At 38.2% G+C, this 144,179-nt stretch overlaps 4 protein-coding genes and 1 long non-coding RNA gene across 9 annotated transcripts in view; 2 read left to right on the top strand and 3 right to left on the bottom strand.

Annotated features, from left to right (window-relative positions):
- Window positions 1-2,577, bottom strand: part of NSUN3 (NOP2/Sun RNA methyltransferase 3) — a 21,227-nt gene extending 18,650 nt beyond the window's left edge. The window contains exon 1 of the mRNA XM_042868501.1: window positions 2,482-2,577. Coding sequence (XP_042724435.1) covers window positions 2,482-2,577 — 96 coding nt within the window. The remainder of the gene's footprint in view (window positions 1-2,481) is intronic.
- Window positions 2,578-4,468: 1,891 nt separating this feature from the next.
- ARL13B (ADP ribosylation factor like GTPase 13B) lies at window positions 4,469-49,309 on the bottom strand. Its single transcript, XM_042867610.1, is given in 12 exon segments — window positions 4,469-6,576; window positions 12,282-12,350; window positions 12,789-12,905; window positions 13,639-13,867; window positions 14,686-14,782; window positions 16,450-16,625; window positions 16,627-16,653; window positions 18,598-18,703; window positions 39,044-39,293; window positions 43,294-43,360; window positions 45,013-45,183; window positions 49,255-49,309. Coding segments are annotated over 10 exon segments (1,203 nt in total). The 5' UTR covers window positions 43,349-43,360; window positions 45,013-45,183; window positions 49,255-49,309; the 3' UTR covers window positions 4,469-6,499.
- On the top strand, window positions 21,507-36,507 carry STX19 (syntaxin 19). Its single transcript, XM_042867611.1, has 3 exons — window positions 21,507-21,855; window positions 33,887-33,996; window positions 34,991-36,507. Exon 3 carries the CDS (start codon window positions 35,078-35,080, stop codon window positions 35,951-35,953), a length of 876 nt encoding a protein of 291 aa, XP_042723545.1. The 5' UTR covers window positions 21,507-21,855; window positions 33,887-33,996; window positions 34,991-35,077; the 3' UTR covers window positions 35,954-36,507.
- Window positions 49,310-49,984: 675 nt separating the features above from the next.
- Window positions 49,985-81,676, top strand: PROS1 (protein S). The gene is made up of 15 exons (XM_042867217.1): window positions 49,985-50,064; window positions 54,646-54,803; window positions 55,946-55,970; window positions 56,299-56,385; window positions 59,774-59,896; window positions 60,055-60,177; window positions 62,265-62,390; window positions 67,240-67,361; window positions 70,108-70,226; window positions 72,067-72,256; window positions 73,205-73,372; window positions 74,415-74,583; window positions 76,146-76,294; window positions 77,028-77,241; window positions 79,372-81,676. The coding sequence occupies exons 1-15, from the start codon at window positions 49,986-49,988 to the stop codon at window positions 79,515-79,517; spliced, it is 1,998 nt and encodes a 665-aa protein (XP_042723151.1). The 5' UTR covers window position 49,985; the 3' UTR covers window positions 79,518-81,676.
- On the bottom strand, window positions 57,708-114,631 carry LOC122177630. Of its 5 annotated transcripts, none has more exons than XR_006178118.1 (7): window positions 114,552-114,631; window positions 113,468-113,564; window positions 103,414-103,457; window positions 99,263-99,356; window positions 96,917-96,972; window positions 96,370-96,525; window positions 57,708-58,319 (listed from the first exon to the last, which is right to left on the bottom strand). It is a non-coding gene; the product is annotated as an uncharacterized LOC122177630 (long non-coding RNA). The 5 variants fall into 5 exon arrangements; XR_006178121.1 differs by having other exon boundaries at window positions 96,802-96,972; XR_006178120.1 differs by lacking the exon at window positions 113,468-113,564 and having other exon boundaries at window positions 114,552-114,629.
- Between the last annotated feature and the right edge of the window lie 29,548 nt (window positions 114,632-144,179).

The following is a 144,179-nucleotide window of genomic DNA, read 5'->3' on the forward strand; positions in this document are numbered from 1 at the left end:
AACATATTCCCCCACCATCCACACTAGGATAATGTAGTGGGTCCTGTGGCTGTGTGATATCGGGAGCAAAAAAAGCAGAGCATGACTGAAGAGAATGTCTTCCTATTGCTAAGGATGTGAAAAACTATAGGAAGACGTTGTACAGGTACACTGCCCAGAAGAGACAGGCCAAAATGAGTGTACCTCATTTGGTAAATGTTAAAGGAAAACTGGCTTCAACGGACGAAGAGAGAAGGCTGAGGTACTGAATGAGTTCTTTGCCTCAGTCTTCGCTGGCGGCCAGGATTCCAGTATTTCTCACATCCCTGAGCCCTGTGTCCCTAAACCTCTAGGTGGTGACCAGGGCAGTAAATCCCCCCCCACTGTGAGGACAGAGCAAGTCATGAGACTGAATGCGTACAAGTCTATGGGGCCAGATGGCATGCATCCCTAGGTTCTGAAGGAGCTGGCTGAGGTGGTTGCCGAGCCACTCTCCACCATATTTGAAAAGTCGTGGCTGTCAGGTGAGGTTCTGGATGACTGGAGGAAGGGTCACGTCACTCCCATTTACAAGAAAGGGAGCAAGGAGGACCCCGGGGACAGACCGGTGAGTCTCACCTCCGTGCCTGGGAAGATCATGGAACAGATCATCCTGGATGACATGTTTGATCATATGAGGAATGAGCGTGTGATCAGAGACAGCCAGCATGGCTTCACCAGTGGAGCGTCATGCTTAACCAATCTGGTGGCCTTCTATGATGGAGTGACGGCATCGGTGGACAAAGGAAAAGTGACCGATGTCATTTACCTGGACTTGAGCATGGCCTTTGACATGGTCCCCCACCAGGTCCTTATCTCAAAATTGGAGGAATGTGGATTTGATGGATGGACCACTCGATAGATAAGAAACTGTTTGAAAGGCTGCAGACAGAGGGTTGTCATCAATGGCTTTATGTCTAGGTGGAGGCTGTAATGAGCGGCATCCCCCAGCAGTCTGTCTTGGGACCAGTGCCCTTTAACATCTTTATCAGTGACATCGATGACGAAATCGAGTGCAACCTCAGCAAGTTTGCTGATGACACCAAGATGAGTGGTGCGGATGACACAGTTAGAAAGAAGGGTTGCCATTCAGAGGGACCTCGATAGGCTGGAAAGGTAGGCCCGGGTGAACCTAGCAAGGCTCATCAGCAAAGAGCAAGATTTTGCACTTGAGCCGGAGGAATCCTAGGCATTTATACAGACTGGAAGGAGCGGTCCTTGAGAGAAGGACCTGGGGATTCTGATGGATGAAAAGCTTAACATGAGCCAGCAGTCTGCCCTTGCAGCTTGGAAAGCAAATAGTATCCTGGACTCCATCAGAAGAGGGGTGACCAGCAGGGACAGGGAAGAGACTGTCCCTCTCTACTCTGCTCTTGTGAGGCCCCATCTGAAGTACTGTTTCCAGGTCTGGAGCCCTCAGTACAAGAAAGAGAGAGAGCTATTGGAGAGAGTCCAGAGGAGGGCCACAAAGATGATCAGGGGACTGGAGCACCCTCCCTACAAAGACAGACTGAGGGAGCTGTGCTTGTTCAGCCTGGAGAAAAGAAGGCTGTGGGGTGACCTCATTGCAGCCTAAAGGAAGTACCTAAAGGAAGCCTAGAAACAGGAGGGGAAGCAACTATTTGAAAGGGTAGATAACAGCAGGACAAGGGAAAGTGATTTTAAAGTTGAAGGAGGGAAGATTTAGGTTGAATGTCAGGGGAAGTTCTTTACTGTGAGTGGTGAGGTGCTGGAACAGGCTGCCCAGAGAGGCTGTGGATGCCCCGTCCCTGGAGGTGCTCAAGGCCAGGTTGGATAGAGCCCTGAGCAGTCCAGTCTAGTAATAAATGGGGAAGCTGGCAGCCCTGCCTGTAGCAGGGGGGTTGGAGATTCATGATTTTTGAGATCCCTTCCAACACAGGCCATCCTGTGATTCTCTGAAAAGACTACTTCCTAGAACCTGGAACTTGGCAATCACTTCTGCCAAGGCTTACCTACACACTTAAGTAAAATCCATTGAAATCATTGTACAAGTTCTCTGGAGCCACAAAGTACTGCAACAATGAAGTTATTCCAAGAATAATAATTCGAACCATGGAATTGCTTGAGTTGGAAGTGACTCTTAAAGGCCACTTAGGCCAACCCCCTGCAAAGAACAGAAACCCCTACAGCTCCATCAAGACATAGACATATGTTTCACTTCACAAGAAAGAAGAAAGAGCTTCTGGTTTCTGAACAAAGCTGTACTATTCACAAAGCGGACACAGAACTTTGCCGGGCTTTCCTCCTTGGGGCCGTGCCACACCACCCCCCTCCAAGCTAGGACCATCACTCCTTCACTTCCCTTACAGCCTTTCACGGCTCACCCTTAAGCACGCAACCCCGAACACACCACCACCACCCCCCCGTCGGGCGGTGCAGGAAGGGGCCGGTCGTTCCTCCCCGCCCACTTCCGGCCCCGTGCCGCCGAGCGCGGCGCCTCACCTGCTCCGGCGTCTGGGCGGCCCCGCGTCGCCGGAGCAGACCGACCCCGGTGGGGAGCGGCGGCAGCAGGCGACCTGCCGCCTGGGGCAGCCTCATGGCCGGCTGTGGGGCGGGGCGGCCGAGGGCTACTCCTCCCAGCTGGAGCACTGCACTGCTCTCTACCGGTCAGCTGGCTGCGTGCTGGAAGCGGGTTGTTTTCTTCTTTCTTTCCTTATTTTTTTTTTTTTTTTTTTTTTTTTTTTTTTTTTTTTTTAAAGAGACATTGGAACTACCGTTCCATTGCTCAGCATCTCCCCGTAAAACACTAGAGACAGAATCAGAGGTTGTAAAGACTACTAAGATCATCGACTCCAACCACCAGCCATCACCACCAGTACTGCCCACTAGCCATGTTCCTCAGTGCTGCAACCACACGGTTCTTCAACACCTCCAGGGATGGGGACTCCACCATCTCCCTGGGCAGCCTGTGCCAATACATTGCCACATTTTCTGAGAAGAAATAATTCCTAGCATCCAACCTGAACCTCCTCTGGTGCAACTTAAGGCCATCTCCTCTCACCCTATCACTGTTACCGTGAGGCCTACCCCACCTCACCACAGCCTCCTTTCAGGCTTAGAGTGGTAAGATCTCCCCTGAGCCTCCTCTTCTCCAGTTCCCTCAGCTGCTCCCCATAAGAGCTGTGCTACATACCCTTCACAGCTCTGTTTCCCATCTCTAGACATGCTCCAGAGGCTCAGTTTGCTGAAACAAGACCATGGAGACCTGCAGGCTCCTTGTGTGAGGAAGGACATCAGTTAGTTCTTTTAGCCTGCTTTTGCTGTTGTTGCTGTGGCCCACTTAAACCAGTACACTGACTTCTTCAGTAAGAGCAATTTGGAAACAGCAAGTTCCTCTAGCAGGGCTCTTTGCTAATGACTGCTTGTGCAGCTCCTCTGCACTTACACTGGACTCTAAAAAACAGAATGGAAAGGGGTGCAAAGGTAAAGGCAAGAGCGCCAAATAAATATTTGAGTTTCAGGCACTGACTAATGAAGACTAGGAACATTCATGCTCACCTCATGCAAATGATCGTCAAACTTCAAAGCTAGTTTAAAGTGTTTCAATCAATATCCTGAGGAGCCAGTGGGTGAAATGGAGTGTTCCTGCATACTCAATTGAAAGGAAACCAGAACGGTTTTTAATAGATGAGTTGTACCACCAGATATGAAATAAAGCTGGTCTAAAAGTACAGTTCTCTGCAGCTGTAGTTCTGCCAAGTCCTATTACTAACATACGCAAGAAAATACATACAGTTGAATTGTACTTTGCCAATAACACAAACCACAAGCCTGCCTTAGTGAGGCATTAAGTGTGATCAGTACCATGCTCAATACCTGCCCTACAGTCATGGAGTGTAATTAGTACTGTGCTATTTATGTGCCTGAGAAAGGCTTTATGTGGAGAGTCCAGGATGAAGGAGGAAGTTGTGGGATGAGGGAAGCACACCTTACAGTTCTCACTCTGCACTTCCCTCAACCTCAGTCATTCCAGTAGCCCAAGAGGAAAATAACTTGAAGTTATGTTAAATTCATATTCAGTGAGGCGTACAGACAGAACATCAACCTTTCCATGGCCTATTTCCCTAAGTTTTGTAAGAAGTGCAGGTCTTGTTACCACAGAGCAGTTGCCAAGAGCAATCCTGGGTAAGGAAACAGTTTATCTGAAGGGGGGAAGTTCTTCTATCTTAGGATAAACATCTCCAAACTACATTTGCTTTTAAAATTTAGAGCTTTATATACTAGCAATGCAAATGAGGCTTGTAGACATAAAATATTTTTGACTATTTTTGCCTCAAAAATAAAAATTATGATAATGTGGGAAATGTTGATGCTGTACATTAGTTTTAGTGTGGGTATAAATACAATCTTGAGCAAATAAAAAAGTAACATAAAAAAAGAAAAAGCTGCTGTGGTCAATACATTTTTATAAACAAAACGGTATGAAACATTTTCAGTACTTTGGTCATTTATTGGTACAGATTATTTTAAAAGCAGAAACAAAACTGATACACGTGTCCACACACATAAGACGCTTAGCACACATTTCACACATAAGTAACAACATCTTACCTTTTAGTTTCTCAAATTTTGTTTCCACAGCAGTATTTAGCTTTATTTTTTTAATAAAGACTTCAATTAATTTATTTTTTATTAGTGTTAATATAAAAGGGCAATGCATTTCTAGAAACTGAAACTGTAAAAAAAAAAAAAAAAAAAAAAAGCAAAAATGGAGTCAAAATAATGAAGCCAAAATAATGAAGTGGTAACAGATTAAAATTGGTTAAGATTGGGATTGCACTTATAAAAAAATATTCAATCCTTCCTCCAGTAAATATCATGTTTGTTTGAAGTGAAAATGACTAAGTCTCTCAAATCATCAAACTGAACCATAATACACTATTAGAATATAAGAAAAGTATTCTCATTCTGACAGTCACATACAAATTGTTTTGTCTGTCTGCCAAATTTGCAAGCCTGGAATACTCCTCTCTACCCAATTCAAACTTCATATTTTTAAGACTGATTCTTTTTTCCACTCAAACATACTCTTAAAATCTTAATTACTCATGTCATTTCAATATGGTATACTTATTTGTGTAACTTACTGACACTGCGGGTATGCAGCAAAGATTTCTAATGTCAAAGTGCAGAATGCATCACATTAATGTAATTTCTTCTCCAATCATTAAATAATATCACTTTATGGAAAACTGAGAGCAGAATGGAAAATCAGCAAAGAGCACTTCTTAAAAAGACTCTGAATAAGGGTTCTGTCCTTGTAACTAAGTGGCACGGCTATATACTTTTGTATAATATACCAATGGTTGCCTCGGAAGTAAAAGGAAAGACGGCATATAGAGCATGTCAGTGAAAACGTAACATAACCATTTCTAACCTGTTTTACATATTCCTTGTATTTGATCTTCTTAAATGTAAAATTAAAACACTACACAGGGACATTATATAACTTCTTAAAATTCTGGAGATTCTTTTATTTTCAAGATGGCATTTTACTGTTAATGAGATTAAAAAGTGCTGGAGCTTAAACGCATATTGGATGATTCAGTTTTTCATCAGAACTGATGACTGAATTAGTGCAAAACTTTCACAGTGTGCAATTTTATTGTATGTTGTAACAGACAAAACAATATTCAGCTCTATTTTTCAAACTGAACTTATTACCTACACCCAACTCAGTTAACAAAACTAAAACAATGTATAAGAAAAAAATCAGGCGATTCAAATAGCTTAATTTTGTAAAAAATGTATTTACATTAAAGTTCCCTTTCTACCTACCTCCCTTCAGATTGCCAGAAATAAGTAATAAAGGTAATGTAATCCCTAATAAGAGATATTGCTACTGTAAGAAAAATGTTAAGCCAAACACATTTTACTTGCATGTATTTAGGTATCAGCTTTCTAATGCTTTCTGGGTGTTGTTTTTATTGATAGTAGGTAGGAAAATCCACATATATTTTCAAATAATTTTATAAAAAGTTAGAAAAATATACTTGATATTTGTTGTTTAACCTGCCTATATTCACCCTAACATACATAAAAAAAATGCATTAGAACCATTTATTAGCTGCAAAAGTATCAACCACTGCACAGCACCTGGTGAAAGGTGTCAAAGAGAACATACAATCCAATATTTTATCATCTTGAAGGTATTTTTCTTCGGGTTTATAGCTATGGATTTTCACAAGTAAACCCAACATGTATTCCGTACTGTGTTCATAGGAGCTTCCATGAAAACACAGATCTTCCTTGCTTTCATGCTTTCTTCACCCTGAAGTGCTGGTGATGTGAAAAGTAAATGACAAAGTAGAATAGAATGAACTCTGTGTTTAACTGTTACCAAATTTTTACTTTGCAAGAAGCTCATAGACTGTCATTTTAAAAATTTTCATTCATGGACAAAACCCATTTTACAATACAATTTCTTGACCATGCTTTTTCATTGTTATCTGGGATCCAGTTAAGCAGTGACATCATGGGCATCACTGTTTGGTCTTTGGCGTACAGTTAATGGTGGCAGAGGTTTTCCATAGAAATCTGTATAAAAAATGCCAGAGAAGAAAAACACATTAAATGGATGTTTACCATCTCCTTTGCTTAATAAACTGTTTAAATAAGGCCAAATGTTGTTTCCATAGCTGACATGTTTAGAGCTAATTCCTACAAAGCAACTTTCAGGCATAGTGCTAACAGCTGCTGGTGTAATGTCCAAAAAAACCACATTTAATTACATTTTGTTAAACATGCATCAGCACTTGGAAGATCACGTCCAGAAGTAATCTACAAACATCCTGTAAACGACTGTTTATAAGGGTGGATAGTGATAGGACAAAGAGGAATGGTTTTAAACTGAGACAGGGAAGGTTTAGGTTAGATATTAGGAGGAAGTTTTTCACTGAGAGCATGGTGACACACTGGACCAGGTTGCCCAAGGAGGCTGTGGATGCCCCATCCTTGGAGGCATTCAAGGCCAGGCTGGATGTGGCTCTGGGCAGCCTGGTCTGGTGGTTGGTGACCCTGCACACAGCAGGGGGGTTGAAACTGGATGATCATTGTGGTCCTTTTCAACCCAGGCCATTCTATGATTCTATGATCCTAAATATAGAGCATGAAACATGCAAAGTATAGAACTGGCAACAGAGAAAATGAAGTATAAAATTTGAATTTTGGTGTATTCAGTGCAGCTGTTGCAATCAAGTTTTAAGTGACAGTAACACTAAGTAGCACCCAAAATTTTGTTTCCTTTTATGCATGGCATCTATCTTGAAAAGGATACTAATTTTCTAGAAGAACTATATTATGAATTTTTAGATATAGGTGTAACATTACCTGTTTCCAATAAAGGAATTTAAAGGAGGAAAATCATTCAAAACTATTAAGTACCTTCAAAGCTATTAAGTACACCAGAAGAGAATAAGCATCATCCTTAAATATTTGCTAGTGATACAAAAGAAAAAAGAAACAAGAGACAGGTCATGCAGAGAGGTACATACAAAATGTTTCACAAAAGGAAAAAAAAGAAAAAAAAAGAAAAAAAAAAAAGAAAAAAAAAAAAAAAAGATGGTAAGAGGAGGCAGGTATCAAAAAGAAAAACTAAGTAGCTTTTTGAATTATTCAAATCTCAACTTCAGTTACATGGACAATTTCCTCCCCAGCAAAGATTTAACAACACGCCACCAAACACAAAATTCAACTTTAAGAGAGCATAGTTTTCCAATAAAAGCTGTATTACACTTGTTCTAAACATGAAATAACTTGAATTAAAACTGCATTTCCGAGCTAAAGCTAACAAAAACAAGTTGTATTACGTTGCTCTAAGAATCTAAGAATATGTATACATGTGTGTAGGATCAAGCTTTTAGCTATCACTGCATAAGCAAAATGCATAAGCAAACTTCTGTACTCTTGGAATCCCTTGACTTTAATGGAACTAACTCAGTATTCCATCAACATCTGAAAAGCAACAGAACTGCTAAAAATGATTGCAGGGTAGATGAAAACCTGCACAATGGATGTTTTATTACTGTCAGCTCTTCGAGGTCTGGCAGACAACTTAAGGACTGGCAGACAATTTTAGCTCCTATTATACGTAAGACAGGTTCATCATTCCTGCAAATGCATTCTCTAGTGGCAATAAACAGATACTACCAAGTGTTGCGCTAGAATCATTACCATGACAGGAAAAATTGCAGTCCTTAGTGGAAGTAACTAATTAAAGATTGAAATAGTTTACTATACTGCTTGTTAACTTTGCCTTAAACATCCAGCACAACGTTCTCTGCTAAGAATGACACAAAATGACACAATCTATGTCCTACATAGCCCAATAACGAACACAATTTTAAGTTTGCACATTAAATTATTAAGATGGATTTACATCTCTGATAACACCTTGCATTAAAAACAGACCTTTGCATTGTTGTTTTTACCTCATACTACACTAGTTTTGTGTATTTCTGCAGCAATACCAGTACTAGAACTGTGTTCAGTTTTGGGCACCTCAGTACAGAAAGGACATTGAGGTGCTGGAGCAGGTCAAAAGAAGGCAACAAGGCTTGTGAAGGGCTTGGAGAATGTGCCCTATGAGGAGAGACTGAAGGAACTGGGGCTGTTTAGTCAGGGGAAGAGGAGGCTGAGGGGAGACCTTATTGCTCTCTTCCAATATCTGAAAGGTGCTTACAGTGAGAGTGGGATTGGTCTCTTCTCACTGGTGAGAGGTGACAGGACGAGGGGAAACGGCCTCAAGTTGCACCAGGGTAAGTTTAGGTTGGGTATCAGGAAAAACCCTTTCTTTACAGAAAGTGTTGTTAAGCACTGGAATAGGCTCCCCAGGAGGTGATTGAGTCACCATCCCTGGATATATTTAAAAACTGTTTGGATGTGGTGCTCAGGGACATGATTTAGCAGAGGGTTATTAGTTAGGGTGGTATGGTTAGGTTGTGGTTGGATTTGATGATCTTTAAGGTCTTTTCCAACCTGAGCGATTCTATGATTCTACATCTCTGCCTCACTTAAAAAAATAGTAATAATACAGAAGCAAAGAAATAACTGCTATCCTGAAGTCATAAACCTTACACTAGATTATACACGAATTCTGGGAAACATCTATTCCTGTGTCTTTTCATTGACTAGCATAAACAAACAATATAAAAACTTGTTTTGAAGCATAAGAGGGCTGGTTTCTTGACGTATATTGAAAAGCTATCAAATGATTCAGTTATATATGCTCTTGGACATGGACTTTGAATGTACTCCTGAAAATAATCTCTGTGCAGAAACAAAGGTCACTGAACTTTTAAATGCAGTCTTTAACTTAAATACTTAAAATCTCAAAAGAAATAAAGCCTTATCAAAGTCTCAGCTGAAGGAAATTAAAAAAAAACAAAATCCAAAAACCAAAAACCTATAAGCCTTCATCAAAAATTGCGTCTTCAAGACACTTGCCATCAATTATCATGAAATCAAGCTAGGAGCCTTGGCTCAATCCCAGAACTACAACATAATCAACAGATGTGGAGCGTAGTGGGAAGAGTTGTGTGATCAGTATATCACAATGGACAGTTCTGGGCTCTTCAGCAGGGACAAGGATGGCAGATGAGGCAGGAGATGGCTGTGTGTGAGGGACGGGATGGATTGGGTAAGGATGAAGGGTGAAGCAAATAAAGCAACTATCAGTGTGGAATTCTGCTATAGGCCTCCGAGCCAGGATGATGATGTTGAGGAACTGTTCTTCAAGGAACTAAGAGATACCTCTAGGTCATCCACCCTCGTCCTAAAGGGTGACTTCAACTTGCCAGATGTTCACTGGGAATACCACACAGCTGACAGAAACAGGTACAGGAGATTCCTAAAATATCTTGATAACTTCATGATACTGGTTCTAAGGGAGCCAATTCGGCAAAGTCCTCTCCTAGTTTTGTTGCTTGCAAACAGAGAGGGTCCCATGGGTGAAGTGGCAAATGATGGCCATCTTGGCCATAGCGACCGTGAAGTAGTTGAATCTAAAATCTTTTATGATTGGAGGAAAATTGACATTAAAATTTCAATCCTGGATATGGAGAGAGCAGGGTTCAGGCTGCTCAGTGAACTACTTGGCAAGGTCCCCTAGTAAACTATTTGAAGGCCTTGGTGTCCATCAATGCTGGACATTTTTTAAGTACCACTTCTTAAGAGCACAGGAATAAGCAATTACAATATGTTGGAAGTCATGTAGGCAGGAAAGAAGGCTGGCTTGTCTAAGCAAGGAGATTCTTATAGAGCATAGGTGGAAAAAGAAGGTATATTGCCACTGGAAGTGAGGCTGGAAAAACTGTTGTTATCCATTCTAGAGAGAAAATTGTGTGGCTAATGTACTGTGAGGGACAACAAAGAGGGCTTTAAAAAATATTTTAACAGCAAAAGAAGGACCAGAGATAACATTGGTTCACTCTGTGATGGGGATGGTCACTTCATAAACAGTGACAAAGATAAAGCAGATATGTTTTATGCCTTCTACACCTCTGTCATCAACAGTAGTGATGAGCACTAGGAACTCCGCTCCCCTGAGCCAAAGAAAGCAGTTGCTGAAAAAGTAACAGTATTTATAGGTGTGAAGTCCACTATTAAAATGGCCATTAGCATGAAATTCTTATTCAGAGTAAAATGGCAATGTTCAAAAAAGATGAAGAAAGAGAGAGTCTAATGACATAAGCTTTTTTTTGTTTTTCTTTAGCATCCAATTAAAGAGAAAGTGAAGATTTTTTCAGTGTTCATTGAAAGAGTATCCATTCAGAGTCCATACTGACTCATACATAGCAGGTTACTGAAAATAACTTTTAGCTTTCACCATGTTGGAAATAACAAAAAAAAAAAAAAAAAAAGAAAAAAAAAGAAAAAAAAAAAAGGCTGAAATAGCTCAAGAAATACATGTTACTGCTCTATGCTGTTTCTGTTATTAACAAAACTTCTGACAAAACAAATCTCTGGCAGAAGCCCAGGCGACATTTTTAATCTGCAAACTGCTGAGCGCTCTAAGTTTCCTCTGACCTCAGTGGTTACCTCTGGTCATTAGACTGTTCCCTTACCGATGTGTTTTCTATCTTTAGATCCCAAAATATTTTCATTACTGTTTCTATTTTACAAATAAACTAAAGAAGCACAGGTCTCAGGTCACTGATCTTACACACCTGTGAGTAGAGAAACTAGCTTAATTTTTTTTTTATTCTTCCTTGTCCACCCATGCTTTTCCTACAAAATGTGACACCTCCCTTAGGCATAGACTGAGTTAAAAAAAAAAAAATTAAAAAAACCCACAATTATCACCCCTTCCCTTTCTTTCCCTCCCTACCTCTCCATCTGGATTTTCTGTCTTGCCTTCTTTTCTCTACATTCCTTAAAAAAAAAAAAAAAAAAAAAAAAAAAAAGCAGAAAGATGGCTTTGTGATTAAAATTTTCTGAAACGCAGACTAAAGACTACATTTTATGTACGTTCCTTTGGAAAATAAATGTGTAGTCTCAGAGATTTTAATTCTCCTTTAGCCAACTTTTGATTATTTGTGTGTTGGTTATCCTTTGGCAGAGAAGCTGCACATTCTGTTGCTTCAGAAATTCGGCAGGTATGTCCACATGGTGCTGTATCACATGACCTTAACCATGACTTGAAACGATTAATTCAAGGATTAAACCTGATCTCTTTTCTCTATAAACTCCTGAATTAATGTTTTCTTTGATCAAGTGTGTCCATTGCTTTAGTATGCTTATCCTCCTCTCATACTACTCCAAATGTCTTCATGTTTTTTGAAAAACTGAAAAATAAAAACCATAAGAAAAATGAAGACTTTTTCATCTAAAACTAAGAATGTATGGTTTACCCACTTATATCCTGAATGAAGTATGTGTTTGCACACTTAAAGTAACTATCCTAGTACTGTCTATAATATGCATTTTTATAATATTTAGGTTCATTCTGTTTGAACAAATAACAACTAGCTTTTAACATCCCATACAATGTTAAATTTTGCAAGGGGATCTGAAAGAACTTACATCTTTGGTCCAAAAAAAAAAAAAGAGGGAAAAAAGATATGAGATTTGAAAAATCAAAAAGATGCTTTCAACTAAATTATAGGGTTAGCTTTTGGTCAAAGAAAACTGACATTGAAAATTTAAAAAAAAAAAAAAAAAAAGAAGAATGAAATGACTGTAGAAGCAAACAAACAGTGGAGAATGCTTTAAGAAAGTTCAAAACCCAAAATGTTTTAAATTACCAGTATGATGTGTTTCACCAAGAGGCTCGAGTTTTCGAAGTCTATTAAGTTTAGGAGTTCCCCATCCAACTAAAGAAAAACAAAAACTGTCAAAATACATCTCTACTTGATTCTGAGAAAATTTATGGACACCAGTCTCTTTTTGGAGAATTCAAAGCATTTAGGAATGGAAAAAAAAAACGCATTATACATTTGATGAATTCCACTTAGATAATTTTAAAATAAAATGATCTACCCTTAAAAACACTGATATTTTGATTACCCACTGATATTAGTCTGACTCCTTTCCTGTGCATGTAAAAATAACAACTTCTCCCCGTGGTATGAATGAAATCAATACTGCTAAAACTTCAGATTGTGAAGTGGGAAACTACATCAGAGATTTCTTAAAGAAGTTTTGGCAGTATATCTCTGTGTGCATACCAGTTTCATCATTGACAGATAAATATTTTAAAAGTTTAAAAACCACAGATTGAGACATCAGTTATTGCTTATTAGTACGTTTACCTGGTGGAAGAGCTGGTGGTGGTGTAGGATTTGGGGGAACTGCATCATCTCCATTAATGGGTTCTACTCTGTGGCCTCTTTTTAATTTGTTTTTTTTATTTTTCTTCTTACTGTTATCTATACGGAACAGAAATAATTAAATGAATATATAATTACATACCACATGGTTATATTCAGAGAACATGTTAAATCATCTTTTAATATGATCACTGGGGTGAGATGCATGAGCGTTTTTGGTCTAGATTTGCACAATACAACAAAAGTTTGTGAAATGTGCAATGTACACAGCACACTTTGTTACTGTAAGCATAAAATATATGCAAACTCTACATTTTAATAAACAAATTCATCTTAGCTTGGTAGCGATGGCAACTGGATCACATATTAGATTATGATAACAAAGGACTCAGTTTCAGCTGTAATCACAGAATCATAGAATCACCAAGTTTGGAAAAGACCTCCAAGATTATCCAGTTCAACCATCCACATGCCACCAATATTTCCCTCAAAAACATGTCCCTCAGTACAACATTTAAACATTTCTTGAACACCTTCAGGGACTGTGACTCCACCACCTCCCTGGGCAGCCTGTTCCAGTGCCTGACCACTCTCTCAGAGAAGAAGGATTTCCTAACGTCCAACCTGAATTTCCCCTGGCACAACTTGAGGCCATTCCGTCTAGTATTATCAGTCAAACTAGCAAATACACACTTTTTAAAAGTAGATCTTTCAGTTCAATAACTGAATGGTGTGCTTTGAATAGATTCAATTAACATGTAGCATCTTGAAAAGCAATGCAGACATAGGGAAGAAATGTGTGAAAAATAACATTAGAAGGAAGCGGAGTTACCTGAGTCAAGGCTTTCTGAGGTTTGCTGCTCATTTTCTTCATGCTGCAAATGTTGTGCAGTAGTAGAATTGCATGTTTCTAGTCTGGTATCATTTGTTTTTTGACTACCGTTAATTGATAATTGCTGAGCATCCACTTGTTCCTGTTCTGTTCGAGATGCTGAAACAACAGTCGCCTTTTCAGTCTCCAACCTTTGCCGCTTCTTTTCCTTCTCAATTTGTTTTTCATTCTAATAATAATAATAATGATAATATCTTAATTTGTTTTTATAACTTTTAATGCTGTAAACTAATGATACAAGGAAATTTTCCTGAAGTACTTTTTTTTTTTTTTTTTTTTTTTTAAGTCTCAGATATAGCATACAAACTTTTCAGATAATAACTGAAGAAGGCAACATCTCCATTACGCCACCTGGAGTGGCACAAGAAGAAAAAAAAGACAAGGGACTTACAGCAAAAGAAATTATCTTCATATTTATATCTTGACATCCACTTACATATGAGTGACAGAACTTTACAGCCTGTTTTCTTGCATTGTTTTTATTTTTTGGTTAGATGAGGAAGAAAAGACACTACATATATATACAAGAACAATAGTCCTAAGCAAATTTTTTTCCAGTCTTAATTTTCAATAGAAAACAACAGGTTATGCTGAGAAATCTAAGAAGTTGAAGCAGGCAGGAAGATTCTATCTAAGTAACTACAACACTAAAACTCTTTACAAGAAATTGGCAGACTTGGAATATTTTCCAGTCCTGAATGTCCAATAGTTTAATCAGGAAATATTTTCAATCAAGTTTTTACACAGTGTGATTATTTTACTGTGTCTTCAATTTTTTCCCCCTTAAACCAATACTAGGGAATTTTCTTAACAAGAAAGCATTGATTTGTTGCACAGAAAACAAGACTGCCAAGATTAAAAAAAAAAAAAAAAAGTGGTGTGTGTACTGACTTAGAGCAATTCTTTCAAAGAAACCACTTTTCTTATTACCTCTCAGACATTTGTTAGAAGGTCTAAAATGATCCAGATTTCCACATATTCCCATACCTCAGAGATTACTGCAGCTATAGGCTGGAAAGGGTTTTCAGAATTCCCAGGCTCAGGGTCCTCCTCATCATGTACACTTCTTCCTTCTTCTCTTTCCCTTTTTAGTTGATATTATTTTGTTGTTGTTATAGTGTGTTTTGTGGATAGAGGAGAAAGATGAACAAAGAATTATCAAGTAGCCAGGTCATAAATTTTACAAAATAGAGACCAGTTATTAGGTCATCTGACTCATCCTCCAGGATATGCCAGTTGATTTTTACAGCATCTTTCTCTATTTTGGAAAACACATTCTACAAAAATCATAGTAACAGGCTAACATCAGTAGAACATAAAGACACGTTATAGCACAGGTAAAAACACATGTTGTTACGTGCCAGAATGCTCAAGTTGCACTTCAGAAAGCCTGCAGTTTCTAAGGATCAGACATGTGACAGAATACTTCTGTAACAAAGATTTTGATGGTTCAGCAGTATGACGACATATCAGCATTGTTAATCTTCCACAACTATTATTTCACTTCAATATTCAAGAAAATTGACATGCTGAGAAACCAGACTATCTAAAACATCTTCTGTATTTCACAGAATCGTAGAATCACAGAATGGCCTGGGTTGAAAAAGACCACAGTGATCATCTACTTTCAACCCCCCTCCTATATGCAGGATTGCCAACCACCAGACCAGCCTGCCCAGAGCCACATCAGGCTACACACCGAGCCATTGCTCGCCCAAATTAATCCAAAAAAAGTGGTTTGGATTTCTTTAAGAGGAAAATCACAAGTGAGAAGTGACATTCTGAACAGGAAGTAAACGGTTAATATTGCCCAAAAATGAGCACCAAGTCAGTCGTGCATTTAGCACATTTTGTTTCTCATCGTTCTAGATTCTCTTAACATACGGAAAGGAGAACAGCTGACAAACTACTCAGTACATGTAGTAACAGTTAGGGAAAATGATTTGTTTCAGCGAGAGTCAGAAAAGTTGAGAAAATCAAACCAAGTAAGTAAGGGCACAAATCAAGAGACTTCACAGAAGCTTCACAGTTTCTTCTCACAATAACTCAGACTTGCATGTCTCTACATTTTTTGGGCAGACAGAGAGAAAACGGGCACTTAGAGCATTTTATGGTAATTCCCCAGTAAAATGGTTCACAACAGTCTCTAATCGGAACCCTGGTAGGCTGCTGACAACTGCAAAAGACCTTGGAAGAAAACTAATAAATGCTCAGATCGTTTGAGTTGGAAGGGACCTTTGCAAGGACACCTACAGATAGATCAGGTTTGCCAGATCATGAGTCCCTACTTCCCTAAATCATGTTAAGTCCACTCCGTGCCTTGTGGGCTGGATATCCTAAAGTTTATTAGGCATAGCATCAAGTAAAGTTTAATCTTGTATATTCACATATGGCTTACAAAGTGTCATTTAAGTTAGTAAAAGGTTATTTTAGGACACACCTGAAGATATATTAAGATTAAATGATTATATATACATATATTTATTGTTAGCATCCTGTGAAGTTCTATCAGCAAGACCAAATTTATTCCACAAATGGCTTTGTAATTCTCATTCCAGCATGAAAAAAGGGACTGAAACAGGCAAAAATTTGTAGGTCTTAAAGAAAAGGTTTGGCATTCAGGTCCTTACTTCTAATAGGTAAGCCTTGACTTGAAGCCTTAAATCCATCACATAAGCTCTATGAACAAGAATTAATCAAATATCCTAGAGAGGGAGGGAAGGGAGGTAGGAGAAATAGCAGAAAATGAACCTTTCTTCTCGTATCCTTCTCACTCGCTCAGCTCGTTCTCGTTTCTTTTGTTCCTCATATGCCTTTTGTTCTGTAGTATCTCTTTGGATGCGCTCATTTAAGGCATCGAAATCTTTTGCTATGATATGCAGAAGCCAATATAAACCCTTTTTAATTGATTTATCAATTTTTTTTCCCATAGCCCATGACAGCTGAGCAAGGTTCCTGTAAATATAAGAAGGAAATTAATTAATTAATTTAATTATTTGCAGTTCAGATTACTTCACCAAATACATGGCCCAGCCAAACCAATACTGTTGATCTTAAGCTTGCAAAACATTAAATGCAGATTTATTTCTCATACTTCTTAGTTATTGTGTAAATGTAGATGTGTTTTTTTTGCTAAGATACAAATCACATCAGGTCTACCAAATTCCTGTATTTCCTGTCCCACTTTGGCAATACTACCTGCTGCACAGAAAAATGTTTACATGTCAATATCCAAATAAACATACATATACACCAGTTATATAATATCCATTATTCATTTACACATCTATTTATATTCCTATTTCAACAGACAATCTATGCATCTTCATAGGAATATAAGCATTTTATCAAACTCAAATATGTATTTTCTATCTTGCTGGTGCATTATAATAGCCTAAATTATATTTATCTAGTAAAATAGGGAAAAAAAAGATCCAAGGAAATCAGTTTAGCTTCAGTTCATGAAATAAATGTTCAAGTTATTCACAAGCATTTAGGAGATTAATAAAATTGTATCTGAATTTGTCAGAAAAACTCAAACCTCTTCAATTTCTCAGATTCAGGAGAGGAGTGAAGTAAAACATCCATTTTGACTGAAATAAAACTTTTGTTATGATATTCTCATAAACAAAGAGACACAAGTAGGCAAATCTATTGGAAAAACAGGTGCTAAATTTTGCTAAACTATTTTAGAATACTTGATACAACGCTTGAGGTAAGAGTGGTTGACTATAAGGAAATAAGAGGAACAGAAAAATAATTTTAAAAATATTGATTTTAAGTACATCTAGTAGGAACATGTTGAAAGGACAGGAGTGAGCTTCTCCTTGAAGTGAAAAAGCATCCAGGAGTTATGATAATAGTCCTCAAAGGAAAAGAAAATTCCAAATAGGAAAAAAATAATTTTTTGTTTTTGTATTGTTCAATAGTTTCTATATAATCTGTAATATTCTTAAAACATTTATGTGGCAATTACAAAAAGATTATACACTTAAAACTCACAAATACTTGAATTAAAAGATTTGTTGATTAAAAAATGACCATGACTACTACATCTAAAATGTAATTATTTTAGGACAGATATTAACTAGATCTTACTGTGTCTACGGGGCTGGGAATTAGAATACTTAATTTACTTTACTCTTACTGTTTCACAGATGATAACTCAGACTACTATGGACAGAAAGGAGACAAACACAGAAAGGAGACAAACATTACAACTGAACAGTGGTCCTTCCTGAATGTCAACATAAGCAAATTTCACTTTCTACTTCTTCAAGAAGGTGGAATACTAAACTTGCCATATACCCACATTACTAATTCATTATTTTTATATGGTTTCAAGCTGGAGTGGTAAGTGACAACCTTTGTAGCAATGTCTTCAACAAATTCAGAAGCCAAGTGTCAAGATGAACAGTAGATTGCTTGAAAAAAATAAAAAAATTAAAAAAAAAAATACAGATGTACATACCATATCTTTGCTGGGATTGCAGGCATCTTGTTTCATTTTTATGCTATATGGCATAATCCCCTATCTCCTTGCAAGCATTACGTAGGCTGCAGAGCTCAGTACAAGCATGACACTAATGCCCTATAACTTGCAGTACCCACTGATTTTTAACCTCTTATATCTTGAATGAATTACACTCTAGCAGAATTTAAACAAGGAGAAGACGTATGGCAGAAATACTTTGTTTCTGTGAGGATTAAGCTTGCTTCTCTGAGAAAAACTAAGATAATAGACAGAACTGGTGTAAATTTCTTCAGGGTTTGCATAAACGTTATTCTTGTTGCTGGGATTGCAGGCTTCTCATTTCAATGTTATGCTAAATGTCATAATTCCCTACTCCTTACAAGCACGTATGCATAAGAAAATGAAGCATCTTAAAATATACTTACAATCTGACACAGACATTTGTGTTCATTGACAAGCTTTTCCAGAGATAAGGTCTCAATTACATCTGCTTCTGACAGAGCTCCTTCTCTGTCCTGCTTATTTGCCAGCCTGAAGAAAAGATCAAAAGAAAACACTCAGCATCCAGAAATATGGAAAAAAATTAATCTTAAAAACTACATTCCAGACAAAAGTAGGAAAACGTAGGAGAAAGTAAAGAGGAAATGCATTACTCCAGCTTTAATTCTTAGTTCTTTCTACCATACACCATTTTCATCAGAGATACTGATACTAATGACTACACATCCACAGACAAAGCAATCATATTTTACAGCTGAGAAGACATCAACTGTACTGCTCACCTACGGCAACCCAGTATAACCTGCTGGGGTCTGTGGATCAAAGTTCAGAACTTTGCAACTTCCCAATCCACATGCACTTTCCACGTGCACATAATACTGCTTCACAATCACCTCAGGTCTGCCTGAGGTGGACAGAAAAAAAATTGTGGCAAGCACAATTTTTCTCAGCTGCCAAACAGTTTGTTATGTAGTATCTTGAACCTGTTCTTCATAAGTAAAACTCAGAATTTGCATGAATAGCTCTAAAAAACATATTTTATTATTAAAGCAAGAGAAGAAAAAGGAAGGTATACAAAATGCATAACTTACAAAATAAGTATTCTGTAAAATGAAGTGCCTTTATTGTCTTATCTTTTATTCATTTCTATGAATGTCAGTGGGTACTATTTTTTCTGCATGGAAAAAGACACATCTTTGCTTCATCTGCATTTCCATGTCAGACTCCATTCTGTCACTCTGCCCCTCTGCTGCTATCCGTCACATGGCAACAAAATATAACAGAATTCTGGTGGAAAGGTTCAACCTCTACTGCTATACCAACATCCACTCTGACATTATGAGTGAACATAATAAAACAGGAGGCATTACCTTTGGAGCAGCCCTCAGATCATTTTGGAATATAACATGCAATCAGATTTTGATTTCTAGAAATACTGGTAATAGTACTTTCTACAGTTGTCATAATCCAGACAATTTAAGTGCAAAAGCTGTAAAAGGAATTTTTCATAGTACAAGGAAAACAGAAAACTGCACTTGCTTCTCTCTAGTAAAGCAATTCCCCTAAAATAACTTTGTAATTTAGCAACTCTTCCACTGCCAAAGAACTCTGAATCAACTTTCTAGACAAAATCACAAACAATTTGGCCTCCATGAATGAAATGGCAGATTGGTTTAAAACCAGACTTCACGGTCTTTCTTCTAAATCTGAAGTTGTCATCATCACTTTTATGGAATGTTTGGCCAAAGCTTATAAGAATTTATCATACTCCTTACTGGGAGGAAACAATGGTAAAGAATTCACTCCATACTTAGAGAAACTTGTCAGCATATGAGGTCCACCCAGAAACTTACTTATTCTGATTTTTCCAGAATTGTAGTATCAGAGTCTCAGTTCTTAATTATCATAATCCTAAGAGATCCTTTAACCTCAAAGAGCCATAAAAAAGCTGTATTATATTTACAGTTCCAAAAAACGTTCCTTGTCGTTCCATTAATCTCATTGTGCTGACCTTCCCTTTCAAGGAGTGTGTATGAAGGAGACCACGGAAAGACAGCTTCTTAAACATCCTGACAGCTCAATTCTCTTTTGATCTTCGTTAGTCTTAAAAACCACGTGCAATCAAAAAAGTTTATACATTTACTATCAGCTTGGGGATAAAAACTCCTATATCCTACCTACGATCAAAACTTTGCTAACTTGCCTGCAGCGCTAGAAAGAGCACAGAGTTCCCCAGTATGTTAACACTTGATTTGATAATCCATTCCCACTTCTTGACAAAAATATTAATTCTACAGTGCCTTGTACTCTTTGTGGTTTAGTGCAGACAATACTTCACACTTCCTTACGTCATATACAGAACCAATGACGTTTTCAACGTGTTTATGTAACTCTGGCACTGTTTCTTAACAAATGGCTACAACAAGTAACATTGTCCCAGTATTTGGTTATTAAATGTGCCTGAAACTAAACTAGAGAAAAATTGAAATAGAATTCAAGAAAGTTATAGGGAGAAATTAAAAGACTGGAAACAGGTATCTCTGCCTTCTTTTTCTTTTCCCCTCCATTTACCTTACCTTTGCCACAGTTTAAAAATCCTATTGCACTTTTCCTAGTCTCAAAAAGCATTCCTCAGCAGTGCTGTCAATCCCTATCTTGATCTGATTTAAGAAAATATTTCTGAGTACATACTTTGTTGCCACAGCCTTTTCAACCTCAAGATTAAATAACTATAGTATTTACTGTTTCTCTGGACATTCTACAAATCACAGATGACGCAGAATGTAATCTTTGTAAACTGCATACCTCAGTTTGACAGTAATGCCCTATAACATGCAGTATCTGCTGATTTTTGACCTTTACTACTTTGAATGGCATACAGTTTGCTTTTTTGGACAGTTATCTTCTGTTTCCAATACAGAAATCCTGTTATAATACCAGTGTATTCAAAAATTGGAATTGAAGTTCTGTACCTGGCTAAGTGAAATATCCAAATAGCAGTCTCCACCTCGTGCTCCCCAAGAATTCATTTTATACAGGTCATACATTTCCTGTTGTTCTAATCCCTGTCCCACTTCAGTCTGTAGATCAAACTTAAGGAATAAACATATTGTTCAAATATGTTTAAGACACTGACCGTCACATTGTGCATTAACAATGCCTCATGTTTTTTCCTTTCAAGTAAGCATATGAATAGATCCGCAACATACTCTCGCTTTCTTTTTCCTTCTCACTTCAGCGTAGAAGAAAGCAATTACTGCGCTTACACTTGTGCTTCAGAGGCAGGCAGTGCTATGTTTGCAGCTGACAAGGTCTCTACCTAGGGAGCTGGTCTCAGACACTTCCTACTATTGGCCAACTCCATGAGAGTGATCCGCCTCGCAGCAAGGCTGGGTTGCAAACAGGCAGAACCAGATTCCCCACGTAGAAAGTAATCAATTTGCCTGTCTACTGCAGTTGCAGAAGTCAGCTTCTCTCTCGCACTGCTGCACTTGAAGATGAACCCTTGGACAATTATTTAAGGACTAGGAGCAGAAAGCGTGCTGAAAAGACTTACTGGAATGCCACTCAAGACACAGTACTTGGGAAAATACTCAAAACAGTATTTGTCTCATTATACTCAAGCTTAGCCTCCAGAGCTCCTTTCCAAAGGATAACGTGTGCCATCAGCACTGGATTGAAAGGTAAAGACTTCTATTTTACTTAACGTTTAAAAAGTTGCAAATATCAGAAAAAGGCTGCGTGGTCTGTGTCGAAAGTGTCAAGACACGCAAACAGTAAATGTCGACCCTGAAAATAATTGGATAGAACTCTGGGTTAACAATGTCTCAGAGCTCCACTGCTCATGCACGGGAATGCTAAGCTTTGAAGCCAAGTTTTATGCATAAAACCTCATTCTTTACTGAATACACTGGGGTTATCTTAAAGGACAGAGCTTGGTTTTAATTTTCCAAAGCAGCAGAACTTCATATGTAACAATCTTCGGTGTTTAAGAACTATAAGAAGTATTGATAAACACACTTGAAAGCACTGATGGCATATAACATTAAGTTTGCCAACTCCAAAGCTTTTATAAATAAAATCATGCTTTTCTTACTTCAATTTCACAAAGTATACTTGGAACCCTCTTAGTGTAACAAAAAGTGTTATTTATAAAAGAAACAGAGAAGAGGAAAGAACCAAATGCTTTTATGTCATGTAAGACTTTTTTTAAAAAACAACTAGAGAGCTTTGAACTTTATTTTTAGAGTCATGGGAAACAGTGTGGAAAGGGAGTGTATGTGTGCATTGGCACAACTGACATCTACACTTCAGTATTTCCCTCAGAAGCCAGAAGAAATACCAGCAAAAAAGTCTCTGAACATGAACTATGTGCACTCGTAGCTTGCTTCTAAAATGTAAATTACCCAGCAAGTAGTGAACAAATAAGCATTAAAACTTACTTCACAGTCCAAGAGATTTGGTGAAAAAATCTGGTATAAAAAGGATGTATTTGTATCTCAGTTTTCTTAAAACAAACAAACAAACAAAGAAGAAACGTTAGAGAAAAAACAGATGTTTCTTTCACAGAAGGTATTCTGTATGAGTGCCTAGATGTGTTTATTTTCTTGGTTTGCAGGCTTGGACTTTTTGTTTTAAATACATTTGCTTTACAACTTGTGCATTTGGTTCTGGATTACCATACAGTAAGAACACTGAAAACTAAACACTGTACAGGCAGGCTGTTAGAAGTAATATGTGAAAGTAGCTTATACATACTGCTTTTGGGTTTAGCCAGTTATCACAGACTCGAGAAGTTTGGTCAAATCTGCATGTTGGCCATTAAAAATATAACAGAGCACAATATACCTCCAGGGTACTTTGGTCAAAATACTGCAGTATCAAAATTGTCAATCTTGAGTAGAAGTAACTTCAGGAAAATGTATCTTTAAAAGAATGATTGATCTGAGATCAGGAATACTAGGCTTGAAGGTTACTTCAAGAAGCCATAGCTTTGAGAATGACTGAGCCACCATTCCTCAGAATTCAAAGGCAAGAGGGAGAAGCTTTCAACTGCACAGCAGTCTAAACAAGAATGAACAAAGCCATATTTTTCCACCCACAGTTGAGCTTTTAGAAATGATATTCCACATATTTTCTTCAGGATTTCATCTCATCCATTTTTTTTCCCCCTCGGACAGTCCTGTGGACAGCAATTACTAGCATGACAATAGAAAACTGAGGCCTGTGCAGTTATATGAAGAAAAGATTTATTAGTTTCTTTGTTTTCCTCATGTTACTGACCATGCAGCTCAAACTCTTGATCGACAGACAGAAAGATGTGAGTGTTTCAGATAGTTTTTGCCCTTCAATTATTTGCAGTTCATTAGCTTTTCAAGAAAAACAAACTTACTGCTAATTCAATAAGCACACATATAGGAGAACCAGCAAATAGTTTCAGCCTCCCACCGGGACTGAGAGGAACTCCCTGCTCTCCCTTCTTTGTGTAGACTTTTTGCAGATTGCATTTAACAGCTTTTAACTACACAAATAGTCCAAATGTGGCTCTTAGCAAATCTTAAGCTACATTCTTTGGCACTCCAAGGAGCTGCCTTAGCATTAGGAACTTTCTGGATTGTTGATAAGAGTTGGAAAATCATTGGTAACTTTTTACTGATTGACACTAGGGTCTTCCTCAAAAACACAGAATATTTAATTTCCCTAGTTTGCTTTTTATGCCTTCTAATGTTACATAAAACAACACTTTGAATATTAGGGTAAGATATAATGAAAAACTAGCGATGAGACGCTCCAAGACCATCTGCTTACAAACATCAATTAAGAAAGAGTTTGTGTACACGTAACTGCAGGGAGATCAATTTCTCTAATTCACCTTTTTCCTTAACTAGCTCCTCCAGGACACTTCTAACTATTATTTTATTTAAATGTAAGATTCTAAACTCATCCTGTTTGTAGTATCTTTAGGCAACTCTAGAGCAATCTCATTCTCATACTACCTTTTGAAGTGGTTAAAAGAATGTCAGTTATCATTTGTTTCACTTTAGGTAAGCAGCCACATTCCTACCTCATATCTGAATCCTATTCTCATTTACCAAAAGTGTATTTCTCCAACACACTTCTTCACTACCTGTTTATTCCAACCTACTACTCAAATGGGCTTTACACAGAGATCTGAGATTATAATCAGAACACCGTATTTAACTTCCAGGTGTTAAACTGCAAAAGCAATAAGTTATGCTGCTATGTTTTTGTGTAAGAATTAAAAAAAAATCCCTGAAAATATGTATTATTTTCATATACTTTTCATGTATTTCACCTTAATAATAGATACCAAGACAAATAATGAAGTTTCTTTATGGAAACTGCCTGTAAGATACATTGTGGTTTTTGCCTTCCCTAGAAATCCTTACATTTATTACAGATGAGTTGCAAGGCTGCAGTACTTAGCCATATGACATGATAGATGAAATGAGAATGAAAACTAAGTGGGACTATGAATTTTGCTCCTGCAACTCTACTATCAGGATAAAAGAGAATCTGGAAATAGATTTATACTAACAGAGTTCTAGAGAAAACTAGAGTTAAAAATATATGCTCTATTAAATGGAAATGATTTCAGTTGTCCTTCATCCTGCTTCAGCCTTGTCTTCTGTTAATTTACTTTCAAATTCTACCTTACGATATATAGATATCTAAAGCCTCATTATGTAACTTTTGGTAGAGGAATTTATAGTCTTCTTTCTGGATTTCTATGACTTGTAGGTGACCACCATGTTCATACCAGCTAAACAAGTGAAAGTGCTGATTACTAGCATTATTCTTGTCTGAAAGAAAAACAAAACCAGGAATCTAAGTGATTTTGTTGTTGTTGTTTTTCAAGTTTCCTAAAGAGCACTACTTTCAGTAATTCTTTAGTACAGGAAACATCATAAACACATTAAATAAGTTCTTCAGTTTTAAATACGAGATATTCCAGTCCTTTACCAACTAGAGGGTATCACACTCAGTGATGTATGCTGCACCTGCAAGTGTGACTTATGCCAGTGCAAAGGCATGACCGTAACACCTTCCAATACCCACAGTTTCAGTGGACAGCCTGAGAATCACTGTCTGTACACGTGGAAATAATGACAGATCGCTATCCTCAAATCTTCTACTGGCAATTCAGAATAGGTTACAGAACTCCAAAGTACAAACCCAGCTTTGCCACTGATTCATTATGCATCACTGAATCACATATTTCATAAAAATAGTAACATCATCACATCTCTGTAACTGATACGGAAGAACACTGGCAGCTGTAGAGACTTTGAAAGTACAAAATCTTCTAAAACAGATGATTCAAAACTTACCATATTCTCCCATACCTACTGATGCCAAAGTTCATACTTCTATTATTTGCCTATCATCTTCTCTGTTAGTATGCTTTTCCCATATGCAACACCACAGAACTGCCCTAAAAGCAGTGTATCTCCAGCATCTTGAGTGTGTTACAGATTTCTGGCCAAGAACATCTAAATTAATTAAAATAACTAAAAATCTATTTTCTGCCCTTACCTCTCCCTTGAAGTGCTCACTCCAGCAGCACAGCTTAATGACACTCTTCCAGCAATCTCTGAATCATTTTCACCCATGAAATTTTGTTGTGCAAATCCCCTTAATACTCAGGCCTGTTTTGTTATATTTGAATCAAACATTTTTATTTAGTATCTGTGTTTCTCCCTTTCACATCAACTAGAGAACTCCCAAGCTACATAGCTTCAAATGTACCATTTCTATTCTCCTTCATATGGGTCGTTTTGGGTTTGCCCAGTTGTCTTCTGGCAGTGCTAGTATGGGATATTTTCTCAAGAAACAAGATTCTATTTCCTCAACATCACATCACATAGTGGGCTGTGATGATACAACATGTTACTAATTATACAAACAGCCTTCACATGTTAGCAGTTCTTAAAAATATTGATAGGGATCTCATTCAAGTCCCCTGCATTGAAAATGCAATTGATTTTGCACTGTCATATGATATACTTTGATAGTACTTACCTACCTTGCAAATACAAATGGCATGCATTTTTAGGCTTATACCCAAGGCAAACTCTCCGCCTTTACTGTTTTCTTGTTGAATAACAACCATGCTGCCCACAAACAGAAGCTTGAACTTACAACTAGTCTTAAGTATGCTTTTCCAAGGAATTATCATCTTAAAACATGATGATTTAAGAGGACACTTTCATCCTTGCTTTAAGCATGTGTTTTTACAAGACAATTAAGCTAAAAGAAACTTTTTTATTTTGAAAAAAGGAGAAAATAAATTTAATCTGCAACAAATTTCCTTACTTCAGTTGCTTAAAACGTATCTTGGAGTAATAACACAAGATTCTAGAGCACAAAACATATTATTTCTTTTCCTGAGAGAATAAATGAAAGCACAACTTTTTCAGAAAGCTTAAATTTCGATTCAAAACCTCAGTCTTTCCCAGAAACTATTAAGAGTTAATATTAAGTTTAAATGACAGAAATACTTCAGTAATTTTTTTATTGAATTGCTAAGACACTCAAAACAGCAATCAGGTTCCAGACCAGAGTATGACTCTGAACATGACTCAAAGCCAATGCTGTCAAAAAGAACAGTTACACAGGTTTGGTTTTTTTGCACAATATAACAGAGATGCAACTTCACTGCAGCCTAGGAATGTATCAAATAAAAAATTACTTTTAGCTGAAATTCCTCTGGGATATACGTTGCTTGCAAGTGTCTTCTACCTAGTGCCCTTCATTGTATCATAACTAAAGGACAGAAAAATAAATCAACCCTTATTTTTATTGCAGGTTTGTTTCGGTTTTGCTTTTTAAAGCTGTTTCAGCAGAGGTAATGATGTGATCTTTGATAAGAATTTAAGGCATACTTTATCATCAAAACAAATTAATAATGGATACTAGTAGTCCGCTTCTCAGGATCTACTGTTCTCCTAGGCAGGGTGTAGATGTACCTGTCATTGTAAAGGCTTCCCATCCACATAGGCCATCACTTTGGAGAGACTCATCTCTGGTGAACAACACATTAAAATGATCAAAACGCCAATATTCCTGCAGTACCCTTAAAATATTTGACAAAGATGTGAAAATTGTACTCCTAAACCTGTCAGCAATACATAAGAAGATGACTACCAGAACAAATACAAACTGAATCACCAGTGAATCTGAATAACAACTATGTGTGTGCACTGGGAGAGGGGGGATGGAGAGCAAAGCCTTCCTAGGAGATGAGGCTTGTCAGCATGACCAAATTGAAATGCAGCATGCGCATTCCTACTCCCCTCTCCCGGCCAAATATAGTATGCTAATGAAAGCTGGTCAATAATCCTTAAGCTCTAAGTACAGCTTATGTACTGTAAAATGTACTGCAAAACTGACCCTGACTTTTTCTCTTCTGTAGACTATCCTGTTCCCTTCCTTACCCCTATCCACCTTCTGCCCAAAATCATTCTGCAGCCTTATCTGTTCTTTGGCTATGCTTTCACTATTACATAACTTTTTTACTGTACATAGAAAAGGCACAGTGCCTTTCGACTGAATTACCGCAGCTGTATCATCTCCCTGACTACACAGTATCTTTTAAAGGCCTACAGCTTGTGATTATGGTTCTGAATAACGCTTCAGTAACTCAAATGGAGCAACATTTACGTCTGAGGAATGGCAGGAAACGCCGACAGATCTCACTGACGCTCTTCACATTTGTTTATGTCAGAGCACTCAGAGCTGTTTCTAAACTTAGTCAACAATTTGCTGCTGCAGTTTAGCAAGCTAATGCTTGTTTCCTATTACCATTACTGAAGTCAACCTCCTGCTCTTAGCTGTTGTAACCCAACTTCTCCAACCAGTGAAGAAGTCTGACATGGATGCTAACAATGTTCTAGGCTATGCTGAGTGGAAGGTTGCCTTGAGCATAAATTAGCAGAGGGAGTACAAATGTGAGTAATTGGGTATGAAGAACAGGAAAGCTGGAATTTCTATTCCTACAGTGACTGCCAGCTGTAGTTGAAGTATTTCATCACTTCTGTAAGGCAAGTCCTCTGTTTCTGACAGTGCTTCCAGATTCTTTCAGATGAAAAAAAAAAAAAAAAAAATTGCCCCATCCAAGTTAAGCGTTAAGCAAGTGGGACATGAAGCAATATATTACATACCAGAATAAGTTATTTAAAAGTAACCTCAAAATTCTAACAGCATTTTTTGAAATTTGTGGCTTTTAGACACAAACCTGGTTTTCCCTTAAACACTCAAGTGGGAGTTTAATGGAGAAATTTAGGAATTTAACAGAGAGATCTTGTGTTTTACACTGAATTTGTATATACTAAATTATCCTTCAATAAAAGTTTCCTACTGCATAACAAGACAACACCAAAGGAGCAAACTTTAGCACAGTTAAGTGTCAATATCTTTCATCAAGAAAAGTACAGGACTATCTGTTTATGTGAGAGTTAATACCAAGGCAAAACCTCAAGTTGGAGTCAGTCAAAGGAATACTGGGAAAGAGAAATCCAATCCAAACTAAGTAATTGTGTGTTGATTTCCCAGTAGGAAACCGAGTTTGAGATTGCTGAACAACGTCAGATAGCAGGATCAGGCTTTCTTACATGACCTGGAAAAAACTCAACACTTCACACACCTCTTTTCAGGACACTTGCGGAATTAGGCCACGAATTACTACATATATAGTCTAACGCATAAAGGCAAGGAAAAACAGATTCTCAATCACAGTCTGGTCCCAGGCTCACTTAATTCATGGAAAAGATCCCAGTGACTTCTGTAGACTGAAGATGGTGCCTCCAGGTCTGATTTTGACCAGAAGCCAAAGTGCTGGTGTGTTGGAGAAAACAACCTCCTCAATTTCAGTAAGAGGTATTTACTTCTCTTTACCACTATAAGGTCTGGACGATCCAAGACACAATGCCTACCTAAAAGGAAACAAAGCTTATATTCACAGCATGCTTAGCAGCTGAAATAGTTAATCAGTATGTGAAATACACACCTATCTTAAGAGAAGCTTAATGTTTTAAAATACAAACCTCCAACAGTCTGAAATAGTGGGAATTCTTTCCTTTCTAACTTAGAAACATGGTGCTTGGCTGACATTAGCAAGTGAATTCTTATTTACAAAGTGCCCTTATGGTGCCCTGTGAAATTCAACACTTTTCTCCATGAAAATTGGCGCTATGTATCATGAGAACATAATCCCCCAGGACAGGAGAAACAAACCTCTCCTCCGCAAACAGATGTGCACACATTCCCCACCTCTGTAACTTAGGATGCCTTTTGGCAAGGAACTTCAGCAGCTGCACATCTGCAGAGGTGAAAAACTTTCAGCAGAAAATACAGAGGATCTTATTGCTCCCACACCTGCAAAGCAAGCTCAGCATTTGTTCCTCTCCAGATGACACCCTGATGAGTTGATTAAATCATTCAGAAGCATGCCTATTCACATTGCTTGCAAAACACCATGGTTATGACAGCATCTCACCTGAACTGCTTACAGCAGTAACATGGTTTGTCAGCAAGAACTTAGCAAGCACTCTCACAGAGTATTGAGGGAAAAGTGCCTTTCAAGGACACTGTTAATATAAAATAATTCTACACAATACAACTGTGAGACCACTTGTTATTAGGGAAACACGTAAAGACCTGTTTAATTTTAAGCACATGCTCAAAGCCCACTATCTTCAATTAGATTTGAGCTTAGTCCAGTCTCAGCTTCTCAGAGCGAAAATGACATACAGTACTGGGAAACAGAGAGCTCTTCTGGGGAGGTTTAACCACATGCTCAGATCTGTGCATCTGCTTAAATGATTTGTCAAACTGGGAGCACTATATAGAATATTTAAACATATAAGGATCACATAAAAAACTCCACTATTCCTAAAGTGAAATTTAATCAAAACGTGGAGCACCTAAGAATGTTAAACGAATCTGGCTACAAACATCACAAGTCTTCTTCCCCTGAAACACTCACTCTCAAGTCAAATTAACCTTTGTGCAAATGACTAAAAAGGCAAACCTGGTAGCATATCTGTGGCAGGACAACGGCCTCATGATAAATGGGAAAGAAGTCTAGTTGATGTAGAAGATCACAGGATGTTTAATTAGTAAAAACCTTTACTCATCACTGTTGCTATTGCTCTCTGTCCAGCTCCCAGGAATTAATATTATTCCAGCTTCAGACTGGTTTCCATGATCCAAGAAGATGAGGCAATACTCACATGAAAGATGAAGACAGTATCAAGGTTCACAATGCTCATTCACTGAAGGACATAATTCCTTCAAACTACTGTCTGTCCAGCTGTGCTTGATTTCCCCTCAGCATTACTGTGGGGCGGCATTATTTCCAGAAAAGGTAGAAATAAGGTTATTGATATACATCAATACTCTAAAGAAAGAAATCCTAGTGTTAAATATCAGATTAAAAATGGGTTTGAATGGGTTTGAAAACATCAGATCCTTTTGAAATAGTTTGAAACATGAAGAATTGGTTTAAACTCGGCAGAGAAAGCTGGAACCTGACTGTATTCTGAATGTAGGGGACTTAGTCACTCAAGAGATTTCCATCTATGAATTCCCTTAACTCTAAAAGGGCTGGCACATTCTCCCTGTGTTGGCAAAAACTTCAGTAAGTCTTTCATCTCAACCGAAAGAACAGCAGGATGCACACCTATACATACAATCCAACACAAAGGACAACAACACAAAGGACTCCCTATATGAACCAAGTTAGTTAGGAAACACTCAAATAGTCAAGCCAACAATTTCCAAGGTTATCTATGTCATGAAGACATCCTTGTTTATTTTAAACCAGCATGAGTTTCAGTTGCAATACAATCAGCCACATTTACTGGCAAGCAAGTTCAGAGGCGGGTTTTGAAGGCAATCCAAATAGGAGGTAGGATACGAAAGTAGGGTTCCATTGCTTACATTCCACTCCCTAGTGAGTTCAATAAACAAGACAAAAAAAAAAAAAAAAATTAGCTACTTGAAGTGTTTTCTGCTTACTTCTTCTTATGTCTGAGATTTGAGAAGAAACTGTTCCTTTTGTGGATAACTATATGATTCATACTTTGCAAAGAGTCCCCTAACAGTCATGCAATTCTGCTGCTTTTTAGTTTCTTCTCTCCCTCCAGGAATTCAAATATTTCGAGATCAGTGAACCCAAACCATCAAAAAGTAGATTAATAATTGTTAATAGATACATAAATTGAACAGCAAACCTAGTTCTCATGGTCCTCTGATCAATTCACTTCAAAGCCACAGCAAATTGAACATAAGAAAAATCAGTAACTGTCCTTTTGAGAAATTGTGCTGTGTTCTGATGGAACAACTGGATGACCATATGCATGTATTACAGCTTGCCAGTAATTACTTGAATTTCCTTAGATACAATAAAGTCTTGCCACCTCACATAAGCATTAATGGTGCCATTAAAACTTGCTTTTGATCATAGGATTGCCAAGCCATGTTAAATTAACATGGGTCAACAAATGCGTTAGGCTGTACTAAAACAAGATTTTCAGGTCAATTCTCCAAAGCCTTGTTCTTTCACATGCCCCACGCTGAACTTTCCCCACAGCAGTCATGGTGGTGCCAAGCAGTTCTGAAACATTTCAAAAGAATGTTAACCTTAAAGAAACTGCTTCTTTTTGCTGTGGGAAATACCACTAGTTAAGCAACAATAAGGAATTACTGTAATAAAATAAATACATGTTGTATTTTTCTCCACCCTGAAGTAGCATTTTCCACAAAATTACTTGGAAGTTTGCCTGTTAACTCTCAGTACAATATGGTAACTTTCACTATCTACCAGTTTTTTTTGTTGTTTTTCTTTTTTTTTTTTTAATTATTCTCTTGCAGCAAATGAATAAACATTATGTTTGGATCTGAAATCACAGAAGTGGGGGGTGAAGTTGGAGGTTTTAGGGGAAACCAATTAAAAAAGCAGTAAGGGAAATCTGTACTATGGTACAACATCAGCATTGTTTCTTACAATTGATGTCTGTACGTTTAAAGTTTTGTTTTTAAGCTAATCTTCCTGTAGATAGCAATGTATAAATCTGTGGAAAATATGTTAAAATATGACTTAGATAATGAAAAAAAAATATTTAGGGACCTTAAATATGGGTAAGGGATCAGAGAAACCACAGAACTATTATATGAAGTTATTCTAATGTAACAAAATTGTTTGCATATTGACAGGTTACTAGATTGATTCCTTGTAGCTATCACAAAATGCACTCTTTTGGATATTAGAAAGAAATAATGCATTTGCTCACCAAAAAAGATTCTCTAGAATTGGGATTTCAGACAATATGCATCTATAAAACACAGTCACTTAGGAAGACTATTCTGAAGCCTCTCAAAACCAGCTAAAAGATACTACTGCACAGTTTAACATTCACGCCTGAATAAACCCATGAAAGAAACACATTTGATTTGACCAGAAGACCCTAAGTAAAAATTTAATAGTCTTCCAGTCCTGAACACTTCACTTTTAACAAAGATTTTCAGTTCTTGATTTTATTTCAAGGAAAAAAATCATGGGAAGTTTAAGAAAATACTTTGATTCACTGAACAGTTTGCAAGCTAATCACAAACTATTTATTAGATTTATACAAAAACTCGAAAACAAGAAGTAAAACCCAGTGCCAATCTATTGCAAAACAGCAATGACCAATATTTTTGACTTCTGCAGAATGGAGCATCCCATTTGTTTACGGAGCAGAGAACAAAAGACAAAAAATGAAAAACAGCAGCCCTAAAACAGCCATAACAACAATAACAAAAATAATCCTACCAAAAAGACAAACTGCAGTAGATATGCAAGAAGGTGCAGAGTGTGTGCACTAATTCCATAAACTCAGGTTCATTAATATGATTCAAAGACTTCTAGAAGTTGCCTGCTAGTGTGTAGGGGTTACGCTCCACGTAATGAAAATGTGCAACATAAGCATCTTACTACCAAATGCCCTTCCTTCAGTATATGAATTTTGAAAAGCCAAGTTAAATCTTCAGAAATGTTTCAGTGAAAAAGTACTTTGATGAAAGAGCTGTTTTAGTCATTTTAAATATTCCCTTAAAGGTCCATATCATCCACAGTGTTCCAAACGACTTATTTACCTGCACAGAGAGCTCATAAAGAAAGGAAATATTTGAAAATAGACAAAAGGTCTTGCAAACTTAAATGAGCTGTAATACTCTTCAAAAACAATTTAATGGCACTCATAGGAAGAAACGCCCACAACATTCACATTGTGTGTGTCTAAGTTACAGATTTTTTGGTCCAACCCCCAGTATGTGGTACAGAGAACTATATCCCAGAAGCATGCCATCCCACATAAACACCCACAAACAGCCCTTTCCAAGCTCTTATTCCTTGTGGCATTAAAAGGTTCTTTCTTTATCTGAACTTAAAGAAGAAATATTTGCATTCAGAAATACTAATGCTTATCACTCTTGTTTTTTGGGGCTTCTTAGTTAATGTTTCATCTGTGTGCATTACAGGTTATAGATACCTCTCCACGGATATTGCTGCATTCAAGAAGATAAGCACACATTCAACAGAGGTCATTTAAAAATATATACGTATTTTATTGTGGCCATAAACCAACTGCAAAAAGCTGCCAATTTTTAAGATTTTGTTTTTAATTTCTTTTTTTTTTTTTTTAATGGAAGATGCCTTCAAGCAAATCCTTGAAATACTTTCCTACGTTCAAAATCAAACAGGGAAATTTAGACTGACCGCAGAGGCCAGGCTGAAAGCTATGCCCAAAGCCATATGAAAGGTACGTTTCTCAGATTTGCTAGAAAATCAAGTGCAGCATCACATTAACAGATCTCTGTTAATATAATTCTCAGAGTGAGTTTAAATATCTCCAGCGAAGCATGCACAACAGTTAAGGTAGAAAACATAACTAAATCTACTTTCTATTAAATAAGAAACACTACTGAATTGTGTGCTAATATGTTGTATAAATATGTCAGTAAAAATTGTATTAAGTTCACAAATGGCAATGTAAAGTGACAGAAATCCAAAGAAGCTTATAAAATCTTCAATACCTGATGTTAATTATACTGAATCCACTTCTATTTAGTATTTTCATACTGAACTACACGTTCTTGCTTGCTGTAGTTCAGTAATCATCACTTTAACTCGACAGATAAGGGAAGTCAAGGAAAAAAAGGAGAAAAAAAATTTGTGTGGCTGAACTAAGAGCTTAAAACGTATATTCAAGCCAAAATTCTGACCCCTAGGCAGATTGTCTCAAAGGCCAAAGTGCTTGCTTTCCACTGAAGATGAAAATTTTCTAGTATTTCCAAAAAGATTTAAAGTTATTAATATTCCTTCACCAAATAAAGAATTATGATAAAACAAGAATTTGAGTTTCTCATCTCTTCCTTCACAAAGTCCCCCCGTCCACCACTCCCCCCCCCATGCCATGTTCTTAGTTATTTTAAGTTCTAGATAATAAGCCATAATCTACCATAAAAATTGGTTTGGACTACAAATTACTGTCTATGGAAACGCAAAAGATAACAAAAAAGCCAAGGGAAGACTTAACTGTGCACATCTGAAGATAAATTAAAAACTTTAGGTTTTGATTAAGCCCTATAGAAACTGGGTTAAAGGGGAGATTGTTCTTACATCACCTTCCTTGAACTCAAAACACTCACCTGCTAATTTTACTAGCGTACAAAGTGAAGCTGCTGAGTTCCAAAACTACTTTTAATGCCTATAGACCACTGCTAACATGGATTGTCTTTACACTTTGATTACAGAAAAACAAGCTAAAAGAAACTAAAAGAGCTAACTCCCTGAGTTGCAAGAGAGGTAAAGAACAAAGAAAAAAGCTGAGCTCAAGAATCATGAGAGATCGCCTTCAGGAGCTTAAACTCCGAGCCAAAGAACTACAGATGGCTGGAGAAAATAACTGTCCACCTGTACGAGACGAGCAGGAAGAGTTTGAACAGCAGGCCATTATTTATGAAAGGGAGCCTATAACTGAAAGGCACTTCCATGAAATCCAGAAGCTTCAGAACGAGATCAATAATTTGGTGGAGGAAGTTCAAAAATTCAGTCAACAACAAAAAAGTCTAGTATCTTCAATGAGAAGGTTCAGTGTTCTTAAAAAGGAATCTAACACAGCAAGAGAAATAAAAATTCAAGCAGAGCATATACGAAAAGGTTTGGATGAACTGTCAAAAACAGTGAAAAAAGTTGAAAGTGAATATGGGTTATCACGTGCTATAGTAAGAATTCTAGCTTCCCAGCACACTTTCCTGTCCCGGTGTTACCTAAATGCTATGCTTTCATACAATGAAGCTATAACAGCCAAACAAGAGAAATGCAGAAGATTTATTGTTCGTCAGCTTGAAGTAGCTGGTAAAGAGGTATCTGAGGACGAAGTCACTGATATGCTCCAACAAGGAAAATGGGAGATTTTCAACGAAAATCTACTCACCGAAGCCAAAATTACTAAAGCTCAGCTTTCAGAGATTGAACAGAGACACAAAGAACTGATCAGCCTAGAGACTCAGATCAAAGACTTGAAGGACCTTTTCATCCAGATATCAGTTCTGGTAGAAGAGCAGGGGGAGATGATCAACAACATTGAAATCAGTATGAACAACACTCAAGAATACACCCAAATATCTAGAGAAAAATTTGGACTTGCAGTCAGGTATCGAAAAAGAAACCCTTGCAAAGTAATATGCTGCTGGTGTTGCCCATGCTGCAAGTGACAAAGCAGCAGCTCTTATGCAGGAAACTGAACCTATCAACCAACCCCAGGATTCTTTCATTGCTTCATTTTTCTTCTCTTTTCCCCTTCCACACTTCCACTGAGGAAAAATTGCACCTGTTTTTCCAAACTGAGTTCAAAGACTGAAATGAGATCTTCATCTGTGCCTAAATTTTATGATTTCCATTGAAACACATACACTAGAGGAAAAGATCAAAGGAGACAAATAACACTTCCTTGTTTTTCCACTCATAAGAAGCATCAACAAAACAATGTACCAATCATGCCATATGTGCTTTTGGGAAACATCAAAATTATTGTAAATCTCAGGATTCACAAGACCAGTTGAATTACCTGTTATAAAATAATCAGTATTCTTTCAATTGCTGGTTTTTTTTGTTGTTGTTGTTTGGATTGGTTTGTTTTTGTTTTTTTTTGTTTGTTTGTTTGTTTTGTTTTGTTATTGTTGTTCTTGTTTGTACAAGTGCTCATATTTAGTTGGTTCAAGTTTCATTTTTTCCTCCCAAAATACAAATAAAGTACAAATAAAAGTAACACAAAGCAGGCAATCCCAGTAACAATCAAAAAACTGATGCATAAACTTTTCTGACTTCTTGTTTGGTTATCAAGACTACATATCACCACCTGTCTGAGAAGAACTGTGCTCCATTTTCTCTGCACCTCCCTATTATGTAGTGGTGGGATTTCCCACCTTGGTTTCTTCCTACTTCTGAGCAAATGCAGATCTCTTGCATCTCCTCACATCACACACTCCAGCAACAGTTCAGATTCACTGCATATAATCCACATTTGCCTTCGCTGTCCTTCTTGTCTCATCATTTTATCTCTATTTACTTTTTATTTCCCTTGCATCTTCCTTTTCACTTTAGTGTCTCAGGTTCCCACTCCTAATAGCGCTATTTCCATGTACAAATGCAGGTGTTTACGCGTCCCCAGTAGTTACATATATTTCTGTGCACAAATAAGTATATTTTCATGGATGAATACAGCGTCCATGCATCAAATATTGTATACTTAAATCAATTTAAAATTATACTTCGCAATGAGATTTGGATAACTAAGATGGTAAACTCCCGTAACTTCATTAAAATAAGCAAGCAGTTTTTCCTCTATTTTTGCTGAATGTAAATCTTCCTTAGAAAAACAGTATAAGGTGCCTAAAAATGTATTTGCTCGATTTCCATATACATAAAAGACTGATTAACCACTTAAGCACTTGAGCGCACCACAGTTAAAGCTGAAGAAATAGTTGAAGAACTAATGAATCCCTTCACAAAACTAAGATACTGCACAAGCAAGTTCTGCTCAAAGACTGCAGAGAGTCAATTAGAAGGAAATAACATCAATAAACTTAGTTTAGTAACAATTAGGCCCAATTAACAGACACTGTCTCCTGATTAGCCAATGACAAGGATCGGAACCAGGACTAAATACCAAGGAAGTGCGTGAGCTCTGTGGATGTTAAGATAAACACCCACATAAACTCTATCACAGGATTAGGGCAGAGATTCATATGAAAAAAAAAAAATAAAATAAAAAGTTATATGTGTTTTGAAACACTGCACAGTTGTCAGTTGCTCATTTTTAGAAGAACAGATTTAAGTTAAGCTAGTTGCATTAAGATGGCTTTATTGCCTTCTCCATCTATTAAGTTAAAATCTAAACTGTTTTTCAACATACAATTAGCTTTCTTAACTGTAATCCATTTCATCAAAACAGATAAAAAAGCTTCACTCTCAAACCACCAGAATATCACTACTCCTTGGAAGGCCTCTCTTTTCAGCTTTAAGCATAGATTATTTATAATACAACAGAAACGTACAATTACACCCAACAAAGATACTGTTCTGAGAAACCATTTTCAACTTTAAACTTAAAAAATAAGCTATGAAAATTGTGTTTGTTACCATTTTTTTCATTGCTGAATTTAACAAAATATTACTTCCAGTGTATCACAAAAGATAGTTTTTAAGGAGATCAATTAATGACTTTTTATCTATTTTGTGAAAGAATATCTAGACCTTTTGAAACTTCAAACAAAATTTCCCACCAATTAAACTTAAAACACACACACCAAAGCAAAAGCAAATACCAAATACTAACGAAATAAGTTTTCTTTAATGAGATATTACTGATCACGCATCATCAGCAGCACCACGTGTTAGGTGAACAAGATATTAATTACTAAATCTTTACAGGCATTGCAGAATATAAACAATCGTTTACAATTTATGGAATGGATGTAGGTCAAAATAGAATTATAGAATGGCTTGGGTTGGAAAGGACCTCAAGGATCATCAAGTTCCCTGCCACATGCACGGTTACCAGACGCTAGATCAAGTGCTACAACAGATTGCCCAGGGCCCCATTTAATCTTGCTTTAAACACCTCCAGGGACAGAGCATCCACAGTCTCTCTGGGCAGCCTGTTTCAGCACCTCACCACTCTCTCAGTAAAAAACTTCCCACTGACACCTCATCTAAATCTCTCTTCCTTTAGTTTAAAACCATTTCCCCTTGTCCTTTCACTATCAACCCTTGTAAAATGTTGATTTCCCTCGTGTTTGTGAACTTCCTTTAAACACTGGAAAGCTGCAATGAGGTCTCCCCACAGCCTTTAGTAACAACATTCTTACAAGAAGTTGTAATTTCAGATTTGCGCAGCCTTTAACCTACCGTATCATTTGAAATATTACTTAAATTTTCAAGAGTTAAGAAAATAATTTAAAAATTCAATGTATTTTTATGAATACTGAAAGAGAAGATAAAGAAATATCCCTGAAAAAGACTAGGAAGTCAGATGCAGTGAATGTGAAACCACATACACTTCAAGAGGGAAACCAGGAAACAAGAAAGGAAAAAAAGAAAAGGCTCTGTTAATTATTATAAGCAAATACTTCAGAAAAACCATACAACTAATTGCAATATTGTTTAATGCTAAAATATACTGTTATTGTACATTATATTTACACTATACACATATACTTCATCAGAAGGTATACTGAAGGTCAAAATGGTCAAAATCTACAACATTTCAGATTATGAACAAAACATTTATAAACATTACTTACACTAACACGGGTTTCCCTGATATCTTAGGGCTGTTTAAAACTTCAGTCATGGCTTCCTTTGTTTCTTCCATTCTTTCAATGTCACTAGAATCCACAACAAATATTACACCATATGACTCAGCATAGTAATTTCTCCATATGTTCCGAATTCGTTTTCCACCTCCTAAATCAAAAATGGTGACTTCAAAGCGTCCCTGTTTAAGGTCAATCTTGGAAAACCCCACCGTTGGAGCTACGTCTTCAGGAGACTCTGTCAGAGAGATCACAGAAGAACTTTTTACTGAAATTTCTTCAGTCATTTAAAGGAAATTTTACATTGTAATTTCTGCAGAAAAAAAAAAACAAACAACCTATTTTTTAAACACATGGAGCAAGCTTTCAATGTTACTTGACAGCATGTTGCTAACTACATATTTAACATTAATATTTTACTTCTTCTCAGGAAATTTTATATTAACACATACTCTCAATCAATTATTTTACATCGATTGAGATAGAAGCACCAAGGAAGAAAAAAACAAAAAGCAAAAAATGCATTCTTTAATATTTAACACTACTTTTGAAGGGAACTGTGTTTTTTTGTTTTAATAACAGACCCATTCCATCCCAGGTGCACCCATCCAAACAGTACAGAATAGCATACAGCAGATGTATGGTATTAAACCCAGTCTGAGAAGCAAAACAAAACAGTCAATGTATTATGACCTGGGAAGCCTTCCGAGTGAGAATGTGCTCATCACACTCCACATGAGGATTCAGAATAGACAGACCCTTTGCCAGAGCAGCTTAGGCCAACACTCCAACAACAGAATGGAACACCTGTTTGTGAAAGATTCCAACTTCAAAATTCAGTCTTTGTACTTACTGTACTTGCCTGTACAAGAGAACATTGAGAGCATGAAGGCTTGCTAAGGATGAAAGTCACTAATCATGCAGAATTTAAGATGATATTTAAGGTTGAAACATTCAGTCCTGTTGTACTGCAAGATTCAACAGTAAACAGTCTGTGTGAAAAAACAGCATCTGCTGTATAAGCTGCAAATCCATTTTGGCAAATATAACTGCTGACTAGCTGATTTGCCCACATTTAAGAACCAAAATACGTTTGGAAATGGTTTCTGCTAAAACCCACCAATCGTAACTGTTGGTAATGATCTGTTTTTACCAAGCTTGAAACAAACAAACAAACAACACACACACTTGAAGGTTCTAACCTCTGCAAGTTCTGTTAGAGAACAATTTTATTCTTTTCCTTAAAACAAACACTATTCAAGTCCTGTGAAATAGTCACAGAAGTCAGAACTACCTTTTCTATGGAGCCTCTCTTTAGAAATATTTGTATCTTCTTTTTTCCTCCCTCCCAAAAAAAAAAAAAGAACTTTCAGAAATAACAATAATTTTTAGCTGATAAAGACATTAAAGTTGATCTTGAAACAGAATTGAAGGCTAAATAATGTACTCGTATTTTCACAGTAAAGATTCAGGAACACAAATGAGAGAACCCTAATACATTATTCCTAACTTTAATCAGAATTGAGCAAGTCACTGAACTTGCATAACAAGTGTAAACAAAGTCAATGCAAAGTCTGTCAAAACAATTTTCAGCAGTATTTTGTGTAAATGAGATGGAAGTTAGTAAAAAAAACAACTTCAATCTCATAAGTAAAAAACACCTTAGAGACTATTTATTTTCATAAGCACAATTTTTATCTCAGATCTTTTCCTGCTTGAAAGTGATATCGGGCAATGCAATTTACCCTCCAAAATCAAGTGGTCTCTTAAGGAAGAAAGTGCCTACAAAACTGCTAGTATTTTTCTGGAAACAAAAAAGAAAGTGTATAAAACATATATCACTAAAACCATTCCTTATGTTATACACATACACTTTCATTTTTTCAAATTTTTTCCTATTTTCTTATCAGAGATCACACAGCATGTGCAGGACAACCAAGGGATCAGGCCCAGCCAGCATGAGTTCATGAAAGGGAGGTTCTGTCTAAACAAACTTATCTCTTTCTATGATGACCAGCCTGGTGGATGAGGGAAAAGCTGTTGACACAGTCCACCTAGACTTTAGCAAAGCCTCGAACTCCATCTCCCACAATATTCTCATGGAGAAGCTGGCAGATCATGGTGTGTACTCTTCACTGGGTAAAAAACTGACTGAACAGCAGGGCTCAGACGGGGCTGAAAGGAGTTAAATCCAGCTGGTGAGCAGTCAGTAGCAGTGTTCCCCAGGGGCAGCACTGGGGCCTGTCCTGTTCAATATCTTAACTAGTGATCAGGATGTGGGGATTGAGTGAACCCTCAATAAGTTTGCAGATAACACCAAGTTGGGAGGAAATGTTAATCTGCTTGAGAGTAGGAAAACACTACAGCAGGAATTGGATGAGTAGGCTAGGCCAATTGTATGAGGTTCAACAAGACCACATGCTGGGTCCTGCATGTTGGTCATAATAATCCCAGGCAACACTAAAGATCTGGGGCAAAGCGGCTGGAAAGCTGCAGGGAGGAAAAGGATTGAAGAGTGTTAGTTAATTAACAGCCAGCTGAACACAACCCAGCAGTGTGCCCAGGTGGTGAGGAAGGCCAATGGCATGCTGGCTTGTAAGGGAATAGTGTAGCAACAGGAGCAGGGAGTTGATTGTCCTTCTGTACTCTTAACTGATGAGGCCTTACCCCAAGTACTGTGTTCAGTTCACAGCCCTCACTACAAGAAAGACAACGATGCCCTGGAATGTGTCCAAAGAGGAGAAACAAAACTGTGAAGGGTCTGTAGCATACATCTTATGGGCAGCAGCTGAGGGAACTGAGATTGCTCAGCCTGGAGAAGAGGATGCTCAGGGAGATCTCATTGTTCTCTACAACTGCCTAAATGGAAGTTGTGGCGAGGTGGGAGTCAGCCTCTTCTCTCAAGTAACAGTGACAGGCCAGGCGGTAATGGTCTCAAGTTGTACCAGGGGAGGTTCAGGTTGCATACTAGAAAAAACTTCTTAGAAGTAGTGGCAATGCATTGGAATAGGCTGTCTAGGGAAGTGCAGAGTCACTGAACCTGAAGATTTCCAAGAAACATGTAGATGTGGCAATGAGGGACATGGTTAGTGGTCATGGTGGTGATGGGTTGGCAGTTGGAATACAAGATCCTAGAGGTCTTTTCCAACCTTATATAGTGATACCAACCTATAGTGATTCTACATGACTTGGAACACTGGTGTTATACAAAGTTTACTGATACTTGCATGTTACTGGATGATCACCAGAAAGCTACTTCTGCACATATAGCATGAAAAAAACCAATTTTTCCAGTCTAGGCTGAGATGTGAAACACTCCATTAACCATAATATTCTCCTTCTTAATGTTAATTCAAACTTACTGTGAATTTGAACATTACCTACAAACTTGAGTCTTTCTCCTATACTTTCTTCTATTTAAATCAAGCAACAATGTTCTTTCAGCTCTTTGTTGAAATACCCCCCAAAAATTCTTCCCACTCAAAAACATTCTATGATGCTCATTAAATCAAAACTAAAACCCTTACCCAGAAGAGATTTTGGTGCAAATTCGCATTACAATAACAATACAGGGGTGTACTCAAGCAAGTAAGTACTAAGGTACTTACTAAAAGTAAGTACTTTCTTTCTAAAGTTACTTTCTAAAGTAAGTTACTTATTTCTAAAATAATTAAAAATGTCTCTGAGGATTAGTTTTCCGTGTGAGTGGATCAAAGGCTCTAGTGCTGCATGGATCAATGTATTATGAGGCAGCTCTCTTCATTATATTCACCTCACCTCTATAATATACTCTTACTCTTGAACAGTAGCAATTCTGCTTGTCAGCTGCTGCTGGTGTGTTAAGCTACACTATTTTCAACTCAACATTTTCTTAACTACAGCGGACAAAAAGCAGAGCTTGCTCTACTACTTCCCCTGAGCATAGTGTACATGACTAGAAGCACCTACTTTTTTAACGTCACCCCAGCATGATGTGCCAGGTATCAAAAATCAAGATCTTTGTGTCTCCATACAAGACCATTTAATTTTTCCCTTCCATGTACTGGAGCCTGCAACTTGTTCACTTTTGCTACCAGACTCCTAGAGAAGTGCATAATCAGCAAAAATTTAATTTCAACAATGTGCAAGGAGAGGAAAAGATAAATCAAGAGATGATGAAATACATTAGATAAAAATGATACAAAGCAAGTAATTACACTATTTCAACAATACATTTAGATGATAAATTAATTGCTTACCTCCTTGAATTCCTCGGACTGTAGCAGTTTTACCAGCATTATCAAGACCCACCATTATTAATGTCACTTTCCTCCAAAAAGAATGAAAAAAAGAGAAAGATATTTCAAGCCCTTTTCTTCTCTTGCCAAACATCACTTTTTTTAATGTGCTTATTTTTTTTTAAGAAACTTATCAAACTTCCCACAAAGTAGTAGAAAGAATAAATCTCAAAATATCTAATTTGCAAACATGGTTACATTTGTGTATCTGCTGTTGGATTTTTCAAACTATAACAAGGTACAGTTATAAAGGACAAATTATATTTGCCCACTAAATTTTAATTTCACGGTACTGTAGATTCTTTTTCTTCATAGTGTTTATCTCTTTAGTAGTTTCTTCAAGTTAGTTTCCACTCCTTGAATTTTTATCATCTCTGTCTCAGACAAAACTGCTGCTATAAGCAAGACTACAATTTCTGTATCAACCAGTGAAACTGCACAATACCATAAAAGAATTTAAAAAGTGGGTCGATAACATAGGACACTATAAGCTAAGTGGCTCTGGTACTTATTGTGTCTTCTTTTTTCCCCAAGCAGGAACAATTGAAGCTGCAAATGTGCAAATCAGTGGTGCTACTAATATACTCTGTATAGTCAAATTAGTGCACAGACTAGAATTTGTAGTAGGACAAGATTTTAAATAAAGCTATAGGAAAAAGATACTTATGAGTAGACCTTGATTATTCCTCCAATTCACAAATACTCAAACAAGTAAAAGAAATTTGCTGAACTTTATGCTCCTAAGTGAAATAACACTAAATGCATCCCTATTTCTAGTCTTGAAACTATAATAACATCATACATGAAGTATAATTTGTCTACAGTTTTTCAGAAGAGGCAAAAAGCTCTGAGAAACCCAAAAAATGAACAACAGGATCCTATGAAATTATACTTTAAACATAAGCCATAACTGGAACAGCCATGAACTTACAACTGTCTACAAATAGCTTGTATCAAAAAGCTGTTTAATTCAGTATACTCCTTTAAGCAGCAGCACAGTCAGAAAAACCTCAACTTCTCAAGCACACAAGATCAAATCCTCATACATGAATGAAGTTAAAAAAGGAAGGAAGGGAGGAAGGGAGGAAGGGAGGAAGGGAGGAAGGGAGGAAAGTGCTGTACCCCTTATTTCCCTTCTTCCCAATTTGTAAGCAGTTGAAATAAAGTCTATGCACCTTTGCTAACTGGAGCAAAAAGAATGTACTGTGTCAAAATAAAACTAACATAAAAGGAAAAACAGTTTCATTCTAGAAGCAGGAATGGATCATGAAGTTGATCACAAAATGCAGCATTAAGGTACTTCAAAGAAGGGACAAGAATTACATTGGGGTTACATTATATTCTTGACAGTATTTTAACAAACTACACTTTATAATCTCTAAATGCAGAAACCAAATTGATTAAATTTTACATAAACATTCTAGCATCTCCCCATAAGAAACTTTATGCAACAAATTTTGAACTTCATATTTTCAGTCAGAAACAGAGTACCTTCATTATGAGTGTACATGTAATTTGTAAGTTCAGAATACACACTGATTATCACTTGGAGTTAAAAATATATTGGAATTGGAAAAAAAAATACTAGGAATTAAAGTAAAACACTGGTGAGATTATGTGAAATAAAGTTTGGGAAGAAGGTCAGCACAGAAGTGTAAATAAATACTTTCATATGTTTACCTGACAGGCTCCTGCCACCGTTTTAACCAGGTGCAACAATTGGCCATTAGGTTGAACATCTCTCTTCACTAGCCATTCAGAGCCTTGAAAGCTACAGAAATGACATGAACAGGTCAGACCAACGCAGGAAGACTGGGAGACAGCAGAGGCCCAGGTATTGACCTGTAACCCCTAGTAAGAAAAACAAATGCAGTTAGTCCCAACGTGTAACCAAGACAAACCATCTGTACACAGCAGCAATCTGTTTATTCAATGTTATTCAACCCCAACAAAGTCCCACTGCGTCTTTCACCCTTTTCGCACTGTTTGCCCCTGTTTGGGGCATCTGGGTAGCAATACCACAGCACTTACACAAAATAATAATGCAAGACCTGTGCACATCAGGAAAACAGCAAGCTAGAGCAGCACAACATATCAAGCTATGAAATTCCAGTGCTTGTTTAGCCATTGCATTGCACAGTGCCCCTGGCTATGCAATAACAGCCAAATTCAAGCACAGGTACGGCCTAAGAACGTAACATAATAAGACATCAAATGCAAACAAAATGTCATACCCACTACATATATTCATTTACCATCAGTTTCTTTTATGCATCAAGGAAACATCTAGAGGGTACTTTGAGAAATAGGCAACTTAGTATACTACTTTTCATGAAATTAAAGAGTAGAATCAAGTATCTGTCATTATACAATTCCATTTTCTATCCTGCAAGTGTGAGAAAAATAAACAGAACATTCCTTTTGATGCTACTCTGTGGAAATAAAATATGGGGAATGACTGCCTGATTGCATGTATGTCTAATAAAAACAGCGTGGCTTACACAAATCATGCAAACACCCAAAGATGCAAAAGCTACTAAAGGCCCTCAGTCACCTCAGCTACAACAGTACTACCACAAATAATAGCAGTATAAAAATGTTCATGGAAAGTCCTTCATTGGCAAGCCTAGACAAATGTTAGTACACAGCTTCAAAGTCACTATGCTCCTCTTGGTGTGCTCCACTGGCTCTAGCTGGGACTACGTGTATTTTCTTCACAGCATGGTGCTGAGCTTTGTATTTTTTGCTAAAATGATGCTGATACCGCAGTTGCTGAACAGTGCTCATGTGGCATCAAGATTTTTCTCTTTCCCACTCTGCCTTGCCATCGGAAGAAGAATAGTTTTAAGCTCAACATATTATATGTAGGTCACTCCAAAAGTAATGTTTCTTTATTTGCATGGAAATTACAACAGATACAAAGAGCACTGTAACACTGCTTGGAAGAGCTAAATGTCATCTAGAAAGCACTCCTTTTCAACATAGTCACCACTATTAGCTATGCCTCATTGTGCTGACATCCACTGGTTGGTGTTTGTAAACTTACAGCAAGCATCAGTGAACATCAGTGGGTACAATGTTCTCTGCGTGGAGGAATTCAGTGGCACCCCTTTGCTTCATGTGCACTTTTATGTCTGGCGCTATTTTATTAGACTGTCTCTCTGCTGCCAGCCATCACAAGGCAACAATATGTAACAGAACACTGGCGGGAAGGTTCAACCTCTACTGCCATTCCACCAACATCTACCCCTGATGTTATGGACCAACACAAAAAAAATAGAAGGCACTATTTTCAGAGCAGCCTTCATCACTGTTATCAGCAGGCTCTTGTGCTGGTCACAGAGCTTGCTTACTTTACTGTAGATCAGAGACTAGAGCTTGCTAGTGGCTGGGAAAGGAAGCATGGGGGTTACTTCTCCCTTGGGAAAAGGCAAATCTATTTGTGGGATAATCTTTGCATAAATACCCAGGTGTGCTTGATTGGTAATATAGGGAAAATTTCCTCAAGGAGATGTAAACCTGGGGGAAAATAACACAGTATTCTAGTTGTGTATTACAAGAACTATTTAAACCAAGCCTTTTGCAAGGGAACCAGGACCGTGCAGCAGCAAATCACTCCAAGCCCATCTTGGCATCCCATAGTCCAACATGCTACTTGTCCTGTACTGGACAGCAACCTCCACAGACAGGGCCCAACTCATCAACTCTTCTCACAGACAGGGCCCAACTCATCAACTCTTCTCACAGACATTTGCCAAGGGGGAGGGAGGGAAACAGACTGAATAGAGGACTAATGTCTGTGCTACGTCAAAGGGCAGAAGACAGCGATTAGTAAAATACCAATCTCTCCTCTAGAGGTTGTCACAGATGTTCTCTACTGGTAACTTGTCTCCATGTCATCAGAAAGCAGTAACACTTTGAATTGCCACAGCAAATTTCCTGAAGCTCATTTCTCAAAGTTCCTTTTTTAACCAAATTAATTCCTTTGTTATTTCAAGTGATAACTAAACTCAAACTAAGCCATGTTCAAGAGAAGCAGAAAACTGAGTAATTAAGGATAACTTTCTAAACTTCTTCCTAATTTAAACTAATCAAAGTGGGGAAAAATTGAGGAGCTATCCCTGACAAACACACATTATCCCTAACAAAGAATGATAGTTTAAATAATTTACACAGGTAGTAACTGAGAACTCCTGACCTTACAAAGCTGTTGCATTCAAGGATGCCTTTGTACGAGTCCGACATCATTTAATATCACAAACAGATCAGATTTCTTCCAGAGCAGACAACAGATATTCTTTAAATATTTACATTGTTAAGTATAAGAGCTCCTTAGAATAGCTTCTCCACAAGACTTAGTGTGTAAGGAACAGAGAGGCTCCTTAAGAAGAGAACAAGATGATTACAAGTATTCCAGATACAAAAACCAGGCTCTGAACAACCATAAAAGCCTCCAAGAAAACACACACCACGGAATACAGTGCCTAGACCAACAAGCAAGTACCAACAAAGTTAGTCTTGAGAACATGGCTACACAAATTCATTTTCAGGACATAGGTGTCACCACTGAACAAATCCTTTCCCACATTGTACATGCTGTCCAGCTTTACAGATTCTAACAAAATTGCAGTAAAGACATTGCCCACAGTATTCAACAGACATTGTGTTCTGCTATTTTGCAGATATGGAGAGCTCATTAACAGCACACACATGTTGCTACAGCTGTAACATTTGTTAGTTTGAAGATGATTGCTTCCTCTTTGAGATGGAGCAAAACCAACAAGGCGAGAAGCTCAGAAATCAATAAAACTGTATAGTTAAGCTATAACAATTAGGTAGCAAGCAGGCATAAGTATCAGGGACAAAAGCTGTGAACGATTCAACTTTTAGGTAAGAGAACATAAAGAGTTAGCACAGAAACTAAGAAAACCATAATAAAAAACTGCATTAATCCTTGTAAATCTATATTAAGATCAAGAGCTACTTAGCAGCCCATATGTAATGTGATCCAAAATACCAAGTACCAGCAAGTACAAAACTCAGAGGAATCTGTTAATCAGATGATTTTATTTCCACATCAAAGTATCTTTTAGATACTTCACTGTCAAGAGTTTTCATGAAGCATTCTGCCCTTGGTAGAGAATTTTTCACTGTAATATCAATCCTTCATCTTCCTTAAAGAATAATTAAGCAAAGCATTTAGAGCTTACCCTTCTCAGCAAGTTTAACTGTTTCCTGCTATGCTGCTTCTTAGAATTGTTTGAGTTAGAAGGGATCCTAAAAGGCCATCTAGTCCAACCCCGCTGCAATGAACAGGGACACCCACAGCTCCTTCAGGTTGCTCAGAGCCTGGTCCAGGCTCCCCTGAATGTCTCCAAGGATGGGGCACCCACCACCCCTCTGGGCAACCTGCTTCATAACAACCCTTACCATAAAAAAAAAATTTCTTTCTTAAATTCAAAATACATTTCTCTTCTTTTAGTCTGAAACTATTCCCCCTCGTCCTATCACTGCAGACCCTGCTAAAGCGTGCTCTCTCGTTTCTCATAATCCCTCTTCAGATACTGAAAGACTGCTGTCAGGTCTCCTTGTCCGACTTGTTTGAATTTTATCAATAAAAACAAAGAGCTCTACTTGAGTTGCATTATGTTTTGAACAGCCAGCCAAGCAACTGAACAGTGACGGAGACATGCTTCACACAAGCCTGAATACCATCATTTCAGCCAAAGCTTCAGCGTAGCCAGCAGGCACACAAAGTACAAGCAGGAACATCGCTGGGCTTGCTGGTGCCTTTGGATCACGAAACAGGACTTTGGGTCACATAACACCTGGCTTGCTCTTAAACAAGAGTTAATGCAGTAATGCATTAAGCTCATACACATCCCAACCGAGTCTCAGAGACCCTCCCGGCCCCACACTTACCAACAGTCGTGGCGCGGCGGTGCGGCCTAGGCGGGCCGGGCGGGACGGTGCGCTGTTGCGGGGGCGGCTGCAGTGCGCCCCGCCGCGCCGGGGTCACGTGCCCAGCGGCCGCTAACGCCAGGCCGCCTATTGGTGGAAGCCCCCATCGGTAGGGACGCGTAACCAGGCTGGTAACCCCAGGTTACCGCCAACGGGCGGGGATATAGGACAAAATTCTCGCAGACCGAGAAACGCGGAGGAGGGCAGAGCCGCGCCGGGGAGGAGAGACAGGCCGGCGGTCGGCCAATAGGAGCGCGACGCTCCGCACCGCCCGCGGCGGGCCGACCGATCAGCAGCGAAGAGGTGCCGCCGGCTCTCTGCGCCTCGTCGCCCACGCGGGAGGACCCGAAAGCGGCAGGCCGGGTGGCGATGTGCCCTTCTGCGCGGGCGTCTCTCGGCCCGCTCCTGCCTAGAAGAAGCCTCGCCGCCCGGCAGTTCCCGGCGATGCGTCCCGCCGAGCCCGCCCGCTCGCCGCGCTCCCTGAGCCGGGCGCAGACGGCGATCGTCGCCGCGGCGCTGCCCCCGACGCCCTGCTGACGCTCGGGCCGGGCACGGTCGTCGGCCTCGGCCCATCCTCCCCCCCCCCGCCCCGCCGCCCCTCCCTCCTGCTCCCAGAGGCTCGCCCGGCCCCGCCGCCCCGCAGAGGAGCCGTCGCGCAGTCCCGGCGCCGCGCCCGCTCCCCGCCGGCAGCGATGAGGCCGCAGGGCGGGCGGTGCGTGCCGCTACTCGCCGGCCTGGCGGTGGCCATCGCTCTGGCGGAGGCCGCGACCTGTGAGTGGGGCGGGGGGCGCGGGCGGCGGGGAGAGGGCTGACCCGAGCTACGGGGCCCTCCGGATGGGAGCTGTGCTCTCGGAGTCGCGGTCCACAGATACGGCGAGGGCTGCGGGGCCGCAGGATGGTGACCAGAATCCAGCGCTGGGCCTCAGAGCCTCCCCTCACCTAGCGCTTGGACCTCTTAGATACGGTTGTGTATCTGGGGCAACTAAAATTAGGGCTCAAAGCAAGCGTGCTTCTGACGTGTCTTACTAATGATTAAACGGGCAGAAGAGAAAACTAATGTTTACTAATCAAACTTCTGTTTGAATGGCAGGGATTCAGACTAGGAGGAGAATAGTATAGAGAGATGAAAATTCATTTTAGAAATTAAGTTTGAACTGGCCCTAAAAATAGGCATTTTTTGATATCTCCCTTTCTCCTGCTTTTGTAACACGTCCATAGAATGATTTGAGTTGGAAGGGATCCTTAAAGGCCATCTAGCCCAACTTCCCTGCAATGAATCCACAGCTAAATCAGGCTGCTCAGAGCTCCACCCAACCTCACCTTGAGTGTCTCCAGGGATGGGACATCCACCACCTCTTTAGGCAACCTGTTCCAGTGCCTCACCACCCTTATTGTGAAACACTTTTTCCTTATATCCACTCTAAATCTCCCCTCTTAGTTTTAAACCATTTAGCATTGTGCCATCACAGCAGACCCTGATAGTTTGTTCCGTTCTTTCTTATAGCCTCTCTTCGGATACTGAATTTATATACTTTATTTCAAAATATTATTCCAAAAATAATGCTTCCTACTTATTTGTATTGAAATGACAACAAAGAACACAGTAATGCTATTTGATAGAACAAATTCTCAGCTACAAAACACTTTTTCAACACAGGCACCACCGTAGCTATACGTTTTCACCAGTGATGAACAAGAGCATGCATGCCCCACTTTTAAACATCCACACCAGTGGAGGTGACCCACTGTCACTTTGCCCACTGCTGCAATGCACCACCTACTACCTGACATCCACTGTTTGGTCTCCCTAAACACTTACCAAGTGTTGATGAATGCTAGTGGGTGCCATTTTTCCCACAGGGAGAAATTCATTGACACACACTTCTGCTTCATACACACTTCCATGTCAGATGTCGTTTTGTCAGACTGGACATCTGCTGCTGTCTGTTGCACAGCAACAATATAGGATGGAATACTGATGAGAAGGTTCAGCCTCTACTGCTATAGCACCAACATCTGCCTCTGACATCGTGGGCCAGAATAAGATATATCAGAATAAGATAGGAGCAGGCCTCATATGTACACTATTCTTTTTTTACACAAATGGCTAATCTGTAATAACATACAGCAGTGAGCAATGCTGGACTAATTGCAAGCTTTATAAATGTTGTGCAGCATAAGCATGTATAAGTTTTGGGCAAGACAGAACAGACAAACATTAGCAGTTAGTTGACTTTAATTTGTTGGTTGCGTAAAGCTTATGTCACTGATGTGCTTTTCTAAAGACTCTAGGAATTATGGAGCTGACTGCAATACAGCAACTGCACAAATAAGGCAATTCCACTATCTAGAGTGTCATCAGTTTTAGTTTTTATTCATTGTATTGGGTCTGTGAAGTTCCTCTGATAGCAGTAGCAGGCTACAACAGCTTTCCACAACCAGGGTATTCGATAAGCAGCTCTAAGCTGTGCTTAACTAGCCCACTTAAGGCAGGTTTGTGGCTGTCTGTGCACTACAAATTAGCTTTAAGTAACCACTCAATCTTATCCTCTCCTCATTTTTTTCATTTTTTTATCAAGAGTATTGCTTTTAAACATGCATTTGATAACTAGACACTACACTGTGTGTGTGCAGAGCCTGTTGGTTGAAACTGTAGCCTGGATTTCCAAGAGGCTTCAAAGATATTTAAATAAAATACACTGAGTTCCTTAAGGGTTAACTACTGGTTTGGCAGGGTCAGGAGTTCACTGGAGTTTCCTGTAATCAAACTGGAAGCAACAACAGGGAGGATTTTTTTTTTTTCTAATAAAAGTCCTGTCATGATCCTTGTAAGGAAAAAACAGTTAAGTAAATACACTACTAAGTCTGTACATGTGAATTGAAATATTTTCAATAAGAAATTTGCACTAAGGCATCTTAATTAAACTTAAAAGCTTAGAGAAGTACAAATGAAGGCCGAACTACTTACTGTAAAATAATATGCCCATTTCCACTACCCCACTGTATTCAAAGCAGGTAGTTTTATATCTGGGGTCACGTTCTCCAAAGCACTGTACTTGTAATTTTATTGCACATTATTTATTGAAAACGTGTGTTGAAATGAGAATGATGGTCGAAACAAGAACATTTAAAGTCAGCAATGAATTAGGCCTCATCTTCACCACAGAGCCTCTGCCCCAGAGCTGTGTCAGCAAGCTTACACTAGTGCTAACAATAAACAAAATTGGCAAGAGTTTTTCTGCTTACACACTTACTTAGTTTTTCATGGTAGCATATACCAATGAAAGCTCTTTTCTATCAGCATAATCACACATAGCAGAGCTTTGTACTGAAGTCCTGGCCTCATTCCTGTTATGGATCAGTCTCCACCTTACAGAGATCTTTCCAGTCTCCAATAAGACTAACTCATAGATAATGTATGTAAGAAGAAATGACTCCTCCAAAACCAGGCTGATGCCTACTCAAATACTCAGGGCATAAGCCGTCCTCTCCTCCTTGCATTTCTGAGCAACTTGCTGGTTACTTTCTGAGACAAGGATGTGCTTCTGAGCTTTAGAGGTATGTTGTAGTAGATCTATTTGCCTTCTCAGAAAGTTTTACCTATTGCCATACAGTATAAACAACAAATACACAGAGTGGTGTGACTAGGCTAGCATCTACAGATCATATAACTAGAAAGTTTATCACAGTGGAAAGGGATAATTGAAAATAAATGAAACGTTCACCCATGTCCTAGGCTTGCAAGAAAACTTCAAAGGGAGCAATCTCTAGGAAAAGAACCCTCCCTCTCACAGTCAGCCCTTAAATGAGGTCTGAGAGGTGCAGCCAGGCTCCACCCCTTCCAGTCACCCAGCTGAATTGCCTTCACCTGTGCTCCCTGGGCTGACTCAATGCTTGCCTCAGACGATCAATCAGAGGTTCAGGCCGTGATTTAGCAGTTCCCACATACCATACTGTGAGGATTAGTCTTATCAAATACACCAAAGAAATCAATTTGAGGCTACAGTCTTATTCCATATCAAATACATTTAGGATGCTATAACATAAAGGTTTTATCAGGTTACTGTCCATGTTGAAGTTCTCCAGAGTGCTTCAGCTGTGTTTGCCATCACTTGATTGAGAGCTTTGTGTTCAGGATGCTATGGCTTTAAGTTAGATCTATCACTTGAAAATCATTCTGTCTTCAAGTTCTGTGTATCATTAGCTATTCTTCCTAAAAAGCCTTTTAAGTTTTTCCTCTCTTAGTGCTTTGGGAGGCCATTCTCTGACAGTTGACTACAAAAGTGCTCTGTGTTTGAGGTATTATAAACTCATAAACAACAGTGAATTGACTATGTCTGTTTAAATTGATCTTCACAGACTAGTGATGAATATTTAAGTACACTGTATCTGGTTTGCACAGTAGGTGCCCTCTGACAGTTATGCTAGTCAGACTTGTGTAAAAGCTTGTGTAAAAGCTGGTAAAAGAAGGGAAGGTGCAGAAGTGCCATGCTGTCTAGTTAGCATCTGTCAGCCATGCTCTTTAACCCTGTAAGCTGGAGTTCTTGCTATTATGCTCATCCATTTTTATCTTAATCACAAGGTATGTCCAAAGATAAAATCAATGAGGCAGTCTAATTTAGTCTTTTTCCCCATAATATTGTGTGCTCTGCAAGGAACACTGGACCAAATGGATATCTTTTTATTGTAATACAATTTCACAACTCATTTCTTTGCCAATTGTCTAAGTGTCAATAAAATAGCAACAATAAGATATGTGAAAATTAGGAATGACTCACAACATGATCAATTTGAAATAAAAAAGTTAAGTAGGATTCTGTTTTACCTGTGTCAAATGTGAATGTAGTTTCAGGTTGTTAGCCTTGATATTTTTTTGAATGTCATTATCTTTTACTTTGTCATATTCTTTGTGATTCTGAAAAACTAAAATGACTTTGTGTTAATTACATATAACAGGTAGCCTGATTTCTTTAAGACACATTTTTGATCACACATATAGGATCAGAATATTTACTTCTAGGTCAAAGAAACAGGTAATAGAAAAGTCTTGAGAGCATTTTTCCATTTATCAGTCACATATCTCATTTATAACATCATAGCTTAAAAAAAAGACTGAATATAACATTTAAGTTGTGCTTCATACACACGGCATTGCATAAGTTTTTTGTGGTGACTTGGGATTTTTTTAGGACATGTACCAAGAACAGAATCCTGGAATGTTTGTGCCTAAATCGTAGGAAACAGCCACTTCATGAGTAATCTCTTAATTCAGACTTTTGTAAGGGAACCTCATGTTTATCTCATATTTCAGCAGTTAAAAATAAATAACAGAGCTCCTTTGTTTCTACCAAGTTCTATCCCACCAGTATGCCTCTGAGTTCCTGGTGAGGAAACGTCGAGCAAATTCTTTTATGGAAGAAAGTAAGAAGGGAAATTTAGAAAGAGAGTGTGTTGAAGAATTATGCAACAAGGAAGAAGCCAGAGAAATCTTTGAAAATAATCCTGAAACTGTAAGTATGTGAGGAATATCTGTGAGATAAATAGTAGTTCTTTGCAGTGGGATTCTAGAAGTACATAGAATTCACATTGCAAAGCTTAAAAAAAACCTCTCAAACATTGCAGACCAAGAACTGGGCTGAAAGTCTCCTGCGTATAGAATCAATTAATACTAAACAACATATAAGCAAAGAGAATAGTTGAGTAGATATTATTTTGATTTTAGGTATGGATCACCAGTTTTAGACCACAGTTGTCTGCGAGCATTCCATGTGGGGAAAGCCTGTTAGCTTCAATTAAAATTTTACACAGAGAACACATGGCAGTGCAACTCTTTTAATGAAGGGATTGATCTATGAGCTTTTTTCCTAGTGGAGATAACTGTTCCTCAGCTCATTCCCACTGCACAGTATTTAGCATTAGGAATATTGTAGTCAGCTTCATCCTGTAAAGGGGTTATTATGTACAGAAAATGTGATTAAGATGAATTCCTGTTTTGCAAGCCATGTATTAGTTCTACGTTCTGTCTTTGATAATACTGCATATATTTGGAGATACTGTTTGTTGATATTTAAGTAAAAAAAATTAAATTGTTTCAGTAATCAGTTGTTTGTTTAAAAAAAAAAATCTAGTTTAATAAGACTTCACTTTATTTGGAATGAAGTTCCTGTAAAATATTCAACCTATTCCATGTTGTGGTGTTTTGGGGGTTTTTGGTTTGTTGTTGTTGTATTTACTTTTTTTATTTCCCTTCTTTATCTGAAGATAAAAAAAGGAAGCTTCTCTGTCTCTAGTAAAAATATTGGGCAAGATCCTCCTATTCTAAGAAAAAAAATTTCAGATTTTCAATTTGACCTCCAATTTATTATCACATCCAATTCACTGTCATTGCCTTCACTTCAAAATTGTCAAATTCAGTGCAGAATGTTAACCTTCTCTCCACTGAGTTCTTTGTTACAAAATAATCTGCTATCTTACCCTAAAGAATAGAATACATGCCAAGTTTTATATGTATCATTAAGAATCCAAGTGATTTTCTTTTTTGCTTCTTTTATAGTCATAAGACAAATATATTTTGAACATTTTCAGTGTGTTTTGCTGTAATTCTGTCTACCTTCAGTTTTTCTTACCCTTGGTTTTTCTTTTCTTTGTGCAGGAGTATTTTTACCCCAAGTATTTAAGTAAGTACAAGAAACCTGAGCAACTCTAGTGTGTCATTCACTACCCTTGCTATTTGGATAATGTTAGTTTTGTTATTCTGCTCACAGCACTAAAAGATTTGCATGCTTATTATAATGCATAGTAGCTCTTTGGTAGTTTGATGTGCTTAGATCCCAGCAAAGGCACTAAGAAGGTTGGTCTGTGATCAGCTGTCTTTAATATGCCCAGACAAGTTTTCTAACTTGTTTCAAACTGTGAGAAGAGAGTCTTTGAAGATGCCATGTATAAGCTGTTGTAATTTCAGTCTAAATGAGTGTTTGTATCCTATGTGTGGATTTGCATTTGCAGGCTGCCTTGCCTCCTATCGAGCAGGAGTTTTCAGGGTTACTGCAGTGACTCCAGATTCTCCAGCTGATCTGAGGGCATGTGTCAATGGTAAGTGCTGCTGCTGGATGCTTTACCTACTGCACTCACACTGGAACGCACAAACGTGCATGTCTAGGAAACAGTTGTTCTTGGCAGAAAAATACACAAATCTCTATTTAACTCCAGCAAACAATTATCTGGGAAAAGAAATTGACAAGAAATTTAGGTGAGAGCATTTGCAGAGTAAGTGACTGTTTTTAATTTTTACAAAGCATAGCAGAAAAGAATCAAACTGCAAAGTGGAAGGCAGACTTTCCAGAAGCATAGAAGCGTGTGCTGTGTCAGCTCACCAACATTCCCTAGTATGGCCTCAGTACTCTGCCTTATCTTTAGTAACTGTACTTGACTCAGCCCTTCCAGCAGATCCTGTTTAGGGAATTGAGCAAAGAGGCCACCTGGCAAATTTGCCTTTATGCTACTCTTTGGCCCATGGTTACACTGTAGCCCTTGTTGAAGGGTATAATGCCACCAACTGAAAAATTCAAACATAAGATGGATCTAGATATTTACTTCAGATACAGGAAGGCCACAAAGTAAAGAGTTTGTGATGCTGCTCCAATGTGTAGTTTTCTATGCCCATACATTCATAATGCCATTGTGAACTGTATTTTTTCTAGTAAATTCACAGGAAACATCTGTAGCTCATTCCCAACTCGTCAATGTAGAAATATCTCTCTGAATTTATTAAACTTTTACAGCCTAGATGCATCAGAGAAATTTTCTTATTCTTGATCATCTGTCCCTGTTTTTGTCATGGAAAGCAAAAGAAGGTGAGAAAAATCCTTAATAATGACACTATACATGGTCATGGATGAACATATTTTCCAGATCACGTAGCCAACGTGCCTGCTGTCATAAACTAAAATGTACTCCCATTGATGTCACACTTTCTCACTCATTAGAGGTTCTGGGAGGAAAGAATTCAGCAGAGTTGTGTGAGTGCACAGTGTTTCTGTATTATCCCGTGAAAGCAGCTAGTTAACTTGTTATTGTATTTCTCCATTTGGATTCATAATATTGAAGAAAAACGTGTTACTGCTGTTGGTCAATCAATGGGAGAAAGGACAAGTTAAGAGAGTTAGCATAACTTTTGCAAGTGGTTCAAAGGCTTGACTGTTCAAAGGACTTTATGCAGAGCATTTCTGAAAAGGAAATACTGCTGAGAAAACAGAATAATTAATTCCCATTAAGACTATGACTTTTTTTTTTAAATGTACTTTCATTGACTCATGCATCTTATGATACTGAATATCAAGCATTTTTTTCATTTTTTCATTTTAAAAGTTTTATGTTTATTTATTTAATTATCCAAATTGCTTTATAGTGTCAAAATGAAAAATCCAATTTTCCTAATCAGAAAAAAATTAATTGTAACAATTATTTTAGAACAATACAGTAACTAGTGTGAATCTCAAGATAGGAAATAAAAGAATAAAAATAACAATGCAAACAATTTTAAAGTAATTTGAAGTTCCTAAACTGTATCACATAGTTGCATACTTAACTGCTTTTGAAAATAAAGGCTTACAAAATCCCAATGTTTATACTTATTCTGCTCACTGTGGCACATCTTCTGGATACCAAAGACTTAAAGTGGGAGAGGATAGAGGTACCAGCATGTTTCTTGCCACCTATCTTTTCAATGAAGGCTGAGTACATCCAGATCAACTTTTTTTTTTTTTTTTTTAATATATTAACATCTCCAGTTCTCTTCCCATTTATTTACTTAATTCATCTTATTCCATCTGTGTATATTTTGCACTGACAACATAACCCATATTCTGTAAGATCAGACTCACTCACATGCCATCATCACTTTCTGCTCAGAAGCATTCATACTCAGTTTTTTTCTGCAGTTGCACACTTCCAGGGTACCTTCCACATCCGTCATTTATAAAACTCTTTGCTTGTTCCAAGCCTGGTTCACACACTTGTTCCTTGACCTACAAAAGCAGAAATTAGCAAGCAAGAGAAAAAAAATGTAGGTAGTTAGACAACTTTTTTTTTTTTACCACAGGAAACTGCTGTGACAGAGTCATATATCAGCCCCGTTCCTTCTATTTCTTCTTTGCAATTTCTTCTGCCAATCTTACCTGAAACTGGAGTCCTTTGGTCCACGACATGAGTATTAAGTGCTATAGAGTAGCTATTCTAGAGATGTTGTGTGGTTTTGGACCTTGTCTGGCCTCTGAGGTTTGGGATTTGCTTGCAGCAGAATTTGAATATTAAGTAAATTTAATTGACAAATATACTAACAGTTTTTTTTAAACTCTCTTACAGAACTTTAAACTTACTCTTCTGTGGGCCTCAACATAAAGAAATTCAGTGAGGTCTCTGGCACAGAATCACAGCGAGTTTCATTCTGCAAGATTACTTGCCTTTCCAGCCACTTTTTTTTTTTTTTTTAATCTGAGCATCCCAAAATCCTGTCTTCATTCTACCTGTTCTTTTATAATACCCTTTTTCATATTTATTTTCTTTTTAGAAAACATGAAATAACATCCTAAAATATATACAAAAATATATTTTTTAAGAAGAAACAGCGTATTTGTGACTTCTATGGGTTTGGTGATAAATAATCCATGAGAGTACTGACAGACTTAAGAGAAATAAATATAAGGACACTTTACATATTATGCTGATAAAGATTAGGAAAATCATGGAAAAAAAATTGAAGAATTTATGAATTTTGGGCATAGCAAAAAGATAGTGAGCCTTGTGTTCTCTGTCCCAACTATGTATTTCAAGCCTTGCCTCTTGAAGTCTTGCCAGCATGCATAAAGAATCTTCCGTTGATTTTTCCAATTTTTATTTTTTTTTTCCATTGAAGTTAATATTTGTGACAGGTGACAGCATTAAACACTTATGTATCCAGTCTACATACAAGGCTTGGTCAGCCAAAACAAACTCTATGAACACATAGGTATAAGTCTCTCTATGAACACAATGCAGTTTCTTGAACAGAGAAACTGAGCCCTTGAATTTTATTCTGGGGTACTTGTTGAAAATTAGGAATTTCTACAGAAATTTGTGTCAATGTAATGAGACAGAGCATTGTTCTTTAAAGGGTTAAATATGTCTCTAATACTAAAAAAAAATAGTGTCAAGACTTTGGTCACAATCTGCAAGGATTATTGTGGTTTAGTGAATCACTTGTTTTCTAGTTGTTTTCTGTCTGATGAAGAATACTGGTAGCTTTAGATTTTTTTCACTTGCAGATTCTGGCTGACAGAATTAATAACAAGAGTTTTGTGTCAATATCTGATCTTATTCATCAAGCCTCTCCCTATTTATTGAAAGGTAAAAGGTAGCTGTGGAAGACAAAAGGAAAGATTAAGCTGTTCCTTGAGGGAAATATCCTCAAATAACATGTAATTCTAATGTTTTCATCCTGCAGAAATTTCAAACCAGTGTAGCCCTCTGCCATGCCATAGAGATGGATATAAGGATTGCATAGATGGACAAGCCAGATATACATGCATCTGTAAACCAGGATGGCAAGGAGAGAATTGTGAAGAAGGTATAATCTTTAATGTCATTACAATATTAGTTCTCAGGAATACGGTTATAGTTCTACTAGTGCTGAATAGTATCAGATCTTGAAGTATACCTACATGCACGCTGTTGTCTGTGGTTGCTTTTCCCTGAGCAATGATTTTTATTTTGTTTTCGTTCTAGATATAAATGAATGTGAAGACTTCAATGGAGGTTGTAGCCAACGCTGTTCTAATTTGCCTGGAAGCTACCGTTGTTTATGTGAGGATGGCTACTTCATGCATTCAAATAAACGAGATTGCAGAGGTAGGAAATAAGGCTTAAGGAGAGTGTCACTACATAACAATCCATTGCTTATTGCCTATTGACTACAGGGGAAAGAATTTAGCCAAGTAGTTCCATAAATGCTTTAAATCAGCAGAAGCTTGCGTTGCCACTGGAAGATGCAGGCCTACTTCAACCAGGCTGCTCATCCTACTTCCTACCTTACACTGCTATAAAAGAACATTCGGACAACTGTTTAGTGAACAAGATCAAGGAAAGAAGATATTGAACCAACTAAGGTTCAAAGAAAGTTTTAATCACTAACCAGTTTCATATCTCCTTTAAGCTTGTTGAAACAGAAACATAAAGTGTTGCGACCAGCTAACACTGTTATCATGCAATTCCTATCTGGCAAACATTGGCTTAGGCTGAGTCACTCCAAATTTGCTGTCTTCTTTTGGGAGTTTGTATGTTCATTAGAGAATAAACTGTTAATGAAACTGAAAATGCTGTACATGAAGAGAAACATTTGTCTTTCGCTCACCCAGCATATTTTTTTCCCCATACATGGATAGTAGTTGTCAATTTATTATTGACCATGACCTATACATTTCATTCCACTCCAGATGAAGTCTATATATTAAAATAATTATCAAATCTTACTTAAAAAAAAAAAAAAAAAAAAGCAACCTCATTTCATTTTCATATCACATATTTCTGAACCATGCCAACCATTTCAGACAATGTTAAATAATTCAAGAGGCCAGACCTAAGGGTTGTCTGCCACTGTTTCTACTTTTAGTCTAAATATATTTGAGAGTTAGTAATGCCTCTGCAAATACCAGAAAAAAAAAAAATTCTGTTATATCAAGTAGGGAAGACAGGTAAGCTACTTAGAATCTCTGCAGTTCTTGGAATGATGTTGAAAAAATCTTTTAAAACACATATTGGAGCTAAAAATATATGAACATACTTTAACAATTTGGATCAATGACGTAACTGACTCTTTGCAAAGGTTTTATTGTAACACAATGCTTGGCTTAAAAAGAACAAGTTATTTTTAGTTATCTAACACCAGAATCAATGAGTAGCAGACAAAGTAAAATAACCAAGCAACTAAAAGAAAAAAAATCTCAAAAAAGATTTCTTAGTGAAGATTATTATTAGACTGAGATATTTCTTCTGGAGTTCTACTCTATCTTCAGTAGTGATGTAAGTACAGATCTGGGTGTTGATCATTTAAAGACTGTCAGATTGAAAAATAACTTGAAAACTAATCACAGTACTAGTTAGGTCATTTAAAAACTGGATTTAAGTGTTTAATTACATCCATCTTCAAAATTATACACCAAGGAATTTAAAATGCACAAGATAACTCTCAAAAAGTAGCCTGTATTTTGGACAGCTATGATTTCAAAATGTTCTGAATCCTCCCAGGCAGGTAACAGAATCAGTTCTCCCCAGTGCAGCTACTACAAAACCATGGGGAAAACTAGAATGATCCTTGCACATACAGGTGGGAATTAAAATGCTACCAGGGATTGGATATTTTTCTATCTACAAGACATCTAGTTAGATTTATACTATATGTTGTGTCCAGTTGTCACATTGACATTGAAAAATAGGAAATAACACAGAAGATAAACACTGAAATGATTTGAGGGATGAAGAGACAGGGAGCAACTTGAAAATCTGTCAGCATAGACAATTAAAAGAAGATTGTGACGTGTCAGAAATGGATAGGATTATTTCTTGTCTTTCTGGATGTTTTATAAAAGACGGAATATTATTATGCAGTGTAACTTAGTTTATAGGAAATCCACAGACTATTTCTCTTACTGCATTCTTAGATATGTTTCTCTTTTCCTGTTTTCCACTAGACATGTGAGAAGAGTTTAAAGGTAGACAGGCAGAGAATTCATTTTTCACTGAGACTATGCAGAAATTGCCTTTCGGGGCCTCTGGAAGTCTTTACTGCTATAGTTATAGACTGCTATAAAAGCACAGAAAACCTAACTAGCAAGAGACAGTTTGCCAGCCTCACCGAGTTCTTACAGTTTTGGACTAAGTTAAGAAAAAATGATATGCAGAAGAGTGACTTATTTTTAATAACTTGTTTGTATTTCTAGATATAAATGAATGTGCATTACATCCAAACATCTGTGGGACAGCTGTCTGTAAGAATACCCTGGGTAAATATGAATGTGAATGTGCAGAAGGCTACACATATAATTCAACTTCCAAGAACTGTGAAGGTAGGACTTCCCTTCCTCCCTCTCCTTCCCTCTCATATTCCCCCATTTCTTTCCATATTTGAATCTACTGCTATACAAATTCCAGCATCTCTTATATGATATATTGATTACTATGGAGTTACTCACTTGTTTGTTCTTTCAGGGGTCCAAGCTATACTGCAGGCATTGTGCACAATTTCAATGACTTGCTCTGGAATCTTAGGGTATCCAGCATATTCTTGTGTGTTCTCTTGTAATGCCAGATGATTTTGTCAGTTCATGGGACATTACATGTCCCACTGTAAAAAGGACTTTCTGTTCAAGCTCTCAAACCAAGTAACAGGTTTCTTCTGGATAACATGGAGCAATGCATTTAGGATCTGGACATTACTAGGGTGTCTTGTATCCTGTTTCTAAGCACCATTATAGTTGTGAAGATGGAATATTTCACATTTGTCAGTTTAATATATGCGTCTAACTTGAGAGAGGTTATAGGAAAAGCAATTAAAAGTACTCATTCGTCAGTTCCTTACCGGTTGAGACAGAAATATTTGAAAGAATAAATAAAAAGAAGTGAAAACAAAGCTTAATCTGTTGGTGCCAAAATGCTAAAAAGTTTTTCTTTATCTGTCTAATAGGTTGTTTAGTTTTATTTAGCCCTCCTGGCCAGGGACTGAGTCTCTTTTTATATGTCTTTAAATTTAAATTACATTAAAGAGCTTTTCGCTGGGGTCAGTGAAATTTAACATTAAATTCAACTGTCTAATCCCTCCTTGAGGTCTGTAGTTATGTTGAAAACTAACAGCATAAGAGTGAATTGATCTCCATTGTAGGCTGGATGTGACAACACGACAGTTATTTAAAATACCCAATATTTAAAATGAAAAATACTTTTCTACGTCCAGAAAAAGAATTGTGGGGGAAAAAAAGGACCTGCATCAAGAGACTATTCCCTCTTTTCTGAAGTGTAAAGACAGAAGAAAGAAACACAAGACAAATTTCTGTAACAATTACAACAAAGTTGAAAAGCATTGATTACTTGTGGTAAAATGGCAAGAAGCCACTCTTCCAAAACCATCATGAAATAATAACTATTTCAAGCATTGAAAGTATTTGCAAACTTGTTCTACAATGTATTTCACTCTGTTAAAATTTCGGTTCATTACACATATCAGAAATTCAATTTCAGATATAAAAGAAGGATATGAGCTTTTAGAGTTTTACTATGAAGGAAAAATTTCTGCCACATACAAAAAATAACGTCAGTGATCGATTTTTATTTCGAATGCTAGCTCTATTTTATTGCTCAAAAGGAAAGAAAAGCAGTTTATTGCTGGTTACGAATCTTTTGCTCCATGCAGCATTCTTGTGACAAAGTTTTTCATTGTGGTAATGATTACATATTCAGACATCTGCTCTTTATCTAGTTACTGTGGGATTAAAACTTAACTGACAGTTTTATGCCCCTTTTTGAGCTACATGCACTGGAATGAGAACTCATGGTAGTTTATCTAATTGTCACCCCTTTCGCTACTCTCTTCAGATATGTGGATTGCATCAAATTGAATTGAAGTGTTATTTGTCTTTTGGATACAGTGATCCCTGAGGGCTGCAAGATGAGAACATAAAAACAGCAAAGATTTACCTCCTGTATGGAACTGCTAACAGTGCTGATAATAAGCTTTTAGACATAGTTATAATGACATAAAATGAGTCACCAAATGTACAGAGATGTAGCCTTCCAAAAGGACTAAATGGCATTAGTTTTTTTGCTGTCATTTTGCATGTAAGTGATCAAATCCAATTACATTTGCTAAAAAATAAGGTTTGCATTCATTTATACACACTTATATTGATGATGACTGTTACCATAATGAGGAAGAGATTTTTTTCCACCAGTTCCTAGGAGAATTTTGCTACAGTTCCTCATTCCCACCTTTTGCAAGACATCATCGAAGGAAGAAATCTGTACAATCCAGTCTTTTTTCAATAGAAATCATACCATTTTAGATTCCAATTTATATTCTTCTCATGCTGAAACCACATTTTAAAGAACTACCTAATTATTTTGTGTGCCTATCTTCATATTATTTACCTTCTCTGAATAGGGAACTTCTCCTAAGGAAGTGAATAAGCCAGTTAATCAAACAGGACAGAGTATTTCTGCATTTCAGATATTAGTTCTCCCTAGCACCTGTTCTGAAAATCTGAGACAAGGAATAAGGCTTTCCCCTTCCCTCATGAATTGTTTAACACATACAAAACCCTGCTTATCCACATCCATGCTCTGGGGAAATTATTATGTTTCTCTAGCAGTATATAGAACAGTTCTCTTCTAGGGCATGGTTTGCAAATCCTTCATGGCTGATTTTAAGTCTCAGCAACTCAGCAAAAGCAACTTATTCAATCTTCCACTGAAAGCAGCTGTATGAACCCAGGATGCTGCAACAGATCCATGAGTTTGTCTGAGGAGCTTCCGATGACTATTTTGTGATCTGGAACTATCATTTGGACAGATCTGTGGGAAGCTCTTGAAATAGCTCAAACAAGCATGCAAAAACGTTGAATACAACTCAGAAGAAGAAAAGGATAATTTTAAAGCAATAAAAAAACCTCCAAAAAACCTAATCCTCTCCTGATTCAGCATTTCTATAACAGGAAACATTAACTCTGCATGGAGAGATTCTGCTATTTGGACTGATAGGGATTCCAGAGCAGTTGATGTGGAAGGTGACTTTCATAACTATGCATGAAGCTTGCTGTCCTCCTGTTCAGATCATACTCTCTGGAAACCTTACTCATGAGCATTAGGTTCATTTTGGCAATGGAAATTTACATCTCCCCAAGACTATGGCAAGTCTCTGAGTAATTGATTTAAGATAGAAATTCATCTCTCAAGCAGTGTGCAATAAGCTTTCATAATATGTTCATAAACTTGTGTTTGTCTGCAGGCTCTGGGCCTGAGGAATACATTCAAAATGAACTACTGCTTTCAGAGAATTCAATACTCTGATTTACTCTATTGCTACTGGCTAGCCAGTGCTCATAGTTTTATGTTTTTGTATTGGCTGTTGTTCACATGCTGGAAGGGGTAAAGAATCTTCCACAGGGAACAATGCCTCCTAAAGCATCTCTACAGAGTCATGTTTCTCTGGAAGGCCTTGAGAAAAGTTGCTTCTCGGAATCTCTCTACTTGCATTCCTCTCAGGACATGTTGAATTTTGTGTTTCCTTTCATATCTTCACTGCAAAGCAGGATATAGGGTTTTTTTTTTTTTTACCTTCTCTTTTCCATATGCTCAGGCCTATGCAGATTTCTCACCCTCTTCTGATCCACAAGTGATCATAATAAGAATGAAATTTGTTTTTCCAAAGCAAGCTGATAGGAAAATATAGATAAAGCATTATTCTTACCTAGTGCATAGTATGTGTAGATTCTGTTTGGAATTTTTCATTGCCTCATTGGTATGTTTGATAAAATTAGAAAAAACAACCAGCAACAGAACCAGTTTGACACTGTAATCAATGGGTTTGTTGTCAGTTTTAAATAGACTTGAGATTGCCAGTCACTGGAAATTATTAGGAAATGACTTTCACAGTAGAACCCCTTTTACCAAGCTGAGCTTGCAATCTATTGGGATAGACAACAGCCATCAAGACCATAAATAGTTTAATGATTTCCAACTGGGAAGGAGTACATATGCCAAACAAAGGAGAAGCGATCTAACTGTAGATGAAGGAGATGGAAGGGTCAAATTTCAGTTCTGCATCAGCAAAATACTTCTTAACAACTGACTAAATTCTGCTGCATGAATAATTTGTGACTATTTTCTCTGAGGCATATGTGGAAATAAGTATGAATAAGGCTCCAAAATAAACTTTTAAGCATTTCAACCCACCCTCATATCTTACTCACACAGAACGTTTATAGTTTACAGTTTCAGGAGTTTGCTTGTTTGTGTATTTGTACATTCAGAGTAACACATTTTAATAGGACAGCTTTCTCAAATCCAAGCAGTTAAAATTCTTAACACTGGCAAATGTTCTCTGAAGACCGCGATTTCAGGCACAATTGCATGGTCACAAGTGAATTTATACAGTCATTATATAAGAATAATTCAAGTTATGATGCTGCAACACAAAAGCATTTGCAAGAAGCTACGTCAGATCAATTCATGGCAACATCCAGTACTATATTTCTGTATTAACAACTTCTTCTATTTACTTATGTGAGATTTTGGATTTGTAAGGCATTTGAAGAGATTTGAAGAGAGAAGCAGAAGTCTGCTATGCAACATTTTCTGCAGCTGTGTACCTGAGATCAATTAGAACTTGAACAATCCAAAAAGCTGTAGTCATCAACTGTCATCAGCTGAGATTGCTGTATGTCATTTTAACAGATATTTTGCTTTGAAATGATTTTGGTCTTATGTGAATAAAACATGTTCCTTTACCACATAGTTGCCATATATACTTCTAACACTCTAAATTTTGATTATATCCGTAGGAAAAGGAAGAAGTCTGACCCAGAATAGCATTTCTACTGCAACAGTAGTGATTTATTGAGGTCTCCTGTGCTAATGCAACCACCTTGCATTTGAAATTCTTACTGCCTCACAAATCAGACAAAATTTTCCCCAGCTCTGAGTACGAGGCCCTTATCACATTGCTAGGTTTTAAACATGCAGCAGGTAATTCTGGATTCAAAATTTTACACAGGGAATATCCGTTAGCATTAATTTAGCTTAACGGTAGTCACCTGTTGGATTCATTTTATGCTGGAGAACTCGTCTATCATTCCAATAATTTAATATTTGCTTTCAGTCTGTTCAATCAAAAATCTTAAAAACTCTTGCTTCCATCTCTTGTAGATATTGATGAATGCGCTGAAAATACTTGTGCTCAACTTTGTGTAAACTCTCCAGGAAGTTATAGCTGCTATTGCGATGGCAAGAAAGGGTTCAAGCTCTCTAAGGACATGAAGAATTGTGAGGTAAAACTGCACTGCATAAAATTCCACGTGGAAAATCACAAAGTTGGATATCTGTTGGCGACAGGATGAGTTAGCTTCAAGAAAATAATAATAAGCTATTTGAGAACCAATTCAAAATTGCTGAAAAATTGCTCATGACTTTGAGCTATGGTTTGACTCACAAAGCAGACCCAGTAAAGTGTTTGGATGCCATTCCGTTCATGCATACTCATTTACACAAACCTTGTCAAGAGAAGCTAGCCTTCGCCAGTCTTCTTTATTTTTTGCTGCCTCCAAAATAGATCCCAGCTTTCTCCTATCATACAAATAATTTCTGTTCAGCTTACTCAGAGCCAGAATATTCCACTTGCCCACATGTTTCCAGGTTTTTCTTAGACTGCACAAAAGTTTTCACTCACTCTTGCGGAATTACTGCAAGATCCTGTTTGGATCAAAAAAACAAAAGCTGGACTGTTTTCCACAGTTTTCATCTGCAACAGCTTAAGATGAAGGATGTAGTAATACTTGCCAATTGAAGAAGCCTCTCACAGCAAGATTGGTCTGTTGTTGCTCAGTTAGAAAATTTACACTTATTAGTAGAAGAAAATTTGGAACTCTGGAGAATCTCAGTTAGTGGCTTTTCTCGTGAATCGTTCTTTGTATGTTTTGAAAAATTCATGCAGGCTGAGACTTGTTTTATGAGGTGAGCGCAGATAACTGCTAAGAAAAAAGAAAAAAGCAACAACACCTCTAACAAAATACAACAAAACTGGACCTAAGCCATAGGAATGAGGTCTGGCACAAGCACTAGCTTGTATACGTTAGAACTTGTCTGTACTTGCTAAAATTTAATATCTGAACAACATTGGGAGTCACTACATTTATTTTTCCTTTTTCATCAAAGGAGAAGAGTATCTTCTAGCTTCATTACATGTTCAGTACAGCTGTTTGGAAGTGATTATTTGTCTATTTGGAAACTAGTTTCAGGCCTTGAAATTGAAAAAAATAGTTTAATCAGTTGAGAATATATGCAGTCCAAGGACTAGTTATATTGGCAAATGTGAAATGGAATAGCCATAAAATTAATCACACTTGTACATTTAATGAAACTGCTGTGTCATGAATGCACTAGAGTTTAGTAACTGTATTCAGCTGTTTACCAAATGAATATCTTGAAGAAGAGCCCTTCACACACATTCTTGTCACTTCTATTCTATATACTGCCATCATATAAAAGATACACAGTGTGTTTTGAGGGATACCTTCATAGCAAATTGATTTTTAGGCTCCTACTAGTCAATGTATCTGTGCTCTAAAGTACATTCTGCATATCTTCCCACCTTTCTTCAATGCAGAACTTACTCCCTCTACCAGAAGACATTCTAAGTGCTTTACTTTCAAGAAAAAACTGAACATATTATTTTACTTGTACAATCACAGTTCCAGAACACAAAGAAGCCAACAGTGCCTGGAAAGGGTAGTTTACATTTGTTTGTTCATTATTTTACTACTTTAAATCTGCACCACATGTAATTCCTATGTGCAGAAGCCTGCTTAAAAGTTTAGGTAGCTGAACATCTGAAAAATTAGGTGCTGCTGATTTTGATGTTGATTTTGATTTTTCCCTCCTCATTGTGGCTGCAGCTTTCTGACTGTGATTACTCATATTTGACTTTGGCTAGAGAACTAGGATTAATCCCAGCTTTGCATACTGTTAACGGACTTTTAGTTCCCACAAACACATAGAACTCTTCTTTTACACATTTCCTGAGAATATTCTGTCTCAGGACCTTCCTGATCCCATTAACAGTTCTCAGAAATATTAATTCAATGCTGTTCTAGCAGGAAGTGACGTGTGTTTCTGATTGCATCAACATCCCCTTCCAGAACTGAAATAAAATAACTACATTCAGTGAACAGACAGAAATATTTTGTACCAATCTGTTACTGTATTTACCTGTAATTTGCTTCTTTTTATTCCAGGTAAATTATTCTAGTTGTACTGGAAGTTGTTCAGTTATGAATAGTTGTATACTGGTATTGATAAAGAGAAGGTGATCTTTACTTATTTATTTTTAAATCTACTCAAGTCACAGCTCTGACCTCCTTCCCTTCTAACACCTGATTATGTTTAGATTCCACACAGCTTTAATAATGGAATTTGTCTGGGCTCTAGCAGATGGATGTCATAGGTCCCTGGTGACAGAAAATGACATGATGGAAGATGAGAAATCTTGATTAAAATAATGAATATTTAAATAGTTGCAGTCCACCAGAACTTTTTCAAGCTATCTTTCAACAGCTTAAATAAATGGACATTTATAGAATCATAGAATTATTAAGGTTGGAAAAGACCTGAGATAATCTACTCAAACCTTCCACCTACCACCAGTGTTGCTCACTAAACTATGTTCTTTAATACATTTCTTGGACACCGTGACTCAACCACCACCCTGGGCAGCCCATTCCAATGGATTACCACTCTTTCAGAAAAGTTTTTCCTAAAATCCAGCCTGAACATCTCCTGGTGCAACTTGAGGCCAGAGGCCATTCTAAACAAACAAACAAAACTAAACGAAACAAAACAAACAAAAAAAGGAGAGTTATCAATTTATGTATAGATATTCAAGTTTTAAAAAAATTAGTGAAGTCGTCCATTGCTTAAACAAACAACAACAAAAAGAAGCCTAACAGGAAACAATAGAATTTGCTTAATGGAATTTCACAATACAATGTTAACAGTTTTTTTCTTTTCTATTACTTTCAGTCTGTTCCTGTGTGTATCCCACTGAACCTAGAAAGGAATTACGAGCTGCTTTACCTGGCAGAGCAGTTTACAGGGATTCCTGTTCTGTACTTGAAGTTTAAATTGCCAAATGTCACCAGGTAAGCATTTGCCATTGATAAAAGTATGCCTGGAAAGCACAGACGTTTCCCTTAATTTTCTGAGGATGTAGAGTGGACTGTGTGCATAAGTTATATCACCTTCTCCCTTGGGTTTGGATACCCTTCTATGGAGAATAGATTAACTCAAGCTCCTGCATGTACAGTCACTTAAGGGAGCATGGAGTCATTTGAAAATGGACAGGCAAGAGTAATGTGCCTGGAGTTGTTTCACAGCATCTCTTAATGATTGTACTGTGTCCTTGAGACACCTCATCCAATATATAAACAGAAACTGTCTGATGTGGCAAAACTAAAAGGCCAGCAATTTTCTTCCAGACGCCTCAGAAGCAGGTAGAGCCAGTAGCAGCTGAGTACCAAACAGGAAACAGTGCAGAGCTAGGGCAGATGTGAACCACTGGTGTTGAGGGTATAATAGGCACTAAGTCCTATTGGTTTGTGCACAAGAGAGGAAAAAAAAAAGTGGTGTATCTTTGTGACAGAAGCTTACTTTTCCCTTGAAAGAAAGAGCAGGGGTTAGGAAAGGTTGGAGACAGTGACAGAGATACAAGAAGTCAATTAGAATCCTCAAATAAAATTCAGATATTATAGGAAAAAGAGTTAGTTTATAGCTTCTGTTCTCATATATGGCAATGGCTTTAAGTTTGTTGCTGCTGCTATTTCAATAAAATCAGGCTAGGGCTGGTCCAACCCCGTGCTTCCTTTCACAGCTTTCTAAGGACACTGATAAAGCACAATACCTTGTCTGAATCACCACCTACATGATTTCCTTTATTGCTGTTAGAGTAATTGACAAAGATAGTGACCTCTGTATTACCCTTGGAATTCTTCATAGTGGCAGCCAAAATTGCAATGTTTCTTGACTTACTGAACAATTTCAGAGTAACAGAAAAGTAACAGTTAAGCTGATGATCCCCAGAGCCTCAGAACCATACAGAAAGACATAAATATTGAGAAAAGTTTCCTCTTTTTTTCCTCTGCCATTTTTCCAAGTTGACCTGGCAGTAATGCTTTCCTGGAAGACCTTCCTAAGAAGATAAATGTTTGAAACTATCTTAGTAGCCTCTGTAAATACAGAAAGCTTTTCTGTGGGTCTGTGCAAGAGACTGACATCTAGTGGACAAAGAACAAGACTGGGAATTAAAATGACCTAAGTTCTAAATCACTCAAATTTGTTGTCTTCAGCAAATCCTTATTTCTCTATGCTTTGTTTTCTCCTCTCATTCTTAATCTGTTCTATCTGGCCCAGAAGTTCTGGGAGGTGTGAACTATTTTTGTACTCTCTTTCCCACTCTAGCCTGTCCTATATATGTAAATTGTAATTTTGCTATGTGTATGTTTAGCTGCCAAGACACAGACAACAAGTCCTCAAATTAGAGAGAGATGCATAAAAGACAAATTGCTAAGTTATAATTGTAGGACAGCACTTGGCAAACCCATTTTACTAAATTACACTGTAGATCACTTATTTTTCCCTACATCATATTTCCGTGCAGTGCAGTAGAGATATTGCCTCTATCGTCTTAATAAACAGGATGTGATGTCCTTCACATGCAATGCTCTTATGAGTTTTAGTGACTGAACAAAAGCTTTTTCAAATCCTAGCTCCAGGAATCAGTTGCTAAAGTTTTCCCTGGATTTAGATAAACGACATTAGATTCTGCCTTTGTCTAATAGGATGCAAATATCACAAATGCTCAGAAACAGAATTACCAAAAGGTGACTATCTATTAACTTACTTACTAACACGTTTTCCTAGGCTCTTCAGTACTTCAGTATTCCTGTCTTAATAATAAAAAAAAAAAATTTGTTCATAATTCAGATTTTCAGCAGAATTTGATTTCCGGACATACGATTCAGAGGGAGTTATACTATATGCAGAATCCCTTGACAATACAGCATGGATTTTGCTTGCTCTTCGTGATGGAAAGATTGAAATTCAATTTAAGAATGAATTTGGAACAAAAGTTACCAGTGGAGGAAAAGCCATTAATGATGGCCTGTGGCATATTGTAAGTTGGATTTACCTGTCTTTCCCTTCCTTTAATCCCCTAATGGAACTATACCATATGCAGAATCTAAGCAACAATTCTGGAGGCTTAGAATGATGCTTCCAAATCACAGATTTAAAAAAATTAACCATGAAATGTGCAGGGATCCCCTTCCTCAGGGAATTTCTGGCACCTGTTTATCATCACTGATAAAGAGAGAATTAACACTAGCTAGCAACACAGGAATTCTTTGCAGTCATGAAAAAGGAAGCAGTAGATTATTAGAAAGTGTGATTGCAGAGTGAACTGCACAGTAATAAGACACTTTGCCTAGAAAGCAAAATTTACTTTCAGTAAACCAGAAGTCCTGCTTGTTCTTCAAGCTCACACAGCCAAGATGAAAGAGCTTGCTCACCATCTGTAATTGACACCGTATTATCAATACAAATTTGTTTTTAGGGAGTGAGAGAAGAGAACCTAGAATTCTGCATAGACCTGTTTCAGTTCAGTTCAACCTGCTTGAGATTAAAATTCTACTTTGATGCCTAACAATAGCAAGAGCAGGTGCTGAACCTCTTCTGTTTGTGTTCTATCTCACTCACTCCATCCTCTGTATCAGCTTACAGTGAAATGGAGAGCTGTATGCCAAATGTAGAAATTGTACAATTGTAGAAGTCAGCATCTTGCAAACTCTACAGAGCATGAAGTAAACTAATCAGCTGTGTAGGCATTCTTGGGGCTAAGATGGGAGTAAAAAAAGATCATCTTTCTATGGGATGTCATGGATATGGACAGCTGTGATGATCCAAGTTTAAATATGCTATGAAGTACTGAATGCGTTAACACTATTTTACAAGCCAGATATTTAGAGATATACAAATAATACTTCATACAGGTATATATAATTAGCATTTAGAAATATACTACTTGTTGGTGTGTGCCTATTTAAATATTTTCGTTTCATTCTAGATATCAGTTGAAGAACTAGAAAACAGCATCAGCGTAAAAATAGCTAAAGAAGCAGTGATGAATATTAACAGCCCAGGAACTCTCTTTAAGCAATCACACGGTTTCTTAGAAACTAAGGTGTACATTGCAGGATTACCTCGCAAAGTTGGTGACACTCTCATTAAACAGGTAACTAAAAAAGTAATGTTAATTAAGACTTTTTGTATTTTTTCTTTTGCAGTCATTTTGCAGGAAAGAGTAGTAGCTTGAAAACTGTTCAGAAGATGAAAATTGGGTTATTAACCACTGTTTTGAAAGTAAATGTGCAGAGAACTTTGCAGTCTATCCTCTCGTTTCAGTTACAAAGACACAATGTTTAAGGCCTAATCCCTTAGGATTCTGTACCTTATTTTTTTAAAAATATATTTAAGATTCCCTAAATCACCTAAATTTTCTGCTGCATGAGTATTTTGGAGTGACTCACGTTTGTGGTGTTAGCTTCTGCTATGCCCTGAATGGGTACAGATATCGTTGTGCAGGTAGCACAGTGAGCTTTCATTTCTACTATATATATGCTATATATACTCCTTAACAGCCCAGATTAGACACCACCAATGATTCATTCAGTCTTCCATTCCAAGCTGCTCTGCTTGTTGATGAGGGGGGCACAACCAAGTTGCTTCATCTATCTGCTTCTGAGTCCAGGAGCCCTCAAACTAACTGAGGGCTAACAGAGAAACAAAAAATAACTGTACACCAGTTTTTTAATTCTTAATTTTTTTTTTCTCAAAAGCAAAGCAGAGAGAAAAAATATGAAGCAATATAACAGCATCTCCTTGCCTAATGGAAAGTAATTACAGAAATTTCTTTATGCTTTCATACAAGTAGAAGACTAGAGAAACAAGAAACAGTGCTATTGTCATTGTCCTTGAGATATAGAAAAACTATGGTAATCTAAGCAAAAGAACAGCATAAGCTTTAAAAATAGAAGCAGTGTCTTTTTTTATACAGATAAGTAACATCAAAACTGGAAATATTAAATCAGGATAACTTATTGAAGGCTGAGGTACTAAATGCATGCCATTTGTTTTCTCTCAAGTATCAGTTCTGTAACATGTAGCATTGATAAAGTTATTATTGGCTCCATGTTGATATGTAAAGTAAGACTTTCTTATTAACTTTTTCAAAATAGATTTGAATTCACACCCCTAGTGCTGTAATTCCTCTACAGATTAACCCTCGGCTGGATGGCTGCATTCGTGCCTGGAACCTGATGAATCAAGGCCATTCAGGTGTAAAAGAAGTTATTCAAGAAAAACAAAGCAAGCACTGTTTAGTAACAGTTGAGAGAGGTTCTTTCTATCCTGGCACTGGCATGGCAAAGTTTCATATAAACTATAGTAAGTATTTTTCTGTCTGTTCTTATACTTTTTACTGGACTGTTGATAAGAGGTGATGAATTGTAAAGGAAAGTAAAAAAAAAAACAACAAAACCCAAACCAATGCTAAGCTATGTTCCGCTACATCCAGTGGTGATTCCAGTAATTTTTTTGAGAAATATGTTTGAATGAGGGTTTTTGGTCCCATTGATGTCGTCAGTTTAATTTTTGCTTTAGATTAGGAAGCATACTCTCCATTTGCAAAAGATGAACACTAATTCTAATTAGATCTAATTCTGCTCTGTTTGTCTGCGGAGAGACCTACAATGGTATTGACAGAGAAAGTATACTGGGGATGTGGACAAGGATCATTATAGTTTTGTTAATGCAATTCATCTTTTAAATAAATATCCTATTTGAATGCCTATCTTGCTCCTCCTTAACCCAAAACTTCATTGCCTGACTTCCTGGCCTAATTTCAAATTTTGCAAGTCAGGATCACCCTCTGTACTCTCAAGTTCCTGAAGTGAAATATCTCTAGTATCATTGCAAATCTTGTTGTCATTGCACTTTTATATCTCAGATGCTATCCTGCCCTTCAGCCCCTCCTTTGATCCCCAGTCTTTTTCATCTTAGGACTTGCTATTCCTCCTGAGGCCTTTTATTTATATCCCCTAGCCCACTTCAAAAGATTTCTTCAGCTTCTTATATCATGTTTCCAATCAACTCAATATGAGCGATTCCTATGCCACTGAAGGTTCCTCTGCTTCCCTCCCATTCGTTCACATCATGTTGACATGTCTCCTCCTGACCTTTTTATGTAGGGCTGCTGCTATGCCTTCACTCTCTCCACCCTCCATGCAGTTTCCAGCCCTGTACCACACTCCTCAGATTCAAGTGGCTGCCCACAGCTACCTTTCCTTCCCACAGGCTGTTATAGCCCACTGCTTCCACTCACACCTTCCTCTGTGTAGGGATCTAACCTCATTTCATGTTGTAGAATTTCTGCTTCCTGAAGAAACTACTAGAAAACAACTTAGATGTTAATGGGGAAAGGGAGGGCAGGTGCTGGAAGTTACAAAAGATCACAAATAGCTCTTTAAACAATTTTTGTATTAGCTTCACTGTGAATACATCATATTAAATGATATTCACACCATCTGCACATTTGTTTTACCCATCTGCATATTCCCATTTTAGTAGTGGAACGATTTGGGAATGTAAAAATGTGTCAGAACTGCCAATCTTCTACTCAGTGGCAGTAATTTATGAGTTAAGCAGCTTTTTAGGTTTGATCTTAAATTGACCTATAATAAATACGGCACCTGTTCCATGTTAAAACAGAGAAAACAGCATTAAAAAAGAGTCTGAAGTCCTAAAAGAGCACAACAGCAAAGTGGGTTGTTCTGGTGGTTCAGATTAGACTTGCAGTTCTTTCTAGCAATTCCAAAATTCACTTTATCTGGAGATTAGTACCAATTTTTCCACAACATGAAAACAGATTAAGTACTAATTTTTTAAGACTATGTTAATTTTTCATTTGCAGGTAAACTAATTAATTTCAATCTTTTCTTTTAAAACAGATAATCTTGACAGTGCTGAAGACTGGCTAATAAATGTGACGATGACTATTCGCCCATCCACAGACACTGGTGTTATGTTTGCTCTGGTTTCTAATGAAACAGTGCCTCTTGCTTTGTCCATAGTGGACTCTAACTCTTCTGATTCACAGGTGATGTTACAGTTCTAGCACCTAGAACACGAACTCACACGAATCACAGCTCTCATCTTTGTCTCACTTAACTTACTAGTCATTTGTGAAAAAAGTCAAACTAAAAAGAAGTTACTTACACACAGTGGAGGTGGAAGGCTGAATTAATATTTTGCAAAGCGCTTACATCATCTTTTGATGTGCAGAAAATGAATTCCTATTTGTGATGGTTACAGCAGAGACAAAGCACTAAGTGCTCCTATGTTAGGTGCTATCCATTATATCACATCTCTAACCTTTTCTTCCAAATGCACAGAGCAGAAGAGGAGGTATGGCAGAGACTGAGTTGTGATATTATAGCAATGATAGTATGTTAGTTTCAATTTATAAACAGATGTTTTTGTTTGTCCATACATCTGCCTGAAATGAGAGCACGTAAGGAAAACTAGGTTACCTTTGAAGCTGTAGCAGTACTCCCTTTGACTTTAAGAGAAGCAGAATTTCACCTCCGAACCACAACCAAAGAGTTTTTACAGGAAATGCTCTCACTTATGAATTTCAGAATCATTTATATTTACAAAGGGGATGCAGCTATCAACTTCAGTATCTTTTCCAGCTTAAGATACAACTTTTTAAAACATCTCTCAGATTCCTTTTCTTTCTACTTCCAAATGTAAAATGTATCAAAATTAAATATAATTGCATGTTAAAGTTACACATAGCATGTTTTGTGACTTTGTATTCTCTTGTTTAGGAAATCATTGTGACTACTGGAAACATCACTGTGGCAAGTCTGGAATCAAAGAAGCTATGTACACCCAGAAAAGTGCAAGTTGGACTTCTGGTAACCAAACAGCAACTTCAGCTGTCTGTTGATTCCCACACGGACCAAAGCAATTCAGAGCAACTGTCTGTCCTGCATCAAGCAATGATGACAAATGTTGTCACCTACTTGGGTGGCCTGCCAGGTGAATTATATTTATTTTCATTCATTTGTTCTTTTGTACAAGCCTCATTACGTTCAGCCTTGCCCAAGCTGTACAAAGCATACAACTGTACAAGAACCCGTTTACCCTTTTCACCTCCCAGATTCTTCTTGTTTCATCCAGTCTATGCAGCTTTTGAAGGAGCTCAGTTTTCAATAGGATCATTATTAGGTCCATTAAGAGGCATAAGTCTCTCTCTAGAGGTTTGAATTTGTGATTTCTTTTTTCTTTTTAAGCTGGGAAGGAGTAAGTATTGTATTTTCTGAAATGCCACCAGTAGGAACTGTGTCAAGTATATAAGAAAACAAACATTTATGAGTAAATTGTCAGAGATGCAGAAGCTTAAGTCAGAAATATTGTTTCAACAAGTAGGCTCTGAGCAACCGTTGACTGACAGTCTTTGTGAGATGGAAAATACACTGAAATAGCAAATAACATTTTGTTTAAACAAACCACAAGTGAATCCTCAGTGTTAAAACATGAGCAAACATAATTTTGTACACGAAGTGTACACATGCATATTTGTACAGCAGTTTGATTTCGGAGTGAATCATGCAGAAAAAAGGCATTGCCACAGACAATGATTTTTCAGAGCCTGAGTTCCTCAAACTTAAAAATTGGTAGAGGAAAAAGACCGTGGTTATGAAGTTAAATTACTAACAGCAGAGACTTTCTATTATCCTCTGTTAAAGGTATTTTAGGAAGAGTAAGTCACAATTTCTACAGAAAGCCTTGGAGTTTTTATGAACATAGTCTTGAATTGACATCCACGTTACACATGGGCTGCATTGTCAAAGCACTGCCACAGATAAAGCCAGTCTTTATCTGCAGTGTGTTTCTTCCATGGGAGAAAATGTACACATGAGCATAAAGAAGTGAGAAACTGTGTATCCCATGGAGATGATCTGTTTAGGCATTTTTCAAGGCAGAATACACTGGGGAAACTGGAATTATGATTTCACCCTCTAGGCTTACTCGTCAGAATTGAAGCAATACTGGGGCAGTACTGCAGCCCCAATCCACAGCTGTTTGAAGTGATAGTTGCTTCTGCATCCATGCAGAGGCAAATCTTTATACAGTGGTAGTAGAGGATATAAAAAATTGTAACTAGATGTGACTTTCTCCTGTAATTTTGTTTTTGAATGGGTATACAATGTCATGTAATCCAGCTAACCAGACAAGTTTCATTCACATAGAATATGTAGAATAAGAATACTGTAAGAGTACAGTACTGTCAGGCACCACTTCAGGTAAGTGTTTTTGTAATGCCTGCTGACTTTTCAGAGATGAAGTCTGTATTTGCTTAGTAGATGCAAATTAGTAGATTAACAGAGCCGTAATAACTTGAATACGATTCTAGTCATTTCAGAGCCTTCTTCATGTTTGTGGTATCTGACTCTTCCTAGCGCATTGCCAACACCGAGGCCTTAAGAGTTAAGACCTTAGCTAAAGTCAAGCATCCTAAAAGATAAGATGAGTACATATTGTATTCTGAGGCCTCACAGCAGTTCTTGCTTGATCCTGTGCCTAACATATTGAACGCTGGAAGCACATCAGTGATCTGATTCTAAGAAAGCTAAATGAGCAACAGATAAAGTGGGTCTCTCACAGAGATTTCACATGGAAGAAGTAGTAAGGAAGCAATAAAATGTGTGCAGTTCCCAGGGGTGCCCTATTTGAAAACGTGCAGATCTTAATCCAGAATAGCTTTCTGGCAAAAGTCAGATTGTTCTTTCCATGACCTCTAAACCTATAAGCATCTGTTTGTAGGTCAAGAGAAAAACAGTGGACTCCATGGCACACAGTACTAGTTCATTGTAGTTAAGTGTTTCTCATAGCAGCATTTCCTGCATTATGTATAATTTTCTGGTTTCTGGTTGGAAGAACACTTAAAATACATATTTCAAATTGTGTTGATCCTACTCAGCTTTGCAGACTTTATCTCAAGGAATCTTAAACAGAAGGGAGAAGAACTTAAAAGCCAAATTGCTGTTTTCTCCCATGGATGACTAACGGAGGCAGACTGGAGTGTTCCCCATGATTTTGCTAGTCTGAAAAATACATAAGACATTGCATGCCTTGGCCTAATAAATTGAATGTGTTTCTGTGCAGATGTTCCTGTGGGTGCTACGTTAGTAACTGCTTTCTTTAATGGCTGCATGGAGGTGAAGGTCAACAGCAGACAGCTGGATCTGGATGAAGCCATTTTGAAACACAATTCCATCAGATCTCACTCGTGCCCACTGATTATGGAGTAACCATTCAATTCTTAATTTAACTTTTTTCCTTTCAGATATAATTTGCATAATTAGTCTCATGTCATAATGAAGCCTGTACTGTTTTATTCAAGATGTGCCAGGAAAATAATCAACAGTGTGTTTTTCCACCCTTTTATATAGAATATGGGTGAAAAAAACCCTTCTCTTTTCAGCTCTAGAGAGACAATCAAGATCAAAATTCTGCACTGTTTTCTTTTTTTAATTCATATCAGTGATAAATCTTAAAGCCAGATTTATCTTCCATGCTCAGACTATGACCTTCATATATTTAGTTTGGAAAGAGAAATTTTACGTCTTATTTTTCATATATCAGCACGAAGTTACAAGTTGTAAAAATTAGCAGTGTATTAGAATGTAGACAAAATCATTCTCATTAAGCTTTTCCAAATATAACATACAAAGAGAAATCTGTACAGGTTTTGTAGTACATGCCTTCAGTAAAAGAGAAAATGCCCTGGAATCCAGAGCCCAAACTGTCTGTGGGTATGTTTACATATTTGTACCAATGTTGGTAAAGCAACTTCCAAACTATTATTTTTTCTTTTATTCTTTTCTTTTTTTTTTCTTTTTTTTTTAAACATAGTTCATCTTTGCAAAGTAGCTTATATTGTACCAACTTTAATTCTTCTATTTTAGGAACACAGCTTTAGACTGTTCTGGATTAGATCAGGTAATTTACTTCTAAAGTGGATTAAAATACAGGCGAGGCAATTTTAGAAAACAGAAAATTGCATGAAGGAAGGAGCTCTGGTCTTCATCATGGGAGAGCAGACTGGAATTTCCTAAGTAAAACTGAGAACTTGCAGCAAACTGTTATTCAATTTATGACAAATTTGGCACTCCTCAATACGAGCACCCTCTATGGTCCGTCATAAATTCCCTTCACTTTTGTCAACCGTGCATTCACAGAGCCCCCAGAAGAGATTTATTTGCAAGCCCTAATACAGTTTCTGACCTACTTGAAAGTCTCGATTTTACTAGCAATATCAGAATGTAAAGCCATGTTCTGCTCAGCCAAGTTTAACGAAACAAGTGATTAGAAGAGTACTGTTTTCCTCATGTTTTAATTTCAAGTGTTTCTGGTATTTCTTTCACATTCTTAGTGTTCTTTCTGCTTCCAAGCTCATTTTCACGCAACCAGAAGCCTCTCTGTGCAGCTCACATATGGTTTTGTTAACCCCAATACAAATAAATTGCAAGAGAATTGCTGTAAGCAATGAATATATATACCCCCATCCATCATCTGGAGAGACATTTATCTGTCAAATTTTTAGACCCAGGGTTTGCTTTCTTTTCTCAAGACAATGAAGTGGAAATGTATGTAAAGAAGAGTGGATTGTGACAATATTCATTTTGAGGATAGTCTTTCTCCAGAGATGCTCCCAGTGACATTAGTGAAGTTTCTTTCACAGCTGAGTACGAACACTAGTGCATCACACCACAGAATCTGAGCCCATCTTTCAACATTATTCCTTTGTCTGTTATTGTTAACACGGCTTCCCACTTGTGCCCTCAGATATAACACAATATTTGCTCTTCTACACCAACCAACTTCAAAATGGCCTCTGAGTCTGTCCAGCACTGATTTGTATGCAGCTGCTTATCTGCATGAATTCCCTACATCTGTCAGCTTGCCAGTGAACTGCAGGTTCCATTTGCTAGGAACATGTGAAAAAAGCCCTTTCATTTCTCCAGATTTCATGAGAGGGAAATCAGTGCAGGAAAGCATCCCCCCACCTCCTTGCTGTCTTCCCATCTCAAGAAACACGTGCTTCATTTGGGCCTAGTAACTACTGAAATAACCATTGAATTCTGGAAAGCTCTTGGCCAGTATCTGTCTTGTACAAATAGAGAGGAAACACAATCAAGTGTCAACAGTACTAAAAACTCTTATATCAGCCTGTGTGAGCAGCAGGAGAAAAGGCTGGTGCTTTTTTTTCTGTTTAAGTGTAAAAATTGGTATAGAATTGAAATTAAAGAAAATCCTGTTTTCCACACAGACACCACTTCTTTTTGTTGTCATGCAAGAATATTTTAGGATACTGTAGTTACAATGAAATGTCTGCATTTTTTAAATGTAAAAGTGCCTCCCTATTGTAAAAATTAAATGAAGCAGCATTTGCAAGTTTTTTCTCCCATTAAGTTGTATTTGTCTGTGTTTGTTCATTTTCACTGTGCAAGACTGGTTCTAGTGGTCAAATGGTTGACTTCAGAGCTTGTGGTAATCTTCAGCATCAGAGACAAGAGCTAGCTTAAATTAGTAGTCTGTCCAAGTAGTATTCAGTTGTGGCTGTCAGGTGAGGTCCTGGACGACTGGAGGAAGGGTCACATCACTCCCATTTATAAGAAAGGGAGCAAGGAGGACCCAGGGGAGCTACAGGATGGTCAGTCTCACCTCTGTACCTGGGAAGATCACAGAACAGATCCTCTTGGACAAGGATCACGTGAGGAATGAGCGTATGATCCGAAACAGCCAGCACGGCTTCACCAGTGGAAGGTCATGCTTAACCAATCTGGTGACTTTCTATGATAGAGGGACGGCATTGGTGGACAAAGTGAAGGCGACTGCTGTCATTTACTGGGGGTCTTGATGGATCAAAAACTTAACATAAGCCACCAGCGTGCTCTTGCAGCTCAAAAAGAAAATGGTATCCTGGGCTCCATCAGAAGAGGGGTGGCCAGCAGGGACAGGGAGGTGATTGTCCCCCTCTATAATGCCCTTCTGAGGCCCCATCTGGAGTACTGTGTCCAAGTCTGGAGTCCCCAGTACAAGAAAGAGAAAGAGCTGTTGGAGAGGGTCCATAAGAGGGCCACTAAGATGATCAGGGGACTGGAGCACCTCCCCTACAAAGACAGGCTGAGGGAGCTGGGCTTGTTCAGCCTGGAGAAAAGAAGGCTGCAGGGTGACCTCATTGCAGCCTTTCAGTACCTAAAGGGAGCCTACAAACAGGAGGGGAATCAACTCTTTGAAAGGGTAGATAACAACAGGACAAGGCAAAACGGTTTTAAGTTGAAGGAGGGAACATTTAGGTTGAATATCAAGGGGAAGTTCTTTACTATGAGAGTGGTGAGGTGCTGGAACAGGCTGCCCAGAGAGGCTGTGGATGCCCCATCCCTGGAGGTGCTCCAGGTCAGACTGGATGGGGCCCTGGGCAGCCTGGTCTAGCATTAAATGGGGAGATTGGTGGCCCTGCATGTGGCAGGGGGGTTGGAGATTCATCATCCTTGATGTCCCTTCCAACCCTGGCCATTCTGTGATAACTTGTTCTCTAGATAAATGTTTAACTTCATTAATTGTGTAATACTGCTTGAAGAAATTAAGCTTGGCTTAAAGGACATGTGGAGGAAATTAGATCAATGACACTTATTGATCCCTATCTTTTCTCCTTCATCAAATGTATGTAATTGTATTTTAGGCATAATCATTTCAGCAAAGACTGTTCAGTGTTTATATGGAACAGCTGTAACCTGCTGTATGCACCAAGTGTTACAAATCAGCATGTCCCAGTTTCCTTGAAAATGAAATCTAGCCACGGAGTTGGTTCTCATTTATACCAGAGCAGCTTCCTGCTTATGTGCCTGATCCAAGCAGAGTGTGTGTGCTTTAATGCTTCACATCTCTTGGAAGAGAAAACTGGCCGGAATGGGTGTGAACACCTTCATTGTTGATATTCAAAGTTAGCTCTGTCATTGCCATCTTCAAAGGAAGACCAGCCAAACATTTTAGACATTCCAGTCCTATTTATCACTGAACAATGTATTGAAGGATCAACAACAAAGGATGCCAGTCCTTCAACGTTATTAGTTATATGTATACACTAAATATTTTGCTACCTCAGCAATCTTAGGATATCAAAACACCTGGATTTGGGAGTATTTTATCTGCCAAAAACAACAGCAATGTAATAAAAAATTAGATACAAGGAAAACCTTAGCAGCTAATAACAAAGGCATAAATAAGGCATCACTTAGTAAATAAATGAATCACCAAGACATTTTGATTAATTTTCTCCTGCATTCTTTTCCTGACCACAGTCCTGCCCCTGCACTTCAGAGCTAGATGACCATAGATCTGTCTGTAGAAACGTCCGTCCAAACTAAAAAAAAAAACTTAACAGGAATAGGCTTTACAGTTTATGCTTTTAAAACGATGCTTCCTATCCACCAAATGAATATAGCCCCATTGTTGCATTGGTTGTACGCCTTTATTAGATATGATAGGTTGTAAAATTATTAGTAGATGGATTTCAATTGGAAAATGTGAATAACTGTAGAAATCAGGTTGTTCTGAGCAAGAGGTACTAGCAGGGAGCCAATATCTTTGGCTTTTTAAACAGATACTTGCATTGAATTAATCAAAGTCTGCACAGTTGTAGGTGCTTCAGGAGTTAATTACATTGCTTTTTTAAAATTTATTTTCCTTTACTAAGTAATTTGTAGTATCTTAAAATATTAGGAAAGTGAAAGAAAATCACAAGTAACAAGAAACTGGAATCTGGCAATGTAGGCTTATGGAGCTACAGGTATTACACCCTTGCCATACAGCTTGTGAGGACCACAGAAAAATGCAACAATGCATAAAGACAGAACTTCCCTCTCTCCATAAGCAGTTACGTGCTGAAGACACAAAGTCCAAAACTCCTCTGTGATACCAGACCTTCTGTAGACCAAGCCTCTCATCCATGTTTCCTCAAAAGCAAATTATGTCCTTCAAGTAGCTCTAAAAACCTTGCTTTACCTGTTAAGTCTCAACGGCTCCACACAAAGCAATGCTTTTTATCATTAGGAAACCGTGTTTCTCTTCCTTCCTATCACCTGGTTACAAGAGAAATAAAGGCCAACTCAACAACATACCACCCTGCAGTCACAAAAAGCCATACAGTTTGCTTTTATTTATTTATTTATTTATTTATTTTGAGATAGAGGGCCTGAATCAGCAGCACTCATCTCTAACTTGGCCAAGATTCCTCTACTGAAGGGCCACCACAGCAGTGGGGGAAGCTCATCCAGCAGCAATACCACTGGGGTGTGGTGAAAGCCACTCCACAGAATGAGAGCTACACTTTGTGAACTTTTCCAAGGTCTTACACATGATATAAGAAACAAGAGTTTACTAAAGGCAAGGTTAACAGGATCTAAGAAGATCACTGAAACACACAAAGTTATATGTGATTTTTGCAAACTTGGAGTACTATGGAAGGTAGAGAATAAAAATGACTTTGTTCATATATAAAACAGAAAATATCCTGCTTACAATTCAGCATTGTCTTACCTTTCCAGGAAAAGTTTTCCTTTCATCAGATTCTGATACAAGTCCCACTGATCAAACCAAGAACTTTCCCCTGAGCCAGCCTTCCTCTTTTCCAGCCTATCAGGGCCATATGCTCATTCCCACCAGCTGGCCACAGTCTCCTGCTAAGGCACTCAATTGAAAAGCAATCTTCCCTTTTAAACCTGGGCAGAAGCCAGCCTTTTGTTTAAGGGTTTCTTCTGTAACAGAAGGTCATGTAGATTTAACAAACCTGCTTGCCTGGAACAGGAAAACCCTATCACCTTGTAATTCATGTCTTCATATTAACGCACTGGGCAGCAGAGGCACTAAGCAAGCTGCACAGAAAATCTGAAACCTGTATCTCAGTGAAGTTTTATACAAGGTTTCAGGGTCTTTCCAGGGGATGCGTAAGTAGTTTGCTGGCAGCCTCACAAAACCCTCATAGTGAAGTCATTAGTCTGCATTTGCCATTTTCCACAGATGTGAATTGGAATGACATCAGGATCTGCCCCAAGCCATCCCTCAGCCTCTGGGACTGGCTAAGAACACGGACTTCTTGGGGTGCTCTGTCCTGAGTGGGAAATGGGACCAGCCCAGGTCAGGCCATCAGGAGAGATGCTTTGCCTGCAAAGGCTGCTTCTGTAGGCACTTAGCTTTGCAGATGAAGATAAATGAACAACAGTTCCAGGAATGCTCCACATAAAAAAGGCTGTCCTGTTAAATAAATGAGGCTGAGAACAAACATTTTAAGTAAGAAGTGCGTTGTTACTGCCTGTCTTTTTAAAGCAAGATAAACCTCATGTTGTTACTTTCCAAACGTTATTTGCAAGAGATAGACCTCAAAGAAATAACCCGACAAAAAAAACCCAACATTAGAAATGCAGATTGAATGTTTCTCAGAACACTGCCATAATCATAATAATTTGGGGCAAGCCGCTTTGCTGAGTTCTCTATAAGTTACTGCAAAGCCTAACCATGGATTTTGACTATGTGGCCGTTATCATCATATTTTGTTCCTGCAGGAAACAGAATGTTTTTTACTTCTGTCTAAAGTAGGTAACTGAAATCGTTACTCTCTCACCTGTGTACACTTCTAGCAACATTTCTTCTGCACTGACTTTGTGCTGTTATCAGGATACCAGGAGCTCCAGGTTCCCCACCATTAATGACATTTGCAGTTGAAGCATTCAGCAGTCCCTTGCTCTGCTTTGGGTGTCAGTGATGTCAGCAGCTGATGCTAGCAAAGCAGAGCTGTGACCTATGATCTCAAGGGCTGAAAATGTAGTTTAGCTCATCCATAAGAAATTAAGAACCAGCTTTGCCAATATTTCTACAGTCCTTTTACTGAAGCCTAAATAAACTGCCACTAACCAAGGATGAAATTGATTTAACCAGGCTTACCTTGCAGCCTGCTGTAGGTCTTGACATAAAAACCACCCTCCATCCTCAAAAACTCCAGCCAGTGAAACTTTAAAAGCGGACACTGCTTCTTGGGGGATATTCACAATGAATACTAAACAGATCCCTGAAGCACTTCATACCTTTTGTCCAGAGTCAATGCTTTTTTTTCCTGTTATGTGCACTGTTTTTCTGCTGCTAATGTCTTTAATTCCAAACATAGAGAGGAGGAGCATGCAGGCAGCTGGCAAAACCATAGCTGGAGGAATGTTCTCTGAGAGTGCAAAGGGACACCAGGCACTCACCTGCCCCTCCATTCCCTTAGTGCCTCTGAAAATCTGCCCTGAGCCCATTAATATACAGCCAGTGAACCTGAGCTAGATGTGATATCCCAGAGCAGAAATTTAAATTTCACGCTATTCTTTACCAGAACAAAATCAACTTCATGCTTGCAGTCAGAGGAGAAATACAATAGATCTGAAGATTCTTCGACAAACAAAAATAACACATGCTTACGACAGTAATATGCTGGGACACCCATTTTAATCTGTTCCTGTTAAATACAGCATACAGAGAATGTGAAAAGCATTCTCCAGCAATCCAGAGATTGAATGATTTCCCATGTCTCTTGTACGTTGCATTACATAAATGCATAGCCTAATGTCTTTTTAAGTCATAAGTTCTTAACGTAAGTCCTGCTGGGCTTATGCAGCAATGCAAATTTAACCTCCTGGTAGAAACTTTCTATCCAGACTTTAATTTCCTAGTGATGAAGAAAGCTGCAATGACACTGATACCTTCTGCACATTCCAGCTTCATTTACAGACCACTGTCACGGTGAGAGCATTTGGGGATCCCAGCACACTGCTGAAAGTCACTCCCACACCTTCTCCATAGAATCATATTGTAAAGGACTCAAAGATCATACAATTCCAACCCCCCTGCCTGCTAGATCAAGCTGCCCACGGCCCCATACAATCTGGCCTTGAATGCCTCCAAAGATGGGCATCCACAGCTTCTCCAGGTAACCTCTTTCAGTGCCTCACCACCCACTCAGTGAAAAACTTCCCCCTAACATCTGATTGGTTTAAAACCCCTTATCCTATCACTATCTATGCATGTAAAATGTTGACTCCCTCTTGTTTATTATCTCCCTTTAAATATTGGAAGGCAGTGAGGTCTCCCCTGAATCTTCTCTTCTTCAGACTGAACAAACCCAGCTCCCTCAACCTTTATTCATAGGAGAGGTGCTCCAGTCCTCTGATCATCCCCGTGTCCCTCCTCTGGATCCTCTCCACAAGCTCCACTGGAGCTTGAAAATACAGTCTCTTGGTGTGGCCATGCCTGAGCCTTAGAGGAGAGCTAGTGGGCTGTCCTGCACTAGCAGGAAGAGATGCTGGCAGCTATGCAAAGCAAGCAGAGAAGGAGCAGATGGTATGTGCCTTGTTTGGGGCTACTGTTCAGCTGCTACTTCAAAGGCCTGCTGTCTGGAGGTACAGTTGGATGCTTAGCTGTTGTGTTGTGCAGAGGGCAGAGGACATGTATTTCCTCAACTTACAGATGATATATTTACACTCCAGGAAACCACACTATGTTACAGTAACCCAGCTTACTTTATACAAACTCTGGTACCCACACAGAGCATGGTACAAGCTCTGCTTCACAAGGGGAAAGGAAGGCTTAGGCCTCCCTGTCTGGCTTCTGTTTCCACAGACATGTCAGTGTTTATGGGCTGATTTACAAACATCCTTACAGCAGCTCTCTGTGTTTGTGCTGTCAATAAGGATCACTGCTCAATAAATTCATGGTTTTGCTGCTGTTCACAGGTTGACTTCAGTAGAATTCAATGCCAAACTTGTTCCCCTGTATAGAACAGAAGTCAATCCTACTTCCTGACAACTTTTACCTTGCCTTTACAATAGGAAATACTTTCTCCAAACAATACACTGAGGATATGTTCTCTATTTGATGTCACTCTTTTCCTAAGCATCTGGTTTCCCATCCATCACAATCTGTGGACATGCTGCTAGTCATTGAGCGTTGATGCTGAAGTTTGTCTTAGCACAAATGAAGCATTTTCAGGTCCCAGTGAACTTACACGTCAGATCTGCTTAGCTTAGCAATAAAATAATGGCTGTGGTGGCTGCCAGCTCAGCAGCTTCACTTGGAGTACTGTAGGCATGCCACAATCTCAGGCTCAGGCACCATCTGCACTGCAGCGCCTGCCACTGGTACTTAGCTATCAATTCCCTGGCCGCTTCATAAAACAGAAGAGAATCTGGCTTGCTTTCTTACAAATAAGTTTCAGTAGAAGCCTGTGAAACCCAAATATTTTGAGATTTATCTGGATTTATATTTTCAGGTTTTGAATTGGTAATTTACAGACAAATTCGGATTTTGTAGTGCTACCAGAGATTCAGTTGCTGTGTCAGCTGAGCAAAACAACACACTATTCTAAGGTCTAGGAAAAGTTGAAGTTTGGGTTAAGAACTTGAGATTCCTCATGCTCAAAATCCTTTCACTAGCGCACAGGCATCCAGACTTCCTGTACTTCATGGTCTTCAGCACTGGTCTTCAGGTGAACAGGAATCGACATATTAGTTACTACGTGGACCTTCCACTGTTTTGCTTCTATGCATTTCCTTAGCACACTGTCCTAGTGTAGATAGAGAGATATGCTCTTCCCAGGAGAAGCAAAAAAGAGTGTTTAGGTCAAAGGTTTCCTAAGCCCTCGCACCTGTGGGATGCAAACATGTGAACAGACTGGTTTCATCTGGTCTCTAACTACTCCTCCACTGCGGCCAGGCCCTTGCACCACTCTCACAGGAGACTTTGCTTCTTTCACTGTATTTCTGAAACCTCCTCGTTTCCGGACCTCTCATACCATTTTTCTCAATTCCAGACTCTTCCAGTCTTTCATCCTTCTGGATGATGGAATGCGTATTCGCACCTCAATTTCTGCTTCTTGCTACACATTTCTCTGCCTCCACTGTTTATCACAAAGTGGCATTCAAAATGTTTCAGTATTAACAAACCAGATGATACAGCTTGGCCAGCTAAACTTGCACTTGCAGAGATCATGATCCCCTGCTATTCTCCTGCACCACCCAATGATCTAACACAGGGGCATCCAACGTTTTAGCTTGCCTGGGCCGCACTGAGTGAAGAGGAATTGTCTGGGGCCATAAATAAAACGTATACTATGGTTATAGAGAACAAACCTTCTTTTTTTAATATACATTTTTACTAAACCGTAAAAAAAAAAAAAAAAAGAAAGCAGCAAAAGCATAAAACTAGTGGGATATGTAACCTTGTTTTTGTGAAATTAATGCATCAGTTTGGTTTGATGGCAGTGACTCTAGGTGATCATCAGAGATTTTTGATGAAATTCTACTCCGCCTGTACTTCATCCTTGGCAATAATTGTTCACTAATGTACGTACAGCCAAAAAGAGATGAATTCCTGTATCAAAATGGAAAGCATAACTGCATATTTTTTGCTATTCACAGGGCACTCTGTGATGACTTCATGGACATCAGGATGTGCTTTCAGGTTCTCTGTCACACACTTTTGGAACCTCTTTTGCTTTTTGCTCAGTGGTTAAGCCTTTGTTTCAGAAAACACAAGTCTTGTCTCAACCCCTCCAATACTCTACTGGCCAAAGAAACCCTAATGTCAATCCTGGTGTTAGAGGGGCTCCTGCAAAGCTCTGCAGGAGTGAAGCATGCTCCTGCTGTTACCCCTCAGAGCCTGTCTCCACATGCACTGCTGGTTCCAGCGCTGCCTTCAACAAACAGAGGGAAAAAGCCAGCAGCACCGACCCCTTACTGGGAGCAATGTGGAGGCGGTTTGGCTGGCCATCAAGTCGTGTTGTTGCTATAGTTATTGATTATCTTACTATGTGCTTTGATAGACTGTCACTGAACCTGCCCTCTGCTTCTCCTACCTGCTGAGGGCAGAGGAGGAGAATTAAACTAAATATTCTGGTCCTTCCAGGAAATACACATTTGAAGATGATGGTCTTAAGGAGGTCCCGACCAGCTGCTTGTTTATTATTTCTCTGGAAATCTTTGTCATGTTTCCAATACAACAATTTCTGTTATGGGTTCACTACATTTCCCTATGAGCAGGGCACTGTTTTTCATTTGTATTCTCTGTTTCCTGGCCAAACCTTGCATTACAACCAGAGGAAGCTTGCAAGAATGTAGCAGCGTGTTGGGCTGGAAAATAAACATTCTAGGGACATTGCAAGTATTTCCAAAACAAGCAATACACTCTCAGCAGGGTCAGAAATAAAGTTCAACTGAAGAGGAGCACAAACACATAATGGCCTGAGACAGCACAAACAAGATTCCTTGCACGAAGCACTCTGCACTGTGGGGCAGGAGACTCCCTGCTTACAGCGTGGCAAAAGGTGATGGCCCATGTTAAGATGCACAACCTGTCATGTTAATACTTCTGCCCACGTACACCAGCTGCAGCAACTGCTATTTAACCACTCTACCTTTGCCTCATTGTTCAAATGCATTTAATTAGAAACAGATGATAACTGTGGCTTTGATGCCAGCAGAGCACAGTCAGATACAGAATCATAGAATCATAGAATTGCTCAGGTTGGAAAAGACCTTCAAAATCATCAAGTTCAACCACAATCTAACCACACTACCCTAACTGTAACAACCTTCTGCTAAATCATGTCCCTGAGCATACTTTAAAGACAAAACTCGCACCACTGCCCCCTGGAGAATTTCTACCTTTGTTGCTCAAGGACAAAATCCCTTTGTGTGCGACCTATTGCCAGTTTCTCATCCAACACTTTGATACTGTGTGGTACACCAGATTTTAAAGAAGTGCTCATACACATCATGTTTATGTAAGCTGTTAAAACCAGCACAGTTATCAGAGAGCGCAAGGGCTAGTTAGGTTTACATGAGCTATTTCTGGGAGCTGTGGATGCCCCCTGGACGCACTCAAGGCCAGGTTGGTTGGGCAGCCTGAGCTGGTGGGTGGCAGCCCTGCCCACAGCAGGGGGCTGGAATGATCTTTAAGGTTCCCTCCAGTCCAAATCATTCTGTAATTCTACAGTTCTATGATCAACCTGGCAACATCAGTATGGAATCTGGCGATCTCTCAAAGTGCTTCTTCGGTCCTAACTTACATTCTTCCCTGAGGATCAGCCACCCACCCATTCTGGAGGAAAGACGACGCTGCGTTTAAAAGGGATTCTGCTTCCAGCAGAAGAGGTAAGAAACTTTACAGGGCGTTGCAGCAACAGCTCTCTGCGAGCCTCCAGGAGCCGAGCCGAGCTTAGAGCGCTGCAGGCAACGGCCGGGAGCCGCGCAGCGGCGCTGCCTGACCGCTCGAGCGGAGCCGGGGCCGCGCCTGCGTTCCTCCTGCTCTGCGGCGGCGGGGAGGGGAGGGAGCTTTTTGTTTCTCTTTCCTTTTTCTTTATTTTTTTTTTCTTTTTTTTTCCCCTCTCTCTTCATTTTTAAAAATTTATCTATTTATTTATTTATTTATTTCCCTATTGGCATACAAGATTTCTCCCCAGAACAGTAAAAGGCAGAACATCTAATTATCTAATTTGCCTTGCCCATTTGAAACAGCATTTGAAGATTTTGTGGGGTGGCATCTGAAGCAATGGGGGTAAATTCACTGTTATCTTTGAGCTAAAAGGTATTATAAGAAGGTCTATCTCAGAGTGTTAACAATTACAAATTAGACATAAAATCAGAAGTAGCAAATACGGATAAGAGCAAGGAACATCATTAGTCTGGATAGGTATGGTTTTCATAAATGAAAAATGAGTATCTGAAGTGTACTGGACAGAACCTACTTTTTAATATACATTTTATTTTTTTAAATATGACAAAATATTTCATAAAAAAAAGTCAGTAATATATGCTGATGGTAATCTCAGGTAGGCGAGTTAATCCCTCTAGTTGTATTTTCAAGTATCTGTCTGGCCATTGGCAATTCTGGCTCCCATAGCACCTGGATTAAAGTTTTGTATCCAAGCAAAGGAAACTGAAGGCAGCTGTTCACATTATTAGAAAGGACATGACAGCTTATCTGAACTCTATGGATACTCTATATAGAGTTAAATGACTCTATATGATACTCATCATAATGAGCACAGAAATACAAAATGTGAAAAATGTCAACAAAAACAAACAAAAAACCCCAAATTCACAACCAATCAACCAACCAGAAGACATATTATATAATGTGTGTTAGGGGATTGTAAGTAAAAGCCTGAGATCCTGTTACATACCACTGGATTCCCATTCACCATTTCTTACAGAGATTTCCTATACATTCAGATAGCCCTGTCAAAGCTTGAGCACTGAAGACACTACCCCATAGCTGGGGACTACAGGGAGACTCAAGCATTGCAAATAAAACCAAGTCCAAACTCAGAAAGAAAGTCATAAGTCAATATATAAATATCAACACCATCTCATGTAGACAACATGTGATGGAATGAAAAGCGCGCATCTGCTTTATATCAACAGGCATCTTTGGCAACATCTTGACATTCAAAATACTTCTGAGCCACAGCATAGTATGGCACGGATAAAAAGAATTTTATTGCACAGTAGTCAGAGCTTTGACTGGGCTATTATTGAATGCAGCTCTACCAACATAGATCTTCCCAAGTTATAGGTCAGAGGATAGTTTGTGTATAGTCTGTTTATATCACTGATTATGAAAAAGAAGGCAGAAATGGCCACATTAAACTATATTCTATGCAAAAGCCCCTTAGGAGGCACAAGATAGGCAGAAAAGCATCTCTTTCCTCAGTTATGCTTCATGCCCCAACACTGATGGCAGATTTTGAACTGAGGAATAGAAGAGGAATTGAAGAAAAGATGATGTGCACAGCTCTACCCTTTTTTTTGTTACTTTCCAGAGCTCCAGAAGGAGCAGGGGAAATGGGATATGAACTGGCTGCTCTGGTTTGTGCTGGCGATCAGGCAGGGACCAGGTGGCCGTTGTACGTATTAACCAAAAATATCACTTACAATAAACTTTATCCTTATTTTTCCCTTGAGTACCGGGGATGGGGAACAGAGCTGAGGCCTGTCTCTCAAATCAGCCAGACCAGTTCTACAGGGAAGTGGGAACACCAGCTTTTCTTCCAGACATATGAACAACCAAATGTCTCACAGTCCCCATTTGATTTTCAGGTACTATTACTTCCTCCCTTTCACTCTTTATCCCAACTGTGCAGTGCATGAGACTGATTTAGACTCAGGGTCTGGTAAGGCTTTAAACTAGAATAGAAGGCAGTTTCCTGTCAAAAGCCAAGCAATGATAAGAAAAAAACAGTATTAGTTTTAAATTGAATTTGAAACAATTACATAGGAATAATTGTTTTGCCGTAAAAAAAAAAAACTAGACATAGTACTGTCTTACTAATGTGTATTTTTGGTTCATCCTTTGCTATTTGGAAGTAGATCCCTACATGTATCTTTTAACTTAACCAAATTATTGAAAGCTATTAATTAGTTTATCTTCTGTAATAATCTTTCCTCCCTCATGACCTTACATTTCAGGTTGAGAGCTTACCACAGTTTGAAAGTAAACTGCCTTGAAGCATACAGGAAACAGAACTTTTCCATACATAGCACAGAGCTACGTTAAAAAGAATGAAAAACATTCAAATGCAATGGCATCTAAGTAACTATGCAGAATATTTTCAAAGAACTTCGTTCTTATATGCAAAATGAGTATACATCTAATATCACAGTAAGCGTCATCAACAAATGACCTCCCAGAACTCGCTCTTTGCCTTATTTAAATTACCTGTAAAAAATAGAAGGGCCTCAAACTTGATCTCTTTTGCTCTCTGATAAGCTTAGGTTTGTTTCTTTTTGTTGCCTTGCTTTTACTACATTAAGGGAGGATTATAGGAGTATGGAAGTCGTCTTCAAATCTGTTCTTTCCTGATTGTCCAAAAGACTTTCATAAAAGCAGTATCACACACAGGTTGTCATACACCCCTAAAACAGGCTATCTTAAGTGCAGAGATACAAGAATAGTTGACTACTCTTTGAGATTCCTTAGAGTTTTTGTGCAAGTTGCTCATTTCCACTGTAGCCCTTATCCCTTTGATTAATTCTCATCTCCGTTACTATCAAACCACTAAACAGAACAGAATCATTAAAAGGTTTGGGTTGGCAGTGACCTTAAGGAATATCTAGCTTCTCATGGCAGACCTCAACAAAGTATGACTCCAACAGGGAAACTTAACTCCATAATGAACATCTGTGCTTGTGATACTTGTGCTCCTTTTTGCTAAAGACCTATACTTCTAAAGTGGTCTTTTTTCATTCCAGTAATATATTGGCTCCATCAATTTGCTGGCAAACTTCCTGTTTCTGATGTACTTGAAAAAAGTTTTTATTATCACGTCTTACACCCTTGCTCCTCAGAATCTTTTTTGTCTAGTTTTAATTTGGCTTCAAATTTAGATTGCCAGAAGCTTTATATTTTTTCTATGTTCTTCATTTGGATTTCCACTTACTGAACAATGTCTTTTTACTCCTAATGACCCCTTTAGCTTGCTTTTAGCCATACAGGCTTCCCTTCTTACCCACAGTTCTTTTAGATTTAGGGAGTATTGGATCAGATTCCAAATATTCTCTCTGAAATTGAGAAGGCAAAAAACCTAAGTTCTTCAAAGTTTGAAATGGAAAAGCTTGTCCACCTTCTGGTAGAAAAATTAAGGCTCAGAGTAAATTTCCCCATCTTATTTAGATGCCCCCTAAAGTCATCATAGTTTTCCAGAATGTATTTAAAAAGCATCTGAAAAGATTATGGAGAATAACTTTCATTTGAGGAACCCTGGAGGTAGAAACAGTTAGATATGAGATTAAATTCTTCAATATGCAAAGAATCTACTTGCAGGTCTAAAAAGTTTAATCAGGTCTGATGAATTGATACAAGTTTGAAGAATTAAACATGAGCATGTACCAAGGCACTTAGGAAAAAAATACTGCAAAATTGATCATGCAAGAAGCTCCGAAGTGAATAATTCTCAAAGTATGTGCGTGGAGCTGGCAAAGACCATGCCCTTAAAACAGTGGCTGAAAGGGAATGTGTGATTCAGTAAATCATTCAAGCATTAAGCTTTCATCTTTGGAGCCCTGGTTTATACCCGACTGAAGCGTTAATTATAAATGTCTGGGGTATGCCTTCTTCACTTAATTAATCTCCACACTTACATGAATTGTGAATCCAGATCATAATCAAAAGCTCCTCTGGCACAGAAGACCTCAACTAACTGGAAGAGAAGGAAAGCCATTCTGGTTCCAAACACAGCGTAAAGAAAACACATACATAAAAGTGTATAATTAATTTTGTATCAGATATGTTAAAAGATTAAGTTTTTCAGTCAGCAGTGACCTAAACCTGAGTATCCTGATCTAAGGCAGGATCCTCATTTAGGATCCTCAATCCAGGATCCTGATCTAGGATCCTCAAAACTACTGGACAGTGTAACTTCCCACTGAAGAAGGTCTTGCAAGACTTTGTGTGCATCTAATCTGCAGAACTTTCTTACTAGGTTACAGGAACACATGCTGATTCATATGGTGGTCTAGACCTGCACTGCTACTGAACCTAGCCAGTTTAAAGCTCGTGTGGATATCTACATGATTGTCCTATGAGTGCAGTTAGACCTGATGATGCCCTTCATGGTGTGGTGGTGTTAAATTTCTGATTCAAACAGTATTGTCCATTGAAGCTTTACTGACGAGGTGAAGGCTGGAAGTACTAAGATAATCTGAAGGTGAAAGAGATCAGATACACAGGGAGAGTGAGGCAGCAAAAATGAGAAATACACCTTGGAGAGAAAAATATGAAAAGCAGCAGACGTCAAAGGCAATTACATTGACTTAAATGCTTCAAAACCTGAACTTTGCTCGTAAAGCATTTTAAATGGAGAAACTCTAGCAAGCATGTTTGTTTCACTGGACTACACAGAGCACTTACTAATTAAAAATAAGTAAATGAAGGCTTAGATTTCTATGCACATCCCTATCATGTTACTTCCGTAACTCAATTTGTAAAGATTTTTGATGTCTCCTAGTGATGAGTTCAGATAGAATAAAGCATCAGTGGATTAAAAAAAAAAAAAAAAGCTTTTTGACTTACTATTGCATTGTTCTTCTCAACCAACTGCAGCACGAACATTCTTCATATTAGTTTTGCACATGAGTTAAAGATGTAAAGATATAATTCCATAATGGACTCTTCAAGTGATGAGAGTTTCTACGCGTTACATGTATCATTCCTGCAATCAGGATATTTCTGAAAAGACAGAGATGCACATACATTATTGCAAAACATTATTAACCACTATAACAATGTATAAATATTAGGTGATAGTAGTTATTTTGTTTTTTAAATATTTTTCCGGGTTAGTTATTTTGCATATAGTCAAGTTTAAGATTACATTTAACAGGCACTACAGACTCTGTTCCTCTTTCATTTCAGAATACCATTTGTGTCTACCTTCTAGAGCATTATAACACAACACTATTCAGAAGTTAAAATACTGTAAATCAAAATTATTATATGGACTACCTGGCACTTTTTCCTTTATAGGACAAAGAGTATTTCTCAGATAGTACAGTTTCTGTCTGCAGATTCATTGAATGTGACTCTGTAACTTCTTGATAGTCTCATTTAACATACTCACTCAGCTTCACTTCTTCTCAACATTGGCACCAGGAAAAGTGTAGTTAAATAACTGTGCTAAAAAAAAAAAAAAAAAAAGCAATTTATGGAATGCAACTGCATGAACAGTGTTATCATGACAATTTTTTTTTTTAATTGTAATGAAATATAAGCTACTATTTATTTTATTTTCAAATTGCAGTTTTCTTGACTTGAACCAAATAATGACTTCAAAAAGGCAAAGGGGTTGCAGTAAAGCTAAAGCAACCTACCATTCTATGCGGGGCAAAATAAATGGGAGCCACTCTTAAAATCTAAAACTTCATGTAAATGAACAGATGCTTGGCCTCAAGTTGCGCCGGGGGAGATTCAGGTTGCATGTTAGGAAATCCTTCAAGAGAGTGGTCAGGTGCTGAAACGGGCTGCCCAGGGAGGTGGTGGAGTCACTGACCCTGGAGGTGTTCAAAAGAAATTTAGATTTTGTACTGAGGGACTTGGGTTAGTGGAAAATATTGGTGATATCTGGATGGTTGGATTGGATGATCTTGGAGGTCTTTCCCAACCTTACTGATCCATGATTCTACTCTGCAAAAAATGAAGTGATCAATTATATTTTTTTCCAGTTAAATGAATTACGTTGAATTATTTACCAAAATACATTTCAGATATTTCATGCAATCCACCCAAAACATGAGCTTACATCCTACAGTCTTCATAAAAATTTATTTTATTTATATTTTCTTTGAGTCTGCATTTCCACCTGTTTTTTTCATGTACCGTGTGGCAGCCTGAGGGATGTAATGCATGGAGTTCTCTACCAGAGGCAGCTTAAGTAAGAGCTATCACTGAGTAAATAGTTTGACAGTCATTTCAACCACATTGCATCCTGGTGGGGATAGACATACGATCACCTAATTTCCATATACGAAAGCCTACATTTTAATAATCACCTCATTCTTTACTATCAGACTATGAACATTCAATAAAAAAAATACTTCCTGCATTATTTCTTATCCTGGTCTTTTTTTCCCTCCAAATGAAATAATAAAAGAATGTGGGGGAAAAGTTGCAGCTGCTTTCTCTACATTCCTGTTTTCTTTCTTTTTATTGCTGTTTTTCATAATACTACAACTGCCCAATGATCATGTGAAATCCTCTCTGTTCCTTTAAAAAAAACACCAAACAAACCAACATTGCTTTTCTCCCTGGGACACTTTGTCCTCATTATTTTTCAGAAAGTCCTGAAATCTAAAAATAACACACCCAAGCCCAAACTACACAAAGATCAGCCCCTTCCATATTTACATAGAAAGGAAGAAACCACTTTACGACCCCTCATTGTGTCTGGCCAGCCTCAGGGTCCCTGGACCGCAAGTAACAAATATCACATATTTTGCTTGCTCTAAGTGTTTACTCTTAAAGACTTCAGTAAGACCCAGAAAGCAAAAAGCACTGCTGCTGGATCTGTCACATTAACCTCTTCTTACCTCATGATTGCTTGAGAGTGGGTAGGAGATGATGTTAATTACCTTAGCCTAACACTATAAATGGATAAAATACAGAATTAATCAGAAGAAAAAATAAAAATAAAAACAATACTTTGGTTCCATTAACAGCATTTGATCAGAGAAACCAGTGATTGCAGCAGCACAGCAACCGATGTCCATTTGATGTCCAGCTGTTGTCCCTCAAGATTTGTACTTAAGCAATGAAGACAGCCCTGTTTTATCTCTAATATTCCATGTGAATATGTAAATAGATGACCACTGCCAATATAGCACCTGCCAGGAACTACAAGTATTTAAGGTCTGGAATTATTCCTACAGAAGTCAGTGGGAGTCATACTGACAATTTCAATCACAGCTGGACCAGGTTCAAGGACAATGGAAGAAAAGGTTTGTTCCTATAACTACCTTAGGCTGCAACTGTTCTGAACGCCACCATGTTTTATTTTTTCCAACAGCTTAATAGGAACAAATATTTGCATAGGTGTTACACAATTGTGCTATGGGGAAATGCTGAATTACAAAATAAACTGCATTCCTGACAAATTGTAATTGCTGCCCAGGAGAGTGAACACCAAGAAACAGCTTCCTCTCAGCTGTGGGAACCAGGCTTGTGCTGTGCACCTGATCAGAAAAGACAAAAAATCCCACAAATAAAAAGATTTTCATGCAACCAGAGGACTTGCACAGTGTTCTCACACCAGCCTGTTTGGAATTTCAGAGTTCTATATGGATGACAAACAGAAGGTTGGGATAAGAGGGATGAGATTCTAGTAATTCTGGTTACATGAGCTGACACAAAGGAAATTTGAGATTAGAAACTCTCCCAAAATCCAGATGCCAGAAGTGCACACTTTATTTACCAGAAATAATCCCTTTCACTTCCACGATACAGCTCCAGATACACATACAGATGCAGAGGGCCTCTTCTCTCTTTTTCTATAGTGTTACTATTGCCTAAAAAAAAAAAAAAAAAAAAAAAAGAAAAGAAAAGAAGAAGTCAAGGTTCAAAATTTCTAAGTTACACTAAAAAGTATGCCTTGGACTCAAAAATAATAAATCTTGGCTCTTTTTATTTGTCCACCCTCTTTCACATTATGGAAAGTTCACATATTTAAGATTTTTTTCTGAAGCCACAGAGGCCAAAAATGCATTTCTTTTCCAAAAAAAATTGAGATTCTCGAATGAAGAACACATTGCAGTCCATACAGTGGAATTCATGGGGCTGGAGAACCCAGCAGCGGTGAGGTGGCAGACGAGTCAGATGAGAGCAAGAAGTGTGTGGCCAGCCAGAGTTAGAAGGACTGTTTCCTCCAAAGAGCCAGACAAAACTGAATTAGATCCAGGGGTTGCTGTGCAGTAAAAGCATGACACAAGGTGCCCTGGCATCCCACCACACAGGGAGAACTGCTGCTGCCATCACCCGATATGTGCCTCAGCCTGTTCCAGCATACAATATTGCTCTCTCGTGGATTAATGTGCCCTGTTTTTGGTGTCCACAGTCCTCCCAGAGCCTGCCACCTACCCCTCATGGGTAATGCTGCCTTCATGGAAATTGGATCAGAGTTACTATGTGGGGCCCCAATGATCCAGCTACAACTGATTCCACGCCTGAGGCTTACACACCCCAAAGCCAGGCCTTGCACTTCTGTGTACCCCAGGCTTAGAAACAATTCTTCAGGGCAAAATGAGAGTCAAGGGATCCAAACTATCTCTGTGAAGGTGTCTTCAAGAAAAGACTCTTATATGTATGTGAGATATTAGGCTGCGGATCAATAAAATCAGCACATCTGTTTCTGTTTCCTCAACAAAGTGGAGCATCCTTGGGTTTATGGCACAGTCTTCAGAGATGTCCTCAGTATTTCTCTTACAGTTTATAATTTTTCTCTAAATCGTGGAGTCAGTCAGACATTCTGTCTGTTTGTCTCCCTCCTGTCCCAGCTAATTTCCTTTGATCTTGTCTGGTCACGCAGTTAAATTGAAAGCAAGTTCCTCAGCAAATCCTTCCTGAGGCACTTTTTTCCTTCAAAAAAAGAAAAAAACAACAGGAGGCTTTACTTCTACAGACATTCATGATTTTTCATTTCTATTACTTGAAAGGGAAGAGGTTTACACTCTCCACCTGCCCGCTTCTTGGAGAATCTATGAGAATCAGTTCTCATAGCTTCAGCCATTTTCTTATCTTCCACTCATTCTTTCAGCTACATATGAGACCAGTAACACTCATTGGTCATCATCATTCCTATCTTTTCATTTGGGAATCAGACTAAGAATAAAGTGTTTTAGCAACAGCAGGAGTCATGCTCAAAAACCAGTCATATTTTATGAGAGTCAAAAAAAAAAAACCTCCCCAAGTGGGCGAAAAATGAAGTAAGGGTTTTTCTTTTGTACCATAACAGTCTCTTCCAACTACCAGCTCTCAACTCTTTTTTTTTAATAGCACCATTCAGAAAAGCTCACACACCTGTCTAAACTTATTCATCCTTACAGTATTCCCAGAAGCAGTGAAGAATAATCTTAAATGAATGGGAAACTGAGGTACAGAGAGAAGGAGTAGCATAGCAAAGGTCACATTCAACATCTGTAGAGTGGCAGAACAGGCTCTTGAAGGCCACACATAAATGCCTTAACCACAGACAACTCTTTCACTCAGCTTTGGAGCTTGGAGATAATGTCTGAACATCCATTTAATAAAAGGCAAAACAAGCTAAAACTTTTGGATACAGACCCAAGACTCAAGTCTTAATTTTCTGCAGAACAAGTCTGTAGTTTGCTCCAATTCCAAAGCAGTAATGCTTAAGAAAATGTTTTGGGCCACGTCTCATACTGATTTAGCCCTGCCAAAATCACTGAAATGAAGGCAGCTTCATGAAAATGTTGCTTGCACATCTTACTTATGTTTTATTTGCTTCTCACTCCTTAGATATAGCCCTTACCCAGATCAGACTTAAACATGTTAAGCTCTAAAAGGCTATGCTGGTTGTGGAAAAGGGAGAAAGAGGATAAAAGATCAGTTGCATTTTTCTTCCCTTTTTCCAGAAAATCTTGCCTTTGCTAGCATATTACTAACAAATGAAGATCCAATGGGCAATTTTGGATGAAGTTTTTATTCAACCTCCACCTGTAGTCAGTAGCTCAGTTGATTCTCCAATGCAGACAGTATGTTAACACTCATAGCTCGTCACTATAAGGAAAAGTGCATCAAAGACAATGGGGAATTCAGAGTTGAGGCTGAATGACATGTATTTAATAGCTTTCCAATTCAATGAGGCATTTAAGATTTTCATTAGCACTAATTACGCAAGAAGTAGAGGTCAACACTAGAAATTTTACAGAGATTAAAGAGGCAAAACGGATTTAAAGTTAGAAAATTAGATTTTACATTAACACAAGAGACAGAGACATGGAAACTATTGCTACTGTGCATCTACTGCCTTTAAAAACAATCGCCTCTTTGTTTAAAATATTCTGTTGATTTCTGCAAGTTTTGACTATTAAAGCACAAAAATTTTAAGTGTCAGGTGCTATTGTCAGGGCTCAGTGAAATAAATTAAAAGAAACATCTTAGTATGTGGCAACTAACTTCATTTATTAATTTTCAGAAATGGAAAAACAGTAATCCTGTCTTTTGCAAACAAGATCAATTCCTCACTATTCCAGCCTACAACTTCAGGCCACACCAATCCAGAGAGGGCTAGAGATTTGGTTTGAAAAGTTTTCAATTCCAGAGGTTCTTTCATATAGTCAGTCTGAGCTGTGACAATACAGGATCACAGTCCTTGTGTAAGATGCTGCCTTTCTCTCCAGTAATATACCAGGAGAGGCAACAGAATATCTCAACACAGCTGGAGGCCCTTGGAAACCACAGTGATTTACTGAAGTGGTGGCATGCAGCACTGTGAAACTGACCCTCGTGCTCCTTGAAGAATCAACCTGTACTTATAAAACTCATCTTTCATTTTCACACTGCATGAATCAGAACCCCTGAGGGACCACAGACATTCAAACTGCAATTCAGGTGCTCTTCGAAGGATTGTGGTGTACAAAGCCAGGCTCAGTGCTCAGTTGGAGTGCTCATGCCGGTGGCTTTCCACCCAGCATGTCTTCCCACTCCAAGGCAGGTATAGGCTCATTAAGAACAAATGCTGACAGTGCTCATGAGCAAATTTTGAGCAGAAAGATGAAAGTAAGCAACGACTTCTTCAGCCTCTGCCCCCTGGCCCACATGCCTGTAGAGGTTTTTGCTGCCCAAGTCAAATTCTCAAGAGGTATTTGAACCTTTACCTCACCAAAGTTTCACAGAGAGACATAAACTGATGCTCTATTAAACTGTAGGTAGGTCACAGATGGGAAACAGACTTCCTGAAACACAGAATCATAATTCTCCAGAAATACACTCACAGGCTGTTTGCCTTTACGAGCATACAACTTCTCTAGAGAGCAGACAAGTTACTCACAATGGGCTTGTTCATCTAAATGTCCCTACTGCCCATCCAGAACTTCAAATATTGGCAATATGATTATTCTAGATTGGCAGTGCTGAGGTACAACCTGACATGTTAGTTTGTTTCGCTCAATTTTTTATTCAGGAGTTGAGAGTTTTAAACGGCCAAGCAACTCAGAAACAAATATTTGAAACTGTCAAGTGAAGAGTTACAAAATCACATAGCTGAATGCTCAGTGTCTTCCTTTGCAGGAATGAGAAGAGGCCAAGTCTTCAGCAAACTCTACTAACAAATGAAACTCATTTGGCTTTGAGAGCAATGTATTAGTAGCTGCCAAACTATCCCAAATGGCTTTAAAATACACTGTAAGATAATAGAAGGAAATTCATAGGATAATCTTAAAGAGCTGCAGAAGCAGTAATTTCATGTTCAAGCTGCAAGAGCCTGGAATCCTTTAGAAGTGGATGCAAGTTCACTTCATGGTCATGGTAGTAAAAGATGTCTGTGATTATACTGCACAGAAGAAGAACCAACGCTCTGTAACCATACAAGAAATAAACTTTCCTTACCTGAATAAAAGAAGGCTTGAATCTTTCCACTTCGACTACAAGCTCTGGTGGCACAAGTTAAAGCAAATTGTGAGTTAGTTCATTCAGGGGTGCTGCTGGATAAATAATAGATAATAGTGGCAAATGACATTTCACAAAGTCCATGCATTGAGTTAAATAACATGGATTCCTCAACTACAGAAAAATTCCTGTTCATATGAAATCCTTAGTTTTGATTAATCATTTGGAGTCTGCTCAAATGGAAGGAAGGAAGAAATCTGCCTGCTGCCAATGACTATTTTCCTATTTTTAACTCCTGACCAGTGAATTAACACCCTTCTGATTGAGGAACAAATTGATATTACTGAAATAACAAGAAAGCATTTAAAGATTGAAACTGACTGCACATGTAGCTAAAAAGTGGGTTAAGTAGCAAGCAATTAGCTGTATATAAATGATGAATCAGTCTGTTTTGATGATATGACTGTAATTTCAGCTTTTGCCTTTTCAAGCATGTTTCACAAATACAATAGACAGGCTTATACTGAAATGTGAGCAAATCATTACTCTTCTTTTAAATTAATAGACATTTTTTCCCCTCTTTATTTCTCTCTAGAAATTAGAAGCAATGTTCAGGTAGTACTATAAAACCTTTATGTAGTTATGTTTGTATCATAAATGCTTTCAGAAAAACAAACAAACAAACAAACAAAAAAAAACAAAAACAAAAAAAAACCAAACCAAAAAGCCATATAAAAATCCTCAAAATATAAGGAAAAGATTGACATTAAAGATTGAGAGTCCCATTGGGAAATGAAAAACATCACTATAAGATCAGCAGATCAGACTTTCTGTGTGGTACAGTGCTTTAAAGCTCAACATGATCATCCAGGAAACATTGCTGAGTGCTAGCCAGATGATTTCTTCTAGACTTCTTTGGCTATTGTACCAAAATAAATACTTAAATCTTTCTGAATTCGCAGAGTAGAATGATTATTGATGTTTTAGAAGGATACTAGAGGTAAAACAAAAGTTCAAGAAGCGCAAAAAGAGGAATGCATTGTAGAATGTGGGGAATGCAAGAAAAAAAAACAACAATCACACACTGTTCAGACTCATCTCAGAGTTTCTAACATGCACTATTTTAATTGGAACCATTTTATGGTTCAACTCACTTGCACTCTTTGAATTGAAAGACAGTGTCAGACACTTTGCTATGTGTCTATGCTTTGAATAGTAATATAAAATCTGATCAAACACACTGGGTCACACAGGGATCAGCATTAAAAGAAAGTTAAATGAGAAGAGGGCATGGCCATGGCTGTTTTAACTACTAACCACAACATTAGGTTAATTTGAACAATCATTTCACAAGGATTAATTCATTTTTTGTACATTATGACTTGTATTCTTTGGACTTTCTCCCACATTTCCTTCTCACAGTTTTAGGGTAGAAAGTGTCTGCCATTTTGCTGGAGGGATAGATGGAAGAATAGAAGGAGAGGTAAGAAACAATTTTTGGAAGTAACAAAGTTTATGTTCAAATCTGTAACCTTTACCTCTGCTTCAGCCTCTCAAACATCCTTAGCTAATTTTTGAACTCTACCTTCCTTTTGCTCCAACTCCACTAAATAATGATGCACTTTCAAAACGCTAATGACAATTATTTATACTCCAGTACAGTTTTGAGTCTGCTACTGGCAAGATCTAACAAACAGACCATGGCATTTCAGCACATTATCCACAGTTAAGCTGAGACCAAACTGAAAATGGGAACTCAAATTCTCATGCAGCATAGCTGTGGCCCTAACTCATGTTACAGACCTGAGTTGTGTTTTCAGAATACAGTGCAAAAACTGCCTTCTTTTTATACACAAAATCAGTGTAACTAGAATACGAATAAACCATGAAAGAGATTAAGCTTCTCAGCAAACATATAAATTGGGACTGGAGGACAGGAATGCCCTTTTTTTTATTCATGCATTTCCTTCTGTTCACTGAACTTTGGGACAGCAATACCAACCATAAAGAACTATAGTATTAACACGTTAGTGGGTAAGAGGCAAACAGCTGGTTAAGAGAGCAAGAATGCCTGAAGCAAAAACTAAAATGAATACTTCCTGGCTGCAGTTGATATCAAACTGCTATATATTAGTAACATGTTTTGGCCAATTTTATCTTCTGTCTTAAGCACAGTTTTCTGTGCCTCAGTCAACTAAAAGGTCAGATCACTTAGCGAGAGGATAGATACACTGATTCCTGATCTCTTCTTAAGAGTTTTTGCCTGCGTGTTTGGATCACGAGATGTGGAGCAAAATAAATGATTCATCTTGAGTCTATCTTCTCTGTAGTGATTCTACAACACCTGAACCTATATTGTCCAGAATTTGTTTTTAAAATTGATTTTATCCTATGTGAAACTGAGTTAAGCTTGAATGAGTGCTGGAACACACTCTGATAGTCAGAAGGAGCCAGAAACATTTGGGAGCTGGCCTTTTTCCTTATCACATATAAGCACAGACAAATTAGCTACCAGGAAAATAAAACAGAAATTTAATACATACATTCTGTTTTGTCACTGGAGAACTGATCTTACCTTAATAGCATTTTAAAGAATAATTTACAAAAGAAACAGAAAATATACAACTAGCTTCAGAGTATTTTTCTTGTAGAAGAGACTTATGAAGGATAACAGGATTTAAACATAATACTACAGGCATTTACTACAGTTGGCTAGAAGCAAAGGCTCAAAAAGGAGGTGTCTCGGCTGAAAACAGCCATCAGAGCACTCTTGCCTCCAATGGAGATAGACCAGCTGAGAGGCTGTCCGCATAATGAAGTCATTTCTCTTTTTAACCACCCTATAGACTCCTATGCATGTGATGTAATTCTCTATTCAATTCCATAGAGAAGTTATCATTTCCTATTAGAATCCATCGGGTGTTTCTATGTGGGTTTCCTTTCACAGTCTCCTTAGCATGGCCAGAAAATTCATTTTCTCTGTGTAAACTAAGTGGTGTAGCAATTTTTCCTCTGAAGTCATATGATGTCTGTCACCACAAAAGCAGCCTACATGCAGCTGTATCTCATTTTGGAGCACATACGTTTGCATATGGCTTCTAGACGGAGGCAAATATCACTGCAACAGAGTTATTTAAATAATATATTGTCACACAATGATTAATTTCTGTTTTATTTTCAGCATGAAAGTCTGTGGCATAGACCCCCATATGGTAAAATAATAGGCTGAAAGATTAGCCACCATCACCATCTGTTACCCATCCCTGATTTCACTCCCTCTTTCAAGAGATGATTGCAGTTTCAAAATCTTTCATTCAGAGTCTATTTTCTTTCAAGTTATTACCTAGATGACTTCAGTAACTCTACGTATCTGGGGCCTGAGAAAGAAATGCTGAGAGCAGTAAATGCACAACAAACATTTGCATAGAGGGTGCTGTGATAGGAAATTCACTGGGCTGGTGTCTCACTTCACCCATCAGTGTTACAACAATGTACAACCACTGCCTGCTTTGGAATCACTCCAGAGGGCTATGCTACTGCAAGAGAGAGAAATTCAGTGTTCAGTGGCCCATTTCTTACTGATGTCATTCACTCTATACAGCAAGTGAAAAATAATAAAGCACTTCTTTTTATATGACTATTAAAAGTTATTTTCTTTAGATGAACAGTCATATCTATATCTATCTATCATATCTATATAGGTAAACTACATTTTTTATGGTGTCCCAAGTAAGTATAAGAAAGTAAAACGGGGATGGGAGTAAGGAATGATAAGGAAAGCCAAACAAATATGAACAAATATGTCTGAGGTAAGCATGCAGGAGAAATAAACAATAAGAGTATTTTGCAATCAAGATCACTGCTAATTTATGTGACAGATTCCAAGACTAATCTAATATGCAATACACTTTCACCATGTATTCCTTCAAATGCAAATCAATCAGAAGCACCTTTGAATGCCTGGCATCCACCAGAGGGGATATGGTTTACACTGAGCTGCCCAGTGCCTTATGGTAGGGAACATTATTGAGCGTCTGACTTGCATTTGCTTCACAGGCTGACTCAAAACATAACTGACCCGAGATACTGAATTGTGGGTATATCACAACTATGAAATCGCACTCTTTGCCTTAGCCCAATCTCAGGTCCCTTTGCCTGTTCCATCAGCTTCACTTTCTAAATTAAATTTCAGGCACGTGAAATGAGTATGCTACTAGTTCAGTGCCTGGTGTATCATCAAGAAACAATAATAACAATAAAAAATAATCAGAGGTTCTTCATGCACATGGTGTCAGCTTTGTTTTCCAGATCCATCATTTCCATTGCTCACTGTGGGACGTGAGGCCAGATTCTTAGTGGAAGTAAATCCGCACTGCTTTGCTGTGCATGACAGAACTGTCCCAAAATGGAGCTACCGATGTTTATGTGCAGGAACAGTCTAAATGTCACTCTTACGTCTGGCTCATGATTCAGAAGACCATAACTGTTTGACATAGCCCCTATATTTGTTATTTTAGGAGGCTGGTTGGAAGGAGATGGCAAAGGTTTAGGAGTCAATGATCTCCATCAGCTCTACAAACAAGGCAAGACTGCTGGGCTTTGTTTTCTTTTGGGAACTTTCCAAGCATCAGTACTTTACAAGTTACCCCCATAGGCAACTTAGTGTCTGTTTCAAGTTAATGTGCTTTGTTTTTCAGGCCACAAATAAAATCAGAACAAAGTAAAAGTTCAGATTTGTTTGAAAACAACCCAAATTTTGTACCGTGTGAAAAGAAAGGTAAAAAGAGGGTCAGAGAAACTGAGAGTAGAGAGGGCATGGGATAGGGAAAATCTCTCCAGAGGAGAGAAAGTGATTTTTATGGTACAGATAAAGAATGAACTGCAGAGAGAAGAACAAGATGATAGTCAAAAAATCTGTGAAAGTCACTTCAAAATACTGAAGCTCTCTTTCTTCTCATGAAATCTTTATCTCACTCTTATGAGGGTCAAAAGGACTGAAACTGCTAGCTCTCATATTGCCTTTGTATTAGAGCTATATGAAGCAGATGATAGCAACATACTCAAGATGCCGGGCCAAATTCTGCCCTTCGTTATGATCATTCAACTAATCTGGGAACCTTGCTTGACACGATATTTTAATTCTTTGATTCTTTGAAAAAAAACTATAGCGAAAACAGAGGATTTGCATTCATCAGGTATCACACACATGTCATTAGTTAAACAAACATAACCATAGAAGGATTTAGAGGGATAAATATATATATATATTTCATATTAATTTTTGTATACTCAACTTGTGACTATTCCACATTGCTTTCTGGAAAGCCTTAATGTGATTTTTGAACATTCAGACTTAGAACTGCTCTGACAGAGGGCCATGGAAATGTCTGCTCATTTCAGAGATAGGGAAACAGAGAGAACATGCTGCTAAGGGAGATATCTTCATTTCTAAATCTGTGAACATGTTGCTATGTTAGTAGATTTTTCCTGTTCCTTTTATCCTTTATTTCATCTCACATATCTGTTCTCAAGGACGGCACTAGAATTAAACTGCTAACTTGGTATTTGGAAGACCCAGTTTTAAAATTCTCCATCCCTTTACAAATATGGAACAAATCTGAGGACAGCAGTGGCCATCTGTTAGATGGAGGTTACAGCATTTTCCCTACAGCACAGAGAAATGAAAAGAAAGTGTGCTCTTCAGTGATTTTCTCTCTCCTTTTCTGAATGTTCTGCTCTGTGAAATCAGCCTCAAAAATTTCCACTGACTACCATGGAAACTGCATTGGGCCAGTAGAAGTCACAGGGATGACAGATGGTAAGAAGTTATGTATATGACCACCATATAAATTGCTCACCGAATGCTGAATTTGGATTAGGGTATTGGCACCTCATGTGATTAGAGTTGCACTCAAAGGCAGATAGGGTACCACTGGCTAGAACAATACCAAATTAAATAGATGCAAGCGCTTCATGAGACACTAAAGCAGGGGTGAAAAACATATTCAGTGTTACAACATCTTATCAACCATCAGTGGATTACTTTCTTGTCTTGCTCCACTGTGTAGGTTCATCAATCCATAAAAAATCCATATGCAAAAGAAAGGAAAAAATGAAAAAAGCCAATTTGACTAAGATGATTGTCAAAGAAAGGAACTGACTGGCTCAAGGAACTGGAAATAAAAGATGAAACCTTTGAAATCTATGTCACCACCTCAAGACTGGCTCAGATCTGCACTGACCCATAGCTATTATTGTAACTGTGTGAGATTTTGGTACCCCCCATGTAATGGGATTGGGCTCTTAATCCAGTTAAGAACAGATGTTCACATCAAGCAGCTCAAAATCCAAAAACCACTCTGTCACTCAGTTGGAAGAAATGTGAAAAGAAAATCTCATTTGTGACATGGAAGAAATTGTCCCCTTGTTAAAAGTTGGAAATTGAGGGAGACACTACTTCCTTTCTACCTTGCTCTGTTTAACAGTAAACTGCAGTCTTTGGATGTTACAAGAAGACATTCTAGGCAGGTGAATTTGTCATCTGCACAAGCAACTTAGGCCTCTCTGGGCAGGGAAAAATTCACAATGTCCAATTCTTATTTTGCATTTTATCTTCCTTTTCAAGTGATACAGAAATAAGTCAATCTTTCAAAAGGCCGCTTGCCACCAACAATGAAAAGATGCAATTGAAAATGAAAACAGCGCTTCGCATAGTTTCCTTTCATTATAAACTCTCAAAATTTTTTCATATAGCTAAAAAGCAGTGGTAGGCAAGGGGGAAAGCGTGCAACACTCTCATCTGGATGATTAAATAATAAAAGAGAGAGTCATTTCAGTAAAGCTGCAATGAGAAAAAAAGAAAGCTTTACATTGAACAGATACAGCTAGAGGAGCAGTCAACAAGACGTGAGCAATGGCAGACTGGAAATGTTTCTCCGCACACAAATTGAATAGATGAGAGAATATATTTTCACCATTGCTCTTAAAATTAGCATGAATAGATCATTCATCCCAGATGAGTTAGGCACCCAACCGATGTCCAAATTTATTTCCACAAGAAGTGACACTGACAAAATGGCAAATGTGTGCTACACAAATTACACTCAACCATTGATTTTTTTAAGTTCAGCAGCCCATCTTGTGCGACTGCTTATAAAGGCAGACAGACAGACCACACCGACTGCAGCAGTAAACTGAACTCATATCTCACACTGACTCGAAGATGCAGTTTGACACGTGCTGCCTAAACAAACCTGAGCACGTCAGTTACTTTCAGATGATTTACTTGTTACAGTGGCTCGCAACATAAAAGCCAACAATCAGTCATTAGCACGCAGCAGAGGAAATTTTCCCAGGGTATTATGTAGCGTATTTGGACAGCCAGAACTCACTGCTATTATTTATTCACACCACTATAAATTATTCTTCTCAAAATGAACCCAAGTCACGTAAATGCTGACTTGGAAAGCACCAGAGCCCTCTCTTTTCCTGCTGCATGTATTTTCCCTTTTTAATAAACTTCCTGCCTACAAGTGAAAAAACAAAGTCTGGCGGGGTTTACGTGTTTCAAATCAATGCCACAGAAGCAAGGAGGAAACCAGTTTGGTTAACATTTGCTACGTCCCTTTTAAGGCTGTATATTTGTTGTGGGCTTAAATCGTTCCAGCTCTGCAAAGCTGCTAAACAGAGTACTGATGAAACATATTGATACCTTAATATTGACATGAGAATCAGATTATTAGGTACAGGCTTTTCCTTCCTCTTTTTTAAATACTTATTTTTGTCCTATCAAAGGATGTCCGACCAGGTACACTAAATACATAGTAATTTTGAATAGCTGTATGCGGGGTAATATAAAGCAAGGAAACTAGCAGCAATTGATGAGATTGAGTTCACACTGTAGAAAGGCTTCTGGGACACAAATGCTGCTCATATTCCCCATATGATGAGGTCTACTAGAAATGGTGTTGTGACACCAGTTCATTTTACACAAGCTTCCAGATAGGCAGTGTCTTGTAGACGCTGTTAACAAGCGTTAACTGGGGAAACTAGGACTGAAAAGCTCCTTGGGAGTCATTATAACCAGCCAGACACTGGTGCCAAATCATTACATTGAAGCACTTCAGGGCGACTCTGGGGTGGTTCATTCCAACCACAGATACTTCCACAAAAAAAAACTGATGAACAAAAGGTTTTGCCCATTAAAAATGCAAGCAAACAATGACTTCTCCTGCTCTGTTTTATGGTGCATGTAATTTTGAAGGGCAGCTAACTGGAGGTACGGAGTATGAGCACAGGAGAGGAACTGAGCTATGCTCATAGATCCAAGGGCTTTTCAAGGGCTCACCATTTTCCCACTAAGACAAATGAGTGACAGAAAAGCCCCCTAAAGTTATCTACATTGCTGCAAAGTTTAAGGCCAAGGTTATTCAACGGATAGCCCTTAAGCATAGCTCTTGTTATCCCCTTCAGCTTCCTCAATAGCTGTTGCTGTACTCCAGTGTGCTGTGGGGAATGACCATACTACTGAGGCTGTCCCTGATCACGAACAACTTGGATATTTTCAGCAGAGAGTTATACTTCTCACTGTGTTCGGTACTTCCCTTACATTGCAAGGAAATAAGATATTAGAAAAGCATTGCTCAACCACAGTTGACCACCTCAGCTCTTGCTCTCGGAGATGCTTGTACTACAAGTTCTACATCCGACTTATGCAAACACATAGGTCAGAACTGCTGCATTCTGGGGCCAACTGGCTGCTCGAGTCTATGACAGCTTTATTGCCCTACAATTGGAGAAGTAGATATCTCCTTCAGAAATAGCTTGAGAATGACTTTTTGTTGTTGTTATTTTAGGCGTAGCTGATGTTTCTTTGGGATTTTCTGTCTGCAGCTCTACTAGACATTGCTGAGAGAAGCAATTCTGTTGACAAGTTGCCCCAGAGCATGCTGTAAATGGGATACAGTACCTCACTTGTGGGTTCTGGAGATACCTCCTTGTGTCATTTTTTGGTTAAATGTTATCTCTCAGATGCAGAAAACATGCATGTTGAAAAAAATTATTGTTATTCAACTCTCACAAACACAGCTGAAACTGCTGCCAAACAAAAGAGTTAGCTTCCACTGCCAAATAAAGAGTTAGCCCTTAACTGATTGCTGCTGCAATAAAATAGCTCTGGAGATCCGTTTCTCTGGAGCCTTTGGTGATATGAGACAAGCAATTTTGATTTAATCTTAAATATATATATTTAAATGTTTTGACAATTTCTTCTACACTTAGACACATCTTTATCCTTTTTGTTTCCAGACGACTAAAACCAGCTGGCCATTTTTCTATTGTTATTTTATCTGCCTTTGGAGCTTGAAGAGACTGAAGTTCTTACAGACTAAAATCAATTTACGTCAGTTTCTGCAAGCTCAAGAAGATCAAATAATTTGAACAAGCATTGAGAGACAGATCTTTGATGTACACAGGTTGTAACCAATGGTGTATGCCAATTAAGGGCATGGCCTTGGGCTTTGGTATTTCTTCTGCGGGATTTTAGCTTTGAACTCCTGAGGTCCCTTGTTACCAATTTCCTTGCAGAGCATGTTTCCCACTTAAACAAACATTCCCAGGGCTCTTTGCATAGGACAGGATGTCCAAGATTCTGATTCACTCGTGATCTTGCTGAAATGAATCATATATTATTTCAATTAATTACTCAGCTAAATGTGTACGTTTGGTATTATTCTATAGGATTTTGGTCTCTTTTTTTCTATCTCAAGATGTATTCCTTGAGGGAGCAACCAGGACAGCTGCTAAGGAATGATGTCACTCATTAGCTTCACACTGGAAAAGTAAACATGTTAGCTAGCAAATGTCTTACACGTCTATGTTTATTTGTGACCAATAACTAGTTTGGAGAATGTCTACAGCTGTGACTGAAACACAATAAAATAAGACAAGACAAATGTCAACACCTTTGTTGCCAAACACAAAGCAAAGCAAATGGCTTTATCCTAAACTGAAAGTCCCTTTCTGCATGCATAAAAATGCTTGTGGTTCCACTTACTGCAGAGAAAAGCCAGGAGCACAGTAACCGATGAGATCTCCAGCCACCTCTCAGAGCTACAGTTTGTCCTCCCATCACCGACCTGGGTGGGACGCAGCTGCCGAGATATTTGTTTATGAAACTCCCAAACTTTGTTCATCAAGCTACGCTGCTTGAGCTAACAGCCAAACCTCCTCCCCTTTGGATCCATTCAAGTGACTTGGGGAGCCCATGGGGAGCCAGGAGAGGGAAGGCATTTTTCCCCTATGTTAAATAATAGCTCAATTTTCAACACATCATTAACTATTGCAGCTGCAGCAGAATCAAGTTAAGTAGGGAAAAGAATGAAAACAACAACAATCCCCCAAACTGAATTATAAGCTCTATGAGGTGGTTTAATCAGTGGCTCAACTCTGCTCTCCCTCTTGAAGAGCTCTCAAGGATACAAGGATACATGTGAGACTGCACAGAGCTCAGCTCCAGTGCTGGCTCTGGCTGTGAGGAAACCCTCCCTGGCCACAGCATGTTGCAGAGAAGCAGAGGGCGCTTGGCAAAGTCCCTTAAAGAGACATAGGCAGCACTCTGAGCTTTAAAGAACTGGGAGACACGGATATCGTCCTGCTAAACCAAAGCCATCTGAAATGTGTTTACTTGCAGGACAGACTTTGTCAATACTGCATCAGTTGTCACATTTGTCCCTAGGGACAAAGTGGTTCTTTGTGCCTTTTCAGAACTCTTAAAAACACCGTTTTCATCCCCCTGTTTACAGCTAGCAGACACACGAGACCCAGCAAGACATCTCTTAACCTCATCTCTTCAAGTTTCTGGACCAAACCTGTCACTGTGATCTGGTTTCCTTGAAAATTCTAAATTCAGACTGTACCAAACCCCCCTCTACTCTGCTCACCCCACTGGCACGCTTCCCATAATCAAAATCAGACTATGCTCTTGATGGACCTGCTAGCATATCTGGTTTCCTTCTCATCTGGTTTTGAATTCTCCCTAATCCCCTAGACCTTAGGCCATAAAATAACTCTGATCGTTACAGACAAAGGCAGCACAAATGTGCACACTGCTCTCATGCTATCCTTCAAAGGCAGCTCACCTCTAACCTGTGAGAATCGTCTTCACTGGATGCAGTAAATCAGACAGCAGCTCCATCTATACGGCTGTTCTGGCCCTGGCTCCTCCATTAGTACTGCCAATGGGATATTAATTCAGAGTTTTAATAACAGTGTTTTGCAATTTCCTGGCTACTCTGCAGCTGAGGTAAATGGGACATGTGAGTGCATAATAGCTTTAAAAAAAAAAAACAGTGAAAGAGAAAGGAAAAGATCAAGTGACATCAATCAGGTGGGATGGTCTGAACATGAACCATAATTGGGTTGCTGCTTCTCAGGGTAATGCAGCTAAAGGGGCCTGCCTCAGAGCAGGCAGTTACCTGATGTGCACACAGAAACTGAGCACAGATCTCTGAATTTTCACAAGTTAACTAAATAGTGAGCAAACTGAGTTTTTCTGCAAGGGTATTTTTGTATTGTTATCTTAAGAGTTGTTACTCAGATTGCTCAATTTGTATTGGTAAATTAATGATGTGCACTAGTTGAGAGTCATAATGCGAAGGCATGCTTTGATTAGAATGTAGGATGTACTGGATTAGGAAAAAATTAAATCACACAGCATCTCCAGCATTCTTTCAGAATATTTGCTGCAAAAGGACTTTTTTTTGCCCTAACAATAAATCCAGCTGAGATTCTCTGAGATTCCTTCATGCTGTTTTAATTATTACATAATAAGGATAAAAATCTCATAAACTTGAGGACTTCCCTCTCGCTTACAAACATACTTTTTTAAGCTGCTGTTTAAGCACTCTCCAGAATTTCAGCAACATGTGGTGCTGGGGTTGGAAACGTCAGGGCCAGTGTTTTGCATGTTGCCATTGCCAGCTACCAGCAGCACTGGTGATAACAAAAGCAAACCACTTTCAGGAAGTCTTAATTCTCTGCTCAATTCTGAGTGATGCAAGTATGTAACCACAGTTCCATATATGTGCACGTGCCAAACTATGGCTGAAGAAATGAACTCCTCTTACAGCGGGCTGTGGTACTCAGTGGATCCGCCAGGATGAAAGATGTAGATGGTGGTGATAGTTAGGGAAATGTACAAAGCCAGATGAAATGTATACCGAAATTCGAAGTGGACCCAAGTGGAACAACCAGTTAGTTATATTAAGTTGTGCAAGTACCCCTTTAAACGACAACTAAATGAAATTAGAAAGGATATTTATGGATATTTATTGTTATTCACTCAAAGGAAAAAAAAAACAAAAAAGAAAAAAGAAAAAATACAACCAAAGCAAATTCAGCTGCACTTCTTTCTATTAACTTCTTTTGGTAGCCCAGCTTTTTTTGTTTCAGTTTGAGTTTCACTGCAAGCACCCAACTGGCAGCTGTCAGAAGGTGAGCATCCCACTACCCAGGCAGTGGCCACCTCTTCTACACTGACCTAGAGGAAATCTCATGGAGGAAGTGGGTTGAATGCAGTATCACACGAACGCCGTATTTGTGCAGCTGAACTGCACGTCATTCTCTGCACTCTGTGTTTTTGCAGCTGGAATATCTAATTTGTCCTATTACCCGCACACTGTATAGAATCTCATGCAAAATGCTGTTGTGAGTCTATCAGAGCAATAGAGATGTACATAAGTTATTACAGCAGATTTTAGCCACATTCCTTTGTTGTCATGGGGAAAAAAAAAATTGCCTCATTCTGTCTGCTACAGGGCAAGGATTCCTCTATTCCACGTCTTTGCTGCAGTGCCCTGGCCAGCCTAACCACCTTACCAAATAAATGGGCCAGTTATGAAGACTTCAGTGCACTTGCTAACCTGGCGTTATGAATGCCAACAGCTCAACGAGGGGCTCTAAGCATGCAACTCCTCTTGCAGCTAAGAAGCAGCAGGAATGAGGACAGCTGGCAGAGAAGAACCTGTCTCAGGGATCATTAAGTGGCAGTGCTTTAGGAGAAACACTGGACAAGACTTCTTCCCTCACTGAAATTCTAGATATGCAGAGGAAGTATGGCTCAGAGGAGAGGAGGGCTCACTTCCGCAGTGCAGAATGCAAGCTTTTGCATCAGTGATACTCCATCTGCAGAAGCAACCAAACTTTGATCAGGGTTTTCCTCTTCTAAAGGAGTACATGTCAATGTAGGCATTGAACAAACATGCTGTAAACTAAACCATTTAAATGTCACATTACACAAAAACATCGGCTCACCTAGAAAAACACAGCACTCCTGCTCACCCCAAATCTCTGGGTTGAAGAGCACCCAAAACAGTTTCACACCCGGATTTATCTGCCCAGGCATTGCCAAGCATCTTTCAAGTGAGGATTACAGTCTGTTCTTCAAAATGTTCTTTAGGGAGGGAAAAAAAAACGAAAAAAAAACCCAACCCACATCACAAATATCTACATTGCTTTCAGCTTATCTTCACTTATGTTAGCTTCTCTTCACTCAGATTCTCATCTTGTTTAAATCACTATGGAAACCACAGAGTTTTAATTTGCAAAGGGAAGACTGTAATACTAAATGCTAATTGAATAGTGACAGCCTGGGAGCCTCCCAAATGTCTTTTTACAGACTCATATAAATGTTTACTAGGAATGGGAAGAGACTGAAACCTGTGGAAAACAGAGGGAAAAGAAATTACCTTCCCCTGGCTTCCATTGGAGGAAATGAAATAAATCTTAATCTACAAATAACTTGTTTGAGAAGCATAATCACGTTTGAGGGTTTTTTTTCCCTCTATTCTTTTCCAGATTTTCCCACTAAGGTAAGACCCTCATGGACATAGTGAAAAAACACCCTCAGACTGGGGAAGGAGAGCTGTTTTTCTTTGCTCCTCTTTGAGAGTGAGTTTCTCTAAGGACTTCTACGCTCAGCCTCACTCTCCTGTCCCTCAGCTGCTCTGATATGCCTCTGCCTGATGTCAGAAGCTGCATCTGGCTGTAGATGCAAGAAGTGGTATAAAAAGGAGCAAATCAGGCTCCTTCAGCTCATGAAGGTGGGAGGACAGATCTTACACAATCAAATGGAACACTGAAAACACAAACAAATCAGGAGATGTAACAGGTTTTCACTTTCTATACTGCCCTTATTAATCTCTTTAATAGAAGCAAAGACCTTCCAAGGCTTATGTAGCCATGAATTTTGCAGCATTCTCTGCTGACTGAGGATGAGGGCCACTAATTAAAGGTCTCCAGCTATGTGGCAGCCTGGACCCCTGTGGTTATCAGCACAGCAGTCCCAGTTTATAGAGGCAACACCAATTCATTAGATATCATGGCATCATGGGCTCAGCTCTCTAATACATGGTTCCATGTCCAGGAGCCAAAACCTGAGAGCGCTAGCATCAGCGAGGCCGGTTCATTAGCATGATGCCAACACCATCGTGTTGTTATTGGTTCAGCACTTTTGCTTGCTGAAATAAGGCCTACACGTGAGTCTTGCCCAGACTCTTTGCTCAGCATGCTCATCCCTCTGAGTTAGGGCAAAGTGCTGGCTGTTTCTTGCTGAGCATGTGTAGTTTGCTGTGTTGACGCCAAGAGGTTAATAAACCTCAACAAGCCGCTAGTCATTCCTGATGTCTGATGAGCCCATAGGCATGGCTAGCATGCCTTCCTCAGCATCATGGGCAGAAAATGTTTGCTAGATTTCAGAAAAAGGAACAACTGTCATTTCTCACCAGTGCATTTTTAACAAATCAACAATTGCAGGCAATTTGCTTCCTGTGACAGCATGCAAAACAAGAACCCAGAGCACCTTTCTCTTTACTCATTTGCTTCTGATGCTTGATGCAATGACACTCATTGTATCCATATATTCAGGCTGCACTGGCAGAAGGACTCCCTGCTTGTCAACAGAGGATGGAGTATGTTCTGAAAATTCCTGCAGGACTGGAACCCACAAGGGTCTGCATACACACGCTCTTGCTGAGTGCCAGCATGAGGCCAGGCCACAGCATCACCTCCTCAGGCACACACTGAGGAACTGGACGCTGGGCAGCCTGATCCAGTGAATGGCAGCCCTGCCCACAGCAGGAGTTTGGAACAGAATGGGCTTTCAAGTCCCTTCTAACCCCACACATTCTATGATTCTATGAACTGCCACCACTTCATGCTGAAGGCAGCTTTATACCTGCTGGTAATGGATAACGACTTCACAGATAGTAAGGCCAGGATGGACAGTTAGAGTTGTCTGGTACATAACCTAATAACCTAACCATTAATAACCACAACAGAAGGATTTCTTTAAATACATTAATTTCCTATTAAACTATAGCAAAACTGTGTTAGGAAGCTATCTAGTCTTGATTTGAATGCATCAAGAGAAAGAGAACAAAGGAAAGATGACCAGTATACGAGGCCTTTCCAGCAGGAAAGAAAGAAGACAATACTACAAACTGTAACATTTCATAGGGAATTTGACAATGAGAGAGAAGGGACGAAAAGCATTCTGGAGTTTTCTTTGGGACAAAAAAGATACATTAGCTCAATTTTCATATGTAGCTCTGCAGAGAAGGATCTAGATGTCCTGGTGAACAACAAGGTTGGCCTTGAGTCAGCAGTGTTCCTTTGCTGCCAAGAAGGCCAATGGTATCCTCAGGTGTCGCCAGCAGATTGAGGGAGGTGGTTCTCCCATTCTACTCAGCCCTGGTGAGGCCACATCTGGAGTACTGTGTCCAGTTCTGGGTTCCCAAGTTCAAGAAAGAGAGAGATCTCCTACACAGAGCCAAATGAAGGGCCACCAAAATGATGAGGGACCTGAAGCATCTCTCATATGAGGAAAGACTGAAAGACCTGAGACTGTTCAGCCTGGATAAGAGAAGGCAGAGAGTGGATCTTATCAACACTTGCAAATATCTAAAATGCAGGAGTCAAGAAGATGGGTCTGGGCTCTTTTCAGTGGTGCCCAATGACAGGACAAGTGGCAATGTTCAAAAACTGGAAAACAGGAATTTGCTTATGAACATGAGCAAAACCTTCACACAGGGTGATGGTGCACTGGTACAGGCCTCCCAGAGCAGTTGTGGAGTTTCCTTCTCCAGAGATATTCAAGACCTGTCTGGAAGCTTTCCTGCATGACCTGCTGTAGGGGATTTCTTTCGCAAGGCGTTGGATTCAATGATTTCCACAAGTCCCTTCCAATCTCTATGATTCAGTGATTCTGTGATTTCACCTCTAAATATTTTCTAGACCACAGTGTGAGACTTTGTCTCCTCACTGCCAGCTCAATTCTCATGGCATTTTCCCAAATATCCCATACAGAATATTCCCCACTGAATACCTGCACAGATCGAACACAATGCTGGAACAGAACCAAAACTATGAGGCAGATCCTCATCCCCTTTCCTGTTCAGCTGGAAACAGCACATTTTGAGGAAGAGGGCAAGAGAGGAAGGTTTGAAAGTGGAAAGCAGAAAACAGTAATGGAAAATGCTTGATGAATTCCAGATGATACGCCAACCACTACACTGCAAATGTGGAGAGGGAGAAGGCAATGCAAATGAGACAAGCAATAAAGCAGTAGAGCCGCAAAAATTCTCTTCAGATTCCTCAGAAGTCAGTGTGTTTAGGCTTGACTTTGAATTGACATAATGGGCACACTTTGCTTGATGTCTCACTCGCAACTGAGCCAAATCACAGTGCACTTTAGTGCTCCAGCGTTCTAATAAGCATTTGCTTCAAAGCAGCAGTTCAGATCTCCCTGTGAATTTTGTCAAGTACACATCATATCAAAGGATAAGTATTTGCCAAAGCCTTTCTTCAGTCACAAAGCAGGGGGAAGGTTTGTTTAAATAATGTCAAGTTGCACCTGCTGGCTCACACTGGGAGGATGAAAGAAGCGACTGGAATTTCTGTCACTGTTGAACCTTACTTTTCATTTCTTAAAGTATTTTTATCAACGTGAAAGGATTTGTATTACAAAAGCAGAATGTTGCTGTAAGGCCATTCAGAGCCCTTCAAACAGGAAGATAATAGATTCGTGGCTAATAAAGTGGTACTTGTCTGTGAAGCAAAAGAGTGGGATTAGGTTGGCATGTTAACAAGATGCCGACGCTATGCATGCAAAAACAGCTTAAAGTATGGCACAGCGTTTGCTTGTGCCTATGCTCAGGCTTTCAGTGCCTTAGCCCACAGACTTATGTTCTGTTTACAAGACAAGAACTCTAAGATGAGATCGTTCTTTTTCTTGCATGGGGAGGGCAATCGAGGCCACAGCCTTCGAGTAAGCTTCCTCTCCCCCACCACATCCTGCGGGAAGTTTTATTTCATCCTTTAGCTTCACTCAGGGCAATGTCAGCAGCAGGGAGCATCTGCAGGCTGTATCCCCTCTGAGGGCAAACAGTAGAGCAGGGCTCTGTGATACAGCAGGGCTGAGATCTACTCTCTGCACAGAGCACATTCAAAGACACATAGTGAAAGCCATTGTTCATCATCAGATGTCCATCTTCCCTAAGCCCAGTGTGCTTTCATGGTATAAATTAAGAGCATGTGCACAGAATAAAACAGTTGCTACAGTAGTATTCATGGAGAGTCAAAAATGACCTATAGAAGGGTATACTCACATGAGCAGGTACACCACAGCGAGCCTTATGGGCTTTCTGTGCCCATCTGAATTTTGCTAGCCAGGGAGAACATCACCACCTCTCCAAACGTGTGAGTTTGGAAGTGCAAACTCGAAAAGGAATGAGGTGCTGAGATCCTTTCACAGCTGAGCTCACCTTGATAATGAAGAGGCACATTAAGTGGGATAGGCAACAGCGAGATGCAGACACTCGGCCTATTTAACAAACCTCAGCTATTATCACAAAAGCACATGGAAAATCAGGGAGCAGAAAACAGAGCTGCACTGTCTGCAGTCCCACAGCACTTTCTCCTTCACTGTATTGCAAGGGATTAAGTATACAGTAACACCAGACAGCACAACCCCCATCAGACTGAGAATGAGAGACTCAGAAAAACAGAGATTCTCTGTTTTGTGTTATCTATGCTAACAAATATCTCCGAAATTATTTTTCCAGTTTTGTCCTCTTGGCACCAACGGGTCCACTGTCAAAATGGTGCTCCTTTTCCTCTGTGCAGTGCCATAGGAATGAACAAGCTGCATGTGATTTGCAAACACCTATGTAAATGACACTGATTGCTTCAAAGGTTTTCTTACATTAACTTATCAGGACACTGTTCATAGAAAGCATGTCCTACATCCAGCTGGTTATAAGGAGGTGAGTAAAGTACTACCAAGCCAAACAGCATCTTTTTTCATTTCAGGTGTCAAAACAGTAAGCTACAGGCAACCCTTAGAAACCAGTTGTGCCCTGGAGACAGTTTATCTGTCCTAAAATCTCAGCACAGGAGATAGGTAACACAGAGAGGCTGTTGGCAGCACACAGAGCATGTCTCTGTCAAGTTACCAGCCTTAATTAGAACTTGGCTCCAGCCAAGCTCTTGGATCAAGTACAGCAAAACTCTGGTGAGCTCTGAATCCAGACACAATGTTTAGACACGATCCAATTTCTAACTCAGCCTCTCATTGTACTTGCTTGGAAGGGGATGGGGCTCATCTCTAATTGAAGGCAGCCTGATCAGAGGACAACCAAAGTTGCCATCTGCTGCCTGATCTGAAGACTGATGAAAAGTTTGCTGCTCTTTCTTGTTCTTCCAGCAAATTCTGCAGCTAGAATAGAAAAATGAAAACCCCACACTAAACAATTATGCTGAGATCTAGTTTATTCAGCATTAAGTTTCACTGATAAAGGTTTATAAAGATGGTAAAAACGCCTAACACTTCCACATCATGAATACTTGAACTCCCCAACATCAACATGTTTACATTCCTAACCATGTATGGGAAAAGATACAAAATTCCCTCGGGAATTATGTATTTCATTCATCCACATCCCCTTCATCTTCTTAAAAACAAGCACTATTGCAAATGCCTAAACTAAAGACTACTGTCACGGATTTGCTTAGCTAACAGCATTATAGGTTGTCATGGTGAGGGGTGGGGAGGTGAGGTTTGCTGCCTCTCTGGATCTATTGCCTTAAACTCAGCTCAGCTTCCCGTACCATCAGCAGCTTCTGTGAGGCATAGCCTTCCCCCAGCCTTCCCACTGCACAAAAATGATCTTATTTTCACTCCATCTCCCGCATCCATACTACCTTAGTCTTTGCTACGCACTGCAGTGCACTGCCTGATTTACACCTTACATGTTATTTCCCAGCATTTTCCCCTTGGTGTCTCTCTGCCTGGAGGAACAGCCCCATCCCAGACATTGACCTCCTGCTACTCTTCCCATTCTGAGTTGTGGTCACCTAGAAATCCCCAAGTCCTATACCTTTTCCATGGCAATTTGTGACCAGAAGGATCAGGGCAGAGTGGCTGCTGCAAAACCTGTTGTTAACAGTCAATAATAATTGCAGTAGTAAATGAAGGTAACAGAGTCTGAAGAAGGAAGGAATTTGAAAAGGACAAAATAGCCAGAAACCATGCAACTGCTCTTGCCCTACTGCTCCAGGCTGTACTGAAAAACAAGATGTGGAGAAATAAGTTCCTCTGCAGCTGATGTATTTGCTCTATATATTTATATATCTTTTTAAGGGCTACCTTTTTTTAATTATTATTATTGTTGATGGACTAGTATGCTGAATCACATTTATTCATCCTTCTCATTTGTAATGTAAATTCCTTCAGTTATAAAACTTACATGATTCAGCATCTGAGTACTTGTTATTCTCAGGCTGCTTTTAGCATCCACCCGGAAGTTTCACCACACTGTGCCAAGGATGACGGAAACTGAAGGTAGTGACGAAGGTGCGTATAAACGAGCTTTGTGACACAGTGAGATAGACAAGAAACTTTCTTAGCATCCCTAGTAACAGAAAGGATGAAATACCAGCCCACAGCTTAGAATGCTCAGTGCAGCAAAGGAACCTTATCATGACTTAATCATGGGATAAGACGAAACTAAAGATCAGATCATAATAGATAACAGCTGGATCACAGGCCCCAAACAGATTTGAATGGATTTTAATTAACATTAATCTGCATTGAGGGACAGGGAATGGAAAACAGGAAAAATATAATGGAAAAATATAATATATTTCTGTTCTATCAAGCTTGTTGTCATGATAACTGAACTTAGTTACTTGTAGTCACACCAGGTTAACTGTGTCTCCTATGCCACCTCTACATTCCAAAACACGTTTGGTTTTGGAGGGTTCTTCCAAAGAGGAATATTTTCAGCATTTCATCTTGTAGTATCACAAAAGAGCACACCAGAAGTCCTGGCAGAGTTTGAAAATCAGCAAACTGCACCATGGGATTTGGAATCCACAAGCCAGCTTCTTTAATAAACCAAATTTCCATAGAAGCACCTCCTGTGGCAAGTCCACCATCCACAGGCATTCCCAGCTTGTACAAATTACTCCACTCCTCTTAATACTAGTACATTTTGATTCTTCTACATTCCTGGATCTTTATGGCATAACTAATTTTGTGGATAAGTTAGAGAAGTAGACAAAATATTATGACAGCTCTAATATTTTCTTTTAATAATCTCCAAGCATCTGTGGAAATGTTTCTTTTCATGATGCCCTTTTCATCCTGTTTGCTTTTCCTTATGAATCTCTAAATAAAAAATACTTAGTTCAGTCTTGCACTCACTCAACAAACTTTTTCTCAATTATTACTACTTCAAATTACAACTCTTTCCAAGGACCTTAACTTCAGCTATTTAATGGTGGGCACCTGGATAACCATTTTTGACTCCTGCTTCTGGCAGCGTCAACCTAAATATTCAGAGATTATTCATTTACAATTTCTGTGGGTCTGGCACATGGGCCAGAGGAAATAGCAAAGTACTTTCACCTAGACAAAACTTCCATCTGGAGGCTTCAGTATAGAAGCCCAGAAAAAAAAATGAAGGCCATATTTGCACACATTTCAGAGCACATACAAGAATGTGCCTATGTATACAAGAATGCCCAGTTTTACACATAAATCAGATACCTACACATTCACACAACAAGGCAAGGAGCAAGGCTCCTGTAAGCCCAATTGGTAGATACACAGAGGGTATTTGTGTATGTAAGTTAAGAATATGCAAAGTAAAAACAAAAATTGTAGAATCTGCCCCAGAAAACACAGCTTGTACTGGTTACTCTATACAATTCCTATAGAAGACATTTTCTGTTTTTACATTGAAGAACCTCTCTCCTGATAGGAAGCACTTGTTTTCTCTTGGTCTGGAATAATCGAGTCACATTGTAAGAAATCCCAAAAAATCAAAGGTTGCACACTTCATTACTTTACAAACGTTATTTAAAGGAGTTGCCAAGCTCACACTGCAGTGAAAAAGAAATTAGCCCGTGGCAAAGCAGGGGAGGCATTGCTGAACTAATTTATATGATATAAAACCATAGGCAAAGAAAAAGTTTTTAAACACCAACTGTTGTATCTCAGACAGTACTTAGAAGCTGATGATCTTGTGAATTCATGGAATAAAAAACATTTCACTGATTCCATTATACCATAGACTAATTTCAGTAATTTCTAGCACATGTGAAGAGCTCCCTTCAGAGATTTGTTTGTTTCCCTGACTTTCCAACAACAAAATATCATAAGTTCAATCTTTTTAACTGAAAGATAGAATTTTCTTCTGTTTTCAATTACCAAAGGTCTTTTGGGAAGTTAAGATCAGAACAGATCATGAGCGTATCTTAAAGTGAAACTCAAAAGTAGGGTGGTAAAATGACAACTTGGAAATCTGATAGGACAACTGAAGGCTATAACCTCTAAATACTTTTAGCATTTGTGGAAATTTTTATGAAAGCAGATTTGAAAAAAACCCACTTGATACTAAGTGTTACCATATGAATAAAAAATACATGATAGATGTCTTATGTTTATGAATTCAGAAGTTTGTATTTCGTCTAATTTATTTTGGATGGCTTACTGGGGACAATTACTTACTGATCTTTCATACTATTTGAGATTTACTGAAGACGACTTTCCTACAGCGTGGTTATACCATTAACTGGATCTGTAATCATCAAAATCAATAATAGGTTAAGCTATAAAAATTAATGTTAAACCTCTCTATGGTAAGCATTCTTTTCTCAGTTGTTCTTTAAAATCTATACCACAACTGCATGCCTTTTTCTTTCACTGTATAAAATTGAATGATTTCTACATCCTTCGTAAAGGATTTTACTATCAGTTTGGCCTTTACAGGAAACTGTAACTGTTATACACTGATGGCATATTTCTTGCAGATCACTCGTGGACCAAGATCCTTCTGAGCCACTGAAAGGGATTTCAATGTTTCCTAACTGCTACCAACAGCTATATCAGTTTTCTTTTCTTTTTTTTTTTCAGACAGAAATTAAAAATTAGTAAAGTTAGTTCACTTCTGTTATGGGCATATACTTATTTTAGCACTAATGTGTATCTGCTTTGGTCTCATTACTTCTACTGGAAGGTATCAAACAGTTTCACTGCTCTTCTAATTTTCAAAACCTAACTGTAGACAGTTCATTCATTTTTGAGCACTGATCTTTCATCATTGAGAGTTTTTAAATTTTGTCTTGTTTTCTCTTCATGAATTTAAAGTCAATAAGGTTATAAATAGCAAGAACAGAAAGAGTAAACAAGATTAATCCCAAATTAATCCGGAGCTCCACTTCTAATTTGCACTGTAATCCACCCTTCAACATTACTTGTCATCTGTTTGTGCTTTATTTACCTTACAATTTATCTTAAAATCATCCTACCAAATATGCTTTCTATCATTTTTTACTAGCTCTTTTGTGACTGATAAACTTCTGAATTTCAGATTGTTGTGTAGCTCTAGCCAGAGGATGGATAGTACCTAGATTAATTTTTCTGAGGGATGAATCTGGTTTGATTTATGTTTCAAAGCCTGTCCAGTAGTAAAGACATTTGCTATGTCTTACAATGCTCTTTTCCTAACTGCCAATTATCTTTATTTTTTAATCCAACCATTCTGCTGAGGTATGTAGATGCATATTTGTTTCCCCATTTTACGTATAGGTATTTTATTTGCTATTTTCCAGATGTAGCTGGCTGTCTCACTCAACCTAGTTTTGACTACCAGAGCTCTTCTATTTTTCTCTTGCAGTTGTTTCAGACTCTTGGTTTAGAAGTTTACCTGAAATCATTGCCTCTTTCAATTTTGGAGGGAAGGGGAAGACAAGGAAGATTTTCTTTCTTTCTTTATTTTTAAATAGCATGTCTAAATTGAATTCTATTACTATTATGTCATCACCGTAGGAAAGTCATTGAATTTAACTCAATTTATTTTCTTATTTATGTATCTGAAAAGCCATTTCTTACTTCTTCTAACATGCAAACTCAATCTGAGTTAGATTTTTACAACTCACACTTTATCTTTCCATTTTGTGATAACACAGGCAAAAGTTTTCAAAATGAGCCTCCCCATATCCCTACAACCACATGTGGATCACCACATTGGAGTAATTACAAACGTTCTGGGTCCACTCAGTATTATAATTTCAAATGTTAAATATTCCAAGTTAGATTTTTTTAAGCCCGGTAAAGATTGCCTTTCTGAAAAGAGCAATCTGCTATTTATTAAATTTTCTGTTTAAATTAAGAAAAAGTCAATGAATCATTGAATCCAAAGCTATTTGCCACATCTGACACTTTTAATGCTCTCATAACTATTCGGCAAAGGCTTGTGAATTTTACAGGCGGGCCAGCTTTCTCTATACAACAGTGAAATAGAAATTATCATCATTTTTAAATTTAAGATACCATTTGTTCCTAGAAGTATTTCATATCCTATACTTAATACAAGAGAAGCAATGCACTTAGACTTTATTTCCATCAGAAAGCAAGGTGGTGTAAGGAGTTAAGCAAATTTTCTTCAGGAGTGGAAATTATGAAAGTTATGGAGTGGTTCTTCAATGGAGTACTGCATCTCTTTACACAGAGGTGATAGCGGAGATTTTGCATGTGATAAACACCTAAGGAATAAGACACAATTGCAAAATACCAATATATATTGCATACAGCACATTTCCCAAAGTACAAAGTTATTCATCTAATATATATTCATATAAATATAGGAATACAACCTGAGTTTTGTAATTTAAATGAGTGTTTAGTTATGATGAACTCCACATAAACAGAGGCACACATAATTCCCCATCCTGACTGAGTCTCCACGTAAAATGAGCAAAAGCTAAAGAGCAAGAAGAGAAAGAGAGAGCAGAGGGTAGTCATAACAGATGTGCAGCCAGCAGCATCAAGGTAGCAAAATCCAGTTCAGGGCAGCATTTTGGTGCCCTAATCCACACACATCAACAAAACATACAAGGCACTGTCAGCACTGCAGTAAACAGAGTACACTACAGGGTGCATGTGCTTCTGTGGTGGAAAATTTATGTGTCTGCTGCCAGGTAAGTTAGGATTCTTTATGTGTTGTCGATAACGTTGCACAAAAACATTTGTGAAAGCTGTATGTACCATATATATTCTATCAGTATATCTCCTCCTCTATGAAGTTTATTTATTTGGGGGAAAGTTAAATAAATTAAAGGAAGCCATTTTCTTTTGCACTTAAACTAAAGATATCCTAATAAATTCCAGGAATAAACGCCACAGTTCAAACCATCTGAGAGAAAGCTCTGTTCTGACTGCTTATTGGTTTCATTGTGTAGCTGGTATTTCTATTATTCTGTCATGTTCTGGCATGGTCCTGTAGAGGGAGGCAGCTCCTCAGGTATTTGGAAACAGTTTCCAGAAAGGTTTGGAACAGGACCTAATACTTAAATTCAATTTCTCGCTCAGGTTTTGTCTGCTGCTGAACAGGATGTGTGTTGTGATTTCTGCATTCTAAGTCATGTATTATTTGATATACTGTTGTGATTTGACTTGTCTCCCTTTTCAGGATATACTAAGAGGCAGAACAACCTTTTATAAAAGAGATAATTTGTGTGGATTTTTTTTCCACCGTAAGAATCTGCATACCATTCAGATTCGGTGCTTAATGTCATAAAGTAAATGCGTGGAGCATTAACTAACTCAACAGATGATAATATGGCAGAACAAGTAGAATACTGTTTTCCCTGTCCAGGCGGGAAACTACTTCCTTGTCTCTTAAGAACTAATGGAAGAAAACAATCTCTATATGTATGTCGGGGGAAGTAGAGCAGATTCAGTACCAAAAGACTGTATAACTCCAGATTACATGGAAAATTCACACAGTAAAGGCCAATAGTCACTGGCAGCATAAAGATAAACAAGAAGTCATACATTAAAAAGTAAGCCAATCTCCAGCAGAGCGATGGTCTCCCAGACACACACTAGCAAACTAAACTGGCTTCATTATATGATCCTTACTACATTCAAGAATCCCTGTATGGGACAGCAGGAATTGATAATCATCTTCAGGACTTACACACAATTTCCATGAATGCTTCAATTCATGAAGAGCATTTTATGCAAGGAAGTAAATATATCACTGAACATATGACAAACATTTACAGAATTGGCTACCATGCATGGGCTATCCTGTCACATCAGTATTAAGAACCATATTCAATGGCCAGTTAAAAAACAAACAAACAAAACAAAACAAACAGATTCAGTTATAGCTGACAAAATAGAGCACTTTTATCTGTGAACTTCACAACACTGAGACAGAACAACAGCTTAAGTCAAAGTTACTGTATCTTGTTCATATACCAGGAGCGTTTCTGACAGCTGGATTAAGGATAACCGAAGCTAATAAATACATAATAATAAAAGAACAAGACAAACAAGCACTAAGATTTAATAATAAACCTAATATTAGAAACTAAAGGGTAATGACTGACCAGAGTTCACCTTCAGAATGAGAACTAACAGGTTGCTAACTGAAGAGTAAGTACACAAAAACTCATTTCTGTTCATTTACCTTCCCTTAAACTCCTAAGGTAAATTTTCCAAGGGTCAGAAAGCAGAGAAGAACAATGCTGTCTTCAAGAGCAAAAGAAACTACTTTTCCTCAAATGCACATGCTATCATACATACGTATTTTATGTCATTCTTTTTCTGCACCACCTTTGCTTTCCTGTTACTTAATTAACACCATGACTCTGATGTCAAAACAAAAATAAAACATTTCTGCTTATGGGGAATACAAACCCTAATTGAGATGAAATTTTGGATATAAGACAAGCTTCGTGTTTTCATCAGGAAAATAGTCCAGTTTATAAAATATTCCCAGATGTGCTTTTGACTCTCTAAATCTCTCTATCTTGAAAAACTGCAGCTTAAATTAAAAACTGAATGAAGGAAGTGTCCTTCTTGGAATTTTAGACAATATTTACCATTGGCCTGATTCCACCGACTTTGGGGAAACTTAGGATGAGATGGAGCACACCATCTTGAAAACATTAAACTCGTGAGAAATAAATTCAGACATTTTAATTTTTTTTTAATTTACAATAAAGAGAAATGATCTTAGTTTTGGACACTTTGAATCCACCTCTGGAAACTTCAGAGATAAGAAATCTGAAACAATAAAAGAATCAATATTCAGATTTCAGAATCTAACATTGGATCTACTTCCTCTATCCAAGTTCAGAAGGACCCCTTTTGAGTGAAATATTACTTAGCATGAATATATCAAGTTATTTCATATTATTTTACCCACTTGAAAAAGTAATAATTCATGTTAATGTAGTTAGTTATTTGTATATAACTGATTGCAAGCACAAGGGAAAAGCAAAACCCAGCTCCTCTGCTCAAACTCAATCGTGGAAATGGATGTCCAAACTTTCCTTTAGATTCAAGAATAACCCCTCCCTCCCTTCCCTCCCCCCACTTCTCCCCCCTCCCCATCAGAAGTGTCACTGTATCAGGTCTGAAAGTATGCAGGGTTCTGTGCAAAGATCCCTTCTATGTTATTATGAAAGCAACTCAGTGGGTATTCCTGGGAAAATATCCTGTACTGAAAAATACTTGCAGTAAGTATATTCTGTGTCCTATAGGAGGAATAATTATAATCAGTTACTTGCCAAAAGAAAACAGAGGCACAGCATCCCGAAGACAGGGGACAACAATTATTTTATTTATTCAAGTATGAAGTACAGATCTTGGGCCTCCTGTACTATGCTGAGACCACCACCTTAACCGTAACAAGGTCCTAAGCTCAAGGCAAGTACAAAAAGGCCACCATACTACTTGGTTCTTTTTTCTCTCCCTATATATACACTAAGTAAAGTTCAAACATTTTGCTAAAACACAGGAAGTAATATCTACATTTCGGGTGACATTTTGTAGTGAAACATCAAGTAGCAAATACACTGTGATTTATTTATATGTTCTCCCCTTGACTTGCCCTTCAGATGGAAAAGTGAAAAACTCCATGAGGACATGATAGCGTCATCAACAAACACAGTCTGAGCTTTCTGCATATGCTACAGGACACCCAGTCAATCCAGCAATGCAATTGTCTGAGAATCCCCAGGGCAACCTAACAATTTGACTTGTGCCCTATATCCTTCTTGAAAAAATAACTCATGTAAAGCTCTGTTTTTCATCAAAGCTAGCGGGAAATATTCCAAATCTTCAAAGAGATTTTGGTTTGACGGGGATGATGAGAGCATCTTGTTGAATTTATACTCATTTTATCTTACTGGAGAAGAAAATATTCTCCTAGATACATCATATAAATCCTTTTGAGAACAAAGCTGAGAACAAGCGTTTAAGAACAATGCATTTGACATTAAGTTCTGTGTCCCAGCCAGTATCTGTACATGCTTGCTCTTACACCTAGCATTTTATAATTGGAAGCAGAAACCTGTTTTTCCCCATTGCTTACAGTGTGATATGGCAATTACATAACATTAAGAACAGATGAACTGAAGGGACATTTTGGTCCCAACTCATACATATAGACTTTATCGAAGCTAGAAAACCAGAGGGAAAAAAAGCTTGTCACATCATCCAGTGTTGTTACTGCTCCTCTTTGCCAGAGTAAAACACACATTTGCTTCAGTCTTGCCTATGCTAATTGTCCATCTTGCCTTTCATGCAAATTATGGGAGATGGATTCCCAGTATGATGATAATTTTGTCCGTCCATGGGATTCTTAAGCATCTGTAAATCACGTATACCATCTCCGAACAATGATAAAGAGCTCAGAGAAATTAAAATACAAATCTTCCGGGCATTTTCAATATTGAACATTTGGCTTTGTATAATTGCTAAATTGGGGAATTCTAGAAATTAATGAAGGGAATATAATTTGCAGTTAGAAATGATTTAATGTTCAGCATCTGAGATTGCCCGAGGATACAGTTTAGTCTGGGGTCGAGTTTGTAGGTACTGTATTTGAATGCTATTGTTGCAGAGACGGTGACCTAAAATATGACGACTCTGATGAGATCAGACCACATAGACAGAATTTGATGATTTTAAAGAGCATAAGCAAGTTGTAAACACAGCTTCCTTTATAAGATTTTGAGCACACACGAGTTTTAAGATGGCTTAAATTCAACATTATTATAAACAGACTCAATACTTAGCTTCACTGCATTAAAAAAAAAAAAAAAAAAAAGTTTTGATTTCAGATTCTGGTTTTGATCCATCAACCAAGTGATGTTAATCAAACCTAGTAAAATATGTGTTTTTCCAAGAACAGTTTTTCTGCCCTCTCTGTCCCTTTAAAAAACAAAACAAAACAAAAAAACCCAAAAACAAACACACATACTGGAGGACTGCAGGAAAAAAGGTATTTACCGATCCAAATTGACTCTTGACAGCAATATTTTATGCTAGCTGTATAGAACAGAATATCAACTCTGTGCTGAATAACCTACTGTTCAAGGCTGTTCTGAATCAAACTGGGAAAATAAACCAGTAGGGAATTTTCTAACAATTGCTCTTCTACAAATTCAAAGATTAATGTCAGGCCTCAAATTATTTTTTGACTCATTCTTCTTTGAATTAATACCAAAGGCACTTCAGAACATCTCCTACAGCTACTTCTATAATCTTCATGTAATTGAACTTCTCAAAGGAGAAGTGAAAACTCTGCTCTGAAACCAGAGATCGTTATAGGAGTTCATTTAGAGAGACCTACCCTCACTCTCTCAAAGCATCGTGGATACCTCTTGCAATAGAAAAGCCTTAACAAGGGGACAACAGTAGCACAATCAAATTTAAGTTGTGTAAAGAGCCGTTTCTTCTGTCAAGTTCCTAAGTGCCTAACTCCTGAAATCACTGTTTCTCTTCATGCTCATCACCTGATTAATGTCTGTTTTTGTTGGGAATGCTGAAGAAGCACAAAGCACAAGATAAACCTGGCCTATTTTACCACAAGACATTATAATGCAAGCCATCATTCCCATCAGAAACAAGTCAGACCTTGACCTATAAAATATGTACTGCAGTGTAAAAGAAACTGTTCTTTAAGACAGAAAAGCTCAGAAGCAAAAATTCATTGCTACAGCAGGCATGCCTAGTTACCTCTAGTTTGGAGCTAGAAATGGCTGGACAAATGGAGGCATGCTATTATTTTTAATACAACCATTATGTATTTTAGTATATTTTCAAATTTAGCATCTTAAATTTTAAATAATTTCTACAATTATAGCTACATCAGCTGCTATTTTATTCACTGAGTTAGAATTTGAAAATGACATCTTGTAACACTACAGGGCAACTTCAGTTGGACACTGGTGTAAATTCATTTTACACTCAATTATAATTTTATTGAAATTTATCTTTTCTTGGTCTGTTGCCTGTTTCCTAGAATCACCAGTATCTTGCAGCAGATCTCAGTTATAACTGGTCCTGTCACAATGTGAGCTCAGAAAAATCTATCAATGAATTTGGAGTGTATAGATCCACTCTGTGTGCCTGAAGGGATGAAGAAAGACACTAGGGAAAAAACAGTCAAAATTCTGGTTTAATTTGCTCCCTGTCTGGAAGAGAGACGAAATAATGATGAGACCACAAATTTGGTTATGCCCCTTACCTGAACTGTGACAACTTCCAGGCAAAATCAGAGATCTACAAGTTCAAAAACAGAATAGACCCTAAAACAAAATAGGTATTCATTTCTAGGACATGCAGATTAAATTTTAATAAAAGCTATATTCATTATTGAATCTTAGTGGCCAAAGCTCATTCTTTTATAGAATTCTGATCTTTCAGCTATGGATTAACTTTAGTTTCAAACAACAACATAATCTCTAATTACAGAGAATTGGTTTTCATTAGGACTTTACCAAAATGACAAAATAATTAATGAGAGATAATTTGTAGGAAGACAATAATCTCCCAATGTACATAATTGGTATAAATAAATAAATAAATAAATAAATGATTGTTTAGGCTTGCAAATCATTTCTCAGGTCTTCTAGATCTGGACAAAAGCATAACATTCACTAGCAAATCTTGTTTGTCTTCTATTTCAGATATAACAACAAGCTAATACAGCATGGAAAATAATTGTCAGAGAAATTACTGACTAGTGATTGTAATTGCTGCCTGTGTATGGGTCAGTCAAAACACGTAACTCAAATCAATTTACAGACTCCCTTAATCCATACTGGGCACGAAAAATGGTAAGCTTTCAGACATTTTAACTACTGTGAATAGATTTAGAGAAAAAGAAAGTAATTTCACGATGGCAAAATAAGTTTAATGTATCAGATGAATATAATTTGCCTGATTGCAGAGACAAAATCAGGCCAGGTAGAATAAATGATTTCATTGTTCAGTTATGACTCTAGAAGATAGTCCACACCTATTTCCTTTCGGTTAGAAGGAAAAACAGTCTAAGTTACTTTCCTGATACAAAATTCAGTCATTTGTAATTGTTCTTACAACTTGACTGTGGACTAAATTGCCTCTGAGATTATACACAGAAATGACCTTTGCTACAAAGGAGAAACATGTAAACAAAACTTATTTTTTTTCCTAGATTTTTTTTAATTGTTTGGAAAATTACCAATTAACAAGACATCCAAAATTAAGCACAACATTGTGTCTCTCAGGGTGACCACCAGTGAATGTTCCCGGGAAGTTACTTAAGAATCAATGCAAAAGTATGATGGCCTTTATCTTATATCAAACAGCAGCTTAGGCACTCCTTGCAGGGAACCTGTGTTTAATAGTTCATGACTCCTTCATAAATTTACCTAACTCATTTTTGATCCCTTTGACACTTTTGGTCTCTCAAATATCTTATTGTAGTGAAGTTAATTTGCATTCAGCAAACTTACTTCTGTTTAATGACAATAAAACTTGGACGTGCTCAGTGCTATCATAAATTCCCATCTAGCAGATGTCTACATTCAACACAATATCCTCACAAGAAAAACTAAGACAATATGCCGTAAACATTTATACTTGAAAAAAAATAAATGTAAGAACTCAGGAAAGTGGCAAAGCTAAAAGAATGTGCTTCATTTTATCCATGGCTTGAGCATTCTCCAAGTAGGAATACACGCGGTTGTACTAAAAAGATAACTAGAAGTCATATAGTTCATCTCACGTCACTCTGAACATGGGTGTTCTATTGAGTTCAACTGGTGCCTGAAATATTCTTCACTGAATCAGTTCAAATGTCACCCAAGATGAAGACTTCATCAATTCAGCTGCTTTTCCCCATTCCTCTGTGATTCATTGTGAACATTTACTTCCATAGTTTTGGGCAAAGGTTGCAACTAATTGCAATTAATACAGAAACAAATCCATCTCCTGATGCCAAGGATAGTAAACTTATGCATATGACTGAAGTGGGACAAATGAGACTAAGTTTATTCAGTAAAAGCCTGTAACAGATTTAGTAGAGTGTAGGTGACACCAAGAGTGTACTGTATTACTTTGCATAGTCTTGATCATTTTACTGGATCAAGCAAGAATACTCAGCAGCTAGTCAAATTCAGTTTTAAGTAATAATACTGGGAGAACTCAAGTAGGTGCCTCAATGCTAATCCAGATTACACAAGATAGTGCATGTCTAAGTGGTTTGTTGTATAAAAAATGATTTTTTTTTCTTACTGTACTTTCTTCCTGCTCTTTAAGAGATTAGTTATCAATGGTTGTCTGCTTTCTACTTACACAAACTATAATCTTATTGAAGTAAGTATTCGTAAATATCCAGAAATAACGTTTCCCACTGACTGCGACACCTCATTTTGACTCATCAGCTAGGTACTTACATAAGGCAAAATCTATTTTGCTCACTTTGTTTGGACAGCTTCACTGACATAATATGTTATAGAAACCTCATTTTGTTGGGTACAAAATAATCTGGAAGATGAGACAGAAGTGGTTACCAACTTTTGTCGTTTATTGCGTGTCTTGTGTACTAACATGACAGATATTTCTATAATTAAAAATGTAAAGTTTATCACTTCCTACATATATTTTTAGTTGGTCCTGGCCCTAGAAATGACATGAACTGAGAGAAAATTCTGTCTTGAGACTGCTTGTTGGTTCAGTTATACTTTTTGGATTCTCTGCATGCAAAAGTTAAATTGGGTGAGAGTAAGGTTTGTGCTTGCATTTAAATAAGCTTTAAACAAATGGAGACTAAAAGCAAAGAATTCCTTCTCCACCACCAATCTAACTGTTAATTCCTAAGGAAAAACTGATTTTGGAATAGATAGCATTACATTTTCAGCAAATAACAGTTGCAAACAATTAATTTGCTTGAAGAGAGATACACAAAATATCACCTGTGAAATGATGGAAGAAACAGTGTTTGAGCTCAAAGTTTCTTTGTTCTACTCATCACTCTCCTGGAAAATCCTGTATTTTGAAATGTAGCTAGTAGTTTGGGATGAATTAGGTTTGAGCATGTTGAGATTTTAAGATTAAGGTTGATATCAGCATTGCCAATAAAGAACTAAGTGGAAGAGAGAATGGTTGTATAAGACCAGGAAACCTTTTCCATTTTCCACTGCCATAAAATAAAACTGTTGTTTTGCTCTCACTAGCCTTTTCCTCTCGAAATCTTTGAGTGTTCTCAAGAAGCAAGTGAGGTTAAGTGTTGACTGAGGTTGATTTTCCACATACATGATCTTTATTTCTCGATCCTTTTTTGCTGGCTGTAAAACAAGGTTGTCTAATAGAAAAAAAATCTCTTTCCCATTCTTGTATTTAAGTAGAGGTTTACCAGTGTACTACTGTATTTTTTGAGCTTGCATCTAGGCTTTCTCTTTTTCTGTAAAGTAGTTAAGATTTAAATTTATTCAAGACTGTTCTCTTCATTATTGCAGCTTTCTTGCCTACTTTGTCAGGACGCAAAAGTGGATTTCTCAGGTACTCTTTGTCAAGTAAAAGATGGGGTGATATTTCTCTTACTTTCCACCTCACAGTCTCTCATATTTAATGTACAGTGAGAAAATACAGTAGTCAGCTCCCATCATTAAATAGCGTACAAAGATTCATTTCCCAGAAAAAGACTGCAGGAATGGATGCCAGAATCTGTGACTACTCTGGATCAAGAACAGTTGAATACTGTTGCATATGTTTGCTCTTAAATAAAGACCACTGACAACTAAAAACAAATACATAAACAAAAACAAACAAACAGAAAACCCCCAAGAAACCAAGTATAGAACATTCAACTTTTTAAAAGGGAAGCAGTTTCTGAATCCAGTACACTGGCTACGCAGGGAATTTGAATATCCATGTTAACATGCATGCTCTTTGGCAGTACTGCTGCCCATGAATGACAATTGTCAGAGCCTGGAAAGTCATTCACTCACTACTGTCACAAATCTGCCTAAAACACGAAGCCACCATATGTTTATGCAAAGAGATGAGTTACTCTCTTGGCTCAAGTGCATAAAGATGAAATATAGAGTATTCATCAAAAAACTATAACATAATGCTTGGCTCCCTCCCTTCTTCCTCTATTAAATTAACTTTTTCAAGATTAATATTTTCATCCATTTTGCAGCATGTCATAAAACATAGAGTAGTACTTACTTCCAGGGAAACAAAGATCATGGGTCATGGCATAGAGCAATTACTTAAAAGACAACAAGAAAATCCAGATAGTGCATGATTCAGAGTATTGTATAACAGCTGGAATTTACTTCTGCGATCACAGTGCTGAGCTGTCTTTTACATGGAATTTAGATGCCCTGTTGCTTTTTTATTTAAATGAACACGTGATCCTTTTCAACTTAGCAACTAGCAGCCTGGCAAAAGGAAGCATAAAAATAATGCAGTGGTAGAAAAACCTTATCTGACTGTTTTTTAGTATTTATGGAAAATGACTTTCTGTTACTTTTTTTGCTTTAATGATTACAAGTCCACATATATGTTCAGGACAGACTTGCATGGCTTTGTTGTAGCTACTTGTTTCCATCAATCTGCAGGAACTAACACAGTAATATGCTGTCCAAAATGATTTATGATCTCACTCTGCGTATGCAAATGCCTAACTTTGAGATGTGAATCAAACTACTGTGGTAACATGTCAACTTGCAAAGTATTTAAACAGCTGAATACACCTGTTTCCACTTTATGGATGCTTTCAAGTTTTGGCTACTTTGATTCAAAGCAATATGTTTAGCTTAGAGCATTACTATTCAATATGAAAATTAAAATTGCCTTCTCCTGGGTATAACAATGTGATGAGGTCTAACAACACACGGATTTATTAAAATGCTGAGGCCCAACCATCTAACTGGGTGGTTCTCAGAGCAAATGAAAGCTGTGCAGCTCACACTGCTTCCAAAGCACCCTCCTGGAAACAAGCACCAGGCTAAGCTGTATCTGCAGGCCGGATCATGCAGGCAGCTGACAGTAAACTTGAAGTCTTACAGTCTTAAAATGGGAGTGAAGGCTAAGTCACAGTCTACATTCTCTCTAATTCAATTGAATTAGTTTGATAAAGGGGCATCACACCCAGCACACATTTATTATCACTACACATGAGAGAGGAAGGTTGGTAAAGCTAATGGGAGTCTACACAAATTTGCTGCCATGGGTTTAGCTAGTAGAACACCCCTTCCCTTGGTAACAGTACTGTGGTCTCCAAGAACACCCAACTTAGTGGCTTAGGGCAACCACTGACATGACAGCCACCGGAGCAGTGATCACTTGCACTGGGCACAACCTGCATGCAAAGGAGAGCTTGGACAAGTGCCTGCTGCCTTAGCAAGCACAGAAAAGCACCTATATAAGTACTAGAGCTAGAAAGGTGAGCATGCAAATGCCCACAACTTGGACTTGGAAAAAGAAACTCAAGGTTAATTGGATTACACAGGTAAACGTGGGTTCAGACATAATGGCATAAATAAGAGGGATTTAGCACTGACTGTGGCTCCTCACTCATGTTGCTGCTGTGTTTAGTCCTAAGAGAGCCTGTGCACCTTTCCACTTTGCATTTATGTAGGGACAGATTTTCCAGAGCTGGCTACCCAGTCCAGATACAACCTGAAAATGTAAGCAGTGCACTATAGATACAAAGAAGATGAGGAAGTGAAACACCTTCAAATTATAGAAATCATGCCAATTGCTATGCCACCCATTGACTTGGGTAACAACATTCTTATGTCTGACATCAATTATTACTTGAGAGCTATCATTCCTGGAGTGCAAATGAAAATATAAGGCTTTTTCTAAAAGTGCGTTTTAACTTCTGTGCACAGGAACACAACCCAAATACAAGCCCAAAATACTCAGATACTAGAAGACATGAAAAGAAGTATCAACATTTTTCAAGGACAGCAAATAATCCAACACTTAAATTTCATTCATGATTTGGAAAAGCTTTATGCTGTTGCCACTTGGATTATTCATGGAAGCTACATCAGATAAAGTTTTTTTCCAAACCATCTGAAATTTGTAGTTCTAAATTCTATGACTCACATAAACCTTTTTAATAAGAAAATACCTTCCACAAGGCAGGTTACAGACAGCAAGAGCTATTAAGAAATTGAAGAGAAATGTAAGAAAATCAGATGTGAGGAAAAATAAGAATACACAGCATAACACAGAAGAAGGATAAAGATTCCATTTTGATTTGTATATCATTTTCTAATTTGAAGTTTTCCTGGATTTCTACACTGTAACTTGCTTAGTAACAGTTGGGTTATTTGGGGGTTGAAACTGATACCGTGCCTAAACTTTTGAATCACTAATTATCATTATAGTTTAAATTTTTAATTTTATTTATTTATTTTTCTGAACTGAGCTTTACCCACAAAGTTAATGAATATTTAATTATTAATTCTCAATGTCCTCTCCCTTACAGGAATTTGGAGACATTATCCACTTATCTTTCCACTGCTGCATGGGGTCAAACTCAGTTTGCTTCAGGACACTTCAAGCCTCCTGTAGTCAGGCTAAGCAATTTATAACATTGAACAACAGCTACAACACAGGTTAAAGCATCAGCTCTAGAGCAGAACAGACAAGGCAAGAAACGTAGCTCTCAATAACCAGTCCCCTCAGTATGACTAGCAAGCCCTTCTGAGCAGCTGAGCCCAGACTTTATACAAGAAAGGGGAGTGACAAATCCAAACATCTGACTCAACTAGATTTAGCAGGCCAAATGTGTATCTCCCTTCCAAATTTATTTCTTGATGACTGCGTCTGGGGGCAAAATGGTTCCAAGAGAAACATTCAAACTAAGGCAAAGGATTTCCACATAAACACAGTCATACAAACATGCACTTATTTTCCATAATAATTTGGAATTTCATCTGGTGGCCTATTTGGAGCCCCATGATTCTGAATGACCTCATTCCTTTCTCACTCACTCCAGGGTGAAATTCTCCCTTGTCAAAGAGAGTCGCCAACTGCCATTGACTTTTAAGAGCCTACAGAACTGAAAACGATCCCTCTATAATCCCACCTCTTCTAGACATAGCATTTCATTGAATGCAGCTATTTCTGCTTCCAATCCATAAAATTATGATTGAATTAGAAGTTGTTCTCCTCCTCTAGCTCTCCCTGTGACACCCAGACATGGTCTAGATATTCCAAACAGTATACATTTTACCACTTTCTTTGCTCTTTCATTACAAGGAAGAGCTTTTTTAGTGCTATAAGGAGACTCCTCTTAAGCATGACTTTTGTTTCCAGCCCTGCTTCAGGCAACTAAGATAAGTACAAGCGAAGTTACACTGTAATAAGAGCCATAGTTCAGAAGTGGGCTTTCTAGGTGTTACAGTCGTACATGTAGACAAGAACGCTTACTGTTTTTGTACAAGAAGAAAATCTTCACCTTATTTCTGCTATAATAAGGCAAATTTAACAAAATTGATCCTTATTTAATTAATGTAACAGAAAATTATGATGTACAATTTAGCCTTTTCCATATCTGATTTAATAACTGACAACCATATGTACAATGTGCATAAAAACTTAATGAAATAAGTAGAGGGAAATATTGTGAGAGCTGCTCTGATGTTACTACCTCCTATTTTATTATGTTGTCCCATGAAGTCAGAGGCAGGTGCTGATGTTGTGGCAGTAGAGATTGAATCTTCTCACCAATATTCCATTACATTTTGTCACCATAGAATCACAGTATCCTTAGAGTTGGAATGGACTCTGAAAGGCCATCAGGTCCATCTCCCCAGTTTGAAGACCATGGTGCATTCTGCCAGTCTTGGATAGACCGTCCTACACACCTACTATGTAGTCTGGATTTGGTTCCTTCTGACTTCCATCTAATTGAGCCGATGAAGAACTAGGCTGACAAACATACCTAGAGCCAAACCAAATCCTCTGCTACGACTGATTTTTCTAAGCAAGAAAAGTTAATTTTTCTAAAGCTAGAATTTAAATTGCTTTAGGTTTTAAACACAGACAGGATCCTTTAAATTGTTGATAGGATAATTTTTTAAAATGTTACTGGAAATGCCTGCATATCATCCTTCCTTTTTCATTCACAGTGAGACCTGAACAGCTGCGATCAGTGGAAGGAATAGTGTACCTCAACATAAAATTAATTGCTTCTATCAATATTGTTCTCCTCAAGTTCATAGCCCATTTGCTGCTGGGTCCCACACCACCATCTTACTCATGTACCTGATTTTCCCTCATATGTGGCCCAGAATGCAGAACACAAAAGGGAATCAGATCCTGGAACTTCAGATGAGAACCATTAAGCAGGGTTTTAACAGACCTAGGGGGTGTGTGGAAACAAGTTATTGCGGAAATCTTCACAAAGAAAATAGGAATGATCTGACATATAGTGAATGTACTTCAGTACCTAGCTTTGCTCTAAATCAAACTCTAACAATCCTTTTTCATAAATTACTATATTTCAGATATCTGACAGAAATGCAGAGCAGTACATTAAATTATTTTAAGATTACCAATTGTGCTTTTAAGATTCTCTCCATTTTATGAACACCTGTATGCATGGGTTTATATTTTAGGTAGAAATCATACATTCATGCACAACATAATATTTTCTTGATTTTTCCTTTCAGAATTCAAAAGGGTAGTTGTCTGTTCTTGAAAATCCTCTCAGAGTAAAAGAACTGAGAGCTTTAGTTCCCTTTTCATATTTCTGGGGAAAAGAATGGGTTCACACATCAGAACAAATAAGAAGCATTTTAATAATTTGAGTAAGGCAGGAACATCCTTCTGCATAGGAGTCACTGTTGTATTCAGAGAACTCTATCCACCCACCCGCAATCAATGCTTCATTTATTCTTTGTATCCTTTAAAATGGAGAGCTGACTGAACACATAATTGAATTAATTATTCAGTGCTTCACAATAAATTTTATAATTTTACAGATAGTGAGATTAGTTCAATACCCCATATGTAAATATCTATTTATTATCACATTGAAAACCATTAATCTTCAGATGCAAAACATATCCTGATAACATTTTCAAGTAATAATATCCTATTTCTTTAATGTTTTATGAGGACTTTCCCACTTGCATTATATAGTTCTTCTAAAATGTGAAGAGTGCACAACTCAGTGACACCTAATTTATTCTCAATATGTGCAGTACAAAAATATTGTATTACACTCAAGCAGCTGTCAAACTATTCTACCTGGCAGCATGCAGCACTTCTTGCACGTGATGTAGCAAGACTAACTATTCTAGGAACAAAGAAAAAGCAACTCTTAAGATGAAAGAAAATGTAGGAAGTAAAGATACATTTAACTAAAATATGGGATTACATGCAAGTTCACTGCATTTCCTCTTCAGTTTGATATTTTTCTGTTGTTTTTGCTTAAGAGTGTTTGATATATCAACACAAAAGTTGTTTGGAATAAAGAATTCCATGTCCATCTAAGACCTGATCAAATGTCTGTTAACTGCTTGGCAGCAGTCAAATCCATTTCCACTTGTTTCTATCAAAGCCACAAGCACAGTTGTTATCACTCAATGTTCTTAGATGTTACTTAGAGGAATTCCAACATCTTATGCGTGAAACTCTACCTGCAATGCCTTAAAAGTGAAATCATAATCTGAGTAGGGCTTGCAGGCATGTTAGCCTTGCAGAAGACTGATTCTTGTAATACCAAGATATTGGTGTGCGATATGGCACTAGCTATCCCCCATGGGGGCAGAGGGGATTGATAATAGGAACACTACCAGGGCTGATAATGGCAGAATTACTTGCAGATTCAGATCCCAATTTTCAATTGCAGAAGAAGGTTGCTAAGAATATTAGAAAGCAGAAATAGAATGGACTTTTTGGTGTGCGCGAGTTAAACAAATAGTTGTAAAGATGGTTAAGGGACTGGAGTATGTGACTTATGAGGAGGGACTGAGACGGGAAGGAGAAGACTCAGAAGGATCTTATCAATGTGTATAAATGTCTGACAGGACAGTGCAGATAAAATGAACCTAGCCTTTTGTTTTTTTCTTCTTTTTTCTTTCCTCTCCAGTGAGGCCCAGTTAAATTTATGAAATTGATGGTAATTGAAACACAAAAGGGTGATCAGACACTCACAGGTCAGATAGAGTTGTTCTGGAATATCCATCCTTGAAAATGCTCAAAATCAGGCTGAGTATGTTCCTGCACAACTTTGTCCAGATGACCTTACTTTCAGCAAGACATTGAATTAAATAACCTCCAGAGTTTCTTTACTGTCCCCACTAACTTGCAATTCTGTGAATAGGCACAACTATGTTTGATATTTTCTCCCATTACTAATCCTGCTGTATCTTTCTCATGTATAAATCAAAGCTTCATGCACAGAAAGAACCAGTCTGGTATCTTTCAGCGCTGAAGTCACAAACTGAAAACAAGCAACTAACACAAAACCAAACCCATTTATGGTGATATATTTATGACACTTCAGTATTTAAGCACAAATATGTTAACAAGTGATTGTTGTTTCAAGCTCTGCTTGAAAATTTATAAGGTAAAAATAATTTTTCATAATTAGGTTAAAAAAAAAAAAAGCACTTTTTTTAATCTGCTTCAGTAGTAAAGTTCTCTCACAGTCTTCCACTGCAGAGGCAAGAAGACTCTTGTATGTTAAAGATGCTACCCAGTTTGATATCCTGAATTCTTGCACAGTCCAGTGGAAAAAGCAAAACTCACTTAAAATGCACAAAAGTACATCCATAAATGCTTTTAGTTATGATTTCAAAAGTATTGGATTTGAATGTGTGCATGCTTTTTCCTCTCTTTTTCTTCCTCTCTTTTTCTTCCCACTCTTTTTCTAAGCCAA

Source organism: Lagopus leucura, unplaced genomic scaffold (assembly GCF_019238085.1).
Source record: "Lagopus leucura isolate 7727_CA_CO unplaced genomic scaffold, USGS_WTPT01 Super-Scaffold_100001, whole genome shotgun sequence".
Classification (NCBI taxonomy): domain Eukaryota; kingdom Metazoa; phylum Chordata; class Aves; order Galliformes; family Phasianidae; genus Lagopus; species Lagopus leucura.

Bases quoted from the DNA above. Each gene is read 5' to 3' on its own strand.
- STX19 (XM_042867611.1), top strand. From the start codon at position 35,078: ATGAGAGATCGCCTTCAGGAGCTTAAACTCCGAGCCAAAGAACTACAG.
- PROS1 (XM_042867217.1), top strand. From the start codon at position 49,986: ATGAGGCCGCAGGGCGGGCGGTGCGTGCCGCTACTCGCCGGCCTGGCG. The intron at 62,391-67,239 runs GTAGGACTTCCC...CATCTCTTGTAG, and splicing joins AACTTCCAAGAACTGTGAAG to ATATTGATGAATGCGCTGAA. The intron at 73,373-74,414 runs GTAACTAAAAAA...ATTCCTCTACAG, and splicing joins GTGACACTCTCATTAAACAG to ATTAACCCTCGGCTGGATGG.